The 144,179-nt window shown below is 35.2% G+C and overlaps 1 long non-coding RNA gene across 1 annotated transcript; it reads left to right on the top strand.

Annotated features, from left to right (window-relative positions):
* Positions 1-50,759: 50,759 nt before the first annotated feature.
* Positions 50,760-102,906, top strand: LOC129035441 (uncharacterized). Its single transcript, XR_008502192.1, has 3 exons — positions 50,760-51,041; positions 101,592-101,687; positions 102,736-102,906. It is a non-coding gene; the product is annotated as an uncharacterized LOC129035441 (long non-coding RNA).
* Positions 102,907-144,179: the final 41,273 nt, after the last annotated feature.

Here is a 144,179-nt window from a genome sequence, read left to right on the forward strand (position 1 = left end):
CCTAGCTGTGGTATTCATATTTTTCCAATTCTAGATACCATTTGAAAAGTTTCTAATTTAATAGTTTTCTTCAAATCAAGTCATTTCTGCTTTTTACCTTATCAGAATTAAATTAAGACAAAACTTTATATAACTATTTTAAATGGAAACTCTAGAACTTTTTATCAGTTAAATACATTTGCAGAAGCCAAATAAATGTAATATAAACAATAGAACACAAGCGTTATTGAATTCTACCTACTTTTGTTGCCTACTGAAGGCTCTGAATCTGGAGTTTTCTCTCTCTTGATAAAAATGAGAGACTAGCACTACATCTGTTTCCTTGATTTGGGGTTGAAAGAAAATTGAAAAAACAATAGTTTTTTTATTTGAAATTCAACATGTTGGGTGACATCTGTGATCTTCATCTTGAGTATCCCCAGTGGTTCATGATTCATAATTTAGTAAATGCTGGCATAGTGTCAAAACACAAACTTTGCAGTGAATAGGCCTTGGCTCAAATGAAAGTTCTATTGCTAGTATTTCTGTGACCTTAGGCAAGTGACTTAGATTTTCTGTACCGTAATGTCTTTCCACAATGGTGGTAACATGCTCACTTCAGATGGGTATGGGCTATATTAGAAATGATATGTGTCCTAAGTAAACAATTGTTAATAAATACTTATTTAAATCCTAGGAGTCAGAGCCTTTCCTGAGTTGTGTGCTATGCTTTCTTTTATTTAGCCTCTACAAGAGGGTAGAGAGAAAGAGTTAAAACAACCAAATATCTAAATCTGCCAGCAGGCTAATACCTGATATTGAGTAGACTATAAGTAAGTTGAGGGCAAGGACTATATATAATTCATTTTTTGCTTATCTAGCACTTAGCACAGTCTCTGGATATGGTATGTGCTCAAAGGTGATGGTTTAATTGAGCAATAGTGAGGCTGCTTGGGTTTTATTACTTGGCCTGTCCTTGTCAGTTCAGGTTGCTTTAACAGATCTTAAACAACAGAAATTTGGGATCCTTAAAAAAACGGAAATTTATTTCTCACACTTCTAGAGGCTGGGATATCCAAGATCAAGTTGTAGGTGGAAATAATATCTGGTCAGTTCTCACTTTCTGATTCGTAGATAGCACTCTTATTTTTGAGTCTTCATAGTTATGAGAGCAGAGAGAGAAAGAGAACATGCTCTCCTGTCTCTTCTTATAAGGGCACTAATCCCATTCACAAAGGCTTTCTCATAATCTAAGTACCTCCCAAAGACCCTTTCTCCTAATACCATCACAGGAGTAATATGGATAGTAATCATTTGTGGGTTATAAATTCAATATATGGATTTTTGTGATGTACAAACATTCAGTGCATAGCACAGTCCAAATACCTGCTTCCAAACTTTTTCAAAATATGTGATTTTGAATCCTTAACTTTTTCATATTAAGGTGAAAATAAACCTGAAAAAAAGCATATCAGCCAGAGAGATCTTGAAAATATAAATCTAGTCAATCCTAATAGTAACTTTAAAATATTTAAATAGTATTATGCAACAGCATCTCATTTAACTTACAGAAAAAAATATTCCTAAGGGGGCTTGTAAAGTTCTAAATCAGGAATCAGCAAATATTTTCTGTGAAGGGTCATATGGTAAATATATTAGGCTTTGTGGGCCATACAGTCTTTGCTGTAACTACTCAAGTCTATTCATGTAGCATGAAAGTGGCCATAAACACTATGTGAATAAATGAGCATGACTGTGTCACAATAACATTTTATTTTTGAACACTGCAATATATATTTTGATACTTTCAATGTATCATGAAATATTAGTTTTCTTTTGATTTTTTTTAATTCTTCAGAAAAGACAAATGATTTTTTAATTTCATCAGTCATGTAAAAATCCTTTCCTTTGTCTACTTTTTAACGAGGTTATTGGTGTCTCTTTGTTGAGTTGATTGACTTATAAATTCTGCATATCAGTCTCCTGTTGGATTCATAGTTTTCTAATATGTTGTCCTATTCTTCAGTTTGTCTGTTCACTCTGTTGATTATTTCTTTTGCTGTACAGAAGCTTTTATTATTTAATTAAGTCTCAATTGGCTATTTTTGCTTTTGATGTTGGTGTTTTTGAGGTCTTAGTCATTAATTCTTTGCCTAGACAAATATCTAGAAGAGTTGTTCCCTTGGTTTTCTTCTAGTATTTTTGTAGTTTCATGTATTACATGTAGGTATTTAATTCATACTGAGTTGATTTTTGTATGTCATGAGGGATAGGCATCCAGTTTCGTGCTTTTGCATATTGCAATACATTTTTTTTTCCAGTACCATTTGTTGAAGAAGGTATCATTTCCCTAGTGTATCTTGTCAACTTTGTCAAAGATCACTTGGGTATAGATATCTGACTTTATTTCTGGATTCTCATTCTATTCTATTTTTCAAAAGAAGGCATACTAATGATGAACAAGCACATAAAAAAAATGCTAACATCATTGGTCATCAGATAAATGCAAAATAAAACCATTATGAGATATCATCTTACACGAGTCAGAGTTATCATTATTAAAAGGTAAAAAAATAACAAATGTTGGTGAGGATGCAGAGAAAAGGAAATGCTCATACACTGTTGGTGGAAATATAAATTAATACAACCTCTATGGAAAACGTTATGAAAATTTCTCAAAGAACGAAAAATAGATCTACCATGCAATCCAGCAATCCTTCTACTGGGTATCTATCCAAAGGAAAACAAATCATCATATCAAAAAGACATCCACAATTGTATGTTTATCACAGCACTACTCACAATAGGATGTGAAATCAATGTAAGTGTCCATTGTTGGATGGCTGGATTACAAACAGAGAGATATATATTTTATATGATATATATATAACATATATATTATATGAGATATATAATATATATAATATGAGATATAATATATATATTATATGAGATCTATAATATATATATTATATGAGATCTATAATATATATATTATATGAGATCTATTATACATATTATATGAGATCTATAATATATATGAGATCTATAATATATATATATGAGATCTATAATATATATTATATGAGATCTATAATATATATATTATATGAGATCTATAATATATATATTATATGAGATCTATAATATATATATTATATGAGATCTATAATATATATTATATGAGATCTATAATATATATATTATATGAGATCTATAATATATAATATGAGATATATTATATATTTTATGAGACAATATATGAGATATATATCAAAGAGATATATATAATATGATATATATATCATTATATGTTATATAGATTATATGACATATATATCATATTATATGATACATATCATATTTAATATTATATATGAAATATATATATCCTATAATGTAGATCTTATATACTATGTTACATAATATATAATATGTAATATATATTACAATGAGAGAGATATATATATAGTGTGTGTATATATGTATATATGTGTATATATATACTATATATGTGTATGTAGACACATATACACACATGTGTATATGTGTGTACACACGTGTATATATGTATATATGTATACACACATATATGTATATGTCTATACACACACATATATATGTGTATATATGTATATATACACACATATGTATGATGTATATGTGTATACACACACATATATGTGTATGTGTATACACACATATATGTGTATATATATATACGTATATATATACACACACACACACACACACATACCCACAATGGAATACTATTTAGCCATAAAAAGAGAAAATCATGTATTTTGCAGCAACATGAATGGAACTGGAGGCCATTATCTTAATTGAAACAACTCAGAAACAGCAAGTCAAATACTGCATGTTCTACCTTAGAAATGGGAGCTAAATAATGTGTACACATGGACATAGAGTGTGGAATTATAGACACTGAAGACTCAGAAGGGTGAGGGTAGAAGGACAGTGGGCGAGAAACTACTTAATGGGTACAATATACGTTATTCAGGTGATGGATACACTAAAGGCTAAGACTTTACCACAATACAATATATTCATGTAACAAAATTGCACTTGTACATTTTTAATTTAAGCAAATTAAAAAAGAAAAGCCTTTTGTAACCTCCTAATTTAAATTAAGTCTTCTTATTATATCTTTCCATGATACCCTGTATGTTTCTTCTCATAGCACTTATATCATTGGATAATTGCTTGGGTAATTATTTGAAAAATAATTCCCCCATTAGTCTGAAAGCTCCACAAGGACAGGATTTCTGGCTATTTCAATGCAACGCAGTGTACTCAGCCTCTTATCCAGTGTGCAAAGCACTTCACTCTGGACAGTGACTGCAAATTTGTTGGGGGATTTAATGGATCCTGTCTACAAAACTCTAATCAAAAGTGGTTTATTGATAGATGCCTTATCCAGAAACAAACAGGAAATGAAAGAATGCAGATATCTGGAAGAAAATGAGTTTAAAGTTGCTAAATATAGGATCATCTGATATATTCAAACTTAACTGCATTCACGTTACTGTCCCACAATGCTAAAAAATTCTCTTAAAAGTCCTCTTTCTTCATTTGACACTGTGTCATAGGTTACCATGCTGGTACTATGTTGGATCACCATGCCAAATTTATCCCCTAAAGCCTACAACAACTGCATAAAAACACAAGAATTACAACCATTATAATATCAATTTTACCTATGAAATCCTTAAGGATTAGAGCTGTTTAGTGACTTGTCAACACTGAACAGCTTGTTAGTGGTAGAGGTGAGGTTTAGCTCAACTTGGGCAGGATATGACTCTTAAGTTGGGGCATACAATCACCCAATGTACTACCTTCTTTGTCTTTCTTCATAGTTCATGTTCTTCCTTTGGGAAAGGTAACTCCAGCCCCTCCAAGTAGTCCCAGTGATAAATCATGGAAATAACTCATGGATTCTTGGATCACAGAAATTTCCTATCAATTCCAGCTTCCTGCTAAAGTATATATACATTTGTATTACATAAAACTTTTTTCGAAGTGTAGAATACCAAATCATCATTGATAGGCAAAGGCAGTAGTTACTGTTTCAAACAAGAGGTTTCGATTTACTTGTCTGTGGAATTTTTAGATACATCCCATTTGTAATCTGCAGTCCGATAAAGAAATGTTCCAAGATAAGAAGCCATTTAGGACAAAAAATAATTTAGGGATTTTAAGAGTGTTAATTTAATTGTTAAGATATTATAACGGGATATTGAGTGGAATGCTATCAGCACTTATGAAATTACTTAATTGTATTTCCTGATCCTGACAGATCTTTCCCAAATGTGAGATGATGAGATACTGCCTTTCTTTGTCATAGAGAATATTTTTGTTTGTTTGTGATAGGAGATGAGGCCATTCAAGATTTTAGCACATAATTTGTATGCATGTGTGCTTATATGTATGTGTCCCAGCTTGAACTAAAATGATGCTTTCATATAGATTCAGATGTCTTAGGGGAACATCTGGTAAATGGTTGTTTGATTGGGATAGAGATGTCAGATGTGTGTGTGTGAAGGGGAATGTGGGTCTGATAGTGGTTGTGGTGATAATGAGTGTTTTATAAGGTGAAACAGTATCCACGAGGCTTTTTACCAGAAGGACAAAGAATGCAATCCCCTAACGGGAGAGACACATAGTCAAAATATAATGGCTCATAATATGAGTGCAAAATCAGTTCTTAATAAAAAAAACATGGTGTCTGTCACTCACTCAACAGTGTTCTACATCCATGGATACCTGCTTCAATAAACATATAAGTGTATAAGCAAATGAAGGCATGTTAAAATGGACAAATAGTTTCACAAACTAGTAACTGTGAAATTGTAGAAAATATAATATACTATTCTCACTTGTGTTTGGAACACAGTATGGCTTAGTCCACTGTATGCTACATTACATTGCATGCTCTAATGTCATCAACAGCTCAATAGAAACACATTATTAAAGTCTTTAATTTAAATATGAAATACCTATGGAACACACAGGGTATATGACTTGCTCAAAGTCAAGCAGCTAGAGAGAGCTGAGTTTCAACCTCACATTGAGTGAGACTTCAAATTTGGGAAATATAACCACTCAATATACTGGGTGCAACTTCATCATGTATAAGATCTACATGTCCAGTTACAATCAGATGTGGCAGGAATACAGATTAGGTAACAACTGTTTTAAGATTAGAGGGAGGCACTTGTAATAGCATCAACATGTTTTGAGAGGATACATTTCTTGTCTCAAACATCAGCAATATGTTTCTTAATATCTGGTTTTAATGACAGTGTTGAGACATCTTTGTGTCTTTATGGGCAGTGAAAGGATTTGCAGTTGGTGTAGACTAAGCCTATGTATTCAAGATCACATGCGAGCTACCTCTAAGGAAGCCTAGAAAAAATAAAATTTGAAGAATCCCAGAATTAGTGTTATTCCACAACAGTTTTGATTCTGCAGAAGAGGAAAGCCTTTATTTCCAAATCATGTATTATTTGGCCCAAATATTATTTGTCTTGCAAATATTATATTCTATAATGTTGTCAACAGCTTAATAGAAATACATTATTAGAGTCTTCACTTTAAATGTGAAGCATGTTTGGAACATATAGTGTGTATGACCAGATTGCATTACTATAGTTCCTGGTTAGATAATGTTTTGGATCCCAGAAGTAATGTCTATTGATTTTAGAGTACTGACTGATGTCCTTCTTAGCTTATATGTAGCCACCAGGCAGAAATGCACTTCCTTATATCCTAATCTTCCCATTATATTAATTATGACTTGAATTTCTTTTTCATTGCCCATTTTCTCTCATTCATTCTCTCAGATTAAAGACAGGCAAGTTCATGTAGAGACATGAGATGAGAACTACTAAAGATGTTCATAAGTAACGGTAATGACACAAGGATAATTTTAAGTATTTCTATAACTATTGTTTTGTTTTAACATAGTAAGAAGCCTCTTCTTTTGTCTCACACTTTGTTGCCCTGATTTCCCTATGGAAAGATATATTAAGGAGATAATTTTAGTTCTTTAATTTATGAGTTAGGAAAAAAAAATCAGTTAAGACAAAAAAATTGCAAACCCATAGTTGTATGTACTCTTTACCCATAAATAACTCATCTATGAGCTGAGAAAATTTGGGTTCAACTTTACAAAAGTTCAAAGGGAAACAACCCAAGGAAAAAGGAACTTGAGCTTTATGTGAATGAAACTAGGGCACCTCTGGAAACGCAAGGAAGAGTTTTACAAACTTCTAGAAGTCAGGGATGGAGCATAGAATGCAAATCTTTCCCTGTTTCTTATTTTTATTCTCTGTGGAGGTTGGTTTATGCTTTTTCATGTGTCATAAAATGTAGTTGCTAACAGTTGCAGAATATTACATCTTACAATTTAAATGTTAATAAAGATAAGGTTGTGGCTCTTTTTGTAGTCTAAAAATCTGTAGAAAAATTTTTCATTGTCTAAGTTGACCCAGGTATTTATACCAGAATAAATCAACTGTAGGCACTGGGTGAGATAATGTTGTGCTAAATGAAAGCTCCCATGTTAATCTTGTACATTTAGTAGGGGAGTGGCTATTAACATAGAAAAGATCAGCCCATTAGCAACACAAGTCATGTGTTCTAGCCAGTACATATTTCATGCTAGTGCTGAACTCTAGGGTATATTATTTGGCATAATTGATCTGAACAAATATGTGAGGCATTAGTTCCATTACTTAAGAGTGTCCTAAAATCAGAAAATTTGAAGGAGGTAACTATCAAATTGCCAAGCCAACATGCAAAACTATACTTTTTCTTTTTAATTAGATTTCTTTGGCTTTACTTTCTCCTAGCTTATGGCTAAGTTCTTAACATTTATTGACCACGTGGTAGCCATCTTTAAAACCAACATCTTCTTTGTTCACTCTTTTTCTTCTTTAAACTTTTATTTTAGATAGGGGGTATTTGTACAGGTTTGCTATATGGGTATATTTCACTCAGGTAGTGAGCATAGTACCCAACAGGTAGTTTTTTGACCCATTCCCGTTTCCTAGTTCCCTCTTTTGGAGTCCTCAGTGTCTATTGTTCCCATGTTTATGTCTGTGCATGCTCAATGTTGAGCTCTCACTTACAAATGAGAATATGTGATATTTATTTTTCTGTTCCTGCATTAATTCACTCAGGGTTATGACCTGCAGTTCCATCCATGTTGCTGCAAAGGACATGACTTCATTTTTTTTTTAAGGCTGTATAGTGTTCCAAGGTCTCTGATATGCCCTGGAGACATTTTCCCCATTGTCTTGGGGATTAGCATTTGGCTGCTTGTTACTTATGCAAATTTATTCAGCTGGCTTGAATTTCTCCTGAGAAAATGGAATTTTATTTTCTATTGCATTATCAGGCTGCAAATGTTTCAAACTTTTATGCTCTGTCTCCCTTTTGAAACTGAATGTGTTAGCAGCACCCAAGTCACCTCTTGAATGCTTTGCTGCTTTTAAATTTCTTTACTAGTTACCCTAAATCATCTCTATCAAGTTCAAACTTCCATAAATCTCTAAGGTAGGGGCAAAATGCCTTGTTAAAACATAACAAGAATCACCTTTGTTCCAGTTTCCAGCAAGTTTCTCATCTCCATCTGAGACTACTTCAACCTGGGGCTTATTATTCATATCACTATCAGCATTTTTGTCAAAGCCATTCAACAAGTCTCTAAGGAAGTTCCAAACTTTCCCATATTTTCCTGTCTTCTTCTGAGTCCTCCAAACTGTTACAACCTCTGTCTGTTACCAAGTTTCAAAGTCACTTCCACATTTTCAAGTATCTTTTCAGCAGCACCCCACTCTGCTGGTACCAATTTACTGTATTAGTTCATTTTCACACTGCTGATAAAGACATACCTGAGACTGGGCAATTTACACAGGAAAAAGGGATTTATTGGATTTCCAGTTCCACATGGCTGGGGAGGCCTCAAAATCATGGCAGAAGACATGGAGGAGCAAGTCACATCTTACAGGGATGGCAGCAGGCAGAAGGGAGAGCTTGTGCAGGGGAAACTCCCATTTTTAACATCATCAGATCTTGTGAGACTTATTCACTATCATGAGAACAGCACAGGAAAGACCTGCCTCTATGATTCATTCATCTCCCACGGGGTCTGTCCTACAACATGTGGGAATTATAGGAGCTACGAGATGAGATTTGGGTGGAGACACACAGCCAAACCATATCAGGACATAAACAGATACTTCTCAAGATAAGACATTCAAGTGGACAACAAATGTATTAAAAACTACTCAGCATCACTAATCATCAAAGAAATGCAAATCAAAACCATAATGAAATACTAGTTAGAATGACTATCATTAAAAAGTTATGGTTGGAGTGGCTGGGACATAGGGCGCCAAGTCCCTTGGCTGCACACAGCATGGGGATCCTGGGCCTGGCCCATGAAACCACTTTTCCCTCCTAGACCTACAGGCCTGTTATGGGAGGAGATGCTGCAAAGGTCTCTGATATGCCCTGGAGACATTTCCCCCATTGTCTTGGGGATTAGCATTTGGCTCCTTGTTACTTATGTGAGTTTCTTCAGCTGGCTTGAATTTCTCCTCAGAAAATGGAATTTTATTTTCTATTGCATTGTCAGGCTGCAAATGTTTCAAACTTTTATGCTCTGTCTCCCAGCCACTCCAACCATGGCTGATAGGTGCCAACATAGAGCTCAGGCTATGGCTTCAGAGGGTGCAAGCCACAAGCCTTGGCAGCATCCATGTAGTGTTGAGCCTGTGAGTGCACAGAAGTCAAGAACTGGGGTAACCTCTGCCTAGATTTCAGATGTACGGAAAATACATGTATGGAAATGCCTGGATGCCTACACAGAAGTTTGCTGTAGGGGTAAGGTCCTCATGCAGAACCTCTGCTAGAGCAGTGAAGAAGGGAAATGTGGGGTTGGAGCCCCCGACTTCGTCATTGCCTAGTGGATCTGTGAGAAGAGGGCCACCGTTCTTCAGACCCCAGAATGGTAGATCCACTGATAGCTTGCATCGTGCATGTGGAAAGGCTGCAGACACTCAATGCCAGCCTGTGAAGGCAGCCAGGAGGGAGGCTGTACCCTGCAAACCCACAGGGGCAGAGCTGCCCAAGACCATGGGAACCCACCTCTTGTATCAGCATGACCTGCATGTGGGACATGGAGTCAAAGGAAATCATTTTGGAGCTCTAAGATTGGACTTCTTCTCTAGATTTAGAACTTACATGGGGCCACTAGCCCCTTTGTTTTGCCCAATTTCTCCCATTTTGAATGGCTGTATTTACCCAATGCCTGTACCCCCATTTTATCTAGGAAGTAACTAACTTGCTTTTGATGTTGCAGGCTTATAGGTGGAAGGAACTTGCCTTGTCTTGCATGAGACTTTGACCTGTGGACATTTGAGTTAATGCTGAAATGAATTTAGACTTTGGGGGACTGTTGGGAAGGCATGATTGGTTTTGAAATGTGAAGATATGAGATTTAGGAGGGGCCAGGAGAGGAATGATAAATGATATGGTTTGGCTCTGTGTCCCCACACAAATCTCATCTTGTAGCTCCCATACATCTCACATGTTGTGGGAGGTAACTGGTCTTTCCTGCGCTGTTCTTGTGATAGTGAATAAGTCTCACAAGATCTGATGGTTTTAAAAATGGGAGTTTCTCTGCACAAGCTCTCTGTTTGCCTGCCAACATCTGAGTAAGATTTGACTTGCTCCTCCTTGCCTTCTGCCATGATTGTGAGGCCTCCCAGGCATATGGAGTTGTAAGTACATTAAACCTCTTTCTTTTGTAAATTTCTCAGTCTTGGGTATATCTTTATCAGCAGTGTGAAGATGGACTAATACATGTCCATCTTATTTTAAATGGAATTATTTAAATGGCTTATTTTAAATGGAATTATTTGTTTTTTGCTTATTAAGTTTCTTATAGATTCTGGATATTAGACCTTTGTCAGATGCATAGTTTGTGAATATTTTTTTTTTCCATTCTGTAGATTGTTTACTCTATTGACAGTTTCTTTTGTTATACAGAGCTCTTTTGTTTAATTATGTGCCACTTGTCAATTTTTTTGTTTTTATTGCAATTGTTTTTGGGGGTGTAGTCAAAAATTATATGCCATGGCTGATGTCAAGCGGGGTATTTCCTAGGTTTTCTTTTGTGATTTTTATAGTTTGAGGTTTAATCTTTATTTCTATCTATAAATCTATCTGGAATTAGTTTTTGCATATGGTGAAAGGTAAGAGTCTAGTTTCATTCTTCTACATTTGGCAAGCAGTTTTCTCAGCACCATGTGCTAAATAGGGAATCATTTCCCCATTGCTTTTTTTGCCAGCCTTATCAAATATTAGACAGTTTTAAATGTGAGGCTTTATTTCTGAGTTTTCTATTTTGTTTTTTTATTTTTTTTAAGCATATAAGATACCTTTTATTGAGCAATTCTTTTTTCCTTTATTTATTTATTTATTTATTTATTTATTATTATTATTATTATTATTGTTATACTTTACGTTTTATGGTACATGTGTGCAATGTGCAGGTAAGTTACACATGTATACATGTGCCATGCTGGTGCGCTGCACCCACTAACTCGTCATCTAGCATTAGGTATATCTCCCAATGCTATCCCTCCCCCCTCCCCCCACCCCACAACAGTCCCCGAAGTGTGATGTTCCCCTTCCTGTGTCCATGTGTTCTCATTGTTCAATTCCCACCTATGAGTGAGAATATGCGGTGTTTGGTTTTTTGTTCTTGCGATAGTTTACTGAGAATGATGATTTCCAATTTCATCCATGTCCCTACAAAGGACATGAACTCATCATTTTTGATGGCTGCATAGTATTCCATGGTGTATATGTGCCACATTTTCTTAATCCAGTCTATCATTGTTGGACATTTGGGTTGGTTCCAAGTCTTTGCTATTGTGAATAATGCTGCAGTAAACATACATGTGCATGTGTCTTTATAGCAGCATGATTTATATTCCTTTGGGTATATACCCACTAATGGGATGGCTGGATTGAATGGAATTTCTAGTTCTAGATCCCTGAGGAATCGCCACACTGACTTCCACAAGGGTTGAACTAGTTTACAGTCCCACCAACAGTGTAAAAGTGTTCCTATTTCTCCACATCCTCTCCAGCACCTGTTGTTTCCTGACTTTTTAATGATTGCCATTCTAACTGGTGTGAGATGGTATCTCATTGTGGTGTTGATTTGCATTTCTCTGATGGCCAGCGATGGTGAGCATTTTTTCATGTGTTTTTTGGCTGCATAAATGTCTTCTTTTGAGAAGTGTCTGTTCATGTCCTTCACCCACTTTTTGATGGGGTTGTTTGTTTTTTTCTTGTAAATTTGTTGGAGTTCATTGTAGATTCTGGATATTAGCCCTTTGTCAGATGAGTAGGTTGCGAAAATTTTCTCCCATTTTGTAGGTTGCCTGTTCACTCTGATGGTAGTTTCCTTTGCTGTGAAGAAGCTCTTTAGTTTGATTAGATCCCATTTGTCAATTTTGGCTTTTGTTGCCATTGCTTTTGGTGTTTTAGACATGAAGTCCTTGCCCATGCCTATGTCCTGAATGGTAATGCCTAGGTTTTCTTCTAGGGTTTTTATGGTTTTAGGTCTAATATTTAAGTCTTTAATCCATCTTGAATTGATTTTTGTATAAGGTGTAAAGAAGGGATCCAGTTTCAGCTTTCTACATATGGCTAGCCAGTTTTCCCAGTGCCATTTATTAAATAGGGAATCCTTTCCCCATTTCTAGTTTTTCTCAGGTTTGTCAAAGATCAGATAGTTGTAGATATGTGGCATTATTTCTGATGGCTCTGTTCTGTTCCCTTGATCTATATCTCTGTTTTGGTACCAGTACCATGCTGTTTTGGTTACTGTAGCCTTGTAGTATAGTTTGAAGTCAGGTAGTGTGATGCCTCCAGCTTTGTTCTTTTGGCTTAGGATTGACTTGGCGATGCAGGCTCTTTTTTGGTTCCATATGAACTTTAAAGTAGTTTTTTCCAATTCTGTGAAGAAAGTCATTGGTAGCTTGATGGGGATGGCATTGAATCTGTAAATTACCTTGGGCAGTATGGCCATTTTCATGATATTGATTCTTCCTACCCATGAGCATGGAATGTTCTTCCATTTGTTTGTATCCTCTTTTATTTCCTTGAGCAGTGGTTTGTATTTCTCCTTGAAGAGGTCCTTCACATCCCTTGTAAGTTGGATTCGTATGTATTTTATTCTCTTTGAAGCAATTGTGAATGGGAGTTCACTCATGATTTGGCTCTCTGTTTGTCTGTTATTGATGTATAAGAATGCTTGTGATTTTTGTACGTTGATTTTGTATCCTGAGACTTTGCTGAAGTTGCTTATCAGCTTGAGGAGATTTTGGGCTGAGATGATGGGGTTTTCTAGATATACAATCATGTTGTCTGCAAACAGGGACAATTTGACTTCCTCTTTTCCTAATTGAATACCCTTTATTTCCTTCTCCTGCCTAATTGCCCTGGCCAGAACTTCCAACACTATGTTGAATAGAAGTGGTGAGAGAGGGCATCCCTGTCTTGTGCCAGTTTTCAAAGGGAATGCTTCCAGTTTTTGCCCATTCAGTATGATATTGGCTGTGGGTTTGTCATAGATAGCTCTTATTATTTTGAGATACATCCCATCAATACCTAATTTATTGAGAGTTTTTAGCATGAAGGGTTGTTGAATTTTGTCAAAGGCCTTTTCTGCATCTATGGAGATAATCATGTGGTTTTTGTCTTTGGTTCTGTTTATATGCCGGATTACGTTATTGATTTGCGTATATTGAACCAGCCTTGCATCCCAGGGATGAAGCCCACTTGATCATGGTGGATAAGCTTTTTGATGTGCTGCTGGATTCTGTTTGCCAGTATTTTATTGAGGATTTTTGCATCAATGTTCATCAAGGATATTGGTCTAAAATTCTCTTTTTTTGTTGTGTCTCTGCCAGGCTTTGGTATCAGGATGATGCTGGCCTCATAAAATGAGTTAGGGAGGATTCCCTCTTTTTCTATTGATTGGAATAGTTTCAGAAGGAATGGTACCAGCTCCTCCTTGTACCTCTGGTAGAATTCGGCTGTGAACCCATCTGGTCCTGGACTTTTTTTGGTTGGTAAGCTATTGATTATTGCCACAATTTCAGCTCCTGTTATTGGTCTATTCAGAGATTCAACTTCTTCCTGGTTTAGTCTTGGGATGGTGTATGTGTTGAGGAATTTATCCATTTCTTCTAGATTTTCTAGTTTATTTGCGTAGAGGTGTTTGTAATATTCTCTGATGGTAGTTTGTATTTCTGTGGGATTGGTGGTGATATCCCCTTTATCATTTTTTATTGCATCTATTTGATTCTTCTCTCCTTTTTTCTTATTAATCTTGCTAGCGGTCTATCAATTTTGTTGATCCTTTCAAAAAACCAGCTCCTGGATTCATTGATTTTTTGAAGGGTTTTTTGTGTCTCTATTTCCTTCAGTTCTGCTCTGATTTTAGTTATTTCTTGCCTTCTGCTAGCTTTTGAATGTGTTTGCTCTTGCTTTTCTAGTTCTTTTAATTGTGATGGTAGGGTGTCAATTTTGGATCTTTCCTGCTTTCTCTTGTGGGCATTTAGTGCTATAAATTTCCCTCTACACACTGCTTTGAATGCATCCCAGAGATTCTGGTATGTTGTGTCTTGGTTCTTGTTGGTTTCAAAGAACATCTTTATTTCTGCCTTCATTTTGTTATGTACCCAGTAGTCATTCAGGAGCAGGTTGTTCAGTTTCCATGTAGTTGAGCGGTTTTGAGTGAGATTCTTAATCCTGAGTTCTAGCTTGATTGCACTGTGATCTGAGAGATAGTTTGTTATAATTTCTGTTCTTTGACATTTATTGAGGAGAGCTTTACTTCCAAGTATTTGGTCAATTTTGGAATAGGTGTGGTGTGGTGCTGAAAAAAATGTATATTCTGTTGATTTGGGGTGGAGAGTTCTGTGGATGTCTATTAGGTCCGCTTGGTGCAGAGCTGAGTTCAATTCCTGGGTATCCTTGTTGACTTTCTGTCTCGTTGATCTGTCTAATGTTGACAGTGGGGTGTTAAAGTCTCCCATTACTATTGTGTGGGAGTCTAAGTCTCTTTGTAGGTCACTCAGGACTTGCTTTATGAATCTGGGTGCTCCTGTATTGGGTGCATATATTTAGGATAGTTAGCTCTTCTTGCTGAATTAATCCCTTTACCATTATGTAATGGCCTTCTTTGTCTGTTTTGATCTTTGTTGGTTTAAAGTCTGTTTTATCAGAGACTAGGATTGCAACCCCTGCCTTTTTTTGTTTTCCATTTGCTTGGTAGATCTTCCTCCATCCTTTTATTTTGAGCCTATGTGTGTCTCTGCATGTGAGATGGGTTTCCTGAATACAGCACACTGATGGGTCTTGAGTCTTTATCCAATTTGCCAGTCTGTGTCTTTTAATTGGAGCATTTAGTCCATTTACATTTAAAGTTAATATTGTTATGTGTGAATTTGATCCTGTCATTATGATGTTAGCTGGTTATTTTGCTCATTAGTTGATGCAGTTTCTTCCTAGTCTCGATGGTCTTTACATTTTGGCATGATTTTGCAGTGGCTGGTACCGGTTGTGCCTTTCCATGTTTAGCACTTCCTTCAGGAGCTCTTTTAGGGCAGGCCTGGTGGTGACAAAATCTCTCAGCATTTGCTTGTCTGTAAAGTATTTTATTTCTCCTTCATTTATGAAGCTTAGTTTGGCTGGATATGAAATTCTGGGTTGAAAATTCTTTTCTTTAAGAATGTTGAATATTGGCCCCCACTCTCTTCTGGCTTGTAGGGTTTCTGCCGAGAGATCCGCTGTTATTCTGATGGGCTTCCCTTTGATGGTAACCCGACCTTTCTCTCTGGCTGCCCTTAACATTTTTTCCTTCATGTCAACTTTGGTGAATCTGACAGTTATGTGTCTTGGAGTTGCTCTTCTCTAGGAGTATCTTTGTGGCGTTCTCTGTATTTCCTGAATCTGAATGTTGGCCTGCCTTGCTAGATTGGGGAAGTTCTCCTGGATAATATCCTGCAGAGTGTTTTCCAACTTGTTTCCATTCTCCCCATCACTTTCAGGTACACCAATCGGACGTAGATTTGGTCTTTTCACATAGTCCCACATTTCTTGGAGGCTTTGCTCGTTTCTTTTTATTCTTTTTTCTCTAAACTTCCCTTCTCGCTTCATTTCATTCATTTCATCTTCCAGGGCTGACACCCTTTCTTCCATTTGATCGCATCGGCTCCTGAGGCTTCTGCATTCTTCACGTAGTTCTCGAGCCTTGGTTTTCAGCTCCTTTAAGCACTTCTCTGTATTGGTTATTCTAGTTATACATTCTTCTAAATTTTTTTCAAAGTTTTCACCTTCTTTGCCTTTGGTTTGAATATCCTCCCGTAGCTCGGAGTAATTTGATCGTCTGAAGCCTTCTTCTCTCAGCTCGTCAAAGTCATTCTCCGTCCAGCTTTGTTCCGTTGCTGGTGAGGAACTGCGTTCCTTTGGAGGAGGAGAGGTACTCTGCTTTTTAGAGTTTCCAGTTTTTCTGCTCTGTTTTTTCCCCATCTTTGTGGTTTTATCTACTTTTGGTCTTTGATGATGGTGATGTACAGATGGGTTTTTGGGGTGGATGTCCTTTCTGTTTGTTAGTTTTCCTTCTAACAGACAGGACCTTCAACTGCAGGTCTGTTGGAGTGCCTGGCCGGCCATGTGAGGTGTCAGTCTTCCCCTGCTGGGGGGTGCCTCCCAGTTAGGCTGCTTGGGGGTCAGGGGTCAGGGACCCACTTGAGGAGGCAGTCAGCGGGTTCTCAGATCTCCAGCTGCATGCTGGGAGAACCACTGCTCTCCTCAAAGCTGTCAGACAGGGACATTTAAGTCTGCAGAGGTTACTGCTGTCTTTTTGTTTGTCTGTGCCCTGCCCCCAGAGGTGGAGCCTACAGAGGCAGGCAGGCCTCCTTGAGCTGTGGTGGGCTCCACCCAGTTCAAGCTTCCGGGCTGCTTTGTTTACCTAAGCGCGCCTGGGCAATGGCGGGTGCCCCTCCCCCAGCCGCACTGCCGACTTGCTGTTTGATCTCAGACTGCTGTGCCAGCAAACAGGGAGACTCCATGGGCGTAGGACCCTCTGAGCCAGGTGCGGGCTATAATCTCCTGGGGCACCGTTTCCTAAGCCCGTCGGAAAAGCACAGTATTTGGGTGGGAGTGGCCCGATTTTCCAGGTGCCGTCTGTCACCCTTGGAAAGGGAACTCCCTGACCCCTTGCACTTCCCCAGTGAGGCAATGCCTTGCCCCTGCTTCGGCTGGCGCACGGTGCAGTCACCCACTGACCTGCGCCCACTGTCTGGCACTCCCTAGTGAGATGAACACGGTACCTCAGATGGAAATGCAGAAATCACCTGTCTTCTGCGTCGCTCACGCTGGGAACTGTAGACCGGAGCTGTTCCTATTCGGCCATCTTGGGTCCTCCCCCTTCGAGTTTTCTATTTTGTACCATGATCAATGTATCTGTTTTTGTACCATTACTGTGCTGTTTTGGTTACAATAGCCTTACAGCATAGTTTGAAGTTGGGTAGTGTGATGCCTCAGGCTTTGTTCTTTTTTCTTGGGATTGTTTTGTTTATTCCAGATATTTTCATTCAATATGAATATTAGAATAGTTTTTTTTCTAATTCTGTGAAGAATGACATTGGTGATTTAACAGGAATATCACTGAGTCTGTAAATCACTTTGGGCATTATGGCCATTTAAATCACATTGATTCTTTCAATCCATGAGTGTGGGATGTCTTTTCATTTAGTTGTGTCATTTCTGATATCTTTCAGTGTGTGTTCTAGTTCTCCTTAGAGAGATATTTCACCTCCTTAATTATCTGTATTTCAAGATATTTTATTTTCTTTGTGGCTATTGTACATGGAATTCTGTTCTTACTTTGACTCTCAGCCTGGACATTGTTGGTGTATAGACATCCCACTGATGTTCACACATTGATTTTGTATCCTTAACCCTTGATAAAATTTTGTATTAGTTCTAGTTATCTTTTGGCAGAGTATTTAGGATTTTCTAAGTATAGAATCATATCATCAGCAAAAAGAGATAGTCTGATTTCTCTTTTGTCTATTTGGACAAACCGAAATTCACTTTCTGCACTCTTGATCCTACTTTGTCTTGGAGAAGCCCCCTACATACCACAGGTCCAGAAGTTTTATCACATTTTCTACTTTCACAAAATTCATAAACCATGGCAGGAAAATAATTAGAAAAGTGTGGTTTTAAAAGCTTTCACCTTCTGATAGCCATTATTTATAGTAAATATTTGTAATATCATAAGCCTTCTATAGAAAATATTTTAAAATACAGTTTCACACGTAATTATGGCTTCTTTATAGGTATAATTCTGAATTGGATAGAACAGTTGGGCTTTATGGAGAGATTGTAGATCATTGAAATATTAGAGTAAATTGTGTATGTAGGAATTAAATCTGGAAAATACTACCAAAAAGGTGAGCTTTTATTTTTGATGTAGGTATCCTTCAAAATTATTTGGTCCACTTATCATTTTACAGAAGTAGACTACATTATCAAAACTACATACACTTTTTTCCCTCACTTTATTTTTCTCTTCAGACTAATATAATCTTAACATTCAGCCAGATTTTTCATCTGCCAAATATCCAATATTAATGTTTTCACTTAGGATAAAGCACATGGTTATACTTAAGATTTCAATTACACATTGCCTTAAAACCTTGAATACTAGTTAGAACGTTTTTATTCAAAACACAAGGTTATGCCAAAATGTCCTTCATACTTTATATTCTACCAATATAATTTGTTCATAGACCTATGAATTTAAGAGGTACTCGAGTATAAAATATCTGTGACATTACTTATGAGTGATAGATTTTTTATGAGTACAAGAAGCAAATGCATATGCATTCAATTCTATCATGTTATTGATATGTGAAAAAATTCTGCCAAGTAACTCTTTGGCCTGAAAAGGGAGTTTGGCCATTTAAAAAAATATCTTTTTTTCTTGAATTAAACCCTTATCACAATATATATGTGCAAACTGCTTTTGATTAAGACTTAACAAAATGAAAAATATAAACTACACAAGTGTCAGATTGCAAAGAAACTGTGCCATTTGGTATGTAGAAGTGACCTTATATGAAAATCTCTTTGAATGCTGTTGGAAAACAAAAAAGTGGATGTTAAGGACAGAGCTAGAGTAAGGTCTAGACAACCAATCTGGGTCAAAACCTGGTTGGGAACTTGATTTTTAATATGAGACTAAATGAGAATAAGAACAGTGGTTTAAGATTATTTCTTGTTTTGGAATTTATGATATTAAACACCTTGGAAAAAATTTGAGTAATACACCTGCTATGTTGGGGAAAATAATGAAGACACCAATTTTTAACCCTGTAGTAAAATAAAATGAAAGACTCCTATGAAATATTATCCAGTGAATTTAGCACCAAAAGCTTTTGTGTTACCCTAAACTCTTATGAAAAAAATCCTATTATTCACTCTTGGTATGGGCTTGGAAAATAAAGCCACAGAGCAAAGCAAAATTTATGCATGTTTAAAATAATTTATAAATAACAACAGTTGCACACCTTAAATCAACAAATAGAATGTCAGTAAATTCTCAATGCTAGTATCTTAGTTCATTTAGGCTGCTATAGCAAAATACCATAAACTGAGTAGCTTACAAACAACATAAACTTACTTCTTACATTTCTGGAAGCTGGAAAGTCCAAGATCAAGATGGCGGTAGATTCAGTGTCTGGTGAGGGCCATCTTCCTCGTAGACAGTGTTTTCTTACTGCGTCTTCACATGGTGGAAGATGCCAGGGGCCTTCTGCAAGGCCTTTTGTTATAAGGGCAGTAATGTACTTCATCAGGACTATATCCTCATGTTCTCATCACCTCCCCAAAACTCTGTCTCCTAATGCCATCACCTTGGGGTTAGAATATCAACATATACATTTGGAGGGAATAGTTAGATCAAAGCAGCAGGAAAAGAAAATATAAATTCCTTCATTGATTGCAAATGTATATAGAAAGATACAGTCACCTGCTGCTGCATAATGACATTTCAGTCAACAATGAACCACATTTATGATGGTGGTTTCCTGAGATTATACTACCATATTTTTACTGTAGCTTTCCTATGTTTACATATGTTTAAATACACGAAACTTACCATTGTGTTATAGTTTCTTACAGTATTCAGTACAGTCACATGCTGTACAAGTTTGTAGCCTAGGAACAATAGGCTGTACCATATAGCCTAGCTGTGTACTAGGTTGTACCATCTAGGTTCATGTAGGTACGCTATGATGTTTGTACAATGATAAAATCACCTAATGATGCATTTCCACAGCATAACCCTATTATGCAATGCATAAATGTATGTATTTACATAAGTTATATACTTTTTGTACATTTTCAGAGCCCTTAAATTGTTGTTGATAATTGTGCCATTTTATAGTTGTGCTATAGGAAGAGGATTTGCCAAACTTTTTACTTCATACTGAAAGTGCCCAATTTTTGATACTTTATATTTGAATCTCACTTGAAGGCAGGTAAGTAGGAGAAAACTGAGCATAATTTTGAAGTCTATACCTACAAAAACAAACGTCTCCTTACTAATTAAATGGTATTTTTGGAAGAGGTAGCATTTTGTAGCGGAAAAGCACAAATCAGTGGGACTAGGTTTTAACATGTTGACTTAGTAGTAGTGTAACTTACAAAACTTTACTTAAATTTTCTGATCTAAGCTTCCTCAATCACAACACTAAACGAGAGCAAATATATTTATACATGTTTAAGTACAAAATTAAATGACATAAAAATGCACAGTCGCAATCAAAACACATACACATATGTAATCATTTCTTCATTGTATATAAACTACAACATTGTATATACATTATATTTCCTTTTTTGCCAAAGAAAGATAAACATATTGGTACCTTAACATTTTGATTTTATATTATTGTTGTTCTGTTCCTTTAAAGGAAGCTTCATTAATGTGAATGTAGTAGTCATTTTGGCTAATTACAAATACTCCCTTTTTCCTTTCTGGCACATAATATAACTCTACTTCCTCAACCATGTTGCAATTATTTGCTGTGACATGACTTGCTTTGCCAGAGGAGAGGAGAAGGGAGTAAAATATGATACTTAAAGACCAAAGTTCAAAAAACTAGGCAGGATTTGCCGCATTCTATTTCTTTTGCCTTGGTAATCTGGATGTGCAATTCTATCTAAAACAGACTCTTCTGGCAACCTATAATGGAGATGAGTATTGAGTGAGAAATAAGCTTATATTTTTCCAAACCAATGTGATTTTGTTCTTGCTAGTTAGTGCAGCATATTTAGCCTTGTCTGACTACTACAGTTCTTCAAAAGATAAGATTTATTGTTTTGCATCCTTTGATATTATAAATGCCCAGTAATATGTTTTAAGTATTCGTGTACCTCAAATGGGATTTTAACTAAAATTGAAAAGTATGCAAAAGTTTAATAAAAAATTTTTGAAAGTCCAGTTAAAGAGCTTATATTACATTGCAGATGAATTTTAGTTAGAAAATAATGGTAAACATAAACTAGTAGCTTAAAAATATCCAAGCTAAAAGTCATTAAACTAGAATAAGCACTTGAAAATGAATATAGACTCAGATAAATGCATATATTTAGTCTAACTTTTCTGAAGGTACTTTCTCTAACTGGGAAATTCAGAAGCACAGAAATAAATGCAAGTAATTTGAGTACTCTGCACTGGCATTTAAATACAAGAGGAAAAAAATGCTAATAGGATAAGTACCAGAAAGGATTAAGTGAAGCTAAACACCAAAGAGGATTAGTTATTATCCTGCCTTTACAGGCATCCAAGTTTCATGTGGCCAAGTTGATAGGAAATAGAAAGCCAATGCTGCAAAATGGGATATTTTTCTCTTTGCAATAAGATTGTATTAAAATCAGTTTTATTATGGTACATAACTAAACAAGTCACAATACCTGAGCTTTCCTCTGGATAATCTAAAATGCAACATGCTTTTAAATATATTTTAGGAGTATTTTAAGGGCGCTTTTCCCCTCTAAGTATTGCTTTTTAGATAAGCACATGAATTTGAAATTAATCAATAGATATCCTACTTTTGAAACCAATCATTCATACCTATACAGTGAATTAGAGCTTTTCTGGTATTGAAGACCAACATGATTGCAGAGATTTATAGTGTTTTACTTCATTTACTGTATATATCATTGCATTAAAGGAAAATACAAAAAGCATGCATGTGTATATGTATATATACATATATAACTCATATATTAATGTATGTAGACACATTCACCAACATAAACATTTAATATTTAAGTATCTCTGAAATTGAGACATGTTTTAAAATAGATGAAAAATCACTGCTGTAGTTGTCTTGGAATTTTTTTTGCCATTTCCTACATGTGTAATAACTTGGTTGTTGTACTTGGTGACATAATTGGAAAATTGGAGCCTCATTATGTCAGTCAACAAACTAAGTCTATTTGAGAAAGGAATGAGAACCCTGGTATGAGAAGCTTCAATTGTTATCTTCAATAGATCATAAATATATCAGCATTAAAAATGTACAGAAGGCGGGGCGTGGTGGTTCACACCTATAATCCCAGCACTTCGGGAGGCTGAGGCGGGTGAATCACAAGATCAGGAGTTCAACACCAGCCTGGCCAACATGGTGAAACCCTGTCTCTACTAAAAAATACAAAAATTAACCGGGCGTGGTGACTCATGCCTGTAGTCCCAGCTACTCAGGAGGCTGAGGCAGGAGAATCGCTGGAATGTGGGAGGCAGAGGTTGCAGTGAGTCGAGCTCTCGCGCCACTCCAGCCTGGACGACAGAGCAAGACTCCATCTCAAAAAAAAAAAAAAAAGAAGAAAAAAAAAAAAGTACAGAATAGCTATTGGTGGCTTGCAGGAAAATATTGGAGACAAGAGAAGAGCACTTTTAAGAACTACTGTATCACTAACGCTCTTGATGGCACAGTAACCAATGTTATGTGTTGTAATTTAGTGATAATTTTCCATCAAAAATAGATGCAGAGGCCATGCGTGGTGGTTCATGCCTATAATTCCAGCACTTTGGGAGGCCAAGGCAGGCAGGTCACAAGGTCAGGGGTTCGAGACCAGCCTGACCAACATGGTGAAACCCCATCTGTACTAAAAATACAAAAATTAGCTAGGCGTGGTGGCACACACCTGTAATCCCAGCACTCAGGAGGCCGAGGCAGGAAAATAAAAAAGGAAAAAGCAAAAAAAAAACAATAGATTCAGAAAAATTACTGTTGGATACAAAGACAACCTAGGAATAAGTTAACCAATTTATTTTGCTCTTATTTTCTTCTTTGTGCATACATAAAAATGATACACAATCTTAGAAACTATCACAGTAATTTTAACAACTAAAAACTCTTTCGATAAAATAAAATGTAAAAATAATATAAAAACATTATTGTATACTAGTCAGTACTTTCGTATTGTATACTAGTCAGTACTTTCCTACTCTTGCATAAAGTAGGTTGAAACTTACAGTTGATGACACTTGTATTCCATGCAATATGCTAGCTTGTTGACTATGGTTTATCAAAATTTTAATGTGAAAGGCAAGTGATATTGACATCTCTGCTGAGAGTGTTATTCTAATTGTTAACTATTCAGACCATTTTCCACGTAATTTCCTACTTTACGTCATTTTTTCTCCACATTAGCTTGTTTACTAAGGATAAAAAAGAATTTAAGAAATAAATGATGTGAAACTCAGCCTGATTCCTTAGTGAGGTGGTTAAAATTATTTACCTAGCTGAAATATTTAGAGTAGCAATACATTTTATTTATTAATATCTAATCCTTATTCACAAATAACACCTTTTTAACTGATTTTTTTTTTGGGGGGGACAGAATCTCACTCTGGAACCCAAACTGGACTGCAGTGGTATGATCCCAGCTCACTGTCACCTCCGCCTCCCAGGCTCAAGTGATTCTTGTGCCTCAGCCTCCCAAGTAGCTGGGACTACAGGCATGCACCACCATACCCAGCTAATTTTTTGTATTTTAGTAGAGACGGGGTTTCACCAAGTTGTCCAGGACGGTCTTGAACTCCTGAGCTCAGGTGATCCACCTGCTTTGGCCTCCCAAAGTGCTGGGATTACAGGAGTAATTATTCTCTATTTATTTATTGAATAAGCATTTACTCAGTTTTTAATGTGTATCAAAAACTGTTTAAATGAGAATATATCTCCTATTGGTGATATTTCTCTCATTATCCTAATACAACAACCAATTATAGATTAAGAAAGGAAATATAGTGTTTACTGTATGTAGGATGACAAAACAACCCCATTTACTAGGATATTCTCTGGTTATGCCTGTTGTATCAGAATAATTATTAAAAGACGAACCTTTTCACCATCCAGAATGTCCCAGTTTGTCCAAATATTAGATGATTATCTGAACTCTGTCTCTCTCTCTACATATATGATAATATTAAATTATTTTCAGAATAATTTTTCTATTAAGCATTACTCATAATATCCCCTTGATGGTAATTAATTATTTCACTCTACTGTCAACCACTAGAGGTATATTTGTTTAGAAGAATTTGGTGACATAGATATATTCTCTCTAATGTTAAATTTTATAAATCCTCTCTTTATATTTTTACTAGTCTAGACATACAGAAGTTACTCAATAAATACTGAGTAAATAAACACATAAACTTTTTATTTTTCAGGCACAATTCAGTTATAAAATTTCTTAGAGATTGGGAAAAATGTAATTTTATAGTGCCACTTCAGTATTGTCTTTTTGTGAAGACTTAAAAGCTATGAGCACAAACACTAATCATTTTTTTATATCAACATATGTAAACAACATTGTGGATAAGGAGTGTACAAGCACTGTTGGTATAATTCCATGGGCAGATATATGCTATGTTCAGCAAACAATCCATTATAAAATTTCATTATGAAAAACTGCATATAATTAAGTGCTACATGGAAAGCAGACCAGAATGGCTATGAAGACACTTTCCATGGAGCTTTCACCAAACTAGTTTTATACCATCATTTTTAAAACTCAGGCCATATTAAATAATTTTTTCTGAGAATATATTATTATTAGAATCTTATAGTCCAAAATATTTCACCGCAGTTCTTAATTTGTCCACACCTTATAGCAGAAAAGATTTATTTTAATGTTTTCAATTTTAAATACAAATCTATAAAATTTATTTCCAATTTCAGCTCCAACATGTGGAGGCTTAGAAACCATCAATCCTATCCTTGTGAAAATAATAGTATAAATGAAATGAAAATTAACAACTTTTCTTGCATCCATTAAATACATGACTTTGTAGTAGGGAGAGCTAGCACCTTCCATCTGGAATGATAGATGAATCCAAAGAGTCAGGGCTGAGATCTTCTATAATTGGTAAGCTGGATTATATTAAAATTAAAATTTTCTACTCTGTGAAAAACTTGGATCAGAAATTATTTGGAAAACACAAATATGTAAAACGATGTATCCAAAAGATGCAAATAACCTTTAAAAATTAACAATACAAAATCAGAAGAGCCTATTAAGAAATGAGCTAAAAATCTGATCAGACATCTCACCAAAAAAGATATACAGGTGTCATATAAGCATACAAAAAATACACAATGTCATTTGTCATTAGGAAATTGTAAATTAAAATGACAATGAGATATTACTATATACCTATAAAATGGCAAAAATCTTAAAACTGACAATATCTACTACTGGTGAGTATGGGAAATAACAGCAACTCTTATTTATTGCTGGTAAAAACACAAAATGGTACGGGCACTTTGTAAGACATTTAACAATTGCATAATGCATTTATGCATATGATTTGAAAACTTATTTCCATTCAAAAATCTACACATGCATTTTATAACAGTGTTATTTACAATCTTCTGAAGCTGAAGCAACCAAGATGTCCTTCAATAGGTGAGTGGATAAGCAAACTGTGGTACATCCATACAATGCTATAGTAATCAGGATATATTTAATGGCATATAAACAGTGTACGTGCTGAATCCAGACGCAAAAAGATATAAATGAATCTCAAATGTATATATCTAAGTGAAAGAAGCCAGTCTGAAAAAGCTATACTTTATAACTCCAAATACCTGACCTTCTGAAAAGGGCAAACTATACAGATGGTACACAGGAGGTACCTCCAGTCGGAGGTGACAGGCATTTAAGGCAGAAGGCAGAGTAGATTGAATATAGGGAGCACAGGATTGTTATTATGATGTTGAAACTGTTATGCCTGATACCATAACGGTGTATATACAATAGTAATTTTTTTCACAACCCATAGATCATTACAGCACTAAAGTAAACCTTAGTGTATGTAAATTTAAAAGTATATTTAGGAATTCAGAGATCCCAGTTGGGAATGAAGGATTTGACATAAGAATCTCACTGTATTAAATGCATGAAACAGCTCACTGAAGGGTTGGGGGAAAAGGTGCTAATCTAAGTAACTTTGGAAACAAATGGAGTGTTACAAAATCAGCATAGTTTAGTTGAAAAATTTGTTCTCCATGTGGATTCAGGTTGACATTTCTGTTACCAATGTATATGCATATTGCAATTAAACAATTAAGTAAATGAACAGTGGCTAGTCGGAGCCAGGTTTTTCACTGGTTTAATGGGAGGTTACGGATAAGCAGGAGGAAGAGGCTAGAATTATACCTGTAGTAATAGATTAGAGTTGTCATCAGTATGAACTCATGTTTAGCTTAATCTAGATATAATTTTCATATGGAATTATTTATGGATATGTGTATGTCAGTTGCAAGCACCTAGAGACAATGAGACTTCACTAGCAATTGGCATACATCGTCCCCAGGATCTTGGGTTCTAATACCATTCTCCAACAAAATTACCAGAGGCCTAGACATCTTCTAGTGACAGAAAATGAAGATGTCCACACACAAGTGCTCTACTTCCACAATCATCCAGCATGTCAAAGAGATCCAGGAGTCAAATGAAAGTGTTCCCAATGGTTAAGTTGGAATAATTTGTGAAAGAAAATAAATAAAGTAGTATTGGATTATAATCCAACTTAATAAAAACAATTATCTATACTAACACAAATAAATTAATAAATAAATAATATGTGAGAATAGACAAATCTCTGGAGCAGAAAAATTCCAAATAATTTATGTAGATTCCTCACACTTAAGGAGAAATTGTGAAGCAAACACGGCAAAAATGTTCCAATTTCATAGAGTTATTCTTGCAAAAACCAAATATTAATTTGTCTTCAGGATAAGAAATAGTGTTGAGTTATTTCTGCAACATACCATGTTTTTCTTCCTCCCACTGCCACCCCCACCACCCCACTAACAACTGCTGATTTTCATGAACAAGTATTTTTTGGTATTCTCCTGGGAGGTTTGTCCTTGGTCTGAAATGTCCTTATAATTGGATAGAGAATGTATAGAGTTTAATGTCCTTTCTGAAATGAATTGAGATGCCACCTATTTATGGATAGACCAAAATTAGAATTTGTTCATTTTCTCTTCCTTCCCTGGCTCTCGAGTTAATTAGAGTATTTGGCTGTCTTTCTCTTTTTTTCCCCCATCTTTTCTTTCCCAGTTTTACTCTTTGTAAAACAAGATCTCAGAATAATTACAAGCCTGTTGTTTTATTTCCATTTTGCCAATTGAGGCATTTGGCTGCAAGAGCGGTAGAGCTGGCCTCAGAAAGATCTTCTGTTTCTGATTTTAAGACTGTGCATGACTCCACAGTGTCCTTTGGGAAATGTTTATTCTATCTTTTCATCTTTGACTTTCTCAAGGGATTCCATGATCATCAACCTATTAACCAACCAAAGTTGAATTAAATAACAAGAATATAAGCTCCACAGTAAAAAACTTCAAATATGTGAATCTGTAAATCATTTCTCTCAAACAGTTCAAACAAAAATAGTTTTTATCACTGCAAGAGTCGCATTTTGCAACAAGCCAATTCTGAAGAAAAGAAAGTATGCTGAGTACACATATCTTGTGGTTTGGTTCACTTAAGCTAAGTCTCATTTCTGTGTCTGTTGCTCAACTGTCACAAATTGCTACCTGTTCTCTGTGGATCTGTGTTCTTTCTTTGTATATTCAGCTAGTTCTCTGTCTCCACACATATTTCAGTATTATTCCTAACAACTTGGGCAATTTATATTACTCTAGTTCTGTGTTTTCAAAACCTGCAAGGCTACTCATTTGGTAGAAGGATAAAGAGCACCATGTCTTTCCTTGTCAATAAAAAACAAAACAAACAAACAACAAAAAACAGTATTTTCTGAAGTCTTTACTAAGTTTTTCTTGTGTTCCTAGTTTTAAAGTCACTAAGACTTCTGGGATCTCAATTTATTCATCTATAAAATATTCATTTATTCATCTATAAAATAAAAAAATAGATTTAGTGATAATTAAAATTAAAATTATTTCCTGCTCCTCATTTCTATAACTCCATTTAAAATATTACTTCAAGATAAATTTTATAAATTATAATTATTGCCTTTGATTGCTTGCTTCTTTCAAATCAAATTCCTAATAAAAATTTATGAAAGTCTTGTCCATTCTAAAGCAAACTTACTTTGAATTTCTTAGATTTATTTCTTGAGGGGGGAAAGCATAGAATTTACTAAAATTTATCTTAAAATTATAATCTCCCTCAGGACTACTTCTTCCCCTTTCATCATTTTTTCACCAGAAAAATGGATTTTTTCATTTACCTGCCTGATTCAAACTCTATTTTTTGCATATTTTGGAGTCTGAAAATTATGTCTGTTCTCATATCAGGTTAGAAGTTTATACATTTGTGCACAAATTTTAATTGTCATTTTACTTCTTGCTATAGACAATGCAGGAAATTCTACATTGTTCTAAGAAATAAGCTGATTTGACAAGACTCAAATGCTTTGGTAAATAAAGATATTAACTAACTACTAATATATATCTGCAAATTGCAGAATTCTAAATCGTTTGCTTTCAAACATGTTTTACAAGAAAAGATTGAGGAACTGTCATAGAACACAGGAGATTTTGAAGGCATAATGAATATTCAATGTGGTACCTTAAATTAAATCCTGGAATTGAAAAAACATATCAGTTGGAGAACCAGTGAAATCTGAATGAATTCTGGAATGCAGGTGATGGTAATATACCAATATTAGTTGCTTAGTTATGACAATTTTACTATGTTTATATAAGGTAACAACCTTTGAGAAAATTGGGCATGCAGGGATGTGGGAACTATGTGTATTATCTGCAACATTTTTGTAAATTTAAAAATAATCTAAAATGAAAGTCTACTTAGTAAATATTGTCATGATTAGAATTGATTTTTTGTGGTGTATTGAATATTTTACCACAGTTTAAAGACTTTGTAGTGACTGGATTCAGCTGGGTTTAAATATTCAATCAAATCTAATATTATAAAATATTGTACAATATTGTAGTTAAAAAATAGATGTTTCAATAGATTAGGTTCATCCTACATAAATCGCTTTTTCTTAATCTGAATCAGAAAAAAAGTTTTAAAAAACCAACCACTTTCTATTTTAAAGATATTCAACAATTGCTATAGACCAAAATAGTACTTATAATTCTTAGAAAACAAACGTATATTCTAATAGAATAGCTTTGTATTTACTTAAAAAATTTACATTGATTAATATTTAAATAAATTTGTGAAAAACATTGTCACAGTTTTTCATTAGATTTTGCAAATTTGTGATGGACAAACTTGTCAAAATTTAATCAAGGAAGTGGACAAAACTGTCAAAATTAAGCTAACTGAATTGTACTTTTAAAAAATAATCCATATAAGTTGACAAATCTATCAAATTGAATTAATGGTATTAACATTTTAATAATATAGAATGCTATAATTATCAGTTTATTTTAAAAGGATGTTTTAATTATAATTACCAAAAATTTGGTGGTAATTAAACTTATTGATAGTGTTTTATTCTGGTAGAAAAGCACTAACCAGTGTGGTGACTGAACTATTTCAGTTGTTAGATAATCTGTCAAATAATAGTTTCAATTTCTTACTTAATGGTATAAGAAACATAATCCAAATATCATTGAGAAATCAATTTCTTTTTTGTGATGGCAAATATATACAACTGGATGGAAGTACAAGTGTTTATTATGTCTCACCATACAGTATTTGCTAGATTCTACTTTTGTAAGGAAATACAAAAAGGTCACTTTTTTTTTTTAAATATCAAAGAAACTATGTACCATAAATTATACTCTCTTTTTTTCTTTAATAAAAGCCATATTAGTTTAACCATTTTAGTCATTGATGAGGTATTGTATTTGGGAACTAAAGAAGAAAAACAGTGTGTATATTAGTCCGTTTTCACACTGCTGATAAAGACACACCTGAGACTGGGAAATTTACAAAAGAAAGAGAGGTTTAATGCACTTACAGTTCCACATGGCTGGAGAGGCCTCGCAATCATGGTGGAAGGTAAGGAGGAGCAAGTCAAGTCTTACATGGATAGCAGCAGGCAAAGAGAGAGCTCGTGTAGGGAAACTCCCATTTTTAAAACCATCAGCTCTCGTAAGACTCATTCACTATCATGAGAACAGGGCAAGAAAGACCCGCTCTCATAATTCAGTCACCTCCCACTGGGTTCCCACTACAACACGTGGAATTTTCTTCCAGAAATGCTGTCACTTGTAAAGTTCTTTGTCCACATACAACACTTAAAAGGAGATTTTCAACCTGTTTAAAAATCTTTCAAAATAAGAGTGTCATTAGATTTTGAATGCATTTGATAAAAATATTAAAATGCAACAAAATTCAATTAGTGAGAAGAAATAATGGATGGATATCAGGGAATTGAAAAAGTAAGGCTGAATTTGGAATAAAATCTTTAAATAATTGAAGCATAATTTTAAAAATCAAAAGAATGAAAAGATAATCTTTGGAATAAGAGATAATATTTGTAAATGACATATCTGATAAGAGCATAATATCTAGAATATATAAAGAACCCATACAGTTCAAAAACCACAAAACAAACAACCTGATTGAAAAATGGGTGTATGGCCAGGCATGATGGCTCACACCTGTAATCCCAAAACTTTGGGAGGCCAAGGTGGGTGGATCACTTGAGGCCAGGAGTTTGAGACCAACCTGGGCGGCATAAGGAGATCTACAAAAAATTTCTGTAAATAGTCAAATGTGGTGACACATGCCTGCAGTCTTAGCTACTTCGGAGGCTGAGACAGGAGGGTCACTTGAACCCAGAGGTTCAAGGTTGCAGTGAGGTGTAATCATGCCACTGCACTCCAGACTGGGTGATAGAATGAGACCCCATCTCTTAAAAAAATAAAAATATTTTGTTAAGTGAGTGAAAGAGTTGAACAGACATTTCTTCAAAGAAGATATACAAAATGACCAATTAGCACATGAGAAAATGCTCAACATCACCACATACGAGGGAGATACAAAACAAAACTGTAATGAGATTGCAATTCACACCATTAGTATGGCTACTATCAAAAATAATAAATAAAAATAACAAGTGTTGGTGAGGATGTGGAAAAATTGGAGCCCTTGTGTGCTGTTGGTAGGAATGTAAAATGCTACAGCTTCAGTGTAAAACAATATGGTAGTTCCTCAAAAATTAAAAATAGAATAAAATAAAATTCAAAATAGAATTTACAGTTTTTAATTCTGGGTATATACTCCCCAAATTGAAAGCAGGTTCTTGAGAAGATATTTGTATACCCATGTTTACAGTAGTATAATTCATAATAGCAAAAAGGTAGACACAACCCAAATGTCCATTCATGTGTGAGTGGACACAGTGTGGTCTATGTATACAAAGGAATATTATTCAGCCTTTAAACAGAAAGGCAATGATGACAAAAGCAATGAAAAGAATGGTGCCTTAGAATATTACCTTAAATCAAATTAGCCAGTCACAAAAAGACAAATTTTGAATAATTCTATTTATGTGAGGTACGTAAAATAGTCAAATTTCTAAGTACAGAGTAGAATGATAATTGCCAGGGGCTGGGTAGGAAAAAAAAAAGGAGTTGTTTAATAAGTACAGACTTTCAGTTTTTGCAGGATGAAAAAACTTCAGGAGATTGGTTGCACAATAATGTGAATGTACTCAATGCTACTGAAATGTACACTCAAAAATAATGAAGATGGTAAATTTTGTTATGTCTATTTTACCATAATTTAAAAGGAATTAGTTTATAATTCTTTCATGAAAACTATAATTTTCTGAAGTGGTTTTCTTTTCAGCTCTGAGAGTCAGTATAATCAAATATGGAAAGAGACAATTTAGAATTAGGCTTCTAAATTGCTTTATGATTGCATGTTTATTGAAATTTTTTTTTAAATGAAACACACACACAATTTCCTCTTTAATATGTGATTAATGCTATATTTTAGTGAAAAAGTTATATATAAAATGTAGAATACTTAAAATAACTATTTCTATTTTTGTTTTGCTATATACTGTATATATAGGTACATACATATATGATACAATATACCATATATTTTATATATTTATTTTATTTTTGTTTTATATATTGTATATAATTATCACATAATTGTCTTAATACATGTATAAAAATGTATATAACATATAGATCACACATGATAATATACATCTATTAAAGCTCTACTCAATATTACAGAGTCATGGTATTAAAAATGTTTGGATCACATTATCTAGAACACAGAAAGTAATTTCAAACTGGAGTTTGTTACATAAGCACTCATATCTTACATGTAAAAATCCAAAATCATGATTGTCTTGAGATCTCTACGGTCAGTGTGAAACTTGGCTTTGAGAACTTTCTGGTGAGTCTGCTATTTTTGGCTGACACCTAACTGTTTTAATACCAGGCCATGATTCTTTTCTGTTCAAATTATTTATTTTGACTTTCAGAAATAAAGGTTGAATATCCCTCACTTAAAATGTTTAGGACAATAATTGTTTCAGATTTAAATATTTTTCAAAATTTTGAGCATTTGCATGTATGTAATGAGATATCTTAGATATGAGACCCAAGTTCAAATATTCAGTTAATTTATGTTTCATATACACCTTATACACATAGCCTTAAGATAATTTTATATAATATTTTTAATAATTCTGTGCATGTGACACAGTTATGACTGATCTATTACATTGGTAAGGTGTGGCATTTTCCACTGTGGCATCATGTTGATATTCATAAAGTTTCAGATTTTGGAGCATTTCAGATTTTGAATTTTTGGATTAGGAGTGCACTACCTGTATGTGAAAATTACACAGGTCAGGTTAATTTCAAACTAAAATCATAGCCAATAATTTCAGTTGGCTGACAGTCCTACTTAGTACTTTAGTAGTATTTTAGTCCTACTAAATTTCCTTAACCATTCTTCTACTCTCTTTGATGACTTTAGTAATTAATTAATACCTTCTTCTCTCCCTTAAAACCACTGACACTTCTCATTTTCAAGCTCAAATAATGTTTCACTGAGAAAATATAACCAACCAAAAGAGAATTTACATAAGCTCCCATCAAAACATGTACCAGTGTAGCTACACTTGGACTTAAGTAGTCTACCTTTCCTCCTATTATTATGAATAAAGAAATCTGTACTGCTGTTAAAAGCCAACTCCTCTCCTGTGCTAGATCCGTAATAGTGAGCCAAGAATACTATTCTAGCAATTTTCCTTTCTCTTTGATGCCATAATTTGTTTTTCTTGTCTGTTGGATCAATCCCATCAACATAAGAATATACCATCATAAAAGTAAATAAATAGCCTGTAATACCAGCACTTTGGGAGGCTGAGGCAGGCAGATCATGAGGTCAGGAGATTGAGATCATCCTGGCTAACAGTGAAACCCCATCTCTACTAAAAATACAAAAATTAGCCAGGTGTGGTGGCACGTGCCTGTAACCCCAGCTACTCTGGAGGCTGAGGCAGGAGAATCGCTTGAACCTGGGAGGCGGAGGTCACAGTGAGCCGAGGTCATTCCACTGCACTCCAGCCTGGGAGACAGAAAGAGACTCCATCTAAAAGAAAAAGAAAAAAAAAAAAAGCAAATAAACAAACAAAAAATCCTCTTTATATTTACTTTCCTCCAATATCCTATTCTTCTGCTCTTGCATAAGAAAATGCCCCAACATGAATGTTTATGCACACTATCTCTAATCCTTCCTTATTTCTTTATCGAATCTGTGGCAATCAAATTTTCACCCATGAAACTCTAGTAAAAAAGCTCTGGTCAAAATCATCAACAACCTCCTAATTCCTAAATCTAAGGACCAGCTCTCAGTCCTCACCTTAACTCAACCATTAGCAGTGGATCACTCCCTCTTCCTTGAAACATTTTCTTCATTTGGCTTCAAGGAAAATATATTCTCCTAAATTTACCTTCTTACTCTTTGTTAACTCTTCTGTTTTTACCCCCTGCGTGATTAATGTTGGGGTATCCCAGATCATGTTTCTTGATCTTCTTGCCTATTTCCACCCAGTTCCTTTATTATTTCACCCAGTTTTATTACATGAAATTCAATTTATACAATGGCAACTTCCAAATTTACATCTTCAGCCCAGAACATGTCCCTGAACTCCAGCTTCATGTATCCAACTACTTACTCAATATTTCCAGTTACATATATGACAGGCAGTTTAAATTTAACGTGTTTCCAGAATCAAATCCTAATAACCTCTGCAATGTTACTCTTCTTTACAAATATCTTCCGCATCCAGTTGCTCGAATTTGTGAAGGAATTCTTGGATTTTCTTGTTATCTCCCTCACCACATCTAATCTGCTAGAAAAGCTTATTGGTGCTACCAAAGAAATAGATCCAGTGTGGGCTGGGTGCGGTGGCTCACGCCTGTAATCCCAGCACCTTGGGAGGCCGAGGTGGGCGGATCATGAAGTCAAGATATCGACACCATCCTAGCCAACATGGTGACACCCCGTCTCTACTAAAAATACAAAAAAATTAGCTGAGTTTGGTGGTGTGAGCCTGTAGTCCCAGCTACTAGGAAGGCTGAGGCAGGAGAATCGCTTGAACCCGGGAGGCGGAGGCTGTGGTGAGCTGAGATCGCATCACTGAACTCCAGCCTAGGTGACAGAGCGAGACTTCGTCTCAAAACAAAACAAAACAAAACAAAACAGATTCAGCGTGTCTACTTGTCATTTTCAGTTGTAAAGATGAACACCTATCAAGTCACGTTCCAGTGCGGCTTTAATCATTTTGCCTGGTATTTTCCACTTGGCTCAGAAATAATCTACTACCCCTTATCTGCCCTCTACGGTCAATTCACAATTTTAGAGCAGTTTGCTCTAAAATTTGCTATAGTACAGTACTTACCTATTTGGAATCCTCTGATATGTCCCTGTATCATACAGCTTAAAAAGGAAAGTCCCTAGAACATTCTATTAGTCCTTACCTGATTGCTCTTCTCCATATGTCTGATGTTATCTCCCGCAAATCCTTTACTTACTCTCTCCTTGTCAGCCACCCCTGTAACTTGGCTTTTATTGTCTGAAATCTTTCCCCAGAGAGCTCCTTGTCTTGTTCTCTCCCTTCTTCAGGTATGTGCTCAAATGTCACTTTATAAATAGTGTCTTCCCTGACCACTATATTTAACTAGCCACACAATATGCATCTCTCTCTCTGTCTTTCTTTCATTCTTTATTTTTCTTCATAATGCTTATTTTTACTTGATTTTCCCATATATTTGACTTTTTTCCCTTGTATCTATTTCAGAAACGTAAGCTTTATCAGAGTAGATTTTTCTGTGTTGCTTGTTGTATCCCTAGTGCATTGTATTCAATAAAAGTTATTCAATAAAATATTTGTTAAATAATGAGTTAAAATACTGAAATAAATGATTAAAATGTTCTATTTTTTAATGCACTAAAATACATTCTTTTTTTCTCTAGTAGTTTCTGGTCAAATAAGAAGTTATTTATTATTGACTGTCTTGCTAACTGTAAAGAAATTTGATTAATAGGGAGTGGTTAGGACTATTTTAATTTGTAAAATTTTCTATTACTAAAAATTTTAATTGCCAGCAAGGCTGATCATTAGAGAAGAAAATAACTAGAGAACTAGGTGTTGTTTTTTAAATGTTATTAGGCACCATTCTCAAATGAAAAGATTAGTCACTTTTATAGTTGTGGCAATTTAACATTCAAACTTGAAATGCAAAATTTAAAATTACAATGTTCATAATGTGTGTTTTAATTTCAAACTTGTGTCTTCATTTCATATTGAACATACTATGCAGATTTATTTTCAGTCACTTGACATCAGGCGGCTATATATGTTGAATAAGGAAAAGAAAACACATATACTTTTTCCAGTATTCCCTTTGCAAACCCTTTTGATAATAGCTGAAGGTATTAGATATTTACAGTTATAGCTGTGAATAAATAATGTGTATGGTGTGTTTAAAAAGAAAAACCACAAAATTTCCTGGTCCTGCGTTAACATAGTAGTAACTGAATTTTCCCAAACAAAGATATCTGACTTTTTTGGAACAGCAAGTATGAATAGCTGATAGTTTTAAAGGAGAAAATTTTTGATAATTAGTAACAGGGAAATTTACATGACTTTCTAATTAAGGTTTTTATATGGATTATATTGCAAAGTAATACTCTGGTTTTACATAACTTGCTTCATTAGAATATAAACAAATGACATTTACAAAGATTATATAGTGATAGTAAAAAGTACTTCTTTTTTTTTTTTTTTTTATAGTTTTTTTTTTTTTTCTTTTATTGTAATTATTATTATTATTATTATTATACTTTAGGTTTTATGGTACATGTGCCCAATGTGCAGGTAAGTTACATATGTATACATGTGCCATGCTGGTGCACTGCACCCACCAACTCGTCATCTAGCATTAGGTATATTTCCCAATGTTATCCCTCCCCCCTCCCCTCAACCCACAACAGTCCCTGAAGTGTGATGTTCCCCTTCCTGTGTCCATGTGTTCTCATTGTTCAATTCCCACCTATGAGTGAGAATATGCGGTGTTTGGTTTTTTGTTCTTGCGATAGTTTACTGAGAATGATGATTTCCAATTTCATCCATGTCCCTACAAAGGACAAGAACTCATCATTTTTTATGGCTGCATAGTATTCCATGGTGTAGATGTGCCACATTTTCTTAATCCAGTCTATCATTGTTGGACATTTGGGTTGGTTCCAAGTCTTTGCTATTGTGAATAATGCGGCAATAAACATACGTGTGCATGTGTCTTTATAGCAGCATGATTTATAGTCCTTTGGGTATATACCCAGTAATGGGATGGCTGGGTCGAATGGAATTTCTAGTTCTAGATCCCTGAGGAATCGCCACACTGACTTCCACAAGGGTTGAACTAGTTTACAGTCCCACCAACAGTGTAAAAGTGTTCCTATTTCTCCACATCCTCTCCAGCACCTGTTGTTTCCTGACTTTTTAATGATCGCCATTCTAACTGGTGTGAGATGGTATCTCATTGTGGTTTTGATTTGTATTTCTCTGATGGCCAGTGATGGTGAGCATTTTTTCATGTGTCTTTTGGCTGCATAAATGTCTTCTTTTGAGAAGTGTCTGTTCATGTCCTTCACCCACTTTTTGATGGGGTTGTTTGTTTTTTTCTTGTAAATTTGTTGGAGTTCATTGTAGATTCTGGATATTAGCCCTTTGTCAGATGAGTAGGTTGCGAAAATTTTCTCCCATTTTGTAGGTTGCCTGTTCACTCTGATGGTAGTTTCCTTTGCTGTGCAGAAGCTCTTTAGTTTAATTAGATCCCATTTGTCAATTTTGGCTTTTGTTGCCATTGCTTTTGGTGTTTTAGACATGAAGTCCTTGCCCATGCCTATGTCCTGAATGGTATTGCCTAGGTTTTCTTCTAGGGTTTTTATGGTTTTAGGTCTAACATTTAAGTCTTTAATCCATCTTGAATTGATTTTTGTATAAGGTGTAAGGAAGGGATCCAGTTTCAGCTTTCTACATATGGCTAGCCAGTTTTCCCAGCACCATTTATTAAATAGGGAATCCTTTCCCCATTTCTTGTTTTTCTCAGGTTTGTCAAAGATCAGATGGTTGTAGATATGTGGCATTATTTCTGACAGCTCTGTTCTGTTCCATTGATCTATATCTCTGTTTTGGTACCAGTACCATGCTGTTTTGGTTACTGTAGCCTTGTAGTATAGTTTGAAGTCAGGTAGCGTGATGCCTCCAGCTTTGTTCTTTTGGCTTAGGATTGACTTGGCGATGCGGGCTCTTTTTTGGTTCCATATGAACTTTAAAGTAGTTTTTTCCAATTCTGTGAAGAAAGTCATTGGTAGCTTGATGGGGATGGCATTGAATCTGTAAATTACCTTGGGAAGGATGGCCATTTTCATGATATTGATTCTTCCTACCCATGAGCATGGAATGTTCTTCCATTTGTTTGTATCCTCTTTTATTTCCTTGAGCAGTGGTTTGTAGTTCTCCTTGAAGAGGTCTTTCACATCCCTTGTAAGTTGGATTCCTAGGTATTTTATTCTCTTTGAAGCAATTGTGAATGGGAGTTCACTCATGATTTGGCTCTCTGTTTGTCTGTTATTGATGTATAAGAATGCTTGTGATTTTTGCACATTGATTTTGTATCCTGAGACTTTGCTGAAGTTGCTTATCAGCTTGAGGAGATTTTGGGCTGAGACAATGGGGTTTTCTAGATATACTATCATGTCATCTGCAAACAGGGACAATTTGACTTCCTCTTTTCCTAATTGAATACCCTTTATTTCCTTCTCCTGCCTAATTGCCCTGGCCAGAACTTCCAACACTATGTTGAATAGAAGTGGCGAGAGAGGGCATCCCTGTCTTGTGCCAGTTTTCAAAGGGAATGCTTTCAGTTTTTGCCCATTCAGTATGATATTGGCTGTGGGTTTGTCATAAATAGCTCTTATTATTTTGAGATACGTCCCATCAATTCCTAATTTATTGAGAGTTTTTAGCATGAAGGGTTGTTGAATTTTGTCAAAGGCCTTTTCTGCATCTATTGAGATAATCATGTGGTTTTTGTCTTTGGTTCTGTTTATATGCTGGATTACATTTATTGATTTGCGTATATTGAACCAGCCTTGCATCCCAGGGATGAAGCCCACTTGATCATGGTGGATAAGCTTTTTGATGTGCTGCTGGATTCTGTTTGCCAGTATTTTATTGAGGATTTTTGCATCAATGTTCATCAAGGATATTGGTCTAAAATTCTCTTTTTTTGTTGTGTCTCTGCCAGGCTTTGGTATCAGGATGATGCTGGCCTCATAAAATGAGTTAGGGAGGATTCCCTCTTTTTCTATTGATTGGAATAGTTTCAGAAGGAATGGTACCAGCTCCTCCTTGTACCTCTGGTAGAATTCGGCTGTGAACCCATCTGGTCCTGGACTTTTTTTGGTTGGTAAGCTATTGATTATTGCCATAATTTCAGCTCCTGTTATTGGTCTATTCAGAGATTGAACTTCTTCTTGGTTTAGTCTTGGGAGGGTGTATGTGTTGAGGAATTTATCCATTTCTTCTAGATTTTCTAGTTTATTTGCATAGAGGTGTTTGTAATATTCTCTGATGGTAGTTTGTATTTCTGTGGGATCGGTGGTGATATACCCTTTATCATTTTTTATTGCATCTATTTGATTCTTCTCTCTTTTTTTCTTTATTAATCTTGCTAGCGGTCTATCAATTTTGTTGATCCTTTCAAAAAACCAGCTCCTGGATTCATTTATTTTTTGAAGGGTTTTTTGTGTCTCTATTTCCTTCAGTTCTGCTCTGATTTTAGTTATTTCTTGCCTTCTGCTAGCTTTTGAATGTGTTTGCTCTTGCTTTTCTAGTTCTTTTAATTGTGATGTTAGGGTGTCAATTTTGGAACTTTCCTGCTTTCTCTTGTGGGCATTTAGTGCTATAAATTTCCCTCTACACACTGCTTTGAATGCATCCCAGAGATTCTGGTATGTTGTGTCTTGGTTCTCGTTGGTTTCAAAGAACATCTTTATTTCTGCCTTCATTTCGTTATGTACCCAGTAGTCATTCAGGAGCAGGTTGTTCAGTTTCCACGTAGTTGAGCGGTTTTGAGTGAGATTCTTAATCCTGAGTTCTAGCTTGATTGCACTGTGATCTGAGAGACAGTTTGTTACAATTTCTGTTCTTTTACATTTATTGAGGAGAGCTTTACTTCCAAGGATATGGTCAATTTTGGAATAGGTGTGGTGTGGTGCTGAAAAAAATGTATATTCTGTTGATTTGGGGTGGAGAGTTCTGTAGATGTCTATTAGGTCTGCTTGGTGCAGAGCTGAGTTCAATTCCTGGGTATCCTTGTTGACTTTCTGTCTCGTTGATCTGTCTAATGTTGACAGTGGGGTGTTAAAGTCTCCCATTATTAATGTGTGGGAGTCTAAGTCTCTTTGTAGGTCACTCAGGACTTGCTTTATGAATCTGGGTGCTCCTGTATTGGGTGCATATATATTTAGGATAGTTAGCTCTTCTTGTTGAATTAATCCCTTTACCATTATGTAATGGCCTTCTTTGTCTCTTTTGATCTTTGTTGGTTTAAAGTCTGTTTTATCAGAGACTAGGATTGCAACCCCTGCCTTTTTTTGTTTTCCATTTGCTTGGTAGATCTTCCTCCATCCTTTTATTTTGAGCCTATGTGTGTCTCTGCACGTGAGATGGGTTTCCTGAATACAGCACACTGATGGGTCTTGAGTCTTTATCCAATTTGCCAGTCTGTGTCTTTTAATTGGACCATTTAGTCCATTTACATTTAAAGTTAATATTGTTATGTGTGAATTTGATCCTGTCATTATGATGTTAGCTCGATGTTTTGCTCGTTAGTTGATGCAGTCTCTTCCTAGTCTCAATGGTCTTTACATTTCGGTATGATTTTGCAGTGGCTGGTACCGGTTGTGCCTTTCCATGTTTAGCGCTTCCTTCAAGAGCTCTTTTAGGGCAGGCCTGGTGGTGACAAAATCTCTCAGCATTTGCTTGTCTGTAAAGTATTTTATTTCTCCTTCACTTATGAAGCTTAGTTTGGCAGGATATGAAATTCTGGGTTGAAAATTCTTTTCTTTAAGAATGTTGAATATTGGCCCCCACTCTCTTCTGGCTTGTAGGGTTTCTGCCGAGAGATCCGCTGTTATTCTGATGGGCTTCCCTTTGATGGTAACCCGTCCTTTCTCTCTGGCTGCCCTTAACATTTTTTCCTTCATTTCAACTTTGGTGAATCTGACAATTATGTGTCTTGGAGTTGCTCTTCTTGAAGAGTATCTTTGTGGCGTTCTCTGTATTTCCTGAATCTGAATGTTGGCCTGCCTTGCTAGATTGGGGAAGTTCTCCTGGATAATATCCTGCAGAGTGTTTTCCAACTTGTTTCCATTCTCCCCATCACTTTCAGGTACACCAATCAGACGTAGATTTGGTCTTTTCACATAGTCCCACATTTCTTGGAGGCTTTGCTCGTTTCTTTTTATTCTTTTTTCTCTAAACTTCCCTTCTCGCTTCATTTCATTCATTTCATCTTCCAGGGCTGATACCCTTTCTTCCATTTGATCGCATCGGCTCCTGAGGCTTCTGCATTCTTCACGTAGTTCTCGAGCCTTGGTTTTCAGCTCCATCAGCTCCTTTAAGCACTTCTCTGTATTGGTTATTCTAGTTATACATTCTTCTAAATTTTTTTCAAAGTTTTCAACTTCTTTGCCTTTGGATTGAATATCCTCCCGTAGCTCGGAGTAATTTGATCGTCTGAAGCCTTCTTCTCTCAGCTCGTCAAAGTCATTCTCCGTCCAGCTTTGTTCCGTTGCCGGTGAGGAACTGCGTTCCTTTGGAGGAGGAGAGGTACTCTGGTTTTTAGAGTTTCCAGTTTTTCTGCTCTGTTTTTTCCCCATCTTTGTGGTTTTATCTACTTTTGGTCTTTGATGATGGTGATGTACAGATGGGTTTTTGGTGTGGATGTCCTTTCTGTTAGTTTTCCTTCTAACAGACAGAACCCTCAGCTGCAGGTCTGTTGGAGTACCTGGCCGGCCGTGTGAGGTGTCAGTCTGCCCCTGCTGGGGGGTGCCTCCCAGTTAGGCTGCTCGGGGGTCAGGGGTCAGGGACCCACTTGAGGAGGCAGTCAGCCCGTTCTCAGATCTCCAGCTGCGTGCTGGGAGAACCACTGCTCTCCTCACAGCTGTCAGACAGGGACATTTAAGTCTGCAGAGGTTACTGCTGTCTTTTTGTTTGTCTGTGCCCTGCCCCCAGAGGTGGAGCCTACAGAGGCAGGCAGGCCTCCTTGAGCTGTGGTGGGCTCCACCCAGTTCAAGCTTCCAGGCTGCTTTGTTTACCTAAGCGAGCCTGGGCAATGGCGGGCGCCCCTCCCCCAGCCTCGCTGCCGACTTGCTGCTTGATCTCAGACTGCTGTGCTAGCAATCAGCAAGACTCCGTGGGCGTAGGACCCTCTGAGCCAGGTGCGGGCTATACTCTCCTGGGGCACCGTTTCCTAAGCCCGTCGGAAAAGCACAGTATTCGGGTGGGAGTGGCCCGATTTTCCAGGTGCCGTCTGTCACCTCTGGAAGGGGAACTCCCTGACCCCTTGCGCTTCCCGAGTGAGGCAATGCCTCGCCCCTGCTTAGGCTGGCGCACGGTGCGCTCACCCACTGACCTGCGCCCACTGTCTGGCACTCCCTAGTGAGATGAACACGGTACCTCAGATGGAAATGCAGAAATCACCCGTCTTCTGCGTCGCCCGCGCTGGGAGCTGTAGACCGGAGCTGTTCCTATTCGGCCATCTTGGCTCCTCTAGTAAAAAGTACTTCTAAGGAACATTTAGAACTGAGTTATAATACTTTTTAACTATGAAGTCATTGAAGTACACATTTCCTCAATGTAAGAGTCTTTATGCTAAAAGTTACTAAAATAAATGAAAATCATTTGTACTTTGAATATTATTATTATTTTTCCCATAGCTTTTTCTTTCCTGGTTCCAACTCTTGCCTAGAAACTCACCCACCCTTCCACCCTTTCCAATTCCAGTTTACCCAGATCCTAGATGTGTTGCAAGACAGAGGTTGAGTCTCTCTCTTTTTAAAAAATTTTTTTTTATTATACTTTAAGTTCTGGGGTAGATGTGCAGAACGTGCTGTTTTGTTACATAGGTATATGCCTGCCATGATGGTTTGCTGTACCCATCAACCCGTCATCTACATTAGGTATTTCTCCTAATGCTATCCTTCCCCTAGCCTCCCATCCACTGACAGGCCATGGAGTGTGATGCTCCCCTCCCTGTGTCCATGTGTTCTCACTGTTCAACTCCCACTTATGAGTGAGAACATGTGGTGTTTGCTTTTCTGTTCTTGTGTTAATTTGCTGAGAATGATAGTTTCCAGCTTCATCCATGTCCCTACAAAGGGCAATAACTCATCCTTTTTTATGGCTGCCCAGTATCCCATGGTGTATATATGCCACATTTTCTTTATCCAGTCTACCATTGATGGGCATTTGGGTTGATTCCAAGTCTTTGCTATTGTTAACAGTGCCACAATAAACATACGTGTGCATGCATGTTTATAGTAGAATGATTTATAATCCTTTGGGTATATATACCCAGAAATGGGATCGCTGGGTTAAATGGTATTTCTAGTTCTATATCCTTGAGGAATTGCCACACTGACTTCCACAATGGTTGAACTAATTTACACTCCCACCAACAGTGTAAAAGCGTTTCTATTTCTCCACATCCTCTCCAGCATCTGTTGTCTTTTCATTATAGTGGAAAATGTACTCGACTTACAGTTGGAATATGTGGATTCAATTTTTTTATGTACTCACATAGCATAGTCAGGATGAGGGTCCTTTTCTATAAAATGTTGATAATACCTCTCCAAATGTCTTTATAAATACTTGTCAATTGAAAAGTACTAGTAAAAACATGAATTGTATTATTAATATTACTACTATTATTGTTGTTTCGAGGACATTTCCCTTACCTTACAAACCAGAGAGTGGTAATGTTGTTTTATATTTATGAATCTTTGTCCATTTATAACAATCTTAGTATACTAGTAAATCTTTCAGTTTTGTAAAAACTATAAAATACAAAAATAAAAAAGAACATGACTTTCTAATGAAAATGTGTTATTGATATTTGATAAATATTATTGTTATATGTAATTGTATATATATATATGCTTCCAAAAATTGAAAATACATCAATTGAACTGCATGTTAAATAGTTAATGCTAAAAATAAAAGATGTCAAGTTAGAGAGAAGAATAATTTAGTAGATGTTCACTGCCACTAAGGTGATGTGGGATAAAAAATCCTACAAACAATGCTGAGCCTTACAGGCACCAATGTACCATTTTCATATACTAAAGAGAGCACACTATTAATGAGTCTTGGAATGGTGTCAAAAAATGAAGCTTTCAGATAGACTTCATGAAATTAGTTAATGTATTTGTATACAGGAACATTTCACAGATTAATTACATTTTAAAAAGTCCTATAACTTTACGGTATAATTTCTTCAGCAGACACAAAGTGACAATAATATGGTTGGAAGTGAGCCCATGAGTTCAAAATTTCAAAACAGAGATCCATCCCTGCTCTGCATATCTTTTTAATCTATCTCTAAAGTAAATAGAACTGAGTAGAATTTGTATCCTCTCGATGGAGAGTAAAGGATGCATTTAATTGAAGATGAGCCATTGCTGAAACATTTAGATGATTAACACTTTAAAATATGAATAGATCATCTTTAGGAACATATGCCTGTAACCTAGTGGGCATTCAAGAGATTTCCACTTATGATAATAGAGTCTTAAATTTATCTGATTGTATTTAGTAAATATCTCTTTGGAATTCAAGATATACAGTAGCTAATTGTATTCTGGTACCAGAATTCCTATTCCTGTCCTAATCCAATTTCTGAAGGATATTTATCAAAGTGTAAATTTAGGTTATTGTTAAGTAGAGAAAACAAGACAAGCTGGAATCTGGGGAAACTGTATTTAGGAGACAGGTGAATGAACCCTGCTTATGGAACTGTAGAAAAGAGGCAGTTGGCCAGGAGGTGACCTTGGCAATGCTTCAATTTCCTACTGTTATAAGGAGTAAGAAATTTGAAAAGTAAAATAATTCAGATCTTACATGAGTAAAAAAATGCTTCAATTTCCTACCATTATAAGGAGTAAGAAATTTGAAAAGTAAAAGAATTTAGATCTTACACGAGTAAAAAAATATTTGTAGGGGATTATATATATGTGTATATGTATACATAGTGATGCATATATGTATATATATCCAAAATTAAATTTGAGAAAAAAATTTATTTTTGAAATCAGTTTGTGTCTTATCCTAGCACTCAATGTAGTTTTGGATAAAGAAAATACACTCTGATGGTTAATACTGAGCATCAACTTGATTGGATTGAAGGATACAAAGTATTGATCTTGGGTGTGTCTGTGAGGGTGTTGCCAAAAGAGATTAACATTTGAGTCAATTGTCTGGGAAAGGCAAACCCACCCTTAATCTGGGTGGGCACAGTCTAATCAGCTGCCAACATGGCTAGAATATATAAGCAGGCAGAAAAATGTGAAAAGAGGGACTGGCCTAGCCTCCCAGCCTACATCTTTGTCATCTTTGTCTGTTGCTGGATGCTTTCTGCCCCTGAATATCAGACTCCAAGTTCTTCAGTTTTGGAACTCAGATTGGCTCTCCTTGCTCCTCAGCCTACAGATGTTCTATTGTGGGACCTTGTGATTGTGTAAGTTAATGCTTAATAAACTCCCCCTTACACACACACACACACACCACACACACACATATATATGTTTTCCATTAGTTCTATCCCTCTAGAGAACCCTGAGTAATATAGATTTTGGTACCAGGCTTGGTTCTAGAGGAACAAAATATTAAGGATGGAGTTCTTTCATTAGTTTTGGGGTTTCTGGAGTTGGTTGCTTAATATGATTAGACTCCAAAATGCTAAGGACTCTACTTCTAGTAGTATGGAGTACACTGGTAGTCCTTGGCATGAACTATTTAGAGAGTTATGCAAAATAAATGCATTTGACCCTCACGATTCATTGCTTGTGAGAGCCAAGGAGTTTAGTGACTCTGTACATGATACCTTTGACCATATATAGGGAACCAAGGAATGTAATGAAGCTGATTGGTTGCTCCTCAGTTTAGTGGACAAAGTGATGAAAGAAAATGGTGAACTCGGGGATTCTATCCCTAAAATTATTGAGGCTGAAATCTGCTAAGATTGCCCTGAGTGAGAGTTTTATCTCCTGTAGAAAAAGAGCTGAAATTATGATAAAACAGACACAAGCTCTTATCATGCAAGTGGCTGACCTGTAATGAAAGGTGCATGCACAGCCTCACTAGATGTCTACTATTAAAGTGAGGGCATTGTCTGGAAAAGAATGGGACCCTGCAATTTGGAATGGGGATGTGTGGGAGGACCTGATGAAGCTGGGGACACTGAGTTTGTAAACTCTGATTGAACATTTTTTTGCCAGAAGAAATAGCTTCCCCCTCACCAGTAGTGACAACATTCCCTCCCCGACCCATTCTGCCATCAACTTTTCCACTTTTGTCTGAGGAGATAAACCCTGTACTGCCTGAGACAACAGTGCTTGCCTCTCCTAAGGTAGTTGCCAGGCAAGATAATGTTGATTCTCCTCAGGAGTCACCCCCAACACTCTTGTTTGCTTCTAGACTAAAGTCCCAGTGGGCCCCTAGAGGTGAGGTTGAGAGTGTGACCCATGAGGAGGGGTGCTACACTTGAAAATAACTGTTTGAGTTTTCTAATTTGTATTACCAGAAATCTGGAGAACAGGCATGGGAATGGATATTAAGGGTGTGGGATAATGGTGGAAGGAACATAAAGTTGGATCAGGCTGAATTTATTGATTTAGGCCCACTATGTGGGGACTCTATATTTAATATTGCAGCTCAGGGAGTTAAAATGGTTTTAATAGTTTATTTGCTTGGTTATCTAAAGTATGGATTAAAAGCCCACTCTGAGTGAGCTGGAAATGCCTGATCTCCCTTGGTTTAATGTAGAGGAAGAGATCCAAAGGCTTAGGGAGATTGGGATAATGGAGTGGATTAGTCACTTTAGACCTACTTATCCCAGTTGAGAGAGTCCAGAAGATATACCTTTGAATAATGCCTTGAAAAATAGATTTGTGAAGGCAGCATCTGCATCTTTGAAGAGCCCTGTAATTGCTCTTCTGTGTATATCATATCTAACAATGGGAACTACAGCCCCTCAACTACAAAATTTAAATAAATTGGGAATAATTAGATCCCAAGGTGGCAGGGGCCAAGTGGCAGCACTCAACCATCAAAGGCAAGGTGGGCATAGCTACTATAATGGGCAGCAGAGGCAAGCGGCAATCAGAATAATCTGACTCCTGTAGAGCTCTGGCATTGGCTAATTAATAATCGTGTTCCTAGAAGTGAAATTGATAGGAAGCCTACTGCATTTCTACTTAATTTATACAAGCAGTAAACTTCTAGGTCAAATAGACAAAAGACTAATTTGAATTATAAAAATAGAGAATCATGGCCCCTCAATCAATTTCCAGACTTAAGGTAGTTTACAGACCAAGAATGCCTTGAATGAAGAGGAGGCTGGGTCCCCTTGAGGAAGGACCTCACTACATTACCAACAATTTATGCAATGAATCTTTCTCCCATCCTTCACCAAAGAGACCTCTGGTCTTCAACCTGGGTAACTGTGCATTGGGAAAAGGGAAATGGTCAGACATTTTGGGGACTACTGGACATTAGCTCTGAGCTGACGTTGACTCCAGGGGACCCAAAATGTCATTGTAGTCCTCTAGTTAAAGTAGGGGCTTTTGGAGGTCAGATAAGTAATTAAGTTGTAGTTCAGGTTCGACTTACAGTGGGTCTGCTCAGTCCCCGGACTCATCCTGTTGTCATTTCCCCAGTGCCAGAATGCACAATTGACATAGACATACTTAACAGCTGGCAGAACCCCCACATTGGCTCCCTGACTGGTAGGTGAGAGCTATTATGGTGGGAAAAGCCAAGTGGAAGCCATTTGAGCTGCCTCTTCCTAGAAAAATAGTAAATTCAAAACAATAGCGCATCCCTGGAGGGACTGCAGAGATTACTGTCACCATCAAGGATTTGAAAGACGCAGGGGTGGTGATTCCCACCACATCCCTGTTCAACTCTCCCATTTGGCCTATGCAGAAGACAGATGGATCTCGGAGAATGACCGTGGATTACTGTAAGCTTAACCAAGTGGTGACTCCAATTGCAGCTGCTGTACCAGATGTGGTTTCATTGCTTGAGCTAATTAACACCTGGTACCTGGTATGCAGCCATTGACTGGGCAAATGCTTTTTCTCCATTCCTGTCCATAAGGCCCACCAGAAGCAATTTGCCTTCAGCTGGCAAGGCCAGCAATATACCTTTACTGTCCTACCTCAGGGGTATATCAACTCTCCGGCTTTGTGTCATACTCTTATTTGGAGAGACTTTGATAGTTTTTCACTTTCGCAAGATATCACACTGGTCCATTATATTAATGGCATTATGTTAATTGGGTAAAGTGAGCAAGCAGTAGCAAACACGCTAAACTTATTGGTGAGATATTTGCATGCCAGAGGATGGGAAATAAATCCAAATAAATTCAGAGACCTTCTACCTCAGGGAAATTTCTAGGGGTCCAGTGGTGTGGAGCCTGTCAAGATATTCCTTCTAAGGTAAAGGATAAGTTGCTGCATTTGGCCCCTCCTACAATCAAGAAAGAGGCACAATGCCTAGTGGGTCCATTTGGATTTTGGAGGCAACACATTGCTTATTTGGGTGTGTTACTCTGGCTCATTTATCAAGTGACCCAAAATGTGGCCAGTTTTGAGTGGGGTCCAGAACAGGAGAAGGCTCTGCAGAAGGTCCAGGCTGCTGTGCAAGCTGCTCTGGCCACTTGGGCCCTATGACCCAGAAGATCCAATGGTGTTTGAGGTGTCAGTTGCCGGTAAGGATGTTGTTTTGAGCCTTTGACAGGCCCTCATAGGTGAATCACAGCAGAGGCCTGTAGGATTTTGGAGCAAGGCCCTGCCATCTTCTGCAGATAACTACTCTCCTTTTGAGAGACAACTCTTAGCCCATTACTGGGCTTTGGTGGAAACTGAACATTTGACCATGGGTCATCAAGTCACCATGAAACCTGAACTGCCTATCATGAACTGGGTGCTTTCTGGCCCATCTAGCCATAAAGTAGGTTGTGCACAGCAGCATTCCATCATCAAATGAGAGTGGTATATGCGTGATCAGGCTCGAGCAGGTCCTGAAGGCACAAGTAAATTACAAGAGGAAGTGGCTCAAATGCCCATGGTCTCCCCTCCTGCCACTCTGCCTTTTCTTCCCTAGCCTGCACCGATGGCTACATGGGGTGTTCCCTGTGATCAGTTGACAGAGGAAGAGAAAACTAGGGCCTGGTTCACAGGTTCTTCACAATATTCAGGCATCACCCGAAAGTGGAGAGCTGCAGCACTACAGTCTTTTTCTAGGACATCCCTGAAGGACAGCTATGAAGGGAAATCTTCCCAGTGGGCAGAAGTTTAAGCAGTGTGCCTGGTTGTGCACTGTGCAAGGAAGAAGAAATGGCCAGATATGTGATTATGTACTGACTCATGGGCTTCAGCCAATGGTTTGGCTGGATGGTCAGGAACTTGGAGGAAGCATGATTGGAAAATTGGTGATAAAGAAATTTGGGGAACAGGTATGTGAATGAACCTCTCTGAGTGGTCAAAAATTGTGAAGTTGTTTGTATCCCATGTGAGTGGTCACCAAGGGGTCACCTCAGCAGAGGAGGATTTTAATAATCAAGTGGAAAGGATGATCAGTTTTGTGGACACCACTCAGCCTCTTTCTCCAGCCACCCTGTCATAGCCCAATGGGCTTATAAACAAAGTGGCCATGGTGGCAGGGATGGGGGTTATGCATGGGCTCCCCAACATAGACTTCCACTCACCAAGGCTGACCTGGCTGTGACCACTGCTGATTGCCCAATTTCCCAGCAGTAGAGACCAACACTGAGCCCTCGATATGGCACTATTCCTTTAGGTGATCAGCCAGCTACTTAGTGGCAGGTTAATTATATTGGACATTTTCCGTCATGGAAAGGGCAGAGGTTTGTCCTCACTGGAATAGACACTTACTCTGGCTATGGGTTTGTCTATCCTGCACGCAATTCTTCTACCAAGACTACCATCCGTGGACTCACAGAATGCTTTATCCACTGTCATAGTATTTCACATAGCATGGCCTTTGACCAAGGCACTCACTTATGGGTAAAGAAGTGTGGCAGTGGGCTCATGTTCATGGAATTTACTGGTCTTATCATGTTTCCCATCACCCTAGAGCAGCTGGATTGACAGAACACTGGAACGCCCTTTTTAAGTCCCAATTACAATGGTAACTAGGTGACAATACTTTGCAGGGCTGGGGCAAAGTGCTCCAGAAGGCTGTGTATGTTCTGAATCAGTGGCCAATATATGGTACTGTTTCTCCCACAGCCAAGATTCACAGGTCCGGGAATCAAGGGGTGGAAGTGGAAGTGGCACCACTCACCAACACTCTTAGAGATCCACTGGCAAAATTTTTGCTTCCTGTTCCCATGACATTATATTCTGCTGGTCTAGAGGTCTTAGTTCCAGAGGGAGAAACACTGCCGCCAGGAGACACAACAACGATTCCATTCAACTAGAAGTTAAGATTGCCCCCTGGACACTTTGGGCTTCTCCTACCTTTAAGTCAACAGGTTAAGAAGAGAGTTACTTGGCTGAGGTGATTGACCCAGATTATCAAGATGAAATCAGTCTACTACTCCACAACAGAGGTAAGGAAGAATATGCATGGAATATAAGAGATCCATTAGGGCATCTGTTAGTATTATGATGGCCTGTGATTAAGGTCAATTGGAAACTACAATAGTCCAATCTAGGCAGGACCACAAATGACCCAGACCTTTCAGGAATGAGGGTTTTGGTCACTCCACCAGGAAAAAAAAACATGACCTGCTGAGGTGCTTGTTGAAGGCAAAGGGAATACAGAATGGGTAGTAGAAGAAGGTAGTCATCAATACCAGCTATGACCACATGACCAACTGCAGCAATGAGGACTGTAATTGTCATGAGTATTTCCTCCTTATTTTGTTAAAAACATGTCTGTGCATGTATACACTTTTACTAAAAAAATCTTGGTTTTATTTCCTTTCTCCTTTATCATGCGACATAAGATTTATTGACTTCATATTAGCATTTATGTACTGTTAACTTTATGTAACAGTATTTGGGTTGGGGATTGGTGCGTTTCTGGTTGTATGAAGGATAGTTATATTACGTTAGGCATAATTACAACTTTATTAATTGTCTTTATTTGAAGATTATGTCTGATATCAGGAGATGTGTGTGGGTTCAAGTTGACAAGGGGTGGACTTGTGATGGTTAATACTGAGTGTCCACTTGATTGGATTGAAGGATACAAAGTACTGAATCTTTGGTGAGTCTGTGAGGGTGTTGCCAAAGGAGATTAACATTTGAGTCAGTGGGCTGGGCAAGGCAGACCACCCTTAATCTGGGTGGGCACAGTCTAATCAGCTGCCAACATAGCTAGAATATAAGCCGGCAGAAAAATGTGAAAAGAGAGACTGTCCCAGCCTCCCAGACTACATCTTTCTCCTGTGCGGGATGCTTCTCGCCCTCAAACATTGGACTCCAGATTCTTTAGTTTGGCAACTCGGACTGTCTCTCCTTTCTCCTCGGCCTGAAGACGGGCTATTGTGGGACCTTGTGATTATGTGAGTTAATACTTAACAAATTCATATATATATATATATATATATATATATATATATATATATATATTCCATTAGTTCTGTCCCTCTAGAGAACCCTGACTAATACATACACTCACACTAAATATTTTTAATCAGCTAGCATTTGAATACATTAATAATTAATCATTTCAACAGATGATCTTTATATCTTAGCAATAATGTACCTCTGTGATTTCTGTATATTATTTAAAACTATGTGAAATAAAAAATAGAGAAAAATTATATGAATTTGCAATATACATATAATTACTATCATATTGCAGTATAAGCACAATACCATTCTCAAGATCACTAGTTTCTTCTACTATGAAAAAAAAAATTCCAGGACTCAAAACAGAATGATTATAGACCTCATTGATTTTTTTCTTAAGTAAAGCAATTATACTTTAAAACATGTTCTCAAGGATGAGAAAAAATGTTATATTAGACATTGCACTGGATATGAAGTTAAGACAGTATTTTTTCTTTGTTTTTGTTTTTGCTTATTTGTTTTTAATCTCAGTTCTACCACCTGATAGCTTCAGGACCCTGAAAAAATTGCTTCATCGTCCTATACTATAAAGTAAATGAAAAGCATAGAAAAGATAAATATTTCATTTATTTCTCATCACCGCCAAGTGAGTTGATCCTATGAGAGGCAATATAGTGTAGTATTAACAGTGGAGGCTCTGAAATTAAACAGTCCAATACCACCAATAAATGCCAATCAATGAGTTAAGCCGACTCAAGACTGCTTGACTGAAGAGCCCATGTCTGCCCCACTCTTACCTCTATGGCCTTATGAGGATGCGTATGAGAAATCATTAAACAGCACTGGAGAAAGAAGAATAACATCTGTCCTTTAAGACTGCTCATAGTTCTGACTATGAACATGACTAATACTGTGAATGTTGTTTTCCCCAAAATTGCCTTGTGCAGAATTAGGGATATTTTTTCTTTATTTATTTGGTGCATGATACTGGAATGCTGTCTGTGAATAATTAATATTTCCAGTAAGAGGTGTTTTTTTTTGTCATATCAGTTCAATTTAGCTTTATCAGAAAAAGATCAAGGATAATATTCAATAATAAGAGACATATGTAGCTTAGAGTAACAAATATAAGCTGCTTCCGGATGGTTTACAGAAATAGTAGAAAATAATATGGGAAAATAGATATGGAAGTATCAAAATAATAAAGAAAATACACTTCCACTTGAAAAATAATTTAGAGTTGCTTTATAAAGAATATCTTATAGGTAAAAAAATTATTTAAGAGACTTAATCATTGTTCTCTGCTCCCTTTTCCTTTTTGGAATAAATGGCTTTCTCCTTGGAAGACAAGTAAATAGGAAATTCACAATTTTTCCAGCAAAACTTGTATGTGCAAATACAAGCAAAATGACAAAGCAAAAAACATTGTTTACCATCAAACAGCACCAAAACTTCTGGCTGTGTTATTACCAGTTTGAATGGACTTTTGCTGAAAGTCCCTGTAAGTATCTTGATAGCAGATAATTCCAACACACCTCTTGTTTCTGTCAACTCTCTACCTTGAGATCCTAAGCTAGTTTAATAATATGTTCTCTTTGAAATGGTATCCAATGTTCCTTTAGCTCACACTCCTATTTCTGCCCTCTCTGCCAAATCTGGACTCTTTGATTTATTAATTAGCTCCACTGCAATTAACTACAATGAATACTCTTTCTGCCCATTATTTTCTTTTCTTAAATAAATCCTGGTCTCCACAGAATACATGGACTCCCCTGTGGTCCCTGAAAAATTATGTTGATCTTATAGCCACCACACATTGATGGTAAGAATGAAACCTTCAAGAACAGGAATAAGGATATTTTTCCTTGTTATAATTACCATTCCAAATTATTAATCCTTTATTCTTAGATAAAAACACTGTTGAATTCAGATAATCTGAATTGTTATAATCACTCTCAGTTATTCACCAAAAGATTTTGTCACTGACTTCATGGCTGTCCTTGGAGCCATCATTATCCTAGGCTATAATAGTGTCTTTGGGAATTCATAATAATTGAATCCACATGCTTTGTTTTTTGTTTTGTTTTGAGATGGAGTATTGCTCTTGTTGCTCAGGCTGGAGTGCAACAGCGTGATCTCAGCTCACTGCAACCTCGGCCTCCTGGGTTCAAGCAATTCTGCTTCAGCCTCCCGAGTAGCTGGGAATACAGGCACATGCTACCATGCCCAGATAATTTTTTGAATTTTTAGTAGAAATGGGGTTTCACCATATTAGCCAGGCTGGTCTCGAACTCCTGACCTCAGGTGATCCGCCTGCCTCTGCCTCCCAAAGTGCTGGGATTACAGGTGAGAGCCACTGTGCCCAGCCTGAATCCCCATGTTTTATAATTGTTTCTCCTCTTCAACTCCAACGGCTTTAGTTTCATGCCACATATGCCTTCATATACTTCAAGGCCACACCTAGAACTTTGTCATAATCCAAAAATGAACAATGAATAAAGTCTTATACTACAACATTCTATTACCTGATCAGACATTTTTCCAGCTCTCGGTTTTTCTCTTTAAATACAGATACATTTTAAACCTCATGGAGGCTTTTTGTTTCTGGATCAATCTGTCTCCTATTAATCCATTAGGTATATTCGAGATTTCCTTTCTTTCTTATTCAGGACTCCAGGGATACCTATTATTGTTATTGTTAATCATGGTTTTTATTGTTATTTTATACGTTTTTCTACAAGGACATTTCAAACTTTTTATCTAAGCCCAATTAAGGTAGAAAAAATCAAAATGATATGGAATAAAATTTTGACATACTAATCCTATTTAGCCTTGTATTTAGACTAGCATGTATAATGTTTCCAAGTATACATTTGTAAGAAATGCAAATTAAAAATGTATTCAATTTAGAAATCCAATCTAAGACTTAAACATTAGAAATGCATAATGTTTTCTGATAATTTAATAAGTACTTGAAAGTATGTAGCCCTATGTCCAAAACATATCAAATGACCAGTAACTATTACATAGTCCAGAATGTCTGGAGAATTATCTTTTGATCATTTCATCATGCTACAGTGTCCAAGCTCACAGGGTTCCTTGAAAAGGCATTAAGAAGGAGTAAAAACATGTTTCTTTCATGAAGGAAATTTGAGCATAACATTAGGATGCACAAAACTCAAGAAAAAATAAAAAATTATATGTAAAAACACTAAGAAAAGTTTTTTAAAAGCCCAGAGGAGGTTTGAGTGAATGGGATCAATAAAATTATTCTGAAAAAAAAAAGGAAGGAAAGAGGTTTGAGTGAAGAGAGAAACATAGTAAAGAGAGTAGAAGAATTTCTTATTAAAGACCTCCATTTCTGGTACTGAGTGAGAGGCTGATTAATCTCAGAGTGAGTACCAGAAAAGCATGTATGTTTGGAAAAGATTAGGTGGCAATGAAAAGAAAATGTCATGTGGGATTTTTCAATATGTTCTATGAGCCTGATTTAATAAAAAGTAAAAGCAGAATATGACACACTTAGTAGGTATTTTTGCGTTACTTCTTTTTTATCTTTTTAGTTACTACCAATGTACTTACGTTTTTGTGTGTTATGGCCATTTTCTACCTTTCCTCAGTGTTAGGATTCAGAAGTTGCTAAGTGTTAATATTTCCTAGTTAACACAGCCTGGTGGGAGAGGATATTTGTTCATTTGTTTTTGTTTGATAAACAGCATGTCTTTTTTTAAATATAAGGTCAACTTTTATTTTAGATTCAGGAAATACATGTGCAGGTTCGTTACATGGGTAATACTGCGTGATGCCGATGTTCAGGGTACAAATGATCTCATTGCCTGGGTAGTGAGCATAGTATCCAAGAGGCAGTTTTTCAATCCTTCCCTCACTTTTTTGGTGCCCCCTTTATTAGTCCCCAGTGTATACTCCTTTCTTTATGTCCATGTGTACCCAGTTGTTTGACTCCCACTTATAAGTGAGAACATGTGGTAATTTGTTCTTGCTCCTGAGTTAATTTTCTTAGAATAATGCCCTCCATCTGCATCCTTGTAGTTGCAAAGGACACGATTTTATTCTTTTTGATAGCTGTACAGTATTCTACAGTGTATATGTACTACATTTTCTTTATCCAATTCATGTATGTTGATTACATGTCTTTGCTATTGTGGATAGTGCTGCAATGAATATGCAAGTTCATGTATCTTTTTGGTAGAACTGTTAATTTTCCTTTAGGTATATACCCAGTAATGGGATTTCTGTGTCACATGGTAGTTCTAAGACCCTTGAGAAATCTCCAAACTTCTTTTCACCGTGGTCGAACTAATTTAGATTCCCACCAACAATGTATAAGCATTCCCTTTTCTATGCAACCTCTCCAGCATCTGTTATTTTTTGACTTTTTAATAATAGCTATTCTGACTGTCTTGAGATGGTGTCTGATTGTGGTTTCGATTTGCACTTCTCTGTTGATTAGTGATGTTGAGAATTTTTTCCTGTTTGTTGGCTGCTTATCTGTCTTCTTTTGAGACATGTCTGCTCGTCTTTGGCTCACTTTTTAAGGTGGTCATTTGTTTTTAGTTTCTTGAATTGTAAAAACCAATGGGGAAGGACTCCCTATTCAATAAATGGTACTGGGATTACTGGCTAGCCATACACAGAAGAATGAAATTGGATTTTTACCTTTCACTATATACAAAAATTAACTCAAGGTGGATTAAATATTTACATGTAAGATCTCAAACCATAAAAGTTCTAGAAGAAAACCTAGAAAATACCATTCTGGACATCGGCCTTGGCAAAGGATTTATGACCAAATCCTCAGCAGCAATTGCAACAAAAACAAAAATTGACAAGTGCGACCTAATTAAACTGAAGAGATTTTGCACAGCAAAAGAAACTATCAATGGAGTAAACTGACAACTTACAGGTTTGTGACAACCTCACAAACTGTGCGTCAAACAAAGATCTGATATCTAGAATCAACAAGTAACTTACACAGTTCATTATGTCTTTTTTTAATTTTTGATTTTTAAAAAATCTGAAACTTTTAAAATAGTGTTCTGGAATAATACTTAACATTTTCACATACAGAAACTAAAACTAAGCATCATATTTTAAAATATAAATATCTACCTAATTGATTTTGATTTATTATTCCACATAAAGATATCTGTTCAAGGAAGATAGCTCTGATTTCCTAAAAGTGAATACACTTATGCTTTTTAATATGCATCATTTTTTCTCTTTAGATGTGAGTTATTTTCAATTGCTTTGACTTAGATGAATGGAAGAAAATCAACTTCCTCTAACCATAGTACTTTTCAAAGACCTCTCCTATTTTAAATCTGTATATTTTTCTCCTTCCTGTATGATAGTGTCAAATTTATTCTCTTAAGTAGCAGTGAGTATGACTTTTAGAATGAGTGTTTGTAAAATTGTATTAGTGCTAAACAGTCTGTTTCTTGATGGGAACTGGTATTTGTATACACATTAAGTTTTTATATTGTGAAACTAATACATAAGTATGTAAAATGATTTTGTACTTAGAAATTCAACTATACATAAAACTAGTAGGGTGGTGTGTATTCTTGTACACTCTACATAATATAGAGAGAATTGTGGATTTTTATTGAGAGAGTTGATTGGAAGAGTCCGAGCTCAACCGCTAGTCATTTTTTCGCTTTGGATAATCACTCAGAACCTCTGTTTTACCCATGTGGTAGAGGAAGAGCAGACTGCCTTACTTAGTCCAAGGAAAATAATTAGGATTAAGTGGAAAAAAGTTATACAACACCAACGTACATACGTACTCCATAGCACTATACAGATGTAAGACAATTTACTATCTTTCTAAAATTGTATTTCCTTTTATGATATGATTATTGTCATTTTCTGCACTAGTGTTGAGCGTGCTTTAATGTTTACCTTAAGTAATTTATTAAGGTAAATAATTATTTTTGTTCTAAATCTTAAAAATAATAATAGTAACTATTCTTTATGGAGTATTTAGTATGTACCAAGCCCTGAGCTAAATGTTATGCATATCAGTGTTACATTTAACCCTTAAACAATGCTGTAAGGTAGCTATTATTGCTATTTAATTTTATAGAGGAAAATGGGTCTCGGGGACATTAAAATGACAGCTGCTTGATTTAAGAACCAAGATTCAAAGCCAGTTCTATTTGACATCAAAGTCAATTTGGCATATAAAAAACAAATCAAAGAAAGGCATTATGAAGTCATTAATAGCTAAGTTTCAACAGTAAGACACAAATGGATTTGAGTCTTACTCTAATACTAGGTGTGTGATCTTGGGCAAATTCCCTTTGCATGTGTATATTTCTTCATTGATAAATGGGGATTAAAGTGGAACTTACTTTATGGAGCTGTTATTAGGTTTAGATGAGATATGTATACATGTAAAGTACTTAGCATAGTATCTGTCACACAATACATACACAGCAAATGTTTGCCTTTATTATTTAATCTTCTTAAATTTAGGTCCCTCATTCAAAAATGGAGATGAAAATAAAATAACACCTCCCTCAGAATGATAGTGTAAGTATTATATGAGACTATTATTTAAAAAATGGTACTGGGCATGTAAGTGCTCAGTAAATAATAATTATTGTCATTATCATCATCATCATCATGTCCAGTCTCATTCTGGTGAGCATCTACTCTGAATTGCAATATATTTGCTTCAAATTCTGTTGGTTGCAGATATTTGTTACCTTTGTCACCTCTTAAACTGCACCAAGAAAAGCTCAATGACTCTGATGAATTGCCTAGCATCCCATTAGGGCTCACTTAAAGGCTGATAGCATAAGGAGAAGATATTATTTGTTTTCTATACTAAGCCAAAAAAAAAGACGAAAAAAAGTCACTAAGAGCAGGGAGTTTGTATTGCACAACATTCAATGTTAAATGAGCGTCAGTAAAAATAGGTAATTAGAACAATTCCTTAGTCAACTGTAACGGAAAAAAATATATCTGCAAAGGGGTATGGTGTGAGATAAAGAGACAGAGACTATCATGTGCGAGATACATTTATGATGTAGAATGATATGTAATCCATCAGCAGCTGAATAAAATGGAACGTGCTCTCTTGGTTGCTAATTTGTAGCGGTATGAATCTAATGTACATAATGATAAAAATGACAAGGAGTTGGGAGTTGCAGTAGGCAAAAGTAGAACTAGGAAAAGTAATCATAGTAAAATTAAATAGGAATTCCAAATAATATAAATGTTTTTTACATTTGTGTTCAAGAAATATAAAATAAGAAAAAGGCTAAACTGTTCTTTCTAGCCTCCAAACACCATCAACCAAATTTTACTTTTATAATTTACATTTGAAAAAATGAAATTTGACCATATCTTCCCCTTAACGAGGAGTGTGCGTGTGTATGTATATCAACACACTTTGTTTTCCCCTTCTTTAGTTTCATGATTCTACCCTCAAATTAAGGTATTATTTTATTTAACAATAAATATTTATTGAGTGCCTGCCATGTTCCAGGTGTTGTTCTGGTATTTGACAGACATAAGCAAGCAACACAGGAAAAGATGGCTTCCTTCTTGCACTCTATCAGAGAAGAAAAAAATAATATCATAAAACCAATAATCATAATATCATAAAAATATTTTAAGTTAAAAGGCTATTAATAATATGTAACATTTTAGAATTCTACATGGACATAATACCATGAGAGAACTTGACCTCTTACTATATTTTATGTTTTATCTTTGAAAAAGTGTACATGCCCGTTGTTAAGTTCTAGGAAATCATATCACATTAATTCTCTTTGATAGCTGCAAGATGCAGATTGTTCCCATTTCAAGCTTCCTTTGGATTTCTAATTGGCTTGGCTATGCATTAAAATGTAGAAAACTGTGGTCATAAAGTTGTATTCAGCAAGCATTGGTAGCATGGTTCAGGCACGTGGAAATGTATAAAGACATAAGAAAATGTGCTACACAGGCCATTTGGCGAAATACGTCCTTGAAGATTTTTTCAAGTGGTCCCTGTGAATACAATGCATACTTTAATCTCATTTTAGTATAACTTCCGTGTTTAGATTTGTTTCCACCTGTCTGTGAATTCCTGAAGGATAGAAACCCTATGATTTATCATTAAACAGGCTAACTGTCAGCTGTATGACCAAGAATGGCCAGATTAACTACCAATGAGCAGAAACCCTATCCTAGGGTCTGAGCTTATTAATCTATGGTCTGGGCTTTTCAGAGTTGCCCCAACTGATGTCAGAAACCCTAACCAGTAAGGCTTGGTCATATGCCTAGAAATGTTCCAAAGATTGTTCTTCCACACCTAGATTATTTCCAATACATTATTGGATAGCTTGTAAAACTAATCCATTTTCACTGACATGACTGGGAAATTCAGTCATAAAAAGTCTATGCAAAGATCATGTAGACATAGTTTTAAAAGGAGTAGGATAAGAAAAATGGCAGAAGGATAAGAAAAATAAGATAGGTTCCTGAATGGGCTTTGTAAAGAGGTTCTGTAACTATTGTTTAGTTTTTCTTGTATTAATTTCTTCCACTCATTAACAATTCAACTGTGGTTTCTATTTCTTTTTCTGCCTATTTTGTTTTGTTTTGTTTCGTCTTCTCTCTTTCTCTCTGGGATCTTCCTTCCGTTTTTATAAGAGTCTTCATTTTGTCTAAGGAATTGGCTTACAAAGATGTGCTCAATTTCTTCCATTTCATTCTCTAGTACACAGCTTGCCTTTGCAAACCTTATCACTGAAATTTGTCCGAGGTGGAAAAATAATACTTTCCTTATGGCATAAGATGAACAAGTTCTCTGACCTAAAGACTGTTGTAGTCAAGAATGTCTTTACATGCTTGGTCTTGTGAGTTCTGAGAATGCTGTCATTGAGTATGCCTGGCTGATACTCACCCCTAACTACCATGCTTGTTGCTAACTGCTGGTACTCCACTGGGTGTGAGGATTGTGTCAATATGTATCTTTAATTTACTAAGACTTTATTTCTGTTTAGAATGATTAAATTATAGATTTTGATTTTAGACCAATATTTTAAATTTATAAAGATAAAAAGTTTTAGGAACCTCTTACTGCTATTTTTCTTATCCTTCTCTTTTTAAAACTATATCTATATGATCTTTTGCGTAGGCTTTTTATGGTTGAACTTCCCAATCATGTCAGTAAAAATGGATTAGTTTCACAAGATATCCAGTAATGTATTTGAAATAACCTACATGTGGAAGAGCATTCTTTGAAATATTTCTAGGAATATGAGCAAGGCTTGCTGGTTAGGGTTTCTGATATCAGTTGGAGCAATTCTCAAAAGCCCAGACCATAGATCAATAAGCTCAGACTGTAGTATGGATCGAAAAGGCAGAGTGTATTGCCAATTTTGGCTTCTGGTGGAAAGTCCAAGTTGATAACTGAGGCTAGTGTATATGTTGTATACTATGATAGTTTCTACATTAGGTAGCTAGTCACCAACAGTTGTCACGATAAGGTGAAAAAATATCCCAAGAGGAGTCAGCCCAGTTAAGATCATTAATTTCAAAGTATGGAAGACTGGTATTTTATACAAAATTCTACCTCATAATAGTGTGAGTTTGGGAAAGCAATATAGTCTTTCTGGGTCTTAGGTTTTCATACATTTGCAATGAAGAGAATAAAATGCTAGTACAATTTACAAGCATTGTTAATGCTGAGGCATTTATAAATGTTGGAATACAGAGGAAGTTATTCTTAGTATCTAAAAATCTAGTGTTGAGGGCAAACAAATAATGCTAATAGTAAATATATTTATTTCACAGTGTAATAATAATGCTTACTTTTCTATAGTATTTCATTGTTTACAAAACAAATGTACAAACATTATCTCACATCTTTACACAGTAAATAGGACAGGGCTTATTATTTCGTTTAAAGTTAAAGATGTTAAAAATCTAAAAATTTAAATGATCAGCTATCTTTAATTTTTAAGAGAAACAAGTCACATCCTAAAATGGCTTAAAGTTAAAAGTGATTTTGCTGTCTTAAATAATAACAGAGTCTGAGATTAAGGGCAGTATAGGCGTGACTGAATTGGGGGCTAATTAGAAAATATTCTTATTTCATTTCTCTGAAATATTATTACTCGGGATGCTGAGGCAGAGAATTACTTGAACCCGGGAGGCGGAGGTTGCAACAAGCCGAGATCGTGCCACTGCAATCCAGCCTAGGAGACAGAGCAAGATGCCATCCCCAAAACAAACAAACAAACAAACAAACAAACAAAACAAACAAAATATTGCAAAGATGGGTTCAGTCTTTTAATAATTTCTGTAAAATTTCTGAGAGTAATTCCAATTTGATAGGCTTGCATGATATGCCCACCACCAGTTGGGTGTAAAAGACTGTGATTTGCTATCAGTCAAATAATGCTCAATGCATAGAACTGTATAGTGGGAGGTGAAACCTTTTCTTTTGGCCCACCTGAACAGAGTTCTATAGAAATGAATAACCAAATGAAAATTTGGCTAATGCTCAAGAAAGAAGTAAGAATGCTGGGGATGGCAACAGAAATGTCTGCTTCTGTAGATGAACAATTAAAGGTGTTATGGTTTAGGTTCCAACAGAATACAATGCACACAAAAGGAGAAATAAAAGAATGATTTTTTTTCCAAATTAAAAGATAGGAGAAAATGACTGAGAAAAAGAATATATGTGCAAGTGTGCAGCAACCTGAAAGATGAAAGAAAAAGAAAATGTTTGCAATGATTACTAGAGTAAAGTAGTGTGAGTCATATAGTAGATGAGCCCTGAAAATCTTTATGGAAAGCAGTCCACTTGGAGAATTGCACAGGCCTTCTTTGGATTGCCCATTTTGATACGTACAATTCTAACTAAAGCTATGACAAGATGAATTCCATAGACAATATATCTGGGACAGACATATCCGAGGAAACTATTTTTCTATTTAATATACTTTTAACTGCTTCATTTCACCAGACTACATGCCATAACAGGTTTAAACACTATTAAACTCTATTATACAGTGACAAAGATATACACTAATCTCTGAAACATGAGCACAGCTCATGAAATTCCCTGCTGAGAAGCTATCGGTTTGCGTTTCTGCTGAAGTTACAGCCCATAAATGTAGGCCTGAGTTCTCAGTAATTATTCTTTCCTTTCAGATCATCAGAAGGAAAATAACCTCATGTATTTATAGCCATTTCTACTAGGTATTCAATGATTATTTGTTGATTCTTGCATTGATTTTTATACAGGATGTTGTTATTTGAAGGAATTTGTTGGTGGGAAAGATCTAATTGGACTGATTACATAGGCAGCATGGCCTTCATAACAAGCTCTGTCCTATTTGCTGGCATTTGCAAATCTAGGTTAGAGAGGGAGGAAAAGGAAAAGAGAAAGAGAGAGAGAGGAAAAGGGCTGATGATAGTTCCTTTCAGCTTAGTTCATTGATGATCTGTAGCCTTTTTCAAAGTTGAGTATATATAATATATAATATATATTTCAAATATCATGTAATTATTTACTTTTTAAAATAATATTATAGCCTGTAATCCCAGCCTTTGGGAGGCCAAGGTGGGGCAGATCACCTGAGGTCAGGAGTTTGAGACCAGCCTCGCCAACATGGTGAAACCCCGTCTCTACTAAAAAATACAAAAAAAAATTAGCCAGGCATGGTGGTGGGCACCTGTAATCCCAGCTACTCGGGAGGCTGAGGCAGGAGAACTGTTTGAATCTGGGAGGTGGAGGTTGCAGTGAGCCGAGATGGTGTCCTTGCACTCCAGCCTGAGCAACAGAGTGAGACTCCATCTCAAAAAAATAATAACAAATAATAATATTTTAATGTGAAAAAAATTTAAAGTTAGAGCTTATTTGATTACCTTAAGAGCTACATGACCTTGACAACAGCCCGTCCAAACTATTGTACAAAAATTGGCTAAACATAGAGTTTAAAATACTAAGATGACTATCCCAAGGCCAATCTAGTGGCCGTATAACTCTGGAAAATTATTGTGAAGCATCACAAAGGTTATATTATATAACCTATAAAGGAAATATATAACAATGATAAGTTGACATGGAGGTTATATTGGAAATATACATGCATTGGAAATATAAATGGATTATATATTATATATTGTTATGTATTTGTCTCAGGATGGTGCTGAGACAATTTAGTAATATAATAGGTAGAAGAATTTTTTTTTCTACTAAAATTGACCTAAAGATCTTTATGGGGTTACTTTGCAAATATGACCATAAATTCTAGTAGTCTGTCTTACTAACTTTATTTGAAACTAAGTCTATTTCTTAAATTGTATAAATATGAAAGCATTAAAAATATAGGCCAAATCATTTGAATGAATATTCTGTCATCACTTTTTGTGGCCTTAGGATAAGTTAGAATTTTTTCACGCTCCACATTCTAATTTGCATAGAAAGAGATTATTTTAATTTTTGATAGGATAAAATGCCTAAATGGTTTAATCAATAAAGACTGCCATAAGATATTATAACTTATTTCTTCTCTCTAACTGTATGCTTGTTCAAGAGTAGAGCAACTATTGTTAACAATGTACTATACATTTCAAAACAGCTAGAAGTGAGGACTTGAAATGCTCTCAACACATAGAAATGATAAATGCTCACAGTGATGTATATCCTAACTATCCCGACTTGATCATTAGACATTCTATGCATGTAACAAAATATTACATGTACCCTATAAATATGTACAAACATTATGTATCAATTAAAAATAAAAAATGCTGGCAATGTAGATATGCAGAAGATATGGAAACTATGAGCAAAAAGGAATTTGGGAATGCAGAATTGTGTAATTCATCAAGCAGAAATTCAACAGTTATTTTGCCTAATTCTATGATGACTCTTTGGAAGGCACCAAAGAGATTAACAATATGCCACTGAGATATATCAACTATATTTATTTAATTGTATTTATTTAAAAAGTATTTATTTAAAAAGTAAGAAATACAATAGTGAAGCAGAGCATAGTTAAGCATACAATAGTGAAGCGGAGAAATGAAAGGGGAGGAAAGGATCAGGAATTGAGGAATGTGGTTAAAAAAAGTAAGCAGAGTTGGAAGAAAGGAGTATAGCACATTTTTTTAAAAACAGGATAAAACCGAGATTTGCTGGAATGGCACTGATTGTTCTATCTGATGTCTCTCAGAGGACCCAGTTTCTTGGGTTTCCTAATACATTTCACATCAATATTTTCAAACTCAACCAAACATTGAAATATAAAATTAATATGCTCAAGAGATAGAACAGTAAGGTAATTAAGAGCCTAGCTCCTAGAGACAGACCAACTGTACTTGAGTTTTGGCTTTGCAATTTAATTGCTGTAAACTTGGTCAAGGTATTTAACTTATCTGAGCCCCAGTTTTCTTATCCATAAAATGGAATTATTAAGATCTCCTTTATGAGTTAGTTGTGGTAATTATACATACTATGATATTACTTACATGTGCTGGGCACATGATTAGTCCTTTTGCTTGTTATTATCATTACCAACTTAGTGCATTATTACTAGAATAACTTTTTAAAATTTAGTAAGTTTTATTTTAGAACAGTTAAAGATTACAGAAAATTTGAAGATAGTACAGAGTTGTTATACATACCACACCCAGCTTCCCCTATTATTAATATCCTACAAATGTATAGCATATTTATTACAACTTATAAACCAATACTGATATATTATTATTAAGCAAAGTTGATATATTTTTCAGATTTTCTTAGTATTTACCTAATGTCTGTGTGTTCCAAATTCCCATCTGTGATAACTTATTACATTTAGCTTTAATGTTTCCTTAGGCCCCTCTTGGCCATGAGAGTGTTTCAGATTTTTCTTGTTTTTGATGACTTGTACAGTTTTAAAGAGTATGAGTCAGGTAATTTATAGTATGTTCCTCAGTTAGGATTTGTCTGATGTTTTTCTCATGATTAGGGTTGGATTATGGTTTTTTTTTTTTTTTTTGAGACGGAGTCTCACTCTGTCGCCCCAGGCTGGAGTGCAGTGGTGCAATCTTGGCTCACTGCCAGCTCTGCCTCCCGCGTTCGCGCCATTCTCCTGCCTCAGCCTCCCGAGTAGCTGGGACTACAGGCGCCGGCCACCACGCCCGGCTAATTTTTTTATTTTTTTATTTTTAGTAGAGACGGGGTTTCACCGTATTAGCCAGGATGTTCTCAATCTCCTGACCTCGTGATCCGCCAGCCTCGGCCCCCCAAAGTGCTGGGATTACTAGAGTGAGCCACCACGCCTGGCCGGATTATGGGTTTTAAGAGAAAAACCACAGAGGTTAAGTACCATTTTCATCACATCATACAAAGAGTACATATTATCAACATGTCTTATCACTATTGATTATGGCCTTGAGCAGCTGACTGGAGATAGTGTTTTTCAGTTTTCTTCACTCTAAAGTTACTTTCCTCCTGCCCTGCCCATCATATAAATTTTGGAAGGATATCACTGTTCACCACCCACACTTAAAGTGTGGGAATTACCCCTGGACTTCTCAAGGGAGAAATATCTGCATAAATTACTTCAAATGTTGTACAAGAGATTTGTCTATTTTTATTCATTCATATTTGTATTGATACATAATAATTGTACGTATTTATGGAGTACATATGATATTTTGATATATGCATACAGTGAGTAATGACCAATCAGGATCATTGGAATATCCATCACCTCAAGCATTTATCATTTCTTTGTGTTGGAAACATTCCACATCTTCTCTTCCAACTCTTTTGTAATACCCAGTAAATTTTTTTAGCTTTTGTCACTCTATTTTGCTACTGAACACTAGAATTTGTTTATTCTATCTATTTTTGTACCCATTAGCTAACCTCTCTTTATCATCCCTCTCTGAACTACCTCTCTTAGGCTCTTGTAATAATCCTTCTACTCCCTGTCATTGAGATAAATTTTTTACTTCCCATATATGAGTGAGAGCCTCCAATATTTGTCTTTCTATGCCTGGCATTTCACTTACCATAATGTCCTGCAGTTCCATCCATGTTGCCGCAAATGACAGAATTTTATTCATTTCCATGGCTGAATAATATTCCACTGTGTACATATGCCATATTTCTTTATCCATTCATCTATTTATGGCCATTTATGTGGCCTCCATAGTTGGTTACTATGATGAGTGCTTCAATAAACATAGGAGTGCAGGTATCTCTTCAATATACTGATTTCATTTCATTTGGATATATACCCAGCAACAGGATTGGTGGCTCATATGGCAGATCTATTTCTATTTTTCTGAGGAAACTTCACACTGTTTTTTATAGTGGTTGTACAAATTTAGCTTCCTACCAACAATCTACTAGTGTTATCGTTTCTCCACATTATTGCCAGCATTTGATAATTTTTGGGCTTTTTGATAATAGTCATGTTAACCGGAGTGAAATGATATCTCATTGTGGTTTTGATTTGCATTTCCCTAATAATTAGTGATGTTGGGCATTTTTTTCATATACCTGTTGGCCATTTGTATATCTTTTTTTGTGAAATGTCTATTCAGATCATTGGCCCATTTAAAAAATTCAATTATTTGTTTTTTTGCTGTTGAGTTGTTTGAAAGTTGCTTACATATGATGGTTATTATTCCCTCATCAAATTGATAGTTTGCTTATACTTTTTCCCATTCTGTAGGTGCCTTTCACTAGGCTGATTGTTTCCTTCACTGTGAAGAAGCTATTTAGCTTGATGTTATCCCATTAGTCTGTATTTGATTTTGTCGCCTCTGCTTCTGAGATTTTACCTAAAAACGCTTTGCCTAGACCAGTGTCCTGAAGTGATTTAACAATGTTTTCTTCTAGAAGTTTAATAGTTTCATGCATATCATTTACACCTTTAATCTACTTTGATTTGATTTTTTGTATATGGTGAGATATGGGTCTAGTTTAATTCTGCGCAACAACATCCACTTTTCCTAGTACTATTTATTGAAAAAACTATTCTTTCCCCAGTGTATCTTCTTGGCACCTTTGTAAAAGATGAGTTGAATTAAATGCCTTGACATCCTTCCGGGTTTCCTGTTCTGTTTCATTGGTCTACGTGTCTGTTTTTATGCCAGTACCATGTTGTTTTGTTTACTATAGCTTTGTGGTATATTTTGAAGTCTGATAGTGTGATGCCTCCAGCTTTGTTCCTTTTTTCTCAAGGTAGCTTTGGCTATTCAGAATCTCTTGTGGTTCCATATGAATTTTAGGGATAGTTTTTCTTTCTATGAAGAATGATATTCATATTTGGATGAAAATTGCATTGAATATGTAGATTGTTTAACATAATATGGACATTATTTTCAATTTTATTCCTTTCAACTTTTATTTTCAGTTCAGTTGGTGGTACATATGCAGGTTTGTTACGTTGGTAAATTGTGTTTTGAGGGGGTTTGTTGTACAAATTATTTTGTCACTGAGGTAATAATATAGTACACAACAGGTAGTTTTTTGATACTCGCCCTTCTCCCGCACTCCACCCTTAATTTGGCACTGATGCCTGCTGTTTCCCTCTTTGTTTCTATTTGTATGCAGTGTTTAGCTCCCACTTGTGAGAACATGCAGTTTTTGGTTTTTTGTTCCTGCATTAATTTGCTTAGGAAAATGACCTGTAACTTCATTCATGTTGCAGCAAAGGATATGATTTCATTCTTTTTAATGGCTGCTTTGTATTCCATAACGTGTATGTACCATGTTTTCTTTATCCAGTTCATCACTGATGGGCATCTAGGTTGATTCTATGTCTTTGCTACTGTGAATAGTGCTGTAATGAAAATGCATGTGCATGTGTCTTTATAGTGGAACCATTTATATTCCGTTGAGTACATACCTAGTAATGAGACTACTGAGTCAAATGGTAGTGCTGTTTAAAGTTCCTTGAAAAAATCTTTAAACTGTTTTCCACAGTAGCTGAAATAATTTACATTCCCACAGGCACTGTATGTGTTCCCTTTTCTTTGCAACCTTGCCAACATCTGATATTTTGATTTTTTAATAATAAACATTCTGACTGCTGTGAGATGGTATCTCACTGTGGTTTTGATTTGCATTTATCTAATGATTATTGATGTTGACCATTTTTTCATGTTTCTGGGCTACTTGTATGCCTTCTTTTGAGGAGTGTCTGCTCATGTCCTTCACCTACGTTTAAATGGTGATACTTGTTTTTTGCTTGCTGATTTGTTTAAGTTCCTTATAGATGCTGGATATTAGACCTTTGCTGGATGTATGTTTGGCAAATATTTTCTCTTATCCTTTATGTTGTCTGTTTACTGTTGATAGTTTCTTTTGTGGTACAGAGGCTGTTTAGTTTAATTAGGTACCACTTATCAATTTTTTTTTTGTTGCAATTTCTTTTGAAGACTTTCTCATGAAATCTTTAACAGAGCCAAAATCCAGAATGGTACTTGCTAGGTTATCTTCCAGGGATTTTATAGTTATAGGTTTTATATTTAAGTCTTTAATCCTTCTTGAGTTGATTATTGTGTATGGTGAAAGGAAGGAGTCCAGTTTCAATCTTCTGCATAGCCAGTTATCCCAGCATTATTTACCGATTAGGGAATCCTTTCTTTGTTGCTTGTTATTGTCAGCTCTGTTGAAATAATATGGTGGTGGGTGTGTGGTTTTATTTTTGGATTCTCTAATCTGTCTCGTTGGTATATATATCTGTTTCTATACCAGTACCATGCTATTTGATTACTGTAAGCTTGTAAGTATAGTTTGAATTTAAGTAGTGTGATGCCTACAGTTTTGTTCTTTTTGTTTGGGATTGCTTTGTCTATTTGGGCTCTGTTTAGGTTCCATATAAATTTTAGATTTTTTTTCCAATTTCATAAAAAATGTCTTTTTAAAAATTTGTTTGCAACAGCTCTGATTTATTTCAGCAGTTCTTTGTAATTCTAATTGTCTAGATCTTTCACCTCCCTGGTTAGCTGTATTCCTAGGTATTTTATTCCTTTTGTGAATATTGTGGACAGGATTACATTCTTGATTTGGCTTCCAGCTTTGACATTATTAATGTATAGAAATGTTACTGATTTTTGTATAATACATTGATTTTGTATCATGAAACTTTGCTGAAGTTGTTTATCAGAGCTAGGAGTTTTTGGGCAGAGACTATTGGCTTTTCTAGGTATGAATCATATCATCTGTGAAAAGAAATAGTTTGACTACCTCTCTTCCTATTTGGATACCTTTTATTTCTTTCTCTTGCCTGATTGCTCTGGGTAGAACATCCAGTAGTATGTTGAATAGGAGTGATCAGAAAGGACATCCTTGTCTTGTTATGGTTCTCAAGGAGAATGCTTCCAGCATTTTCATGTTCAGTATGGGGTTGGCTGTGAGTATGTCGTAGATAGCTCTTATTATTTTGAGATGTTTCTTCGATGCCTAGTTTGTCAAGGGTTTTTAACATGAAGTAATGTTGAATTTTACTGAAAGCCTTTTCTGTGTTTATTGAGAAGATCATGTGGTTTTGTTTTTAGTTCTGTTTACGTGATGATTCACACTTATTGATTTGGGTATGTTGAACCAGCCTTGTATCCCAGGAATAAGGCCTATGTGATCATGGTGGATTAGTTATTTGATGTGCTGTTGGATTCTCTTGGCTATTATTTTGCTAATAATTTTTTTCATCTATGTTCATCAGGGATATTGGCCTGAAGTTCTATTATTTTTTATTGTGTCTTTGCCAGGTTTTATGTATCCCAATGATGCTGGCCTTATAGAATGAGTTAGAGAGGAGTTCCTCCTTGATTTTTTGAATAGTTACAGTAGGACTCGTACCAGCTCTTCTTTATATGTCTATTGAAATTTATCTCTGAATCCATCTGGTCCATGTCTTTTTCTTCTTAATAGGTTTTTAAAAATTACCTATTCTTTTTTGGAAGACATTATTAGCCTGTTCAGCATTTCAGTTTCTTGATTCAGTCTTAGGAGGATGTATGTTTCCAGGAATGTATCAGTTTCTTCTAGGTTTTATGGTTTGTGTGCAAATAGGTTGTTATAATAGTCTTTGAGGATTTTTTTTTTTGTATTTCTGTGGAGTTGGTGGTAATGTCCTCATTAGCATTGCGTATATTTGGATCTTCTCTCTTTTTTCCCTTTATTATTCTAGCTAGTGGTGTATCAATCTTACATGTTCTATCAGAGAACCAACTTCTGGTTTATTTGATTTTTGCATGATTTTTTTTCTCATCTCCATTTTGTTCAGTTCAACTGTGGTTTTGGTTATTTCATTTCTTTTGGTAGCTTTGGTATTTATTTGCTTTTGTTTTTCTAATTCCCCTAGCTGTGATTTTAGGTTGTTAATTTGAGATATAACTTTTTGGTGTGTGTGTTTAATGCTGTAAACATTCCTTGTAACACTGCTTTAGCTGTATCCTAGAGATTCTGGTATGTGTATCTCTGTTTTCATTTATTTCAAAGAATTTCTTGATTTCTGCCTTAATTTCATTGTTTACCCAAAAGTTATTCAGGAGCAGATTGTTAAATTTCCATATAATTATGTAATTTTGAGATATCTTCTTGTTTGTATTTTTATTGACAGTATGGTCCAAAAATGTGGTTGGTATGATTTTGTTTTTTTTTAATTTCTTGAGAATTATTTTATGGCCCAGTTTGTGATTGATTTTAGAGCATATGCCATGTGCAATTAAGAAGAGTGTATATTCCACTGTGGTTGGGTGAACAGTTGTGTAGATGTCTGTTAGGTCCCTTTGGTCAAGTATTAAGTTTAGGTCCTGAATATTTTTATTAGTTTTCTGCCTGAATAATCTGTCCAATATTGTTAGTGAGGTGTTGAATACTTCTGCTACTTTGTGTGTTTATCTAAGTCTCTTCATAGGTCTCTAAGAATTTATTTGATAAATCTGGGTTCTCCAGTGTTGGGCGCATACATATTTAGGATAGTTAAGTCATCTTGTTAAACTGAACCCTTTATCATTATGTAATGCCCTTCTTTTTCTTTTTTGATCATTATTGGTTTAAAGTTTGCTTTGTCTAAAGTAAGAATAGCACCCCTGTTCTTTTTTGTTTTCCATTTTCTTGGTAGATCTTTCTTTATCCCTTTACTTTGAGCCTATGGCTGTCATTGCATTTTGATGGGTCTCCCGAAGACACCATACAGTTGGGTTTTACTTCTTAATCCACCTTGCTACTCTGTGCTTTTTAATTGGGGCATTTACCCCATTTACATTCAAGGTTAATATTAATATGTGCAGATTTGATCCTGTCATCATGTTTTTAGGTGGCTATTATGCAGATGACATTGTAGAGTTGCTTTATGTTAATTGTCCACATACTTAAGTGTGTTTAAGTGGTGGCCAGTAAAAGTCTTATTTCCATGTTTACACCACCTCAAAGACCTTTTATAAGACAAGTCTGGTAGTGAAAATTTCCTTAGCATTTTCTTACCTGAAACTGCTTTTATTTAGCCTTCACTTATGAAGCTTGGTACGGCTGGATATGAAATTCTTATGTAGAATTTCTTCACTTTACGAATTGCTGAATATAGGCTCCAATCTTAACTGGCTTACGGAATTTCTGCTGAAAGGTCTGATATTAGCCTGATGGAGTTTCCTTTGTCAGTGACCTGCCACTTCTCTCTAGCTGCCTTTAATATTTCTTCTTTCATATTGACCTTAGTCAATTTAATGAATATATGTCTTGGAGGTGGTTGTCTTGTATAGTACCTCACAGGGGTTTTCTGAATTTCCTGGGATTTGAATGTTGACCTCTCTAGCAAGGTTGGGAAAATTTTCATGGATAATATACTCAAATATGTTTTGTATGTTTCTAGCGCTTTCTCCCTCTCTTTCAGGGACACTAATAAGTCATAGGTTTGGTCTCTAAGTAATCTCACACTTCTCAGAGGTTTTATTCATTTTTAAAATTTGTTTTTACTTTTTTCTGACTGAGTTAATTTGAACAACTAATCTTTCAACTGTGAGCTTCTTTCCTCAGCTTGGTCTATACTTCTATTAATATTTCTGATTGTGTTATGAAATCTTGTAGTGAATTTTTTACTTCTATAAGATCAATTTATCTCTTTCTTAAAATGGATATTTTATTTTGCTGATAATGAATTAGTAAAATGAAATCACTTTACTGTATCCCTTAAATTCGTTGTACTGGGATTCACCTTTTTATTGAATCTTGGTAATGTGTATTGACATCTAGAATCTGAATTCTATGTCTCTTATTTCAGCCATTTCACTCTGGTTAAGAACCACTTCTGGGTAGCCAGTGCAGTCATTTGGAGTTAAGAGGACACTCTGGCTTTTAGGGTTGTTAGGGTTCTTGCACTGGTTCTTTCTCATCTGTGTGGGCTGATGTTCCTTTAAGTGTGGTGTAATTTGGGTATACTCAGTTTGCTTCATTTCTGGATGTTTTCAGAGGGCTGAGACTTTGTGCAGATACTTTATTTGTAGCTGAGTTCTTGCCCTTGTTTTCACTTAGGAGTAAATTAGCAAGGTATTTTTGGTGTTGTAGTTTGGGCTTGCAATCTAGTAGATGGTGCTTAAGCATAAGGGCCAGTAAGTAGGCTCTTACTCAGCTGCATGGCTCCTTTGTATTTCTTCCTGTTTGCAGCTGTGCTGTCTCAGTGCTCTGAGAATGTGAGCTCCTCTTCTAATCAAATGCTAGCTAAAGATCTCAGCTTGTCACTCCAGCCTGTGCACCACAGCCCTAGCATAAGCACAGGCATTTTGTTCCCTCCTCAGCTTGGGGGTAGCAGGGGTGGGGACCCTGACAGTAACAATGGCTGAGGGCTTGTCACTTATCTCTGGGAGCTTCATCCCATAGTAACGCAGAGCCACTGCCAATCAGAATGATCAGTTTGGGGTGAGGCAGCTGCCATAATGGCCCAAGCCAGGGGGCACTGCCTGGTGAATAGTGGGGAGAGGGGCTTGCAGGGAAGACAGTGTGGCCTCTTCTCCATAGGGCAGCTGTGGCATGCTGGAGGTACAAGTAAAGCACTCAGGGTCTTCATTCCTTCTCCAGCCTGGTGGCAAAAAGAGCAGGCACCATTGCAGTGGCAGTGATAGAGGAGCTCTCAGTTGCCTCTGGCAATTCCACCTTGGAGTGACACAGAGCTGCCGCCAATGGGAATGTTCAGCTGGGTGTGGGATGGCTTTGCTGTGGGCCCAAAGTGGAGGCCCTCCCTGGTCAACAGCAGGGGGTTGGGGGATCAAAGGGAGGAGAGACTGGGCTTCTCTTTGTATGGCAGCTGTGGTGTGCTGGAGGTGCAAATAAAATGAGCAGGGTCTTTGTTCTTTCCCCAGGCCAAGAGTAACAAGGACAGTACTGCTGGCGCAGAAATGACAGAGGGTTTGTTGACTGTCTCTGCGAACTCCACCCCAGAGAAATGCAGAGCCACCATCAACCAAAGTGTTCAGGTGTCTGTAGGGTGGCTGTACCAGGGGCCCAGGTCAGGAGGCCCTGCCCAGTGAGAAGTAGCAGGGGCAGGGATTCACATGGGAATTGTCTGGCTGCTTTTTTATAAGGCACTGTGGAATGCTGGAGGTCTGCAACACTCCTTGAGCTCTTTGCTACCTCCCCAGCCTGAGGGCAGTAGGGGCAGGGGTTATGGCAGCAGCAGAAGCTGTGGGCATGTCAATTACCTCTGGGAGCTCTATCCTAGAGAAATGCAGAACTGTGACCAGCTTGAGTGCTAAAAGTGGGTGGAGAAACTGTGCTGGAGTCCCAGACCAGTGGTTTTTTTTTTGGCAAGGTGCAGTGGGGGCAAGGACTGTAGTCCATTCACTCTTCAGCACTGTGGATTAGGCCCCTATTCTGGGGGCACACAACATAGCCTGTCCTTACTTTTGGCAGAGCTATGGCAGCTGGTGCTGAGGTGCTCAGGAATCCAAGGACTTTGGGGCTCTATGTGGCCCTGAGTGGTGGCTCTGCCCATACTCCACACAACTCTCCCTGTTGGTGTGTAGGCTCCAGTGAAGGGGTGGTTAGTGGAGATCTGCGGCCAGGGCTGCAAAGATCCATGGCAGAAGTTTGGGTCCTTGGGAGCCCTCACTTCCTCAAACTTTCCCAGCAGTGGGGAGCCTCCCTTGACTCTGTGCCAGTCCAAGTTGGTGGCTGTCCTGCCTTGCTCCTCTCTGCTCTCTGTGGGTTGTCATTGCTTGCTTGCTGAATCCCATCATGCCCCTCTCAACAATCCATTTGAAGAGCTAGTGTTTATTCAATACTCTATCTCCTCTCCATGAGAACAGTGCAAACTAGCTGCTTTTAGTCATCCATCTGGTGGGAGTGACTGGATATTCTAACAATATTAATAATTTCAATCCATGAGCATGGGCTGTCTTCCCATTTTTGTGTCTTCTTCAATTTCTTTCATCAACATTTTATAGTTTACATTGTAGAGATGTTTTACTTCTTCAGTCAAGTTTATTCCTAGGTATTTATTTTGTAGTTATTGTAAGTTGGATAGCTTCTTGAATTCTTTTTCAGATAGTTTGCTCTTGGTGTATAGAAAAGATATTGACTTTTGTATATTGATTTTGTATCTCATAATGTTACTGAATTTATCAGTTCTAATAGATTTTTTAGTTGAATCTTCAGGTTTTTCTAAATATAGGATCATGTCATCTGCAATAATAATAATTTAACTTTTTCTTTCCAGATTGGATAACCTTTATTCCTTTATCTTTTCAAATTGCTCTGGTTAGGACTTCCAGTACTATGTTAAATAACAGAGGTAAAGTAAGCATCCTTGTCTACTTTCTGTTGTCTAACAGCTGTTCCAGATATTAGAGGAAAGGCCTTCTATTTTTCCTCATTCAGTATGATATTAGTTGTGAGTTTGTCATAAACTGCCTATATTGCTTCTATACCCAGAGTTTTGAGAATTTTTATCATGATGGATGCTAAATTTTATTAAATGCTTTTTAAAAAATATATTTAAATAAGCATAAGACTTATTTTCTTGATTTTGTTAATATGATATATCATGTTTATTTGTGTATGTTGAACCACCTTTCTTTGCATCCTTGAGGTACATCCTACTTGATCATGATTGATAAACTTTTTAATGTAATGTTGAATTCAGTTTGCTAGTATTTTGTTGAGGATTTTTGCCTCTATGTTTTTAAAGGATATTGGCCTGATGTTTTCTCTTTTTGTTGTGTGCTTGCCTGATTTTGTTATAATGGTAATTCTAGCTTCATAAAATGAATTTGGAAGTAACCCTCCCTTTTCAATCTTTTGAAACAATTTGAGTAGAATCTAGTATTGGTTCTTCTTTAAATGTTTGGTAGAATTAAGTAGTAAGCCAATCATGTTCTGGGCTTTTCTTTGATAGCATATTTTTTTTTACTGCTTCGATCTCATTACTTGTTGTTGGTCTGTACAGGTTTATTTTTTATATGATTTTATATATAGAAAACTCAACAGTGTACATTTAATCCAGTTTAATGGCAAGTTATTTATCCTTTACCTTTTCACAGCTTGGCAATGTGAGTCACAGATTTTGGACCCAGGACGTTCCCTCCTCAGTGACAGCAGATCTTATCATATCTGCCTTTGTAATTGTTCATATTCTGTCTTCAAGCTCACTTTTTTCTCTGTCTGATCAATTCTGCTATTGAAATTTCTAATGAGTTTTTCAATTTAACTATTGTATTATTTATTTAACTATTGTATTATTTATTTCTTGGATTTTTAAAAATTGTTTCTATTTGTCAAGTGTATTATTTTGTTCTTGAATTTTGTTTCAAATTTTCTTATGTTTTCTGTTCATATATATTTTTTGCAGTTCACTAAAATTCATTAAGGGGAATATTCTGAATTATCTCTCTGACATTTTACAGATTTTCTGTTCTTCTGGGTCCATTGCTGGAGCTTCATTGGTTTATTTTGGTGGTGGTGTCGTATCGTCCTGGATTTTTTCAGTGTTTGCATTTTTGCATTGATTCTTGTGCGTTTGAGGAGACAGACATCTCTTCCAGATTTATTAGGTGTTCTTTTGTGATGTTAGACCTTTAATAATTAATATTGAGATTTAAATGCTGACTTGTTGTTTCTTTTAATTCTGGGAAGACTTACTGTGAACAGTGGAACTAAAATGTTGAATTGGAACTTACTGCCCTGCCATTGTTTTCTGATCGGGGTGACTTAAGCAGGCACTGTATTTTAATACTGACCTTTCAGCTTATTCTTGGTCAGTAGAAGGCTTCCCACAAACATCTGGGCTTTGTGGAAAATCTGGCCAGGGATTTGGGTCTTGCCATGGATTGTGCTTCCTAACACACTACAGAACTGGACAATCTCTTCAATGTGGTATCCGCACTGATCAGGGTGCAGAGTAGCTGTCGAGATTCACATGCATATTGCTGTGATTAGTACCTGCTCTTTGTCTTGCATTCACTCCAGTTGGTTCAGTCCTCCTGACACTCTTAGTGATTCCCGTAGGATAGGACCAGAGTGGGCTTCCCACAAAAATTCTAAGACCAATGGGAAGATTAAACATTCACCTCCAATTCCCACCTGCCATCTCAAAAACATGGATCTAGTTAAATTATGTGTAAATGGCATTAGGTTGGCCTGGGGAAAGGGTGGCACAGTTTGAAATGAACATTCGTGTGATTAGTCATGGCTTGTTTTAATCCTGTGGGCACAGGGCTTTCTTTGCTTCTCCCTTGAGCTCTAGTGAACGCTGGGTGGTATTCTTGTCTTTGTATAGTTTCCAGTTGTATTTTTTTTGGGAGGGAGTGATGCTTAGAGACTTTCTTTTCCACCATTTTGTTGACATCACTCCACAAACCTACATCTGTTTATTTGTTGTTTTATATCAGTATGAAATAATGAATATGTTCTATATTTTTGGTTATAATCTAATATTTAATTTTGTTGTTCTGTTTTCTAACTTTGTTCAATGGAAATTCTTGCAATTAGCCTCAGCGTCGCTTTGACAAAGCACTATCAGTGTGTGCGTGTTTGTATGTGTAGCAAATCATTACTTTCTGGCACTACAGGATGTGCCAGGCTCTCTTGTATATTTCTTGACCCAGTCTTAGAATCAGTCATTTTTCTAAAAAGCCACAGTTCCTTTTATTATACAATGATATTAAGAGACAAGATCTGACTGCCATCTGTGCTTACAGCTACTGGGATATCCTTGCTTCTAAACACTGTCAGCTGACAGAGAAAGGAATATTATGTGTGACAGAGAAAGGAATACTAAAGTTAGTATATACAAAAAACTATACATATTTTTACATGTGTCTGTATTTATATTAAGCTACACATAAGTTCATATTGATGACCTAAATTTTAATCTGTTACCACAAGGAACATTTTATCTTTCTCCTCTTGTTTATTTGCAGTCTTCAACTCCAAAAGAGAAAAATCTGGTTTTCTCCATTTAACATCCATTTACTGAATTGTTCAATATATATAGGAGTGTTATGACTGTTTATGCACACTGCCACAGAAAAAAATATCAACTAGAATACAGAGGTCATGTCTAATTTTTTTTTCTAAATGTTGTAGTCTTCACTCATTTCCCAAGTTACTCAGGCCAACACTCTGCCCCACACCACTTCATTAAGGTTATTTCATGAAATTTTAATACAATTAGATAGCTTTTTCACATTCTTCATTTTATCCTGGATCCTCTTATTGCAAATGTTTTTTCTTTTTAAAAATATTTTATATATTGAAATTCAAACCAGAGTTTCACTCTTTATGCTCCAATTCTATGAATTTTAATAAATGCATTGTGTCATGTATCCACACTTACAGTATCATAGATAATAATTCACAACCCCCCACATTTTCCTTTGTTTCAACTGTTTATCTTTTCTTCCAACTGAAAACCTGGTATACATTGAGCTGTCTGGTCATTTAACTATATTAAGTCTTCTGATCCATGAGCATGGGATGTTTTTCCATTTGTTTCAGTTAATTAAAATTTATTTAGTCCGTATTCTACAGTTTTTTTCTTATACAGATCTTTCACTTCCTTGTTAGGATTTTTTTTTTGTAGCTATTGTAAATGGAATTGATTTCTTGATTTAATTCTCACCTTGATCATTATTAATGTATGGAAATGCTACTGATTTGTGTAAATTGTTTTTTGTATCCTGGAATTGAATGCATTTCTCAAATTTAAGAATTTTCTGGAGAAGTCTTTAGGGTTTTCTAAGTATAAAATTATTTTATTAGCACACATATAATTTGACTTCCTCTTTTCCAATATGGGTGCCTTTTATTGCCTTTTCTTGACTGATTACTCTGGCTAGGACTTCCATTACTGTTTTGAATAGGAATGGTGAAAGTGGACATCCTTGTCTTGTACCAATTCTTATAAGGAATGCTCTAATTTTTCCCCTTCCAGTATGATGTCAGCTGTGGGTTTGTTGTATATAGCCTTCATTATTTTGAGGTATATTCTTTTTATACCTAGTTTTTGGGGGTTTTCATTATGAAAGAATGCTCAAGTTTTATCTAATGCTATTTCTGTATCTATTGAAATAATCATATGGTTTTTAACCTTAATTCTGTTAATGTGATGAATCACATTTTTAATTTGTATATGTTAAACCATCTTTGCATTCCCAGGAAAAAAATTCCTACTTGATCATGGTGCATTATCTTTTTATTGTGCCATTGGATTTGGTTTGTTAGTACTTGTAGACAAATTTTGCATCTATTTTCAATAGGGATATTTTTCTATAGTTTCCTTTTTTTGTTATTTCCTTGCCTGACTTTGTTATCTGAACAATTCATTCTATGAGGTCTTCATAGAATGAATTATGGAGGTAACCTTCCTCCTCAACTTTTTGCAAAAGTTTCAGGAGGATTGCTACCCATTCCTTTTTATACATTTGATAGAATTTGGCTTTGAATCTCTGTGGTCCTGGTCTTTTCTTTTTTTAGAAAATTTTGTAGTATTGATTTACTCTCACTATTCATTAATACTCTACTCAGAATTTCTCTTTCTTCCTGTGTCAATTTTGAGAGGTTGTTTTCCAGGAATTGACCCATTCCCTCTTGATTTTCTGGTTTCTGAGCATACAGTTCACAGCATTTCACAGTAGCCTCCGATAATCTTTTGTATTTCTTTGGTATCAGTTGTACTGTCTTCTTTTTCACTTCTGATTATGTTTATTTGGATCTTCTTCTTCATTAGTCCAACTGGCAATTAATCAAATTTCTTTATCTTTCTAAAAACCTACTTCTTATTTTCCCTATCCATTGTAGTGTGTGTGTGTGTGTGCGCGCGCGTGCGTGTGTGTCTCAGTTTCATTTAGTTCTGCCCTGATCTTTGTTATATCTTTTCTTTAGACAGCTCTGGGTTTACTTTTTCCTTGTTCTTTGAATTGTGATGTGAAGTCGTTAATTTGTAATATTTCTTTTTTTATGTGAGCATTTAACAATGTAAACTTCCCCCAGCATTGTTTTTGCTGTATCAAAAAAAGGTTTTTGTATGTTGTGTTTTGATCTTCATTCATTTCAAAATTTAAAATTTTTATCTTACTTTTGTTGCTTTAAAGATAGTTCCACATCATGTTGTTTAATTTTCAAGTCTTTGAACAGCTTCAATAGTTCCTTTTGGTGTTAATATCTAGTTTTTTTCCTGTGGTCTGAGAAGATACTTGATATAATTTTATTTTAAAATAATTTATTGAGACTTGTTTTGTGGCCTAACATAATCTGTATCTTGGAGAATGTTCCATGTCCTGATGGGAAGAATATATATTCTGTGGTTGTTGGATAGAATGTTCTGTTAATGTCTATTAGGTCCATTTATTCTAAAGTCTGGTTTAATTCCAGTTTTTCTTTGTTTATTTTCTGTCTCAATGTTCTATCTAGTGCTATGAGACAGGAATCAAAGCCCCCATTATTATTGTATGGCTATTCATATTTTCCTTTAGCTCTAGTAATATTTGCTTTATGAATCTGGGTGCTCTGATGTTGGGTGCATATATTAGGATATTTAGAATTGTTATATTCTCTTGTCGTATTGATCCATTTATCATTATAAAATGATCTTCTTTGTCTTTTTTTTATGGTCATTGATTTGATATCTTTATCCGATGTAAGTACATACTCCAGCTTGCTTCTGTTTTTCATTTGTGTGAAATATCTTTTCTCACCCCTTTACCTGCAATAAGCATTGCAGGTAAAAATGCATTCAATGAGCATTTTTACCAGATGTGTGAGTTTCTTGTGAGCAGAATATAATGACTTCATGTTTTAAAAATTCATTCCACCAAATTGTATCTTTTATATGAAGCATTTAATACATTTATATCCAAGGTTAATATTAACATATGAGGTTTTATTTCTGTTACAATGTTGATTTTTGTCTAGTTCTTTTGTGAATTTTTTTTGTCTTTTTTCCTCTGTTTATCTTTGTTGTTTGGTGAAATTCTGTCATATTGCCATTGAGTTTTTTCTCTTCCTCCTTTGTGTAATTGTTTCATGAGATCTGTGTGTTTCTTACTTTCTTGTGTTATTATGATAGTGAATACCAATTTTCATCTCCATGTTTAGAATTCTTTTGAGCATTTTTTTTTTTTTTTTGCAGTGTTGTGATCTTGGCTCACTGCAACCTCCTCCTCCCAAGTTCAAGCAATTATCCTGCCTCAGCCTCCAGAGTAGCTGGGACTACAAGCATCTGCCACTATGCCCGGCTAATTTTTTGTATTTTTAGTACAGATGGCATTTCACCTTGTTAGCCAGGATGGTCTTGATCTCCTGACCTTGTGATCCACCTGCCTTAGCCTCCCAAACAGCTGGGATTACAGGCCTGAGCCACCACACCTGGCCATTGAGCATTTCTTATAGGACCATTCTAGTAGTGATGAATTTACTCACTTGTTTGAAAGTGAGAAAAAAATTGCTTGCCTGGGAAAAATTTTATTTCTTCTTTATTATGAAGCTTGTTTAGGCAGGATATAAAATTTATGGTTGGCAGTTTTTTTTTTAATAGGATCCCAATTGCTTCTGGCTTGTAAGATTTCTGCTAAGAAGTGTAGTGTTGGTCTGATGAGGTTTCTTCAATAGGTGACTTGACACTTTTGCTGATTTTGGATTTCTTTTTCCTTCATATTGACTTCAGACAGTCTTATGACTATATGCCATGGTGTAGTCTGTCCTGCAATGTATTGACTGGATGTCTAAAGGTTTTGCTAGACTGGGAAATTTTTCTATTGTTTTCTTAAATAGATTTTCTAGAATTTTACTTTTTCCCTTTCCTTAAAAAAACTGATGATTTGTGCGTTCAATTTGATACTTTACTTCTTGAAAGATTTGTTCATTCTTTATTATTATTGTTTTCTTTATCTTTATATGATTGATTAAATCAAAAGACCCATCTTCACGTTCTGAGATTCATTCTTTTGTGTGGTATAGTCTATTTTTGAAGCTTACAAATGTTTATTGTAATTCCCTCAATGCATTTATTTCCAGAAGTTCTGTTTTGTTTTTGTTTTTAAATATATTTATCTTCCTGGTGAATTTCTTATTCATATCTTCAATCATTTTCTGATTTATTTGTATAGGTTTTAGATTTCTCTTGCATCTCATCAAGCTTCTTTAAAATCAATATTTCAAATACTTTATGTGAAATATTGGAAATTTTTTTGGGTTTATTTTTTGGTAAGGATTCATTGCTAGAGAATAACTTTGTTTTGGGGAGGAGGATGTCATAACACCTTGCTTTTTCACACATCCAGTATTTTTACACTGATTTATTCCCATCTGAAGAAACTTGATGTTTTTTACTTTTGAATTTACTTTCCTTGGGGCAGGAATTTTTTTGCTTTAGAATGTAATTATGATGTATATTGAGTAGGACGATTTGGCTTTGCTTCTGGGTGCATTCAGTGGCAAAGACTGTATGATTCCATTGGTCATAAATAGCCTTAGTGTGGTGGCTTTCTCAAATGCCAGTTGTAGTGGTATGCTGGGTCAGTAAGCAGGCTCATGACCTCTTGAGAAACTGGGGTGGCATGGGTGATGGTGGTAGCAGAGATTGTGAGAAGCTTCTCTTCAAGTGCTGTGCATTTGTGTCAGCAGTCATTGTAATGAGCTATGCAAATCAACCTCCAGACCAGTAGGTGGCACTTACAAGTGAGAGCCAGCTGCAGTGGTGGCAGTAGGATTTATTCTTAGCCACCTTTGTTCGCTAGGGTTTAACTAGGGGAGTTACTTGGATGTCCCAGGTGATGGGTTGGACAATGGAATGCTCAGTGGTCCTGGTTCTGTGCTCTGCTTCTGAGGAGGGGGCAGAAGTGACCCAGGCAGGGTAGGACCAGGCGATCCTGCACTTGGACCCCACAATGATGGGCACAAGGGCTAGCCCTGACTGGAGTTAGGGAGCAGTCCTCAGGCCTTGGGAGAAATGCCCCTGCAATGAGTGAAGTAACTGCATCTGTGCTTAAGTCACAGTACTAGGAAAGAGGGGGCAGTCCTAGCTCCACAGCCAGGAGAGGCAGGAGTAAGCAGGAGTGAGACCTGCCCTGTTCTTATGCTCCAACCTTGCAGGAGTCCCTCATGGGACAACTCTGGCAGCTTTTTGGGACTGTTAGACAAGTCACATGCAGAGTGCCTTCAATCTGTTAAACTTCCTCAGGCTGCAGAACTTGCCAGCTGGCTCAAAACCATGCCTCTAAGACAAATCCCCTCATGATGTGGTCCTATGAATGGGGGTTGCTAAACTCTAACACTCATGGCTGGAGACAAAACCACACTCAACTCTGAGTTCTGGCCATAGGTTCCCTCCTCTTTCTGAGACCAGAATGCCAATCCCTGGTCTGACACTTTTTAAACCAGTGGCTGTTAACCTCCACTGGCTGGCAGGTTTCCATACAGCCTCCTGTGAGCTAGCATCAGAAATGGCTTCTTTCTATTTGTCTCTAGGAACGAAAACATTAATGGAACACTTCCCAGTGTCATTCTTTCTCACAGTCTCCTGGCTCCTTCCTATGTTAGATCCAAGGCTTGGGATGGTCAAGAGGCTCCCCTGTGGTCTGGCTTGCATGATTCCCCAGTGGGAATGTGTATCACAGAAACACTACCCTAACCCCAAAATACACACTGGAGATTCACTAATTTTCAGCTGGACAAAGTAAATGTGGGTTGCTGTCTGCATTCTTTTTCTCAATATCTGAAGTTTTCCTTGCTTTTCTGTTGAACTCCCACATTCTTTCTTGAGTGAAAATTCACAACGTTAATCTCTACACACTATTTTGCTATTTCCAAGTGGTCAAGTTATGCTGGCAAAGCCTCTATTCAACAATCTTGGAAGGAAGAAAGCACAAACTATACTTTTTTTATATTTAAGACTCATCTAGTTTTTCATAAGTTCCTACCAAATTTATCTTAATCACAAAATAATATTAAAATGTATGGATATACCACAGGTTTATCCATTCACCTATTGAAGGACATTTTGTTTGCTTTTAGTTTTGTGTGATTATGTATAAAGCTACTATAAACATGTATGTGCAAGTTTTTATGTAGATAAAAGCATTCATGTCACTTAGTTACATATCTAGAAGTCCAATTGCTAGACTGTTAGTTAGCATTATAAGATCTGCTAAACTGTTATTGAAGGGGCTGTAGCATTTTGCATTCTCACCAGCAATGAACGAGATTTCCTGTTGCTTTTCATCCTGTTTGGTATTGTCAGTTTTTTTTGGTGTGTGTTTGCTTTTCTTTTTTTTTTTTTTTTTGCCATTCTAATGTGCTGTTACACTATTTGAATTTGCAATTCTCTAATGACAAATGTTGTTGACCATCTTCTCACATGTTTATTTGCCATCTTTACATCCAAGGTATTTGTTCAGATTTTTTTTCTTTTTAAAATGAATTTTTTTTGTATTGTTCAGTTTTGAGTGTTCTTTATATATTTGAACACAAGTTTTTTATTATAGGTGTTTTCCAATTATTTTCTAACAGTTGGTGGTCTGTATTTTCATTTTCTTAATAGTATCTTTTGCAGAATATAAATTTTAATTTTAACCAAGTTCAGCTTATCAGCTTTTCCTTCATAGATCATGAGTTTATTGTTTTATTTTAAAAATTTCCAAACTGAAGATCTCCTAGTTTTTCTTCTAGACATTTTATAATTTTGCTTCTATATTTAAGATCTATGATACATTTTGAGTTAATTTTTATGAAAGAACTAGTGCCTGCTTGTAAGTTCATTTCTGTGCATAGGAATTTCTAATCTTTGCAATATTATTAGGTAAAAAGTATTTCTTCTACATTGAATTAATTCACTCTTTTGTCAGTGATCAGTTGGCTGTATTTGTATGGGTCTATTTCTGGACTCTATTCTATTCTGTTAATCTATGTATCTTTTCTTTTGGCAATACTACAAGGTCTTCATTAGCTCTATTAAAATAGATCTTGATATTGCTACTGTATGTTCTTAAATTTTTTCTTCTTCTGTACTATTTTGTTGGTAATTTTAAGTCTTTTGCTTATCACTATAAAGTTTAGAATCAGGTGGGTAATATCTAAAACAGCTTTCTGTGATTTTGAATGGGATCTATAAAGTTGTGAAGAATTGACAGCTACACAATATTGAATTCTCCAATTCATAAACATAATATATTTATTTATTTGTCTCTTCTGTAACATTTTCATCAGAGTTCTGTAGTTTTCTGCATATAAGCTGTGTATGTATTTTGCTAAATTTATACTTATATATTTCCTTTTTTGGTACTATTATAAATGGTATCTTTTTTAAATTTCACATTCCAATTTTTCATTGTTAGTATATAGGAAAGCAATTGAGTTTATATATTGTCTTTGTATCTTGTGATGTTTTCATATTCACTTTAATTCCAGGAAATTTTTCTTTTTGTAGGATCTTTAAGATTTTCTACAAAGATAATCATGTCATCATGTCAATAAAAAAGCACTATTATTACCTTCTTAACTGCATAGCTTCTATTTTCCTTGTCTAATTGCAGTAGCTAGGACTTCCAATCTAGTGTTGAATAGATGTGCTGAGAGAAGACATCCTTACTTTGTTTCTTATCTTATGGGGAATGCATCTAATTCTGTGTGTTATTGATTATAGGTTTTTTGGTAGATGTTCTTTATCAAGTTGGTAATCTATATTCCCAATTTGCTGTGTATTTTTTATTGCAAATTAATGTTGCATTCTTTATCAAGTTGGTAATATTCATCTATATTCTCAATTTGCTGTGAATTTTTTAATTGTAAATTAATATTGGGTTTTTTGAAGAAGTTCTTTCTCCATCAAATAACATAATCACATGATTTTTCTTCTTCAGCTTGTTGACATGTTGAGTCACATTGTTTGATTTTCAGTGATGAGTCAATCTTAAATAGCTGAAACAAATCACACTTGTTTGTCATAAATAATTCTTTTCATATATTGTGGTTTCAATTGGGTACTATTTTTTGAGACATTTGAGTCTACATTCATGGAAGATATTAGTATGTAGTTTCCTTCTTTTTAATAAATTCATTACACTTTAGCAATATGTAATATTGGCCCTATATAATGAGTTAGAAAACATGTTTCCTGTGTCTGTTGCCTGGAAGAGGCTGAGAAGAATTGATTTCTTTTTTCTTAAATAACTGCTAAAATTTTCCAGTAAAACAATATGGGCTGCTTTATATTTTTGTAAGGTTGTTAATTAGTGATACAATGTATTTGATACTTATAGAACTATTTTCTGCTTCTCCTTGTAGGAGTTTTAATACTTTATATCTTTCAATAAATTGGTACATATCATCTAACATCAAATTTGTGAGAATAGCCCTGTTCAATGAACACCTGGACTATCCTTTAATGATGTCTACATCAGTGGTAATGATTACTCTTTTATTTCTGATATTGATAATGTATGATCACTTTCTGTTAGCTTTACTAATGGTTTATCCATTGAGAGTTTAAAGTTTTCAGCTTTTTATTTTATTGATAATCTCCATTTTTTTCCTATTTTCAATATAATTGACTTTTGCTCTAATTATTATGTTTTATTAATTTGGTTGTGTTAGGACTAAATCACTCTTTTCCTAATTTCCTAAGGCAGAAGCTTAGGCTATTGATTTTTGATCTCTCCTTTTTTCCTAATATGTCTTTAATGTTATAAATCTCTCTTTAATTATTGCTTTTGGTATATCTCATACATTTTTATAAGTTGTAATTTCATTTATATTTAGTTCTAAATATTTTTAAATTTCTCTTGAGATTTCTTTATTGTCATATATGCTATTTGAAAATATGTTGTACATGCTGTAAATAGTTGGGGATTTCTTAGCTATCATTTAGATATAGATTTATAGTTTAATTCCATTATGGTCTGAGAACATGCATTGTATGATTTCTAAACATTTAAATTATAAAGGTATGTTTTATTTCCTAGAAGGTGGACTCTCTATGCAAATAAAACACAGGAGCTTAAGAAGAACAGTCTGTTTTTGAATGGGAGGTGCTGTGAATGTCAATTAGATTGAGTTGGTTGATATTGTTCTTGATGTCAAATATGTCTTTACTAATTTTCCGTCTGCTTGTTCTGTCAATTAATGATAAAAGTATACTTGAGTCTCTGTCTTAGTCTTTTCAGACTGCTGTGATAAAATACTATATACTGGGTAGCTTATAAACAAAGAAGTCTGTTTTTCACAATTCTGAATGCTGAGAAGCTCAAGATCAAAATACTGGCAGTTTTGGTGTCTGATGAGTTTCTACTTTCTGATTCTTAGATAGCATCTTATCACTGTTTCTTTGTAAGATGAAAGGGATGAGGAGGTTTTGTTTGGGCCTCTTTTATAAGAGGCTAATCTCATTTATGAGAGTTTTACCCTCATGACCTGTTATGGTTAATAGTGAGTGTCAACTTGCCTGGATTGAAGGATGCAAAGCACTGATCTTGGGTGTGTCTGAAGGTGTTGCCAAAGGAGATTAACATTTGAGTCAGTGGGTTGGGAAAGGCAGACTTACCTTTAATCTGCAGGGACATCATCTAATCAGTTGCCAGTGTGGCTAGACTATAAAGCAGGCAGAAAAAAAAAAAAAAAATGTGAAAAGACTAGACTGGCCTAGCCTCCCAGCCTACATCTTTCTCCCATGCTGGTTGCTTCCTGCCCTCGAACATGAAACTCCAAGTTCTTCAGTTATGGGACTCAGACTGGCTCTCCTTGCTCCTCAGCTTTCAGATGGCCTATTATGGGACCTTGTAATTGTGATCATGCCACTGTAACCCAGTCTGGGCAACAAAGTAAGAACAAGTCTCAAAAGGAACTAAAAAGTAGTGTGGCTATATTTTTCTTTTTTCCTTTTGCATTTACTGTACTGCCAGTAAACTCATTTATCCGCAAAGTCATTAAGGGAGTTAATACCTAATAAACTCCTCCCTTTATATCTAAAAACTTCCCTTTTTATATATGTGTTTATCTCTCTACATATATGTTTATATATATATATAGAGAGAGAGAGACAGAGACAGAGAGAGAGTCAGGGTTCTCTAGAGGGAGAGAACTAATAGGCTATATATATGTGTGTATATATATAAACTCCCGTATATATATATATATATATATATATATATAAACTCCCGTATATATATATATATATATATATATGTATACACACATATATATCGCCTACTAGTTCTCTCCCTCTAGAGAACACTGACTAATACATGACCTTATCACTGTCCCAAAGGCCCCACCTCCTAATATTATCATCTTTCATATACCTTTAGAATTATTATGTTTTCTTGGAGAATTGGTCCCTTTAGCACTATGTAATGCCAGTCTAACAGTTGGAATTTTATTGCACTATGGTTTTCTTTGTTGGAAATTAAATAGTTACACTAGGTTTCTTTTATTAGTGTTAGCATGATGTAACTCTCCATTTATATACTTTTAATCTATGTATGTATCTATAGTTAAGTGAATTTTTTAAGACATTGCGTATTATTTTTTCTCTATCCTACCATTTTTTCTTTTAATTACAATATCCAGATCACTCACATTTAAAATGATTATCGATATAGTTGTATTAGTCTCTACCATAATTATAACTGTTTTCTATTTATTTTCTATGTTTATTGTATATTCATAGTTATTTAAAATTCCTTGTTTGACAATTCCAACATCTATATCATATTTGGTTCTTGTTATTATGAATGCTTTGTCTCTTCAAAATATGTTTTTTCTTGCATTTTGGCAGGCCTTATAACTTTTTGTTAAAGTCAGACATGATGTATCTGTCCTATTAATAAGGACTACATTATATGTGGCCTTTTGTGTGAAGATTTATGTTACTCCTGCTTGAAATAGGATTGTGTTTACTGTTTTCTATAGTCGTATGTGCTAAGGATTAAAATTATTTTTCTTTTCTTTCTCTGTCTTCTACATGGTCTTTGGGCTTTTCTAATAATTGCTTTCAGGGAGAGTCTGAAACTCGCAGCTTTTTTTTTGTTGTTGTTAGCTGTAATCCACTGCTATTCCACTGAAACCTATTGGTGTAGTGGTAAATTGTAGGAGAAAGAAAGTATTTTGTAATCTTATGATTAAATTCTGTCTGGTAGTGAGCTGATGTTTCTGGGCTGTGATTTTCACACATTTCTTAACTTTTTATCCCCACTTAAGTGAGATAGGAAGGTAAGCAGTGTGATGTTTGAGAAGTTATCTTCTAGATGGGGTAACCCTATGTTAGACTTTTCCCCTACAGATTAAATCTTTTTGTGGGTAAAACTTGAATTTATTTCATGATGATTATTCTTCCCTTCCCACCGCTAGAGCCAAGAGGGTATCCTTCTTGGCTCCTGACCGTGAGAGACTGATGTGGTTCCTGGAGAAAGTACCCACTTAACTGTAGCCTCAGAAGTTACTCACTCTCCCTGTAGTTCACACTCAGTCTTCAGCATTCATTAAGATTACTTGTTCTGACTTGCTGACCCCAGCAGCCTCTGCTCCAGATGAATAGATCTTGGCAATGACTTTTGGATTCAACCTATCTCTCCATATTTCAAGATCTCAGTTTGCTCTGTGACCTCAGGTCTCTGATAACTTCAAGAAAAGTCATAAGGTTTCAGTTTGTTAAGATTTCTCGACTTGTCAGAACTGAAGTGATGACTTTCAGGCTCTTTAACTGTTGGAGCTAAAACTAGAAAAAGAACATTTCTTAAATGAAAAAGAACAGATTAAAATAGAAGTGGATCACATTTAGTAAAAGTAAGAAATATTTTAAATTATATACAGAAATGTGCATGTGTGCAAGTATTTAATGGGCAAAAATAGAATTGATCAAACTTTTTAAAAAGTTTAAAAAATATTGACCTAGAGTACTGGTTTAGTTTTGTTTTTCTCAACTAATGGGTATGCAAATGCTTGGTGTACCCCTGATTTGAACCAGGTTAATATAAAATATAGGAAAAAATATATTTCAGGTTCCATATAAATCCCAATCTACTGGCTGTAATGCAACAATTTTCTCTTGTAACTAGAAATTTGCAACACTCCCTAAGGAAATGTTTCTATAGATATTAATTTAGTTTTGACAGTGTTGATCACTAAACAGTTAATTAACTAATTTAAAAAAACTGGAGGAAACTTTAGAGAAAACCATTGGAAAAAATAATAAAAAAAAAAGGACAGTAGGAAGAATCCCAGTACTTCAACTTATACTGATACCGTCAAGCTTCTCAAGTGAGTTTTTCTTTTAAATCATTATGTCATTCTATTCTCACTGGGTAATAGCTTATTCACACTAGTTAGTTTTCCACATACTTAAAACTTCACTTTTTCTGTTAAAAAATATTTTTTACCCAAATGTGTTTGATTAAAACACATGAGGATTTGGATTAGAAGAGTATGTGTAGATCATTTGTTAGTATCAATCACCTTATCTTGATATATCCAACACTAAGGCTTTTTCCTGTTTTGGGTACCAGCCTCTTCTAAGGCACTTGTTTCAAAAAAATGTCTCTTAGGTGTACGGTCAAAGGTTTTTCCCATTACCAAAAACAGGAGTCCTGTCTTTGATGTCCAAACTAAAAACAACAATGTAGCTGACTTTCCCAAAACTACAAATCCAAGGAAAATAGGTCCTGTAATTCCCATTTTTGCAATGCACATAATCATTGTTAAGGTTCAAATGTGTCCCCCAAAGTTTATGTGTTTGAAACTTAATTCTGAATGCAACCGTGTTAAGAGGTGAGACCTTTCAAATTGGTTAAGTCATGGGAGTCCTTACCTCATGAATGAATTAATTCCATTATTTCAACAGTGGGTTCATTATTGTTGGAGTAGATTCCTAATAAAAAGATGAGTTCACCCCCCTTTTCTCTCTGTCTTCCTCATGTGATGTCTTCTGACATGTTACAGCAGAGCAAGAAGGGCCATTTAAGACACTAGCACCTTGATCATAGACTTTCTAGCTTCCAGATCCTTGAGAAAACAAATTATTATCCTTTATAAATTATCCAGTCTTAGGTATTTTCTTTCTTATAGCAGCACAACACAGACTAAGACAATCATTTCCATTTTCCCAAACAGTCTTATTAAGCCATTTCAGTGATGACGTAATTGAGTCTCATGGAAGTTAAGTAACTTAGATATAGATAAAATAAGTGCCTCAGTAGTAGAAAGCTAATAACATATATAGCAAATTCAAACTTATACCAAAACTTATACCAAAATATAGAATGTTAACCACTGTCTTCATATCTACAATTTGCTTTGGAAATAAACTATTTTTTTTACTTAACCAACATTTTAATACAAATAAAATAGAAAAAGCTTATAATATGGAAAACAGTTGATTCTCTAAATTTGTACATTCAAAACTGTTATATACAAAAGCATATTAAAAAGTCATGTTTACTTCAGAATTTGTAGAATAAAGAAAAAATACAACATATTTCAAGGAAGATTAAAGTATATAAAGATTTTCCTTAAGTAAATGCATGCTAAATACATTATTTAAGATTTCTATAGATTTATATCTTTATCACTAAGTAAAGCTGCATTCCAATTTTATGGTAAAATATAAAATTAATTGTCAAAAATATATATGAAAAACTAGTAAACTGGACTTTGAAAACTTAGATCCCAGGCCAATGTGTAATACTAGTTTTTGTCACTGGCAAAAGAACTTGCGATGAATCTCTATTTCCTCTTTTTAAACTAAAGAATGTTAAGTTTTATGACTTCATAAGCCCCTTTTAGTTCTACAGTTGTACATCTGGTTTCACTCACACATGAATTCGTCAGAGATAGTAAATCTTCTGTTTTATTTTTATTCACTCCATGTTTCTTGTACTTGTATGAAGGCTGACCATAATTGCTGCTGGATATCAAACACCTCATTATTAACAATGTGGTTGCCTATAGATTTTATTTTTTCAATTTCAAATGTCTGAAAAAAATGAGAGTTATTTTTACTGAGAAAAGTTCCTTAATCTAATATTTTTTGTTCTGATTGAGTTGATCCATTTTCATTTTTCTCTTGTAGAAGTCTTATTTCTACTTTTCAATAAATAAATTTACAAGTGCCAACAACTTTCTCAGAGTCACAGTTGATTTCACAGATGATCATAAAAAGGCCAGAAAAAGCTAAAATAATGGAAAAAGTGACTGCCTGATAGAACATTTTTGTTGCATGTATTCATGTATAACAATTCATGATGAAAATACGAAAGAGACTACCACTACATTCAACAAGTAGAAATTCAAAAAAGCTAAGGTTAAAAATTTTCTCAGCTATATTTCTGCATTTTTCTAGACTTTTGAACTTTCATTTTAACTATGGGATTATTGATATACATGGCTTTTTGGCCATTATATGATGACATTATTTAACTTTCTGCTTTAACCACTTAACCCAAAACTTGTAGCTTAAAATATTATTTATGTCACTATTCTGTAAGCCTACATGTTGGGCCACATTTATCTGGGTTAAGTTTTCCACTGGTTTTAGCAAGACTCATGTGAAACGTGGTCAGCTGCCAGGTTGTCTCATGGCTCATTGGTCTCAAGGGGTCTCTTCTTTGATAGTTTATTTCTGCCTCCTGTAGGTCAGCCCAGGCTTACTCAAATGGCAACTAGGTCCACAATGACAACAACAGTGGAATATGCAAGGCTTCCTAAGGTCAAGCCTTCAAATTCTTCCATCATTTCTAAATTTTATCATTCAAAGGAAATCACCAAGGCAGCTCAGATTCAAAGGGCATAAATATAAACTACACATTGATTAGAATAGCTGCAAGGTTCAGGACATGTTGGCTTATGTGTATTACCCCAGCACTTTGGGAGGCCAAGGCAGGAAGATTGATGGAGCATAGGAGTTTTGAGGCTGCAGTAAGCCATGATCATGCCACTGTACCCCAGCCTGGGCAACAAAGTAAGAACACGTCTCAAAAGGAACTGAAAAGTACTGTGGCTATATTTTTCTTTTTTCTTTTTGCATTTACTGTGCTGCCAGTAAATTCATTTATTGGCAAAGTCATCAGCAAAGTCATATGTGTTGAACAAATGTTTGGTTGAATATGCATGAAATAAAGAGATGAAGATAATATAATTCAGTATGAGACTAATTACTGGATTCCTAAATTGAGGCCTTAAATAATGACTATTAAGTATCATGTTAGATATTCTTCAGATAAAAATTTAGGACCCTTTTTGATGGCTACAACAAGCTCTTGGAATAGTCTCTAAAAAAACTCACAGTAGACATATTCTGCCCTTAAGTATGGAATAAATCATGGAAATAATCAACCTGTCTCACACAACAAAAGGTGTGAGAAAAATATTGTTTACCCAAATAAAATTTTTTTTTTTGAGATGGAGTTTCACTCTTATTGCCCAGGCTGGAGTGCAATGGTGCAATCTCGGCTCACTGCAACCTCTGCCTCCTGGGTTCAAGCAATTCTTCTGCCTCAGCCTCCCGAGTAAGTATCTGGGATTATAGGCCCCCACCACCACACCCAGCTAGTTTTTTTTTGGCGATGGAATCTCACTCTGTCATCCAGGCTGGAGTGCAGTGGCGTGATCTCGGCTCACTGGAACCCCTGCCTCCCGGGTTCAAGCAATTCTCCTGCCTCAGCCTCCCAAGTAGCTGGGACTACAGGCACACGTAGTCACACCCAGCTAATTTTTTGTATTTTAGTAGAGATGGGGTTTCACCATGTTGCCCAGGCTGGTCTTGAACTCCTGACATCAGGTGATCCACCTGCCTTGGCCTCCCACACCTGGGATTACAGGTGTGAGCCACCACGCCCGGCCCCAAAGAAATTTTTAAGTGAGGACTATTCCCTGGTATTGGAGGCAGAAAATATATTCATTTATTAATTCTATAGATAAGTGACCACCTACTCTAGAGATAGAAAATAAACCACACATTTAAAAATCTCTGCTTTAATAAATTTATATCATAGAAGGATAATTTGTAAGTAGAATGAAGAACAGTATTTCAAAATTCCCAGTTTGATCCTAATTGATGTTTTCCCTGGGTTTAACATTTCTGTAAGTCTCATGGGAAAGTCCTGTTTAAGGATTTCCCTTTTTCTTTTTACATTAAATGTCAAGGAGCAAAAAGGTCAAAATGTGGGAACAACCCAAAGACCTATCAACTGATAAATGGATGACCATTATCCTATGAAGTATTATTCAGTCACAAAAAGGAATGAAGCACTGATAGATGATACAACATGGGTCAATTTTTGAAACATTAAGTATAATGTTTCACTTAGTACAGTGAAAGAAGCCAGTGACAAAAGACAACATTAGTGTGATCCCATGTATATGCAATGTCCATAATAAGCAAATCTATAGAGACAGAAAGTAGATGAGTGGTTGCTAGAGCTAGAGACAATGGGAAGGTTGTAAGGTGAAGAGTATAAGGTTTATTTTGGTAATGACAAAAATGTTCTAAAATGGACTATGCTGATTATAGCACAACTCTGTGAATACACTATAGAACATTGAATTATACACTTTAAATGCATGAATTATATGGTATATGAATTTCATCTTTATAATTTTTTTCCTTTAAAAAAATCACAGGGAAAGGAATTTTCTTTCCTGTAATGGGAGAGCAGCTTATATTCACATATTTCTATCAGAGTTCCAGAAAAAGAAGAGAGAAAAAATTATGCATAAAACTATTTGAAGAATTATTTCCTGAAAATTTTTCAAATTGGGTAATTTACAGTAACCCAAAGATTTTAGGAGTGAAACAAATGCCAAGAATGTTAATTAAAAAGAAAACACCACCTAATCACATTATAATTAAATATGAGACCTAAAGATTAAGAAATAATCTCAAAAGCAGTAAGGAAAAAATACATATTAAATATAAGGGAACAGTGATAAAAATAAAATGTCTCTTTCTCTATGTAAGTATATATATATATATATATGAGAATATATATGAGTATGTATATGGCCATATATAAATATCTCTATAAATACATGTATATACACATAAATGCACATGAATATATAGATGATTATGAATATATGTGCATCTATCTATCTATCTACACACTCAGACACAACACACACATGCACATACACTCACAGAGGTTTATTTTTAAAAAGTGGTTCATGCTATTGGGAAAGATAGCAATTCCAAAGTCTTCAGGGTAAATGGACAGGTTGAAGACCCAAGGAAGAGTTGAAGTTGAATCTGAAGGCTGTCTGCTGGCAGAATTTCTTCTTCCCTGGGGGAGATCATTCTTAATTTTTCTCAAGACTTTCAACTAATTGGATAAGGTTCATCCACATTATGAACAGTATCTATTTTACTCAAAGTCTACTTATTTAAATATTAATCTCATTTAAAAAATACCTTCACAGCAATATTCAGACGTGTAAGAACAAATATCTGGGTACCATGGACAAGCCAAGTTGGCATATAAAATTAACCACCACAACTTCCAAACGAAATTACCAATTAAATAACAAGACAATGCAATTAGACTGGCATCAGATTTATCAAAACAATATAAAAAGCAAGCTTTTAATGGAGCATCAGTTTTTAAAGAAATTTAATTGAAAAATGAGTGAAAAAGGATGTTTACTATTAAATTGTCCATCAAGTATCAAAGCTATGTAAATATTGTTTTAAATAGTGAATAGCCCAGGGAATACTATACTCACTAGCTGTTCTCAAGCAATTGACTAGAGTGGTCAGAAAAGTTTTTGTTAAGGAATCACATAATGAATATTTTAAGCTTTGTTGTTTCTATGTGTTTCTGTCATATTTTCTTCTTCTTTTGTTTGTCTACAACTGTTTAAAATTGTGAAAAACAACTTTCATGGACCATAATTTAACAGGATGTATGCCAGATTTGGCCCCTGGGAGCATATTAATTCCTGGGTTAAAAAATATGCTTCATCTAACCAAGAGATGACTAAATAAACACTGGCAAAAGCACTATTGATGAACATTTAATTGTAAAGGCAAGGGCCAAAAAATTATTGTAGATATACACATATACATATACCAACATACATATGTGTACTTCAATATGTATACATATATAAATCAAAATGTATTCTGACAGAGTCAAAATAATGAATAAAGAATGGTAGAAAAAGGGAGATGGGAATAAGAAATATATATTCACTTAATAATGAAAAATCAATAGGTGGGAATCAAAAGATGCCATAAGAAGTAGCAGAGTAAAATTTTTTAAAAAAAGAGAGAGATTAAAGGCTTTAAAAAAAAGTAAAGGTATAAAGATAACCATAGGATCAAAACTACTGATATTTCTAAATATCAAGTAAATTAAAAAAAAAGAAAAAATCATTCATAGTCAATAAAATACATCAAATATAATACAAATATCAATTATAAATCTGACAGCTGAGACCAAATAATAACAGTCATAGAAATAAATATGAATAGACTTAATTGTTAGAAGAGAAGATTTTCATTTTGGCTGACAAAAAAACTACCCAACTACATGCTGAACACCAGAGATATTGACAACAGAAATTCATAGGATCTAAAATAAGTGTTTCTTGGTTTCTACAACCTTTTGAGTCTGAGATTTTAGGTATTGACTTGTACTTCATTCTATTCATCAAATCAAGTCATAAGGCCATCCAAATTCAGATAAAAAATAAACTAGCCCTTCATCGAAGTTGCTGCAAAGCCATTGTAAAAAGCCATGGATATTAGAAAAGAATATTTGTGGATATTATGATGTTATTTCAAACAACTTACCACATCTGGTATTGCATTACACTTAATCATCACAGAAATGCACATGAAAAGTATTATTATTCTTTTTTTTTTAATTTACTGTTACAGGAATTTTGCCTCATGGATGTTAAACCACGTGTCCAAGATCATATCACTATTAAAATGACATTATTAAGACATAAATCAATTTGTGTGCAACTCTAAAACACATGCCACTGAAGATTACACCACGCTAATTGGTTCTTTCCCTGTTCTAGACTTCAATGAATTGCAAGGAAAATCTTATTTCACAGCCATATCAAGGCATTTGGCTTCTATTCTCTATCGTTGTGCTGAAAGTGTCTTCAATATGAGAAAGAATGGGGATACCAATAAGAATCTAAAAGCTGAGGAAGAGAAAGTAATTTCGTTATTTGCAGATATTATGATTGCCTACTTAGAAAACCCATGGGAATGATTTAGAAGCAATGAGAATGATTTAGAAACGATGAGAACTTAGAGAGTTTGCTAATGAAGCAAGTCACAGAATTAATCAATACATAAACATGAATGGTTTTCCTAGATAACAGCCATGACTAGTTAAATCATAAATAATTAAATAAAGCACATGGACAATACCAAAAATGATGACAGAAATACAAGTTTTCATGTTTTATTCTGGACTTCAATCTCACAAATACAAACACCTCTATGTGGAGATTTCATGCACACTTCAGACTTACATTGCAAATTGAACTCATCGTTATCATGTCCCATCCTACTTCACCCTATGGATTCTCTCACTCAACTCATGACATTCCCGTGTCCTTATACCCATGTTGAAAGTCTGAAGTTATTGTCTTTATTACTTGAATGTCTCCTCCCCTTACCCCTCAAATCTATATTTTTGCTAATTTTGCCTCTAAATGTTTTAATAGACTTTATTCAGTTATAATTTTCATAAAATAAAATGCATATATCTTAATGTATGTTTGTTGAGTTTTGACAAATGTATCTACCTATAGAAACACCACCTTAATCAAGCTATAAAATATTTTCAAAATCCCAAAAAGTTTACACATAACTTCTTAGAGTCAGAGTCATCCTCCCAAGGCAACCGTTGAGCTGAGTTTTATCACCACAATTTAGATTTACTTTTTCTAGAACTTTAATACACAAAACCATATTGTGCATATTCTTTTGTATGTGACTTATTTTGTTCAGCATAATATTTTTCAGATTCATTCAGGTTGTGTGTAACATTAATTCATTAATTTTTTATTGCTGAATACACTAAGCCAATATTTCTTAGGTATTATTGTCTCCACCAATGCTTATGTTACCCATCTCTTTCTAATTTGTATCTTTCCTATTAATGGCATGGTATACTTTCATTATGACTTTTTCGATTGTCTCTTTCATAGTGTTTCAGAGGACTATTATAAAAAGCCTCCAATCTAACTATGCAACTACTCTACAAAATATCCATCAATGGATTCTCTCAAATGACAGATTAAAAGAATAAGCCCCTTACAGGAGCATCCAGGATCATTCAAGATCTGTTCTTTTCCTCCTTTGCCTGCTTTATCTCATTAGGATTCAGGACTTCCTAAGTACATTTACATTTACTCATATTGTATTTTAGCTCTACTTTGTTTTGCTCTACATTATTTGCTTTTTGAGCCTAAAAGAGTTCTCTTTTCTTCTTTGTTTAGGTGAGAATTCTTTCACAATTTGAATAGAAAAGTGACATGGTAATTTAGGACAAAGAGAATAGTGTTCAAAATGTTGATGCATATTTTAAAAAGCATGATGAGATGGTGTGCATGGATGGGTAGAAATCATGAAAGTATTTCTGGTATTGTTTCAGCTAGATCTCTCAGGGGGTTTTGCAGGAGCTGACATTGGAAGTCTAGGCTGGGTTGACATCAAATGTTCTGCAAATGAATTCATTGGTCATTATCCAGCAAAAGTGATGGAAAATGATTGACATGTTCTGCATGTTATATTAGTTGTCTATTGCTGCCACAACTAAGTGCCACAAATTTAGTGATTTAAAACAATACAAATTTATTATTTCACAGTTTTACAGGTCAAAAAGTCCCATTCGGCTTAATTGGTTTATATGACCCAAGAGTTACAAGGCTAAAGTCAAAGTATTTATTGGCTGGGCTCTTCTCTGGAGGCTTTGGGGTGAATCCGCTTTCCAGTTCATTCAGCTTGTTAAAAGAATCCAGCTTTTTATAATGTAGAACTGAGGTCCCTATTCTTTGATGGCTGTCAGCTAGGGGTGGCCTCTAGCTCCTAGAGGTTTCTTTCTGTTCCTTATATGTGGCCCTCTCACTTCAGAACAAGCAATGGCTCATCAGATCCTTCTCACACTTGGAATCTCTCTAACTTCACTTTTTGCTGCTTATCTTCTACCACATCTCTTCTGCTCACATCTAGACAAACTTTTTTTGTTTGTTTTTAACACCCGTCGAATTACACTGAGCCCATCCAGAAAATCCAGGATAATCCCCCCTTTTACAGTCCATAACATTAATTACATCTGCACAGTCTCTTTTGACATGTAACATAACATATTCACTGGTTCCTGGAGATTAGTTTGTGGACGTCTTTGGGGGAAGGAATTTGATGAGGTCAGATTTAGGTCATAGCAGATGCTTATAGACGACTTACATCTCCATGAAAATTCATGCATTGAAACATATTTATAAGTGGGGTCATTGAGAGGTTATTAGTCCTTTATAACAAGCACCCTCCACCCTCCTCAGTGAGCTCCATTGTTACTTCTGTCACGTGAAAACACAGCAAAAAGGCAACCCTCTAAAAACCAGGAAGTGGGTCCTCACCAGACAGCGAATCTGCTGGAGACTTTATCTAGAACATCCCAGCCTCCAGAAGTGGGAGAAAGAAATTTCTATTGTTTATAAATTACCCACTCTATGGTATTTTGTTATAGCAGCCTAAATGGACTAAGAGAGAAGGTTTATTCTGGTAACTGGGTGGAAGTTATATGTGGACATAGCAGATGCCTCTGTTGACTGCATTATATTCCTTCAATCCACTTGTGATTTCAGTCACATCTTGTGAGCTCACATTCACCAAATTTTCCCACTGTCTTACCTCAGTTGCAAGCTGTATGATTTATAATTTGCTCACGGAACTTTTTATTGCTGTAGTTTCTCCATAAGCACAGCCCAGAAGTACTAGCAGGAAGGTAGAGTAAGGGCGTTTTAAGCCTCCCAGGTTTAGATCCTCATCTGTGAAGGATGAAGGTTGATTGATAAATGCACCCTTCCCATTTTGCATGTGATGAGTCTTCATATTTGTCAACACTCCCAGTGGATTCGAGCCTGGTTCCCACACCAGCAACTCATTCCCTAAATACTGCTGCCTGTGATCATTTCCCAAATAGACTGTCTGTCAGTACCCATCTCCTTGTCTCAAGTTTTGTATCTGAGATCATTTTAACCAAGACAAAAAGCAAGCTGTCATATTTATAGGGAGGTCACTGTAATATTTTATTATGAGGGTCTGAAAGTCTCAACCAAGGCAGTGGCAAAGGGCTAAATGAAAGAAGATAGTTTTAAGACATGTAACTGATTATATTTAGAAATCTATTGACTATGGAATGGAGAGAGAGAGAGATATTATTTGAGAAGGTTAACTTGCAAGGAAGGCAGGTGAAGAAAAGTGAGGTGGTATCATACCTGTTCCCAATATGGACTTTAATCTGAAACAATGATAAACCTGGACACTATCTAGATTTAAGCATCAAATATGCAGTAAGTAGTTAATTGCTTCAAAGTACTTCATTAGTATGTTAATTAACTAATTCTAAGATTACAGAGTATGGAAAATTTAAACCCTTATATAGTGCTTACTACAAGCCAGGTACAGTTCTAAGCACTTTATGATATAAAATAATTTTATCCTCTTAATATCCTTATTGGTAGATACTATTAAATCATCCTTATTTTAGATATAAGAAAACTGAGATACAGAAAGATTTATTAATTTTCCCAAGTTTACACAGATATAAGTAGTAGTGCTGGGGTTTGAACCCAGGGCCATCATGCTCTCGAGTTGGAGATATTAGTTCTACACGGTTCTGTGTCTCTTAATACTAATACTAGTACTTTTTCTAGTAATACTAACATAAATATGCATGATTAGGGGAGATTGAAAACATGGATACAATATTTTACAGTCCTTCTATCGAAAGGTGGAGACTATTTCCCCAAATCTTGAATCCAGGCTGGTCCTGTGACTTGTTTGACCAATAGGAATAGGCAAATTAAACATTATGTGAATTCTAGAGAATAGCCCCAAGAGTCCTTGTTGTTCATGCTTCTTCTCTCCTTTAAGGAAGCCAAGCCACACTGCTAACTGATGAGGGATCAACTTGAAAGAGGGAGGACCTGCCAATAGCCAGCAGCACAACTCCAGATATATGGGAGTCAGGTGATCATAAACCATCCATTTTCTGCTGAGTCACAGTAGACAGCACCTCCATGAATGAGACAAGAAGGTGTTGGTAAAAACAAAACAAAACAAAGCAAAAACTGCCTGGTGTAACCACAGAATCTTAAGAAATAATAAATGATTTTAATCCAATGTTTTGAGTCGGTTTGTTATGCAATGGTAGAAAACCGACTATGATTAACTGAGAGGCTACTCACAATAAGAAACAATGCTAGCTGCTGTGGGAAATGACAAGGTAGTAAAAATATGTTGCTAAAATTAAGAGGTAGCAGTAAGACTTCACCTTGAGGGAGAGAATGATGGAATAATTAAGAACTATAAAAACAAATCTAGAATACTTCGAAAGATTCTTTCAGATAAGATCTTAGAATGGAGAAGTAGTAACCAATGAAGAAATGTTTGCTCCTAAACCATATGTTTTCCTTGTCCGTGAAACTACTGCAAGTTCACATTATAAATAGTGTGTTTTTATGAACACAGTTATTTTAAAGATATAAAAAGAACTGAAGGGAAGATGAGCTTTGAAGTCAGATAAGCCAGTATTGTAATACCTATGTTACAATTTATTATCTGGCTGGTTTTGAACCACTTACTGGAGATCTCTTTACCTCATTTTCTGGTCTGTTAAATGGGAATATCGGCATCTGATTTATAGACGTGTTTGTTAGTTAAGTATAGTGACGTAAGTAGACAGCTATTTTAATGTCTAGTTTAAAAATTGGTGTACAAAAAATTGTACTTTACTTCATCCTCAACTTGTTGTAGGAGAACTTAAAGAAATATCCATAGTTAATTATATTACAACGAATATAGTCCCACTTTCTCAATTATATTTTAATAAATTAGAATTTTCCATTACAACTTTTACACCGAGGCACGCCTAAAACAGTGTGGCTTTCATTTTAGCTAACCCAATTGATAATAAATTAAAATATTTATTATTATAAAATAATAAACAAAATAATAATATATAATATTAATTAAAACTATGTATTATTTAAAAAAAAACATATCTGATCTCTTCCAGGCTTTAGGGCAAAAACTGGGGTCCACAGAATGCTTGCTGAAACAACTTTGCTCATCCAAAATCACAAAAATCGCGTCAAAAAAATGTTGATGATAATTTAATTTTCTTCACTCTCCATGAAGATGTTAGATAATGCTCACTCTGGGCAAGAATAAAAGCCAGACTCATCAATTGTGTTACCGATTATATTCTTGCAAAAGAATTTTCTTTTAATTGAAAAAACTCAATATGAGCCAGGCATGATGGTTCATGCCTCTAATCCCAACAGTTTAGGAGGCCAAGGTGGGTGGATCGCCTGAGGTTGGGAGTTTGAGAGCAGCCCGGACAACATAGCGAGCCCTGTCTCTACTAAAATTACAAAAAATTACTGGGAGTTTTGGTGGGTGCCTGTAATGCCACCTACTTAGGAGGCTGAGACACCAGAATTGCTTGAACCCTGGAAGTGGAGGCTGAGGTCTGCCTGGGTGACAGAGCCAGACTCTGTCTTTAAAAACAAAAAGGAAAAACTGAATATGGCACTATAGATGCTACTATTCAACTCTGTCTTCATTCCTGTACAAAGGTCAGCTAGAATGACTGTAACTGATAAAATAGTATTAAGATGGTATTTATCCATTCCATATGACCCTATTGTTTGTAATTATACAGATCATTGAAGCCATGTACATGAACATCAATAGCAGCACTCCTTCCCAAGACTTACTCCACCTCCCACATTTTCTTTAATTATCAATAATGCTCTGCTTCTACTATAGGTATATACACACAGATAAAACTATAAACACTAGGAGCCATTTGAAGAAAGTCTATCATCAGAAGAAGCAATGTTGAAAATAATTGCTATCATATGTATGATTTTATTCAAACTCCAAGCAATTAGTTGAAAAAACTGCAAGTAACTAAATTTGATAATTTAGTATGCAGAAAAGTTCTGTCATGTGAAAATGGTATGTTTTTGCCATTGGCAAACGGTATTACACAACTCCGTGCTTTATTTTAGCTTTGGAAAACATAAAAGTAAATGCAAAATATATTTACTAATCATGAGGGTTCCTGTAATATTTATTTTTGTGCCTCCTCCAAAAGATTTTGGTAATTTAAGTTACTTGTTTAGTTGTGTGTAAATATTTTATAAAATTCCTTAGAAGTAAGCAAATAAAATCACTGATAACCAGAAAACAATGCACAAATGAGTCCCCCCATGCAGCTCCACCTTTCTATGCCCCTGAAAAACAAGAAAAGGTAAAGTAAACAAAATCCACATGAGCCTCTTGCAGTGTAAAAGTAATAGACCCAGAGTCAGGGAATCAACTTTCCTAAGTTGCTGTAACACAGATTACTTGTATGACTTGGGGCAGCATATCTCTAAGACAAGATAATTGGGCACCGTATTTCTTAAGATTCTTTATGCCTCTTTTGCTTTAAAATTTATAAAAATGTTTCTAATAAAAATACAAAGAATCTTTTCTGTTACCATTATCATCATTTCAAATTAATTTATATGCTACACTTAAATTTTAAAGATATTTAATCTAGAATGGAATAGACAAAGCTATTTAAAAGGCTTCTAAAATAAATAGAGGTAATTTTACTTTAGGAAGTAGAAATAACATCTTTTATGTTTTTGTTTTTAATCAAAATTATTTTTAGACTGCTATATGTAAGCATAGTCTATTCCTTGTTTTGACCAAGTGACATTGTAGGTATATTAAAGAAATTATGGGCAATTAGAACTTAATTAAAATGCTGTGAATTGAATGGTTTAAAAAGGTGTTGTGACTTACGGTTTTTGATTCTGCATATAAGGAGTTGGGAAGTTGCCACAAAAACAATTTAAAAAGCTATAACAAGTGTAAAGATAAACTGAAAAATCATTTCTTAGATCTGTAAGAGAAGTAAGGCCACAGAGCAAACCACTGCCCTCAAAATTGGAGAGATAGAACAGCAGACACAGAGAAACCACAACTTACTGGAGCAGAAACCCATGAGCAGAGACCTACTGGGGAACCAATACTAGGGGAGAAAAACTTAAACTTTGACAGACTTCTGGAAGGCCATCCCTACACTTCTTTGGGTTTTACCATTAGAGGATCTACCAGATCCTCACATTGAATATTGGAGAAAAATCTCCTTGTGTTTCTAGCAGAGAGAGGAAGAAAAGGAACCATTTTTGAAACATGCCAGAGCATTCTGTTCTTCTTAACAAGGCCTGCTGTTAGGAAAATCTATTTTGCCAAAGCCTAATCAGCTGAGGTTTCCAGAACCTATAATTACCTGAGGGAAGGGAAATACCCAGCTCCAGCTTCTGTAGCCTTCACTGTGGGGGAAGAGAAATACATAATTCCAGTTCACTTCAGCCATTTTGTCTCACCTAAGGCAGGAGAAATTGAGAAGCAACAATAAAGTTCACAGTCCAGGGACACAGGTTCACAGAAAGACTGAGACCTAATCATAGGGCTATGCAATGTTTCTTCTACCACAGCTTACCACTACATTATGAAAGACCTACTTACCACAGTTCCTTTTAGCTAGTATTTAATGTCTGTCTTTAAACAAAATATTCAAGGCACATAAAAAAGAAAAAGATATACAGTTGAAGAGACTGAACAGGTATCATAACCAGACTCAGATATGGCAGGAATGTTGGAATTATCAGAGCAGGAATTTGTTAAAATTAGGATTAATATGTTAAGTGTATTAATGAAAAAAAGTAGTCAACATACAAGAACAGATGGATAATGTAAGCAGAGAGATGGAAATTCTGAGAAAGGATAAAAAAGAAATTCTAGAGATGAAAACACTGTAACAGAAATAAAGAATGCTTTGATGTGCTCATTAGCAGAATGAACATGGCTGAAGAAAGAATCTCTGAACTGGACAATATGACCATAGAAACTTCTAAATCAAAAAGCGTACAGAAAAAGACTGAAAAACTTAAAAACAGAATATTCAAGAACTGTGGAGCCACTATAAAAGGTGGGAGAGGACAAAACCTTGAACATCACAAGGAAAACAGTTTTATAAAGGCTTTCTCCATTCAACAATATAAATCAGGCTTTAAATATAAAGCTACAAAATAAGTCTTTGTATATAAATTCCTTATCTTAGTCTTTTTAGAAATACTATTTTTAACAAAAACAAAAATTATTTTTAAAAATATTTTTAACAAATAGAAGAGAAAGAAAAATGGTATAGGCAAATAACCTGTATCTATACAAAGAGAAGAAGAAGATCAGAGCATAAGTGAAGGTCAAATATAAACTTTTATTTTCTTATTTCTAATTTATCTAGCATAGTTTATTATAAACAATAGCAACAATGTAATCATGTATGTGTACTTCTGCATGTGTGTATATATGTATATATATTATATATATGCTTATGTATAAGTGAAACGAATGACAGTAATGATAAAGGGGGTGGATGTGAAGAATTAGAAATATTTTGTTATTATAAGGTATTTTTACTCCAGATGAAATGGTATAGTGTTTTTTGAGAGTGGACTTCAATTTGTTGTAAACTATATAGTAAATTCAAGGGCAACTACTAAAAAGGAAAACATACATTAAAAAAGAAGCATAATGTTATCCTAAAAACTGAGAGAAAATGGAACCATAAATGCTAAATTAAATCAGAAGAGACAAAAAATTGTAAAAGACAAAAATGAAAACCAACAAGGGCAATAAATAGAACACTATAAAAATATTGTAGAGATTATTCAATAATCACATTAAACATCAATGTTCTAAATACAATTAGGAGATAGAGACTGTCATAGTGGATCAAAAAAACAAGACTCAACTGTATGTTGTCTGTAAGAAACCCTTCTTAAACACGAAAACACGTATAGGTTAAAAAGTGAAAGGATGGAGAAAGATATAGCACACTAACCCTTATCCAAAATAAATGAGAGTAACTATACTAATTCTAGGGAGAGAAGGCTTCAGAGCAAGGATAGTTATCAGGGATAATAAGGGGTATATATAATAATAAAGGGACTAATACTTCATTAAAACATAACAATCCTTACTTAACGTGTATGTCCTTACAGAGCACCAACACATGTGAGGCAAAGTCAAGAGTGCTGCAAATTCTGCACATGTATCCCTGAACTTAAAGTATAATAAAAAACACACACATACATCAAAAAATAAAAATTCTATGATCACATTAATAGATGAAGAAAAAGCATTTGACAAAATCCAGCACCTTTTCATGATAGATTGTTTTGTTTTGTTTTCAGAACAAATAGAGGAGAATCTACCCAATTTGATTTTAAAAGAAGAAAATCTACAGCTAATATCATACAGTCATGTGTCACATTATGACAGAGACACATTCTGAGAAATATGTCATTAAGCAATTTTGTTGTTGTATAAATATCACAGAGTGTACTTATGCAAACCTAGGTGGTCTAGCCTACTACACACCAAGACTATAAGTTATAGCCTATTGCTTCTAGGCTACAAACTTGTTTTGAATATTACTGTACTGCATATTGTAGGCAATTGTGACATAATGGTAAGTGTTAGTGTATCTAAACATGCCTAAATACAGAAAAGGTACAGTAAGAATGTGGCATTCTAATCTTATGGAACCATTATTATTAATGCAGTCTGTCATTTACCAAAATGTGGTTATGCAATCCATGGCTTTACTTAATAGTAAAAAATTAGAAGCTTTGCCACTCACATCAGGAACAAGATAAGGATTTCCTCTCTCACCACTGCTTTTCAATGTACTGGAAGTCCTAGGTAATACAAGAAGTCTGTTTATAGACAACGTGATTGTCTAGATAGAAAATCCAAACTAATTGCTCCTCATGGAATTAATAAGCAATCATAGAAAGGTTGCAGGATACAAGTTTAATATACAAAAGTCTGTTGCTTTCCTATACATCATCAATGAACAAGGAATTTGAAACAAAACACATCATTATTTACATGATCACCTCACAAAATGAACTGCTTAAAATCTAACAAAATATATTCAAGATTCATATGAGAGAATCTACAACATTTAGATGAAAGATACCAAAGAAAACTCAGTAAGTGGAGGGATATTCCATGTTCATGGATTATAATACTCAATATTATGAAGATGTTAGTTCTTAACTTGATCTATAGAGTCGAAAAAGTCCAATAAAATCCCAACAAGTTATCATATGAATATTGGCAAACTGGTTCCAAAGTTTATATGGGAGAGCAAAAGACCTAGAGTAGCCAACTCAATACTGAAAGAGAAGATGAAAGTCAGAGACACATAAATTTAAAACTTACTATTAAGCTATAGTAATCAAGACAGTATAATACTGGCAAAATGACTGACTAAAAAAAAAAAAAAAAAGAAAAAGAAAAGAACAGAAAACAAAAGAACAGAACAGAAAAGAGAGCCCCAGAATAGATCCACATGAATATAATCGATTGATCTTTGACAAAGTCACAACAGTAATACAAAAGGGCAAAAATTATCTTTTCAACCAATGGTGCTGAAAAAACTGGCAATCTAAATGAAAAAAAGTGCATAGTGACAAAGACCTTACACCATTCTCAAAAATTAACTCAAAATGAATTATATATGTAAATGTAAAATGTAAACCTATAAAATTCCTAGAAGATAATAGCAGAAAGCCTTGATGAACTTGGTTGTCACATGACTTTTTAGAAACAACACCAAAGACATGATCCATGAAATAAATAATTAACAAGCTGGATTTCATTAAAATTTAACACTACTGCTGTGCAAAAACCACTGCAAAGAGATTAAGAGGACAGGCTACAGATTTGGAGAAAATATTTGGAAAAGAGACATCTGATAAGAACTATTATTCAATATATAAAAATAACTCTTAAGAGTCAACAACATGAAAATGAATAACCTAGTTAAAAAATGGGCAAAAGACACTTTGTTCAACAAAGAAGATATACAGGAGACAAGTATGCATATTAAAAGATGTTCAACATTATATGTTATCAAGCTACTACAGATTAAAACAAAAATGATATAACACTGCACAGCTATTATAATAGCCAAGATAGAAAACATTGGCAACATCAGATGCTGGTGAGGATGTGGAACAATAGGAAATCTTACTCTTGCTGATGGGACTGCAAAATGGTACAGCCATTTTGGAAAACATTTTGTCAATTTCTTAAAGGCTGAAAATACTCTTACCTTATGATCCAGTTTGGTACTCATTTAAAGGAGTTGAAAATTAGAAACGTGCACACAGATGTTCATAAAAGCTTAATTCATAATTGCCAAAACTTGGAAGAAACCAAGATGTCTGTCAATAGGCAAGTGGGTAAACTATGGTACACATAGACAATAAAACATTATTTAGTGATAAAAATAAATGAGCAATCAAGTTATAAAAAGACTTGGAGGCAATTTAAATGCATATAACAAAGTGAAAAAAGCCAATCTGTAAAAGCTATGTACTGTATGATTTCAACTATATGACATTCTGGAGAAAGGCAAAATCATGGAGACAGTGAAAAAAATGTTGTTCACCAGGGATTAGGGGAGAAAGAGACAAATATAGGAATAACACAGGTCCTCCCATATTTCTATCCAAATGGTGAAGCTTGGTCTACAATTATAGCTGAGGGAGAAGTAGGATTTATTTGGTGCTATTATCTGTGAATGAACGATTGTGAAAACCAAATGCTATTCTATTGTTACGTAAATGAAGACGTTGAGTAGAATCTTATTCGACCACATGTATGTATGTTTTCTCCTCTTATTCTTATAACCCTCTATGTTTAAGTATTATATCTGTATATATTGTATACATACATAATTTAAAACTATAATATATATAAATATAAACTAGTAAAATAGATATAGTATTCACATACATGTGTGTGTTTTCTTTTCTTTATTACTCCTGGTAGATAAATAAAGAAGACCTTTTTTCAACCCTGAAGAATTGTTTGTCTCACTTTGCATGTTGCTTAAATTAGTTTCAAAAAGTCCTTTCCAGGAAAATTAAAACCACAATAAGATACCATCTCACTTGAGTTAGAATTGTTGTGCCATTTTTTGCTCCTGTAGTTCAGTGAGTGGGAGGGAGTGATGCCCAGCAGTTTCTTCTCTTCTATAGCTCAGAGAGCAGGATTATGTGGCACCCAGTGGCTTTTCCACTTCTATAGTTCTGTGAACGGGAGGGAATGGCACCCAGTGGCTTCTTCTCTCCTGTTGTTCGGTTAGTGGGAGAGAGGGTTACAGCTCTTTTATTCCGACCACTCACAGCTTGGCAGGCAGGGGTTTTAGAGCTCTTTCCCTCCTGCCATTCGCTGAGTTCTAGGTTCTTGTCTCACGACCAAGAGGAATGAGGAACACAGACACTAGAGAGTAAGTAAGGTAGAATAGAATTTCATTGGGTGAAATAAAAGCTCTCAATAATGAGACGGGACCTGAAGTGGGTAGCTGTCTGTGAGGCTTAGTCTGGGGTTTTTATGGGCTTAGAATGTGGGAGTATATGCTGATTGGTCCATAGGGGGTCTTGGAAAGAACACAGTTCAACTGGTTAGAAGGCATCATTTGGAAGAAAATAATAGAGAGGGAGTGGGTAAGATGGGGATGGAAGTTGTTACTCCGGCCGTGGACTCTATCTGGAACTGGCAGCTCTGTTTTCAGGCTTTAGAATGTCCTTGGCTTGAAGGTTGGGTTTCATTAGGAACCTGTCTCCATCCGCTTAGGAATGTGTCTGTCTCCTGTCACTATCAGAATAAATGTTATTCTAAAAAACATATAGCAAATGCTGGCACAGATGCAGAGAAAGAACACTTACAGACCATTGGTGGGAAAGTAAAATAGTACAGCCATTATGGAAAACAGTGTGGTGATCCCTCAAAAAACTGAAAAATACAACTACATACAATTCAGCAATCCTACTGCTGAGTATATACATTTTTGAAAAAGGAAATCAGTATATCAAAGAGATATCTGCACTCCCATGTTCACTGTAGCACAACTCACAATCTCTAAGATATGGAATCAACCTAAATGCTCATCAATGAATGAGTAGATTTTTAAAATGTGGTTAATATACACAGTGGGATATTATTTAGCCATTAAAAATAAAATAAAATGTTGTCTTTTGCAGCAACACAGATGGAACTGGAAGTCATTATGATAAGTGAAATAAGCCAAGCATGGAAAGATACATACGTGGGAACTAAAAAAGTGGATCTCATGAAGGTAAAGAATAGAATGGTGGTTACCAGAGGCTAGGAATGGAACAAGGAAGAGGAGATGAAGAAAAGTTGGTTACTGTGTACAAAATATAGTTAGCTAGAAGGAATACAATCTAGTATTTGATAGTAAAGTAGGAAAATTATAGTTAATAATACTTTATTACATATTTCAAAATAACAAGAAGAGAAGAATTTTAATGTTCCCAACACAAAGAAAAGACAAATGTCTGAGGTTATGGAAACCTGAATTTCCCTCATTTGATTATTATACATTGTATACATGTAGCATAATATTATGTATACCCTAAAATATGTATAATTATGATATATAATTCAAAAAATTATATAGTAGTTTCCAGAAGCTGAGAAGAGGGGGAAATAGGGAGGTACCATTGATTGGGGATTGAGTTTCACTTTTGCAAGAGGAAACAGTTCTAGAGATCTGGTACACAAAAAAAAAGAATATAACACAATTAAACTGAGCATTGGTTACTGGTGGTCAATTTTATGTTGTCATTTTCACTATAATTGAACATAAAAATGTTTTTAAAGATGAGAAATAATTGCAAAACAGGACTTTACTTGTTCCTAATGTACAGGAAAAAGTGATTCTGTAAAAGTCAGAAAGGTAATTGTCTTGTGGGTGTTATTCATTTATTTACTTACTTATTTATTTATTTATTTATTTTGCTTTAGGATTTGAAGGACATGTAATCATTCAAAAAGATTCAATGGTTTCAAAAGTAGAGGCAAGCCAATTCAGCTTATGTTATCTCTGCTTTTTCATGTATGCATTTTTATTCTACCTTATAACAATACATCTTTAAATATGTTACATAAAGTAAAAAATTTAAAAAAGGCTGGGCACGGTGGCTCACGCCTGTAATCCCAGCACTTTGGGAGGCTGAGATGGTCAGATCATGAGGTCAGGAGATCGAGACCATCCGCCTAACATGGTGAAATGCCGTCTCTACTAAAAATACAAAAAAATTAGCCGGGCGTGATGGCAAGCACCTGTAGTCCCAGCTACTCGGGAGGCTGAGGCAGGAGAATGGCATGAACCCAGGAGGTGGAGCTTGCAGTGAGCCAAGATCTCGCCACTGCACTCCAACCTGGGCGACAGAGTGAGACTCTGTCTCAAAAAAATAAATTAATAAATAAATAAATTAATTAAAACAATGTTTAATGAATAGCCGTAATATATAAACTTCCCTTTTAATAACTGAAATTGTTTTATTAAAATATTAATATTACTTCAACTTGAGAATCTTCCCATTTTCCTCTAGGCCAAAAAATAGTCAACTTTTTCTATAAAAGGCCGGACAGTAAACAGTTCATACTTTCCAGAACATGTAGTCTCTGTCACAACAATTCAGCTCTCCCATTGTAGCATGGAAACAAACATAGACAATACTTAAACAAATGGAATGGCTCTGTTCCAATAAAACTTTATCTTCAAAACAGGCAGTCAGCCAGATTTGGCCCATAAGAGATTGCTAACACCTGTTTTATGCCATTTTAAACATATGTCAGAGCTATTTCTTCAAAAGTATCTATGTGAGGATGAAAAGAACCTGAAATCCTGCCATGCTCTGGGAAGTTTTTTCAAATACAGAAAACCATGAAATATTCCAGCATGAAATAACACTGTATTGACAGTTAATCTGAGATAAAAAGCATTGGATTGACAAAAATTCTGTACTTTCTCTGTGTTATGTTCCCAATGGCTAAGGGAAGAATTTCTTTCTAAATAAACCATAAGGTAATCCGGCACAGGTCAGTAAAGTTGAGTTTCAGAAGACTTTAGAAGTAAATTTTGAATGCCTAAATGGCAACATGTATTAGTTTATATTCAACTTATGTATAAATTTATTTGAGAGGGTGTGAAATTCTTATCACCCTGTTTATCTCTATGTAGCTAAATTAAAATGAAGGCTACATCTTACAAATATTAGATCTTTAAACTGGAATGAAAATCTCTGTCATTAACCAATGGAGGATTTCCAATATGCAATGTAAATAGTTAAGATTTGAACATAATTACGGCTTTTGTAAAACTTTGGCTGCTCATTCCCGCTAATTCTATACACTGCTTGAGACAATAAGAACCAATTGTTCTCATCCACTGAATTATCTTATAGAAATAAAATTTTCATCCATTTGTTTGTATCCTCTTTTATTTTATTGAGCAGTGGTTTGTAGTTCTCCTTGAAGAGGTCCTTCACGTCCCTTTTAAGTTGGATTCCTAGGTATTTTATTCTCTTTGAAGCAATTGTGAATGGGAGTTCACTCATGATTTGGCTCTCTGTTTGTCTGTTATTGATGTATAAGAATTCTTGTGATTTTTGTACATTGATTTTGTATCCTGAGACTTTGCTGAAGTTGCTTATCAGCTTAAGGAGATTTTGGGCTGAGACAGTGGGGTTTTCCAGATATACAATCATGTCATCTGCAAACAGGGACAATTTGACTTCCTCTTTTCCTAATTGAATACCCTTTATTTCCTTCTCCTGCCTAATTGCCCTGGCCAGAACTTCCAACACTATGTTGAATAGGAGTGGTGAGAGAGGGCATCCCTGTCTTGTGCCAGTTTTCAAAAGGGAATGCTTCCAGTTTTTGCCCATTCAGTATGATATTGGCTGTGGATTTGTCATAGATAGCTCTTATTATTTTGAGATACGTCCCATCAATACCTAATTTATTGAGAGTTTTTAGCATGAAGCGTTGTTGAATTTTGTCAAAGGCCTTTTCTGCATCTATTGAGATAATCATGTGGTTTTTGTCATTGGTTCTGTTTATATGCTGGATTACATTTATTGATTTGCGTATATTGAACCAGCCTTGCATCCCAGGGATGAAGCCCACTTGATCATGGTGGATAAGCTTTTTGATGTGCTGCTGGATTCTGTTTGCCAGTATTTTATTGAGGATTTTTGCATCAATGTTAAGAACATTCCATGCTCGTGGGTAGGAAGAATCAATATCATGAAAATCGCCATACTGCCCAAGGTAATTTATAGATTCAATGCCATCCCCATCAAGCTACCAATGACTTTCTTTACAGAATTGGAAAAAACTACTTTAAAGTTCATATGGAACCAAAAAAGAGCCCGCATCGCCAAGTCAATCCTAAGCCAAAAGAACAAAGCTGGAGGCATCACGCTACCTGACTTCAAACTACACTACAAAGGTACAGTAACCAAAACAGCATGGTACTGGTACCAAAACAGAGATATAGATCAATGGAACAGAACAGAGCCCTCAGAAATAATGCCACATATCTACAACTATCTGATCTTTGACAAACCTGAGAAAAACAAGCAATGGGGAAAGGATTCCCTATTTAGTAAATGATGCTTGGAAAACTGGCTAGCCATATGTAGAAACCTGAAACTGGATCCCTTCCTTACACGTTATACAAAAATTAATTCAAGATGGATTAAAGACTTAAATGTTAGACCTAAAACCATAAAAACCCTAGAAGAAAACCTAGACATTACCATTCAGGACATAGGCATGGGAAAGGACTTCATGTCTGAAACACCAAAAGCAATGGCAACAAAAGCCAAAATTGACAAATGGGATCTCATTAAACTAAAGAGTTTCTGCACAGCAAAAGAAACTACCATCAGAGTGAACAGGCAACCTACAAAATGGGAGAAAATTTTCGCAACCTACTCATCTGACAAAGGGCTAATATCCAGAATCTACAATGAACTCCAACAAATTTACAAGAAAAAAACAAACAACCCCATCAAAAAGTGGGCGAAGGATATGAACAGACACTTCTCAAAAGAAGACATTTATGCAGCCAAAAAACACATGAAAAAATGCTCACCATCGCTGGCCATCAGAGAAATGCAAATCAAAACCACAATGAGATACCATCTCACACCAATTAGAATGGCGATCATTAAAAAGTCAGGAAACAACAGGTGCTGGAGAGGATGTGGAGAAATAGGAACACTTTTACACTGTTGGTGGGACTGAAAACTAGTTCAACCCTTGTGGAAGTCACTGTGGCGATTCCTCAGGGATCTACAACTAGAAATTCCATTTGACCCAGCCATCCCATTACTGGGTATATACCCAAAGGACTATAAATCATGCTGCTATAAAGGCACATGCACACGTATGTTTATTGCGGCACTATTCACAATAGCAAAGACTTGGAACCAACCCAAATGTCCAACAATGATAGACTGGATTAAGAAAAGGTGGCAGATATACACCATGGAACACTATGCAGCCATAAAAAATGATGAGTTCATGTCCTTTGTAGGGACATGGATGAAATTGGAAATCATCATTCTCAGTAAACTATTGCAAGAAGAAAAAACCAAACACTGTGTATTCTCACTCATAGGTGGGAATTGAACAAAGAGAACACATGGACACAGGAAGGGGAACATCACACTCTGGGGACTGTTGTGGGGTGGGGGGAAGGGGGAGGGATAGCTTTAGGAGATATGCCTAATGATAAATGACGAGTTAATGGGTGCAGCACACCAGCATGGCACATATATACATATGTAACTTACCTGCACATTGTGCACATGCACCCTAAAACTTAAAATATAATAATAATAAAATAAAATAATTAAAAAAGAAATAAAATTTGCAATGAAAATATGTTATTACTAAATGAGCAGAACTGTACACTGCTATGACATTTATTTCTTTAAATAAGCCAAATTAGAAAAAAGTGGTCAGCACAAAGTTTTATGTATGCATGAATTTGCATTTTGGCACCAAATTGTGCATATATCAACCTTTAAAAAACTTAAATGTTTTCAATATTCTAATTTACAGATTGATCATTGGTAGCTTCTGTGACGAAGATTGATTAAACTACTCTGCTGTAATTAATGGTACACATTAAATGCGTTGTTACCTAAAGATCCTTCTACCATCTGATTTGACTTCATTTTGTCAACTTTTAAGAAATAACCACCTACACTTACTAGTTCAAAAACACATGGAAAATCACCTCTAGTTATCACTCGAGAATTAATGGAAATGTTTTCTAGGGGAAATAAAATGATTTACAAAGCATAGTATCTGGGGTACAATATTAAGTGGGAATAGATTTCTGCTGTAGTCTTATGTTTTTATGAAAAAGACAGCATTCAGCTGATGCAATTCTCCCCAGTGTGGAATCTTAACTGCTTTTCCTTTTAACAGATCCAGATAGTAATGAATTTCAGCTCATATTACAACCACAGTTTTTGGAAAATGACTGTCAGTGGGGCAGCTATTTAGACTCAATGAAGTTGTAAATTTCTCTGGGAATGAAAAGATCTCTAATTTGGTCCAAAGAGAAAATTATAATCAGAAAAATATCCCACAATAATGCTAATAAAATAAGTACTGAATATTCCATCCTTTGTACATAATTAGAAATTACTATGCTCACAGAATTTTAGAAAAAAAATATGCCATCATTTGTGAGAAATTGAAAAATGATGGTGTTTATCCCAGCCTGATATACACTAAGTAGTGCGGGGTTTTAAATGATTTTGAATACAATTAAGGCAAAGTAGTCTTATAAATTATCTTTTAACCATGTATAAGAATTTTTATTTTAAAAACAAAATCTTGGATGGGCTCAGTGGCTCAAGCCTTAATCCCAGCACTTTCGGAAGCCTAGGTGGCTGGATCACTTGAGTTCAGGAGTTCAAGACCAGCCTGACCAACATGGTGAAACCCTGTCTCTACTAAAAATATAAAAAACATTAGCCAGACAAGGTGGTGCACACCTGTAATCTCAGCTACTGGGGAGGATGAGGCCAGAGAATCTCTTGAACCCATTTTTGAAGAATAAAAACGTCAACATAAGATTTCATTTTGTATATATATATATATTTTGAGACAGAATCTTCCTCTGTAGCTCAGGATGGAGTACAGTGGCATGATCATGGCTCACTGCAGACTTGAACTCCTGGACTCAAGTGTTCCTCCCACCTTGGCCTCCCAAAGTGCTGGGAGCCACCACACCAAGCATGGTTAATTTTTAATTTAACCAAGTACAAAGGGAAAAGAGACACTGAATACAACAGTCAACTGAACTGGTACATAAAATGTCAAATATCAGATAAAACAATACTTACTTGTCCTGATGTTCATGAACCTCATTCTACAAAACATTTTTTCTTGGCCAGATGAAATCCAAAATATTAATATTCTCCAGAAAACTTAGTGAAAGTAGCCACTATATGATTTTTCTTTTGAAACTAAAGTTTGTGGGGTTTTTTTGTAGCTACAGGAATATCACAACACTTGCTACTGTAAGTCTTACTAACACAAAAAAATGCAAATTCCTAATTGATCAAGGAAATTATTGAAGCTTGATGAGTGATAAGATAACAATGCAAATGTTGTTGAGGTCAAACATGTTGGCAAGGAAAATATGTTGTATTAATTCACTGAGTAGTCAAAATAATCATAATTTTAGTAGTTACTCTTTAGAGAGTTATCATCAACTAGGCAAAGTCCTGTACATGATAATAGCTAACGTACATTGAATATTTATACTACTTGCCAGATTTGGTACTGAACACTTTTCTTTGTCACAATGGTAGACAAAATCCTACCTGGTGTCCATCACCGGTACCCATGCCTTAGATAATTCTCTCCATTTGCCTGTGGATGGAATACATAAATATGATGCTATGCCACCGCAATAATTAGGTAGCACTATAAGACAAAGGTAAGGGAATTTAGCAGATGTAATAAAGAATCCAAATTCATTGCTTAGGAGTTGATCAAAAGGGAGACTTTTCTAGGTTAGCCTAACTTAACCGGGTAAGGTAAAATCTCATAAAAGGACTAGATCATTTTCAAAGAGAGGAAATTGTTGGCCTTGAAGAATTAAACTGTTATACTGTGAAAGGTTGGGTGAGAGCATCCCCCTGCTGATAGCCAGAAAGAAAACAGGGATGGCAGTCCGACAACCAGGAGGAAGTGAATTTTGCCAATAACTAGATGGCTTTGGAAAAGCACTGGAGCTCCAGGAAGATATATAACCTGGCCAATACTTACATTTCAAGTTCAAGTTTCGAGTTCAAGTCCGTAAGGCCGTAAACAGAGGACCCAGTTAGGCATGTTCAGACCCCTGACCTACAGAATACATGAGATAATGAATGGGTATTGCTTTAAGCCACCAAATATGCAGAGATAATAAGAAACAGTAGAAAACTAGTATAACCATGTTATTTAATCCTTATGAAGGGTTGTGAAAATGAAATGTAGGAGGAAATATTAGTATCCATATCATATATAAGAGCTCAAGGAGGTTAAGTAACTTGCCCCCAAAATATACTTCATTACTGATAGGTTCAGAATCAATAGAGTTCAAAGTTAGACCCTCTGACTCTGGCATAACCAGGATTCTTAACAACTACACTATAAGTTCTGCCTCTTCAATTATCTCAATGATCATATGAAATGATATCAATATCCTTATTTTACAAAAGAAGTTATTGCCCCTCAGGGACATTAAATAACTTGTAAAAAAGCCACATAAGTACATGATAAAAAAAGAACTTAAACATAGGATAAACTTGCTTCAAACTTTATTCTCATAAAGAACACAGCATACATGTTCTTGAGATATTCACTTGATTCAGGAGTGGGGTGAAGGCAATCTATGAAACCATGCTTCTATCCAGTTTAGGATTATATTTTCTACTCTGTGATGAGCCACAAATTGCTCTTTGGACTCTCTGCTGTGTACAAAAGTTGATATTTCTGCAAACCTCACTCTTTTTTAAACACTCAAATTTCTTTAACAAAGCATGGATGCCAGTGGTAATCTAATAAATACACATATCAAGGTTAGAGATCAGAAAATAAATCTTAGAAAAAGCTTTTGCTCTTGGAGCAGTATCCCAGGGAATAAATAAAACACCATCATAATAATGTGATTGACTTCATGAATTGAGGTCCCTTTTTCATTTTATTTCACAACTTCGAATGCACACAAAAAACTTGAGAGCTACACTGATACATCAACAAGAACATTCCTTTGATTTAAGGATCAATAAAAATCTTTAGGAAAAAATATAACCAAATAATAAAGCTTTCCATTTGGGGCTTTATAAGCCTTTTTTTTTTTTTTTAAATTGACTATTGGATATTGTCAGTGTTAGACGAGTCATGTGATTGCATTGAAAACTACAGTTCACAGGGCCACTGATGGCAATACACCACATCCTGCTTTTCCTTAAGGCATTTTGTTTTCACTTCTTTGGTGTCATAATTAACACTTAATAAAAAGAACTATGAAGGACATAGAGGTTATGTTGCTATGAAGTCTAAAGAATGAAAATGTGAGAAAGAAAATTCAAAGGAGAAATACAAATATAAAAAAGATGAGAAGAAAACATAAAATTGGCTATATTTGGTGTTAAATTCATCATTAAGAATTTTAAAGTGTGAATGCCATATATATTTACTAAACTTTCCCAAATTCAGGGATAGAGTATTAGACTTCCAGAAATCTAAATTGTGGTTAAATATAGAACTACTCTGGAAATGAACTGTAGGCTTACCTGTATGATAAAGGGAGTATGTTCAACACTTAGTGCTTAAAATGATGTGTAAGTGGGAGAGGGAAGCAAAGCAAAAAATGTTTTAGATATATGGTGTGAAGAAAATAATTCTCTTAGAATAAGCTCTAAGTCCTTTTAAATTAATGGACAGTGCATTTGCAAAAACAAAAACACAAAAAACTACAGCTTAAACTTGTTATTTGCATTTCTTGCATTTCTGGCATCTGTATTTCATTAGAAGAGATATTTGATTTTATGATTTCTAATTCTTCTCGATAATCTCTGAAACGATTGCTCTCACACAAAGAGTCTAGGTTTGACACTATTTCTAAAGCATATATAATGTGATCAGCCTTTACAAATTTGCCTACAATACAGCATAAATCTTTTGGAAAAATAACTTTGTTCAATGTTCACCTTTGTAGGAAATTAAAGAAAACTACTTTGCCAAATAATTAATTACATACATTTAAAACAGCCTAGAAAAGTGACAACTTTTCCTACATAAATCTGCCTGGAAGAAGTGCCATAACATATTACATCTAAACATATTACATCTAATTCCTGGAGGGTGACTATGTATACCCTCCAAGTGATCATTGCAGTAAATATTATCTGACAGTTTAAATTGAATCAACATGTCATTTTTTGTCTTAATAGAGCAAAATCTTCCTAGGTTGAGTACCTAATTTACTCTCAGCAGCAACAGGTGGGTGAGAAGCAATAGTCACCCATTAGTTGGGTATAGAAGGTAGCACAATCAGAGCTGCTTATAACCATTCAAATTAGATCTGAATCATGAAAGGAACTGCTAATATAGACAAGTATAAACTTAGAAGGCTTCATGGCTTCAGCATGTCAGATCAGCATGACAGGCATTTCTTAATTCCCTGACATTTCAAGGCAATAGGTTTAAGATGTTGGTAATGTTAGCTTGCAGAGCACAAGAACTTGTAATAAAAAAACAAAAAAAAAACGCTCATTGCATGTGTGTACAAAGAGGATTTGCTTCTATTTTCCCAGTAACTACATTTTAAGCATTGAAAAGCGCAAAGGGGATGCAACCAATTAGTAGACAGAAAATCAGAAGTAAAATTATCCATTTTGTTTAGACACCAAGGGACCAGAATTAGACTAGAAGATTAGGCAAACAACCTGAGATCATTTCGATTGTATTATGGGTTTTAGTAAAAAAGAAATGTTCATAAGAAAGTCACTTTATTATGTGACTCATTTGCCCTTTGTAGAATCATTAGAATATTTACTTCCTACTACATGATGAGGTGAAATTTGTTCATGCAAGCACTTAGTGGTAAACCTGGATTGAAAATACTTGTTAGGACAATAAAATGTTAGCAAAAGCAAAGTACCTCATTTCACTTGGCTTTCTCTGGCAATGTTCTACAACTCACAAGTGAATAAGGTCATAGTAAAATCATTAGTGCATCAGTGCTGTAAAAATTTCTAAGACATGCTCCATTTTCCAGAGGTTTCTAATTACTGAGAATCAGGGGAGGAAAATTAAATGTTGGAGAAGGTTGGTAATCATTTATTATAATAAATCAAGAGAGGTCAGTTGCCCAAGTTCTTGAGAAAATTTAAGATATATAAAAGGGAAAATGTGTAATTTTCTGTGTCAATTCCCAGTTATTGACACTTGGAATTATGGGTTTTTCATAGAAAGGTAAAGATATTTTCTCTACCACTACAGCTCTTATGAGAATAAATGATTCTTGGCACCCAAGTACAGTGGTAGAAAAATTAGGTAAACTGTGTTGATTTGCAAAAACAAAACTCTAGATAAGGTACATACAGAACATAGCATGTACTATTGAAGGGATATTAAAAAAGAGAAAGGCAAGTGTCGATCCTGAAAGTGTTTCCAACCTAAATCTAGAGATACCCTATTTCATCTAGGAGGCACAAAATATGTTGAACAAATTTTCACATTTAGCTTTATGTACATTAAAAGATACTAGATATAATTTTTAAGTCTTTTTCCATTTCAGTGGTGTCTAGAGATTTCTTTCATTTTATATCAACACTAATGTTGGCAGTTGAACATTGACTGCTATTTTGCATAATAACAACGTAGGTAATCATAATATACATCCTTTTCTATTGTTTACTAAATGGTAGTGGTATGCAAAGTGCTCAATATAAAAATCATTCTACAAATATTTATTAAACATTTTTTGTTTAATAATAAAGTTCAACAAATACTTATTAAAATTCAGCTGTGCACTCCCATACACTTGGGACACATCAATAAAAAAAAAGACATAAATCTCTGCTCTTTTAATCTGACATTCTATCAAGGTCACAATCAATAGCTAATGAAAATAACAGGTAAATATGTATTATGCTATATTGAGTTCAATGATATGAAAAAAAAGCATAGAGAAGAGTGTCAGGAGTATATATGTATGTATGTCTGTGGGAATGGGTGGATGCAATTTTAAATAGGGTAGTTTAAAATTTTAAATAAGCCTCATGGGAAAGACCACATTTGAACACTGACTTGAAGAAAAGGGGTTAGTCTTGCAGATATCTCCAGGCAGTATTGCTTCTAGGGAAGGGAGCAGCTTGTGTGAGCATCCTAAGGCAAGAGTAGGCCTGGAATCCCAGGCCTTATGAGAATAGATCAGAATGAGTGAGGAGAAAAGCAGGAGATAATAGAAGAGAAGACATGCCCTGAGGTGAGGGTGGGGCGGGTAGTGCAGGCAGAATGTTCAGGACCTTGTGGAGAGATATAAAGACTTGCCTTTAACCTTATAAAGCCCTCTATAAAGGAGGTATTCTAGTGGCCATTGTTATATAAATCAGGATTTCTCAACATTGGTCCTGTTGACATTGCGGGCTACATAATTCTATGTTTTGCAGGACCATCCCTTTCATTGTATGACCTTCCAAAAGCAGAGCTGACCTGTCCCTATTAAGATACCAGTAGTCATAAATAAAAATGACTCCAGACATGACTAAATGTACCCTGGATGGCAAAATTACCCCTTGTTGAGAACCACCGATATAAATAAAGCTACACAGTCACAAACATTTTAACTAATCCACGGCCACACAGCTAGTAAATAAACCTAAGTCATGATGCCAGATGTTTAATGATAAATACGTTTTCTCCATTGCTTGCTTGTACCATTTATTTGTTTTTCTAGCTCATTTGAATCAAAGACAGTTTGACTAGAGTTATAATGTTGTAAACTCTTGGAGCAGTTTTTAACAGCATCAAATAAAGTAAAAATTAGTTTTAAGTGGCAAGGCAGGTTTACTTTTAATGAAGGTCTGGAATTTAGCCAGAACATCAACTCTAAGGCAGTGTTCACAGCTCTGAGAGGAGCATAGATCACAATGGGATATGCTGACAGCTGTTACATGGTAAACTGGAATGGAGTATGAATGATAGAGAAGTAGAATGATTAATTTTCCTTTGGGTATATACACAGTAATGGGATTGCTGGGTCCATTGATAGTTCTAAGTTTTTTAAGAAATCTCCAAACTGCTTTTCACAGTGGTTGAATTAATTTACATTCCCACCAACAGTGTATAAGCACTCCCTTTTCTCTGCAGCCTCACCGGAATTTGTTATGTTTTGACTTTTTAATATTAGCCATTCTGACTTGTGTAAGATGGTATCTCACTGTGGTTTTGATTTGCATTTCTCTGATGACTAGTGATGATGACCATTTTTTCATACATTTGTTGGCTGCAATTCATCGATGGTGAATTGGATAAAGAAAATGTGGTACACATATACCATGGAATACTATGCATCCATAAAAAAGAATGAAATCATATACTGTGGAGAAACATGAATGCAGCTGAAGGCCATTATCATATGTGAATTAACTTGAGAACAGAAAAGTAAATGCCACATATTCTCACTTAAAATTGGAGCTAAATACCGAGTACACATGGAAATACCAAGTACACATGGACATAAAGAAGGGAACAGTAGACACTGGGGGTACTAGAGGCAGAGTACTGAAAAACTACCTGTGAGATACTATGCTCACTACCTAGGTGACTGAATCATCCATATCCCAAGCCCCAGCATCACGCAATATACCCATGTAACACACTTGCACGTGTACACTCTGAATCTAAAATGAAAGTTGAAATTACTTAAAAAATTAGGATCTATTAAAAAAAGAGAGAAAGTACAGTTAGATATTTGAAAGCATAATTTCCAGTGAAGCAGCTGAGTTGTGGATAGCTGGGAATCCATAATATATGACGAACTAAGCTGGCATCCTGCAATAGTAAAGGTATTTGTCCTTGGCTTGAGAAAAAATATAAGAAAAAACTGTTATGCTTCAAAATCGCAGAATAGGTATGGTCATAAGGAGAACAAAATAATTTTGTTCATATACTATGGAAATTGTGGCAGTAAGCAGATATCTCTAAGAAAAAAGTGTACATGTAATAAATATACTATATGCTAGTACCTAAAATGATTTTATGTATATTAGGGATATGTGTGTAGGGAGAGATTATTTGACTAACATGTGCCTATTTTTCCCATTCAGCACATTGACTAATGCTCATTGTCTAAACATGTTTATGCCTTCTTGTCCTCACATACAGTTTGTACCACATACAATCATAATTTGGAAGTATTTTAGTTTCATATTTCTTCTATTAATTTACCTTCTTAAGGAGAGGGGCAACAGAGGGCCTAGTGTATGCAACACTGCAGTTTCTATAATAGCAACTTATGTATTAAATTACTTAAGTAAACACTGGTTTTGAACACATAAATTATTACCAAATATGTCTTTTATTAGTTTAGATAACAGATGAGATCCTTTCAAAACAATAGATATGTTGATTACCTCTCAATGACTATTAAGAGTCTAGCGAATTTAAGTTCGATTACTTAGTAAGTTTATGTTAAAAAAATTTAAATCATTAAATCACATACAAACACACACATAGCTTTGAGAATCTTGTGTCTTGACAAAAGAACAAAAGAAAGGATTCAGTCTAGTTTTCTCTGGAAAGCTTGCTTATTTATTATAATTCAACTTATAAAAGCAATGGACTCTTTTGAGTGTTCCAAGTGATTTTCTCTTTTTCCCCAAAGTCTGTCTTCATCATTGAGGATGGAATGAGTTGTCCATAAGTGGAACTTTTTTCCCTGTAGGATTGTAATATATGAAATAATGTATTTTATTGTTAGTAATAGATATGTAACTCAAGAGAACATCTTAAAGTTTCATCATTCTCATTTACAACCCAAAATTTACTAAATTATCTACTAGATATCATATTAATTTGACAAAAAAGAATGTGTCCTTTGTCTGTTCTTCATCACCTCATATTCCAAAAGAGTACTGCAATTAATCTGATGTTTTCTAAATTTCAAATCTAACCAATTATTAGTATTATTATTATTTGAGATGGAGTTTCACTCTTGTCACCCAGGCTATAGTGCAATGGCACAATCTCGGCTTGCTGCAACTTCCACCTTCCAGGTTCAAGCGATTCTCCTGCCTTAGCCTCCAGAGTAGCTTGGATTAAGGCACCCACCACCACACCCGACTAATTTTTTATATTTTTAGCAGAGATGGGGTTTCACCATGTTGACCAGGCTGGTCTCGAACTCCTGACCTCAGGTGATCCACCTGCCTCAGCCTCCCAAAGTGCTCGGATTACAGGCGTGAGCCACTGTGCCTGGCCCTAATCAATTATTTTTAAAGATCTGTGAGATATTTCATAGTATGAATGCACCATAATTCAATTATTTCCATAGATGAACTTTAGGGTTTTATCCTTGTGTATATGTTTGAGGTGACTTCATTGGATGTGGCTTTAGAAGATAAGACTTCTTTTTTTCTACATACGTGTAATTTTGATTTTTGGAATGAATATCTTGTGTTAGAAAAAAACTCAATAACGTTTTTAAAGCTCTTATTAATTGTCTAAGCTGTATTATCAGTGTGAATACAAATGTCTGTTAATTTGCCTTCATTTAAAAAATTGTAACTCCTATACTTTGGGCTAAATACCTCATTTGAGACAGGCATGTTTAAGATACTAGTGAATCGTATTAGAGATCTCATAAACATAATAATAGCCCATTTATAAGTTAGGCTTACATATTTAAGTAAGGTGAGGACTCAAATCAGATCTAGATTGTCAAACTTTAGTTAAGTATTTATTGCCTCCAAATGAAATTGAAAGTACCATGTCTAAATTCCAGAGAGTAATGTGATTAAATAACTAATTTCGATTAATGAGTTCAGAAGAGGTATAATTCCTCTTGCTTCCATCCTTTTTAAGGTGGCCTGATCATTTTCTACTTTACATTACAACAAGTTGAAGCAGCTAATCTTATGGACTGCCGTTTGTTTGCATTTCTTGTGAAAGGAAGGAGGACACTGTCCTATGGTCATTATCAATGCCTCCTGGTCTTTTGAAATATCAAAGGTGTTGATTTGGGATGCTCCAATTCTGATTCTGGTATGCCTACCCGAGTGACAAGCAAGGACAAGAGCTCAGAGAAAATATATTGAGGGAGAAAAGGGAATATAAGGTATTCAGATAGGAAAATAGAAAAAGGAATTAAGAGAGGCAAAAAAAAAAATAACTGAATACCTTGTGGACACTATATATCACCCTCATTTTCGTTTTGTGAAATTGGCAGGTACAATATATGCCTGCAGCAGCTGTGTCTTTTTTTTTTTTTTTCCCCAGACTCTTTCTGACAGCAGGATCAGCTCGACTCCTTGCTCAGAGTAAGTAGCTGATAGGGCTGGGAAGTTGTGAAGCTAAGATTGGGAAAGACACATAGCATTGAATCTAAGGGACTGTTTTGATCCCCAAAGATTGCTCTGTTTGTTACGAACTTTGAAGATTGTTTTCTGTTCTTTTTGGCTAAAGTGTGAAAATATCCATTACTGACCTTCCTTACTTATATAGAAATCCTCAATCAGGCAGAGTTTTCAGAAGACTGAACACGATTCACGGTCACAAAACAAAGAATTAGGGTGAGAACAGCAGGAAAAACATCAAGAGGAACTAGCTTTTAAATGAGCAAAAAATGTTTATCAGATTATTTTCTCAGTCTCCGCTGTAGACTTAATGTTCATACCTCCCCTCCCCACAAATTCGTGTGTTGAAGTCTAATTCCCAGCATTAAAGTTTTAGGAAGTGGGGCCTTTGAGATGTGATTAGATGATGAAAGTGAAGCTTTTCTGAATGAAATTAGTGCCCTTATGAAAGAGGCCCCAGAGGGACTCCCTGCCCCTTGCTTCATGTGAGGTTGTAGGGAGAAGACAACTGTCTATGAACCAGGAAGGGGGACTTCACAGACACCAATTCTGCCAGAGCTTTGATTTAGGACTTTCCAGCTTCCAGAAATGTGAGACATAAATTACTAATTTTTATACATCACCCATTCTATGGTAGTTTGTCATAGCAGCCCAAACAGTCTGAGACAGTCCCCTTTAGTTTATCATTTTCTTGTCACATCTACCATGGAATTACTATACACAGGTCTAGAAATGCATTTATATAGAACACAATATATTATTTTGACTGAAAATTATAGTCACAACCAGAAATTATAGGACTTTACTTTTGATAGCTACCACAAATGTGATTTCTATTAAAAGAAAAAAAAATAGAGAATTGAGGTCTGTTTGGGAATGACTTGAATTTCAGATCAGGTCCAGGTTGTGATAAAGGAGACAAAATTAATATCCAATTAGTTGCTTCAGTTATCTCATTTTTATACTTACAGATGTACTAATAACTAGCTCTTCTTTAAGAGTTGTCATAGATGAAATGCTGTCACCCCCACATGTATATGTTAAAGCCCTAACCCTCAATGTGATAACCTTCAGAGACATGGCCTATAAGGGGTAAGTTCATTTGAAATGAGGTCATAAGGTTGGAGCCCTCATCCAACCCAACTTGTATTCTTACAAAAGAATAGAGACTAGAGCTCTCTCTCTGCCCAAGCAAAGAGAAAGGTATATAAGAGCACTGTGAGAAGGTGGCTTTTACAAGCCAGGAAGAAAGCCCTCAGCAGAAATCAAATTTGCTGACACCTCAATCTTGCACCTTCAGCCTCCAAAACTGTGAGAAAATGTCTATTGTTTAAGTCATCTAGTCTGTGCTATTTTTAACGGCATCCCTAGCAGATTAATACTGAGGGAAAAACAGTAATCTGGAGCATAAGCTGTGATTAATACGGACATTTATTTACATTTCAAATGGTTGTATAAAGGCAGGCTGGTGTTTAGTGCAGGTTTTGTGAGCTACAGTAAGTCCTTGTGCTTCTCTCAACTTGATTTCCTCTGCTATATAAAGAGTTTGAGTTTTATAATTTCAAAGTTCTTTTTACATGTAAAAGGTTACGAATTGATCACTTATTTTAACTTTTTTTCCTGTCTTTTGAACACGATTTTGCACAAAACAATAAACTTGAATTATAGAGTCAGTGGGATTTGCAATGTATAGAACAAGCTATTAAATTTGGTAACTTACCAAGTATATTCATTTCCTAGGGCAGCTGTAACAAATTACTGCGAACTTGATGTCTTAAAACCACAACAATATATTCTCTCATAGACCAGGAAACCAGAAGTCTACAATCCAAGTTTAGGCACGATGGTCTAAAGGATCTTAAAGTATCTAAGGGAGAACCTTTTGCCTCTTCCAGCTTCTGGTGGCTCTTGGCTTTCCTTGGTTGTGCCTGCGTCATTCTAATCTCTGCTTTCATTTTTAAATGGCCTTCTCTTGTGTATATGTCTCTATTGTGTGAATCCCATAAAAATATTTATCATTAGGTTTAGTGCATACCTGTATAATCCATATTGATATTATTTTAAGATTCTTAATTACATCTGCAAAGAACTCTTCCAATTAAGGTCATATTTGCAAGTTATGGGATATGGACATATCTTTTCGGGGACTGCCATTCAATCTACTACACCAAGGGAAAAAATTATTAGAAAAAACTTCCTTATGTAAAAAGCTAGGTTAAAAAAACATTTATTTTCAATTCTCTAAGCCAACATTTTAAGTTATATTTCATTTTATTTAAACTTTTTTATTACTAGCCGGTAAACTGTTAAAGATTTTCCAAAAACATAACAACAAATTTTAAAAATAAAATTTTAGGTAAACGAATTTCCAGTAGAATGGGTTTCCTAAAAGTATTGAAGGATGTATATGACATTAAAGGCAATTGAGATTTCTAAAAGTCAACATAGAGATTTTTGATATGATATTTTTGTTCTAGTCTTACAATTTGTCTATTTTCTAATTTGCATATAAAATGTTTGAAGCTAGAAATATACATCATCTCGCGATGGTAGTTTTCAGATTCAATTTTTCCCTTAATTCCTAGATAGTGAAAGACTGAGAGTTTGAAAAATTTCTCAAATAAGACCAGAGGGGCTCATTAGCTAGCTAGATTGAGCTGTTCTTTGTGCAACATTTGTTTGGGGCAAGATTGCTATATGCAAAAAAAAAAACAAACTGAGGGCTCAGGAAAATGTCATCAAAACACTAAATATTATGTTATCAAAACTCAGCTTCCTTTGTGTATATACAAATATTCATTTTATTCTTAAATTCATATTAGTTGGAAAATAAAATATAGTCATGAACCATATAATGATGTTTTGGTCAATGATGAATCACATATACTGTGATAGTCCTATAAGATTATAATGGAGACAAAAAATTCCTCTCATCTTGTGATGTCATAGCCATTGTAACATCATAATGCAATGCATTATTCACATGTTTGTGGCTATTTTGATATACACAAACTTACTTTATTGCCAGTCTTATAAAAGTATAGCATATATAATTATGTACAGTGCATATAATACTTCATAATTATAATAAGTGAATATGTTACTGTTTTATATAGTAACTATACTATGCCCTTTTTTCATTATTTTAGAGTGTTTTCTCTTCACTTACAAAAAAAAAAAAGGTTAATCACAAAACAGCCTCAAGTAGGTCCTCCAGGAAATATTCCAGAATAATAATAAATATAATATATTATATATAATAATATTATTATATATATATTATTATTATATATATATTATTATATATATAAAATTATTATATATATAATCATTTATATATATTTTTTATATATATATATAAAATCACAATTATTATATATATATATATAAAATCCTGACCCTGTGTAGGCCTAGGCTAATGTATGTGTGTATTACTTTTTTAACAAAAAAGTAAAAAGGAAAAAAAAAATTACAGAGTAATTTATAGAATAAGGCTGTAAAGAGAGAAAATATTTTTCTACTGCTGTTAATGTGTTTGTGCTTTAAGCTAAGTAAATTATTACAACAGAGCAAAAATGTTTAAAAAATTAGAAAGCATATAAACGAAGTTACAATAAGCTAATTTATTATTGAAGAAGATATTTGTTTTACACATTTGGTAGCCTAAGTGTACAATATTTATAAAGTCTATGGTAGTGTACAGTAATATCCTTTACATTCAGTCACTACGCACTCACTGACTCACCCAGAGCAACTTCCAGTCCTGCAAGATCCATTTGTGGTAATCATTTTTTAATCAACAATATCATATTATTAATGTAGCTTTTCTATGATTAGACATGGTTAGATACACAAATACCATTGTGTTTCAATTGCCTCAAGTCCTCAGTACAGTAACATGCTGTATAGGTCTCTATACTAGAAGGACTAGGCTATATAAGATAACCTAGGTATGTAGTAAGCTATTCCACACAGTTTGTGTGAGTACACTCCGTGGTGTTCACACCATGACAAAATTGCCTAATGAGACGTTTCTGGTAACTTTTCCCTATTGTTAAGCAACACATGACTGTATTTATCCTCTTAAATACATAATTAATCATAATAAACATATTTTTATAGATCATTTAGGAAAGTTGATGTGAGGATGAATATACTAAAGGTTTAGCAGAGAGATACAGTAGATTCTGTAATTTAGCTAATGATTAAGGTAATAATGTTACACTCTGTTCTAACTAGGATTAGATTGAAGAAAAAAAGACACTTTCTCTATGTTCCTTCCACCTCACTCCTTTTGCTATGTTTTTTGTTATCTGTTATCCATCTTGGAACCCTACCACATACAAATGAATTATTTATGATTCATTTTCTTATTTATTAATTTTACTTTTTCAGTATATATGGCTAATGATGTGTTATCTGCAGTTTTATTCTTAGAATCCTTATTAGACTTAATATGTTACAAATAAAAACTATAAAAATAAAAAATTATTTTCTTTCTTACCAATTTTATAAGTGCAAACTATATATGATGCATTTTCAATTAAAATTTCCCAATATGCTCTATTTAAAATTTATGCTTGTCTAAATAATCTCTTATTTATGATAAATTCCCTTGATCCAAAGGGCAAAGTAAATCTTTTTTGAAAATATTACTTTCAAAATAGCTGAAATCAGACTGATAACTTTATTAAGGTAAAATTAAGTTGTCAAATTTAACTTTGGAATACAGTTTATAAGCATACTACAGAATCCTTTGTTGACTTTATAATGTTTCCCTTCTGTCTCCCATATTGACAACATGAATTCCCTAAATTAGAACAGCAGACATTTTATTGAGCATCTCAGTCAGCTCAAGCTGCCATAACAAAGTATCATAGAGTCAGGGACTAAAACAACAGAAATTAATTTTCTCAAAGTTCTAGAGGCTGAAAGTCCAAAATAAAATTGGGTAAATTTGGTTCCTCATGGGGGCTCCCTTCCTGGATTGCAAACAGCCACCTTCCTGTTGTGTCCTCAAAGGGCAGACAGAGTTCTGGTGTCTCATCTTCTGGAAAGGGCACTAGCCTATCAGATTAGGGCCCCACCCTATGACCTCATTTAATCTTTAGCCCCTCCTCCCAGGCCCTATCATCAAATATAGTCTTTCTGAGGAGTAGGTTTCAATACATGAATTTGGGTGGGGTGGAGGGGGTAGCAGGACAGAAACATTCACTCCATAACATTGAGTTAAGTAAAAAGTAGTTTAGACTGAATCAGAATAATATTTTCAAAAAATGTGTCCCTGCCTTTAAGACATATATAAATTTATGGCAATGAGGTGAAGGAAACAAAAATGATTATAGTATTAAACTTATGTATTGTTATAAGGAATCAAACATTAGAGAGAACATCAATTGTTAAAAGCAAAATATGACCGGGCACCGTGGCTCATGCCTGTAATCCCAACACTTTGGGAGGCTGAGGTGGGTGGATCACTTGAGGTCAGGAGTTCAAGACCAGACTGGTCAACACAGTAAAACCCGGATCTACTAAAAATACAAAAATTAGCTAGGAGTGGTGGCCAGACCTGTAATCCCGGCTATTTGGGAGGCTGAGATGGGAGAATTGCTTGAACCCGGGAGGCAGAGGTTGCAGTGAGCAGAGATCCTGCCATTGCACTCTAGCCTGGAGGGCAGAGCGAGACTCCGTCTCAAAAGAAAACAAACAAACAAAAAAACCAAAATATGATCCTTATACCAGTCATGAACATAAAATGACTCAGCATTTTTAACTTGGTAACTCAAAAATACAGCAGTGTTAACATGATTAAAAAAACAAAAACAATACAATGATTATTGGTTAATTTAAAGAGTCTATTTCAGGATAAGAAAGGCAAGATGAAATAGAGCAAAACTCTTTATCATTCAATTCAAAACACTGGGCAAGTTTCCTAAATATTTTAATAGCCTCTTCATTTATAAAATGGAAATCAAAATATTTTCTCTACCCACTGAGTGTTGTGACAATAAACAAAAATGCAGCAAGTAGAAATTATTTTTTAAAAAGTCTGCCTGTCTATGTAAATGTGAAGTACTGTATTAAAGTGACTAAATGGTGAGCCTGTGCGCTATTAATTCTTATGGAAACCATTATAAAGCACCTTTAAATTTTACTTCTGCGTGTAGAATTTCTGAATATTTGTTAAAAGAAAAAAACTGAAGGTACATTCTGTGAGTACTCAATAGTACTGTGCAGCAGAGAAATGGGATTAGAACCGATGATACAGGCTTGCGGCACCTGAGGATTCATATACTTGGAAGCAGTAGCTGAAATAAGGAGGCAGTAGAGATTTCTTAGAAGATAGTCTGGAGAAAGAGAGAGAGGTATCCGGATTAGAAAGCCCAGGATGGGGCCGGGCGCGGTGGCTCACGCCTGTAATCCCAGCACTTTGGGAAGCCGTGGCGGGCGGATAACGAGGTGAGGAGATCGAGTCCATCCCGGCCAAAATGGTGAAACCCCGTCTCTACTAAAAATACAAAAATTAGCCAGGAGTGGTGGCGGGTGCCTGTAGTCCCAGCTACTCGGGAGGCTGAGGCCACAGAATCTCTTGAACCCGGAAGGCGGAGGTTGCAGTGAGCCAAGATCGCACCACTGCACTCCAGCCTGGAGACAGAGCAAGACCTCGTCTCAAAATAATAATAATAATAAAATCCTAGGATGGAAACTTGGTACATAACTACATTTGAAGATCATAGAGAAGACGGAATAAGTTGATGAAAATCACTGTTCTAGAACAAAGAAAGAGGGTGCCATGAGGCAATGCGGACAAAAGCTTTAGGAAGGATGAGTAACTAGTATTGAGTGCATATAGACTGCTAAAAGAAAATAAGTTAATAAAGAACTGAGTAAAGGGTAAAAAGTAGATTATTCCTTCCTTCATTTGATCAGGCCAAATCAATTTAATATGATTTGAATTAATATAAAAGGCACCTAATCAGATTCTAAACTCTTTTGCTATTTTAAACTATTACTTCTAATTAGATGTTCAACTTTTAAAACATGTTACATATATATATATTCTCCATTTAAAAAATGTTATGTATAGTTGTTTTATTAATTGAGGCTTATCATAGATATAAAGAGACCGGGTGAGGGCATGGACTGAAATGGCAGTGGAAATGACATGCTGGCAAAATTTTTAAAGAAAAAGAAATGTGACAACATTGGGGTTAACATAAGAAGAAGGAAAAATAAAAATGTCTTGTGATCTTTTTAACTGAGAAAGTAAAAGAAGAAAAAAGGCATTGGCACACAGGGAAGATTTGGAAGGAGGGAAAAACGGACAGGTCATTTGATATGCCAATTTCAGACATGTAACCTTTGAAAATAACAAAAGGATGATGATCTGCACGTGACTTCTCTGCAAGTGGAAATTGGAGGCTGACCAGAAGGAAAAAGGTACAGAATGTGGATAGGCTTACTGGTTACAGTAAAAAAAGTTACATATAAATATGTTATAATATTAGGTTGGTGCAAAAGTAATTGTGGTTTCACTGTTACTTTTAATGACAAAACCACAATTACTTTTGGACCAACCTAATAGAATGACAATTTAAAGTATATGATAGCCTAGAGACTTTTCAGTGCCTAATTTATTCTGAGACAATTTGCTTAACATAAGTTTCAATCCAGGCAAATAACAATTGTTGTTATTTATTGACTACAATTGTTGTTATTATTGAGAACCTATTGTTATTATTACTATTTTATGAATTAAGAAATTAATTCATAGCTGTTTATGTGACTCTCCCTAGGTAGAAAGGTCTGCCATTGGCAAAGTTAAAACTGAAGCTTAGATTAGCTTGAGACTAAAGCCTGTGGCCTTTCTACTGACTGAACAAGAAAAAGTGAAACAGCAGCTTAGCATGAAGATTAAGTTGAAATTCTGAGATTCTGATTCATGGTAGAAGGGGGACAAAATCAGAAATAAAGAATTGTTACATATAAATGAAGGAAACCATATTTTCTTTTTTAAAAAATATAGCTATTAATTCAACTAAATTGATCTTGTTGAGATCATTTCTTTGAGTAATACACGATAGATAACTTGCTGATACTATGAAAGGTGTATTATATTTTGGTCCAAAACCAATAAACCTAGGAATAAATTTAGGCTAATCATTTTGTTCAAGGATTTGAGATCACATCATAAAGATTGAGTGTACTATTATGAGTCACTTACTTGGTTTATAACAGAAATTCTCAATTTATTCTAAATTTTCAGATCTCTCCAAGTTACATTGATTTCATAAGGTCCAATGCCATGTGTAATTGCAGTTTGGCAGTAAAATGGGAAAAATATTAAAAACCACTGAGCCACTTTTATTTAGAAATATAGATTGTCATACCTCTACCTATGCAATTGCAGAGAAGATCTTATTCTTCACGTGAGACATTCTTGACAGCTATGTGCATTCAGCCTTATGCTATTTTTGGTATGTATAAAATGCCCCTTGAGATAGATAAAAGCACTCTGAAAGCATTTTGTTATTGGCTTAAAAAAAGATAAAACTAACAGCCTAGAGTTGCACAATCTCTCTTTTCCTTAGATATTAATTATATAACATAGTATTTTTGCTCTTCTACTAAAAGTGTTTTTGGTTATCTTATTTGCCATATCTAAGTATCCTGTATGGAACACTGAATTGTTAGTAATTACGACTGTTTTCATCCTCATTTCCATATCCCTGTAAAAGCAGAAAAAAAGACCAATACAATAACTAGTATTTCCCATCTTCTATTTATTCATTTCCCATGGGATAAGTTAGTGCATAGAAAAGCAAATTGGATCATAATTATCTCGGGTTCTTCCCTCATTCCACTACGCCCTCACTCAGGTTGTCTTCATTGCGTTTGTTTTAACTTGTAACCTAATCAATTACAGAGAGAAACAATGCAAATATCATGCTTTTAAACATTTTAAATAAGATATTTCATGTCTGTATTATTTGGAGCTCTTAACTTTAAAAGTCCAAAATTCATCTCAACTAAGCCTTAGGCAAAGAAAACGGGACACTCTTTTTAAATATTACTGCTAAGTTCTTTAGGAAAGAACTTTTACAGCTGGATCCGGGTTCTCAATGAAAGCGAGATCTCTCTCCTCCAGTTCTCTACTGCTTTTCTTACTTTCATACAGACTTTTCTTACAAGAAAGTGGAGATAGTTACCCAAACCTACTACACAGCAACTGGTCAAGACCATTGAAACCCTTTTATAGAAAAATGCCCCTTTTCCAATTAGCTGAGGCCATAAACAGGGTTCTCCTTGACCAGGATTGGATGAAAGATCTACTATCAAACCATTACTATGGTCTTCTGACAGAACAACAGGGGTAACAGTCAATTTTACTTAATCAGCAGTTAGAAGTAGAATATTGTACTATTTGATTTAGTGTAAAGAAAAAAAAACTTCATCTTTTTCTGGCAAATACATATGCTTGTTCCTGTAAAACAACAACAAAAATCTGCATTTCACTTCAGTTTTGTCTCAGCCGCAAAGTGAATAGCCATATTCTGTGGCCAGTTATACTATTGAGTTTATTTCAGACACTAGGCACCATGGAGCTCCTTTGTTCTCTCTAGACCAGTGGCTCTCAAGGTTGGCTGTCCATGAAAATCATCTGCAGAGCTTTAAATCTTGTCCTTCCTGGACATCAGTCTCAGACATTCTAATTTAATGGGTTGGGAGCTGTGGCCGGAATAACAGGAGTTTGGAAGCTCCTCCAGGCTATTCTAAAGTACAAACAAATTTGAGAACTTCTGTTAATGTTCTGTATTGTTTTCGTGCAAAATCAAATTTCAAATTTCAAAAGTATTATGAATTGGTGAACATTGATATATTTGATGCCTCAGAAGAAATAGTTTTTCTTAGTTGATTAAGATAGCAATTTGAAGATGATATAGTTTTTCTATTTTTTCAGATTCTTTTGCTTACCTAGGTTATAGTCTTTATCATACCGTATCATATTTCAATTAGCTGTTTGATTCTTTCTCCTTTACATTAAACTGATAATGCCTGAAGGTATTCCCTATTATTTTTATGTCTCCGACTCTTGTATCTTCCACAGTGTTTGCTATTTAGAAGGTACTTAACAAATGTTTTATCCAGTGTTAAGAGCAGCTGAGTTTCGTATTCTTGTAGTTGAGTGTACAACAAAAAATAAATTGTTATCTCTGCAGGATTATGGGAAAGGAAGCAAAACTCACTCATTTTTTCCCTCTAACTAGAAAACTAGTCAAGGTAATTTAAATTGTTCCCAATCAAATGTCATAGATGTAAGCCACCTTAAAATGCATCCTGCAATGTAGAATAATAAGTGAGAAAATTAAAGTTTTTCTACATGAACACTTGATAGTTAGAGGGTGTTATATTCATATAATTCAAGAAGTCCTGTGAAGTGTCTAGAGGCAATTGACTAAAATAAACTGAATGTTTTATTTTTATCCTTGCCAACTTGGAATTGGTTTAATATTTAGGTAGGTGGTTTTCTCCTGAATGATGTTTGAAGCACCATAGTACACAAAATAAAACACTGGCTGCACTGAGACGCTGTTCTTACCACCTTAAAACTCAAGAAATGAACATTTTTTTAACCTATTTTTATTTGTCTTCGTGCTTTTCTTTCTGAGTCAAATTTTATAATTTTATAAAATAGAAGATTAGGAAAGAACTAGTATACATTGATTGTTTACAAATTTCTATGTAGCAGGTCACTTTCATTTTGTGTTTACTCAATTACTGACAAATATTTATTGAACATATCTATTTTGTTGAAGGGATTGTGCTAGATCATTTGACATTTTAAACTTAGTCATCATAATCATCCTATAAAGTGTTATTATGCTTACTGATAAAAATAAAAATTGGAAGCATAAAACTAAACAGATGAATAAGAAAAAACTTTCCTGATATTACACAGCTACAAATTGTATAAAAAGTAGGATTTAACTCAAATATATTTGACTCTAAAATCCATATATTTTTCCATTTCGCCACAAATGTAATTGGTAGCATCCCTCCAATTGTTGTAAATGTTGTCTTTTCCCACCTCTGTTAGTCTGTTTGGCATTGCTATAAAGGAGTAACTGTGGCTTTGTAGTTTATAAAGAAAATAGGTTAATTTGGCTCATGGTTCTGCAGGCTGTATAAGCATGGCACCCACAGCTGGCTGGCATCTGGCAAGGGCCTCAGGAAACTTTCAGTCATAGCAGAAGGGAAGGGGAGCGGAGCATCACATGGCAAAAGGGGGAACAAGAGAGAGAAGGGTAGGTCTCAGACATTTTTGAACAACCAGCTCTCCTGTGAAGAGAGCAAGAACCCACTCATTACCATGGGGAAGGCACCAAGCCTTTCATCAGGAATCTGCCCCCATGATCCAAACTCCTCCCACCATATCCCACCTTCAACACTGGGGATCACATTTCAACATGAGATTTGGAGAGGAGAAACATTCTCATTCTGTTATTACTCCTTAATTTCCCATTCTTAATTTTGCAAGATTTCATTCTTATGTGAAATTTGACGTTTTCACTGAATTAAGGGCAAGTTAAAATACACTTTGGAGGACACTGCACATAAGAGGCCTCGGACTTGGCTCAATCCCATTTCTTGGGCAGCCTTTCTCCTGGCACGTGCGCCTGTGATTGATTTTCTACCACAGCACTGTATGACATGTCAGGACAAACAATGAGATTTGTGATGAAGTTACTTGCTTAAAACTGACAACTACAATATTTGTTTCTGTCTTTCTTTACCACGTATTTAGGATAAATATAAACCAACCTTTTACAACTGATATCTACATGAAGGTTTAACAGGTCAATTTCTGACTATGATTGGCTATCTTACAACAAAACACAATTTGTATTTAATTAGGACACAATCAAACTTGCTTGTGTGACTTTTGATAAAACATTTTTAAAAATAAATACACAGTATACCCAATATTGTGGATAAAATTCTCTTTGTTTGACTTTACTAAATCAATAGTTTAGAACCAGGGTCTCCTTTGCCCCTTGGGAGATATGGGCAGTGTTTAGAATTTTTTTTAGTTGTCACAACTGGAAAGGAAGTGTGTACAACATTCTACAATATGCAAGACTACCTTCCACCACAAAAAATTCGACAATCCAAAATGTCAATGGTGCCAAGATTGAGCAACCGTGCTTTTGATGGATCATCAAAACCAATGCTATATCACTATATCTCAAATTGATTGCTAACTTGTGTAAGCTACCGTACATGGTGAGTTAAAGAGAAGAATAAACTTTTTGAAGTTTACAAGCCTTGACAGACAACCATGACTAAAATACTGAAGACAAACAGAATCTGAATAAGCATTTCTTAAATATTGAAAGCAGAGTATGGTACATTTTAAAAAGTAATCAAATTCTATCTGGAGTGGCTAATGAGGAGCCATAGAAGTTTGTTATTAAGCAAAGGAAGGGTCAAGGCTGGCCTTTTATTCCTCCATGAAAGCTTCCTGGAAGCTGACTTAACAAAGGAAGAATTTTGATGTATAAATTTATTTGATGATGAGTCAGGAGAAGCGATAGCCCAGGAACTTGACAAGAACAAAGATGACTGATAAAGACACAAATCACCACTGCCTCACAAAAAAACAACAGCAAAACTTAAAATTTTTGAACTTGTCACTTTTGTAACCTGGATATTTAAGTACTTCACGTTTGCTCTTTTAATTGTCACGTCACTGTGAAGTTACAGAGGCTTTAATGCTCCTTTTTAAGTCCAAAGGGATGTTTTCCACAGCAGGTGCTTTCCATTTATGAGAACTTAACATGTTTCCTGCCCTAACAGTTTTTTAAAAAGGAAAAAGAGTGACCTGTAGAAAGCAAAATCATCTGCTGCCACTTACCACCAGGGGAAAAAAAAAAATCTGTTCTTTATATTATCTAACTCTAAATAATTTAAGTAATTTACTTTAACTTAGGCCATGAAATCGACCATTAACTATGTCTCTTTCTTAAGAATACACAGTTAGCATTTCTGATATGTAAGAAGGTTACAGTGGAAAATAACAACTTCAATACAGAAGCAGGTATTAAGGACCTATTCATAAAATTCTCACTCTCAAATCCCTGTTTCTATATTCAACCCTAAATCTCTTTTGAAACATTTATCTGTAAGCCAACTTCAGTAGGCTAGAGAAAATACTTCATACTTTACCATTATTTCTTTTAATCTTCTTTCTTTTCTCCTTCCTTCCTTCCTTCCTTTCTCTCTCTCTCTTTCTCTTTCTTTCTCTCTCTCTCTTTCTTTCTTTCCTTCTTTCTTTCTTTCTTTCCTTCTTCTGAAAGAGTCTCACTCTGTCACGTAGACTGGAGTGCAGTGGTGCGATCTTGGCTCACTGCAACCTCCGCCTCCCGGGTTCAAGCAATTCTCGTGCCTCAGCCTCCCGAGTATCTAGGATTACAGGCACCTGCCACCACATTTGAAACTTAGCTAGTCATCATAACAATACTATGAAGTGTTACTATGCCTACTAACTTTTGTAATTTTAATGGACACAGGGTTTCACCATGTTGGCCAGGCTGGTCTCAAACTCCTGACCTCAGGTGACCCACCAATGGCCTCCCAAAGTGCTGGGATTACAGACGTGAGTCATCGTGCCTGACCTAATCTTCTCTTTCTAATTTATTCAAATAAGACATTATCAAAATAGAAAATAATCTAAAATGAGGAAACCCAAAAAGAGAAAATCAGAAGAAATGACCTAAAAACTCAAAAGCTCAGATAAGAACTATAAATACTTTTCTGTATGGTCTTCTGCAATATGACATATAAAACATTAAAGGTTCTACATCACCCAATTTCATTTAAATAGATTGTACATGAATAGCTAAGTCAATCAATTAATAGGTGCTACATCATTTTTAATAGTACCTAGTTTTCTTTTGTAACCATGAATCATTATAATAATTCTGTATTTTTGAATGTTTAAATTATTTCCAGTATTATGAATGTCTTAGTGAACAATGCCTTGTTATATACATCTTTGCAAATATTTAGGGAAGACCATTCCCCCAAAATGGAAATATTGGGTAAAACTATGAATTTTTATTGATATTGAGCAATTATGCAGCAAAAAGTTTACACAGTTTTATTTCTTTCTTTTAGGAATTTGAGTAGCTGCTTATCAAAACCTCATTACCATTTGATATTATTATCTACATTTTTTGAATTATTATCTACATTTACTGAATTTCATATGTTTTGAGTAATAGTGATATTAAACTTTTTTGTACATATTTCTTTTTTTGTATTTATGTCTTTGTTAATAGTTTATTAAATTATATTTTCTTATTTTTTTAATCTTATTCGTAATATTACTTTGGAAATATATGTAGATATTAACTTTTGTTGCAACATTTTCCAGTCACCATTCATTTATTTATTCCACAAATATGTATTAGCATAAACTATAAGCTACACAGTGTCCTACTCCTAATGACAAAAAACAATCGGTAGCAAAAAGCTAACAAGCTCCCACTTTCATTGAGCCTACAGTCTGGGAGGTGGCTATAAATTAAATAATTATAGAGGATGAATGCAAAATTATGAATATAAGTGTTTGTTGGTATTTCTGTCCTTTGAAAATATAATTTAAAGCATGAATTAGGCTGAATAAACAAAAAATGCCTTTTAGAGAAAATGATGCTTAGAATGAGCTCTGACAGATGAATTGGTAAACAGAAAACAATGCCCAGCAAAGGGACTGGCAAATGCAAAACTAAGGCAGCCACTTTTCCTATACGTTTCTAAGACTAACTCAAGTTGTTCTCTGACAGTCTAATGAAAACAGATTAACACGGCAGATAACAGGACAAAATTACCATGTAGTAAACTCCAGGCTAGCAAAGGTTTTGGTGTTTCTTTCTTCTATAAGCCACTGTGACAATCTAGTAATTGATACCAATATGTAAGCCACTTTGGCACCAATCTATAAATTGGATTTTTTTAAAATCCTGCTAATGGCATTGACAGCATTAATGTCTTTGGAAGCACAGTACTTCAGTACAATGGGCAACAAGCCATTGTTCTTGTTTTACATTAACCATATGTAAATGATTAACCATAGGGAAAGTTGCATTTTTCCATCTTGATGGCTAACTCAACGTGTTTAAAACAAAAGTATCTCTGTTGCAGAAAGCTTTCCCAGCAGGAAAAATGGAGACAAAAATAACTAAGGATGAGCTGAATAGCAATAAAGTCTCATCTTTGCCTGGAATTCTGATAAGTGGATATTTGGAACACTTTCATGTTATTTATTCACTCAAATATCAGATATATTGTTTTCACAATTTTATGATCAAAATTAATTGTCAAAAATGAAAGCAAAGTTCCTATTTATTTGTTTATAATTAAAGTTAACTCTTAGGAATTATTTCTGCAGAGTTGTCAACCCATTCTCAATTCATGGTAATATCTGATTATTTCTACTCCCTCTTTTTCCTTCTTCTCAGGGTGACCTAAGTAGTTAGCAGGCTTATATATCATCAGTAGTGTGCTGGTAAATGTTTAACAACAACAAGCACTTTGGAGGGAAAAAACCAAAAAGGCCCTGATTTGTAGGGTTTCCAAGTTTCTGGTATGAATGTTCACATGGTGGCCAATTTTGAGCTTCCAACTTGACATCACTGAGTGCGGTGTTGGACAGAGATGCTCACACTTGGCTCTAATGAGATGGTGGAAGCTACTGCAGTGTACTGTTCTTTATAGCCCTGGAATTGGGGAATATTTGTGGCTTGAGCATGTTCTGCTGTTCTCATTGGCCTCTGCTAAGGTCTTTTTCTCCCTGATAATGAGAATCGGCTTCTGTCTTCATCATCAGCATCTTAGGTTGGTGTATTTCCTCTGATCCTATGGAACAGGCAGACGTGCTGACTGTTCTGGAGACAGCATGACTGACTCTCTGGATGACTCTGCCCCAACCCTGGCTCAGCTCCTGATGGCTTTGCAATTCCTGCCATGGAATTCATAATTCCCATAACAATTTCTGGCAGCTGAGTTAGTATTTATTTCTCTTCGGCACTCTGATTCTGGAAAGATATGGATATTATCTATGTCTTGTGCATTGTGAGGGAGATTTGAGATGCAGGATGTCTATCTCAGAGTTCCATTGTTTCACACTGGCATTTTTACTCTTCTGCAGCTATGTAGGTCTAGGAACATTCTGTACCCATTTAGAGAGTTCCTGATAGTCAGTAGCTCAAAATTTTCCTTTTTTTCAGATCACAAATATAAGAGTTGACTTCAATAGATGCCATCCCTCCTCTCTACTCCCTCCACCACAACCCAGATTTTGGCCACAATCATGGTTGGGCATCTGAACTTTATGCTCTCTTACTCATCTTCTCTAAGCTTCCAATTCCAACAGTTTTATCTCTTCCCTGCTTTTGGAAAAACAGCTCTAGTTTAATTATTGCATTATTCGTGATCCAGCAGTTCATGGATGTAACCTAGCTCTTGAGTTTTCTAGGTTTAGCTCATGATAAAGAAATCCTGATATTTAGAATTCTATTAAAAACAAAGTATTTTTCTCTCTTAATTGCCTGCCTCATGAGAATTCAAAGCACATTGGGCTTTACATTACTATTTGACAATAATTTAAATAAATATATATTTGTAGATTAGAGCTGAGTGATGCTTATTTTCATCTTTGAGATACAAGGCTTTTGGAAAGAAAAAAAATAGGCTAAAATTCCCTATACCACTCTAAAATGCATGTACCTGATGTAATGGTAAGTAATGAGGATACAAGGATGAAAAAGTCAGACGTGCCCCCTTCCTTTATAAAAGTTAGTCAAATTGGGATGCAGACCAATTTTTTAAAATAAAATTAATGTGCTATGATAATTTCCAAGATGAGAATAGTACTGAGTGCCATGTGAACTCATAAGAAGCATTGCTAACCTAGGCTGGTATAGACAGGAACACAGTCTATTGAAAATTGTGATTGAGGGCTCTGTGATTAATAAACTGGCTCCAGTTAGTGTATCTTTAGTACATGTTGTCGAAATTTATGAAAGATGTATCATGGCCAAAATGATTATATGGCCAAAAGGGAAGAACAACTGACCTCTTCACAGTAAGGATATATCTTGACTAATGTAGAACAATGGAAGATAAATAAATGGAAGAAAAGAAAAAATGGAAACTCTAATTATCTGAAATAAAGTAAGAGCTATAACTACTGGCAAGCATTTTGTAAGATGAAGGCTAGAATATTGTTGACTTCTTATTATCTTCTAAATCCTGTCCAAACCTATATTAAGGATTTCCTTGGCAAGATAAAAGACTCATATGTTTCTTGCTAGTGATGAGATTGCCAATGTCAAGATGCTTGCAGTAGATACAAGTTTCAATTTTATTAATAATTAGCTTCAGTATTTCAAATATATTTCTTAAGATAGTTTTGAAGACAATTTATCCATATGTGTTTTTTTCTTTTGTCTTTTGACATCTGGCCAAAAAGTTACATTAACCATTAAACAGTCTATTATCAATTCCTAAACTAGCCAATAGGAAAGCATTTTCTTTATATAAAGTGAATACTAATCAGCACTGAGTGAGCAGCACTTGCAATTGACTCTTATTCAGTGGAGGAATAAACAAAGAAAGGGCAAGAGTAAAAAAGATTTCAGAGGCTACACAATGACAGAGTAAAACATTTAGTCTCAGGACTCCTTTATTAATAACTCTTGAGGACTCCAAAGAGCTTTTGTGTGTTTGGGATATCTCTCAGTTTCACTATCTTATATAAAAACTGATAAAGCTTAAAAATAGTTGTATATGTATGTATTTAAAATAGCAATAATAAATATTTAGTAGCATAAATAGC

The sequence above is a fragment of the Pongo pygmaeus genome, chromosome 3, assembly GCF_028885625.2.
Source record: "Pongo pygmaeus isolate AG05252 chromosome 3, NHGRI_mPonPyg2-v2.0_pri, whole genome shotgun sequence".
In the NCBI taxonomy this organism is placed as follows: domain Eukaryota; kingdom Metazoa; phylum Chordata; class Mammalia; order Primates; family Hominidae; genus Pongo; species Pongo pygmaeus.